Genomic DNA, 113,530 nt, shown 5'->3' on the forward strand with positions numbered 1-113,530 from the left:
TCTTTCATTTTAAACTAACACTTTCCACGTCTTCTATTCTTTCAGCGTGTTAGAGCCATACCGAGCGAAATCCCAGTCCTCTGAAATCAATACTAAAACTTCCATTGATTTCATATAATATATTCTTTTAAATTCAGTACAAATGCTCCACATGAGTCGCCTATTTTAAATATGGATCTACTGTACAGGGCTGTCTGTCTCTCAGCTTGATACATAAAACAGCCTGTTTAATAAATTCGCTGGTGTGGGTTGGTAGCATTATGTGTAATAAATGAAAATCTGTTGGTTACACTGAGCATATCGAGTGTAAAAGGAGAAAATTCATCAATGTGAATATCTATCTGTGGATCAATTGGTATCAATCTTGTTTAACAGTCTATTTCCTCAGGACACACTTTGGAAACAAAGAGCATTTCAAACTGCTGGTTAAACAAACAAATATATAGAAGCTCCGTGGGCAACATGAAGGTGGAGTAATCGCCAGATAAAAATGGTCAGAGTTATTTTAAATACCTGTTAATCTCTTCTATTTTATATCAGTAAATACAGGGGTTTTGTTGATGTAACGTGTCCATTAAAGTGCATCATGAGTAGGGGGTTGTAAAAGCATTATTTGCTTCCAGAGGAAAGGGCAAGGAAAGTGGCCTGAGAAACAAAAATTGTCCCCTGACCTCCATGCTCAGTAATTGTCCAAGGAGGAGGGTGATACCTTCTGCTCTGCAAGATTTTTTCTAAGGTTTGTATTATCCTTAGCTAAATAAAACCCCTTACGAGACATTATAAAAACAAAACAAAACCCCAAGAGGATATATAACTAATTAGATCATGATGCGCTGTTTACCTTGGTCTACAACGTGAAGATCTTTTCATGGCTGTCCCATGCAAACTACAGCTTCCCCCTCCTCAGGCATCACAACAACAATAAAAAAAAAGACGTAATCCTGAGCAGTGCCATGGACACTTGGCATGACTGTACGCACAAGCTTTAGAATGTAATAAATGTTGTACAAACCCCAGGGTTTTTACAAAGTGGAAATGCCGCTAAAGTAACTGGTGAAATGAGACTGTGGTGTTGTGCAATGTCCTGTGGCAACTGTGTGGCCTCGTTAGGTACCATTGCTTCCTCCCTCCGCCTTCCTGCTGTCTGGTAACATTTGGATTTTCCACTCTACGTTACCCTCCTGAACCCCACGTAATCTCGGCTGGCTGTTTATCCTCACAACAGCTTTGCAGCCAGGCAAATGTCACCTTCAGTTCACAGGTGGGAAACTGAGGCACAGACCCTGGTTAATTGTTTGCTGATGAACGCGATGGCAAGTGCGTGTTGAGTCTGACTTCAACTGAACTTAGGTCTTCTGAACCCTGCTCCTCCGAATCAACAAAATCATCTCTTCATCAAATCAATCTCTCTCCAGTGTGTTCTAGCACACCATTTCATTCTTTGTGAGGTGTTCTATGTGAAAACAAAATTTAAAAAATCATGTCTCCATGAAGATTTCGCAATACATGTCTCCATATATTCAAGGATCCTCACGTTTTTTGCTTATGAAGGTCCAGCTGGCTTCAGTGGCGATGAGAGGGGTAGAGGTGACTCTACAGCACTCGGGGGCTTTACAGCGAAGTAAATCCGAGCCTCAGCTGAGCTGGGTCCTGCAATCGCCTCTGGCCGCATGGACTCTACCCCCAGGGTGCCACCAAACGCCAGGGGCCACCCAGCTGGGGCTGGGGCGGATTTAAATCTGGAGCATTTTCACGTAGAACCCACCAGCAGAAGAGGGGAATAAAATGAAAATTATTCCACTATGTACATACACAGCTAACTTAGTACAGGCAAACACTTTCCAAGTGGTGTTTTTTCACTTGCTTCAAGTTTTTCGCATGAGCCTTTTACATGTCTAAAGTTTTTATTTTCTGTTAAAAATACTGTTGGCTCAATTTTGCCAGCTTCCCAGAAAGTGAGACTTAAAAGAAGTCTTTAAACAAATGAACCAACGCCAAGCATAATTACGCACCGTCTGGATCCGCTTTTAAAGCCCCTGAACTCGCCCACACCACCGGGAGACCTCGAGCTCGTCCCTTCGGACAATCGGTGCTCTTTCCTTTTCCACCTTATCTAACGACAAAGGGAAGAATTAGCATTGTCCTGGGCTTTGGGAGAAAATAAAAAAAAAAAAAAAAAAAAAAGAAAAAAAAGTCTTTAAAGCACAATATAAAAAGCGCAGGTGAGATAACAAAGGTATTGTCCCTCGCCAGCCTGGAAAGTCGGGCTGCCGGCTTGTTTGTTTACTCTCCACGCTGGCTCCTGCCCGGGGGGGGCTGCCGGGGGGCGGCCCCGGTCCCCGGCGGGGCGCTCGCCTTTGTCGCCCGCCCGGGCGGGCCGGGCCGGGCAGGGACTACATCGCCCAGCGTGCCCCGCTGCGCCCTGATCAATGGACCTTATTTGAATAATCTGTGAGCCCTTGGACTCAGGCCAATCAGCTGTCAGGGACCCATGATAAATCGCAATGCATTATTGATAATCATAATTACTCTGACATGCGCATTCCGCCCAATGGGGGTAATTTCCCAACTCTAGGAATTTGTTGTGAAGAGGAAAATAATTGCTACTATTTTGCTCCCGATGCTGGTGCACCATGTCGCGACGGAAGCAGGCGAAGCCCCAGCACATCAACTCCGAGGAGCAGCCCCCAGATGCTGCAAGTGGTAAGCGCGGAGCCTCCGCGGGTCCCAACTTTCCCGATGCGCGGAGGCGGCGGCGAGGGGCTCTTGCCGGGGGGCTTTTTCCACCCTCGTGTTTCACCCCCCGCTCCTTTTCCCCCAGCTCCCGGCAGAGCCCGACCCCCAGCTCCCCGCAGGCTTTTTGGGGGGCATTTAAATCCCCGCGCCCCTGTGGAGCCCCCAGCTCGGGGTTGTTCCGCGGGGCACCGGCCCCTCGGTATTTCGCGCGGGGGCGGGGGGGATTGGATTTGGGCTGCTCCGGGGCGCAACCCTGCGCGGTGCTGTCCGAAGGGTCCCTCGCCCTGCCCGGCTGGCCGCCCCCCAATGTCGTCCCGTCCTCCCCCCCGGCCGCGCTGCCCTCGGGGTGCAGCCTCATGGGAGGGGAACCCCAAAGCCTCCCTTCGGCGGAGGGCATGGGGGGGGCGGGGGAGGAAGGAATTGCGAACGGTCTTTGCAGGGGTAGGAAACGACTCGAGTTTGGTTTCCCCGATGTATTTAACACTTTCTCGGTAGTTATGAGGATTTTTGTGGGGCTTTTAAAAAAAAAAAGGGGGGGGGGGGAGGGCGCTCGGACTATTTTTGTTGGAGATCACAATCGCCCTGGACCTTTTGTAGCTTGACCTCCAGCCATCTTTGATTTCCGACTTCCTAAAATAACTCCGGTGAGCTAATGTGGGGTGTGCGGGAGCGCTTTGTATTTGGGCGCTGTGGGGGGATTTCGGTACCGCAAATCGCCGGCCCTCCTTTTCGGGCAGCTGGCGGCCCCGAGCCTGCCTAAGGGAAGGGGAAAGTCTAAATTTGCGCTCAAATTAGCCCTTGAGCTCCTGGTGGGGGTGGTGGGCGTGCAGGGCAAGGGCGGGGGGGCGCTCCCTTGCTGGTGTCCCCCACGGGAGCGGGGAAGGGTCGGGGCTGCCGGACCGTGCCCGGCTTTGCAGGACGGAGCAGCATCTCCCCGCCGGGGGGGGGCTGGCGGCTCCCCGGGCTCCCCCCCGCCTATTGCCGCCCCGGGTGCCGCGGAGCCGGGGGAGCTCCCGCGGTGCCCGTCCCGCCGCGAAGCTCCGAGAGCGGAGCCCGGGAGGGCAGGTCCCGGGTGGGGAAGGTGGTGGTGGTGGGGGCTGCCGGGGAGCTGACCTGCGCTGCGGTTATTTAGAAGAGTTGTTGTGGTCGTTGTGCCCAAACGCTTCTATATGCCCCCCAAAAACTTTCTTTGGGTTCTCTGCCCTCCTAAGGGACGGGTTTTGTGTGGGGTTTTTCCATCCCTAGAGCTGATCGATACGAATGCACGTTACAGGAGCTGCTTATTCCCAGCCCGCAGGAGGTTCGGGCTCTTAATTTTTTTTCCTCCTCCCCCCTCTCTTCTTTGAGTCGAAATGTGCAATTGTTGGGTCCGGTTAATGGTGACTTAAGAAACAGCAAGCTGGCCAGAAGGCAATAAATCCCATGTTTAATGCATGACTGTTTTCCTTTGTGCATATGGTTAGGTTGGGGGATGGAGGTGATGTTTCCACATGTAAATCTCTGCCCACTGCTGGAAAGCCACCTCCGGGGCTGCGCTGAAACAAAAGGGTTAATAACTCCTGATGCGGCCCGCTTGGGGCGGGGGAGGTGTGCGGGGAGGGGAGGATCGCTACACACCGTGCTCTCCGGGGCAATGGCCAGCTGCTTTTTTGTTGTTGATGGTGGTGGGGCTTCTTTTTTTTTTCCCCTTCTCCCCCCACCCTCTTTTAACAACAAAACCCTGGCTGGAAATCCCTCCTGCCGCTGGGGCAGCGATCGCGCAGGCCGAGGGGACCCGGCGAAGCTGTCGCCCCGCCGGGGGGGGTTTCTGCCGCCTCGGATGGGGTCGTTTTTTGTGGGTCGTGGGGCTGTTGCGGTGGCCGGAGCGATGGCGGGGGGGGCGGTGCTGCTGCGCGCCGCCCCGCGGCCGCGCTCCGGCGGGACCCTCCGCTGCGGCCCGGGGGGGAAGCGGCCGGTGCGGGTCCCCGCACTGAAACTGCGTGATCTCCGCTTCTGCCACCAGAAATAAAACCCGCGGCTCCGGTGCCCCTTATCGCCCGCAAACCTCCAAAATAGCCCTGGTACGCCCCGCTCCAGGTGTGCCCGTAAATAACAAGTGATGAAGCTGCGTAACAAAGTCGAAATCCCGCAGGGATTTGTGTGGGACATTATCGAGTATATACATAATAGTAATAATAAAATGAAGCCCTTATTTTTTCCTCTTTTTCTTTCCCTTTTTTTTTTTTTCTTGCAAAGCGATTTGGGACCCACCTCTGTGAACAATGCAGCGTGTTAAGAAACGGTTCTGCTAACCTGGTGATCAATTAACAGGTCAAAAAATCAGCAGGTGGTCACTGGAGAATAATGCTACATACTGAAAATTAGCATTTTCACAAAGGGGTTGAAAATGCCCATTGTGCTGGATCGCTGCCATTAAAAAATGTGATTCATTCTTAAAAAATAATACAGTATCAAACCGCCACTTTTTCTCAGGGAAAAATTGGAGATTTCCTTTATTTAGATCCGCTTTTCGTGCTTTGAGCTCCGCAGAAGCGGAGAAAGGGGGAAGGGGTGTTTTAACGAGGAAAACCAAGTTTTGTGGTGTTTTTTTAATTATTATTTTAGTTTAATTTCGGGTTGCCCGAAGCCGAGGCTGGCCTGGCCGCCGGGGCTGGGGTATCAGCATCCCCCGGCCGTGCCCGGGGTGCTGCAGCCGTGTGAGGGGTGCGAGGGTGCCTGGGAGCCGGGGAGGGGGTGGGAAGGGGGGGGACGGGACGATGCCCGGCTTGTTTTTCCTTTTACGTAAGTGAAACATTATATTGGTTGTAGTGATGAAGGCCTTTTGCTGGGCTCGGCGGCATGTGACGTTTTGACAGAGCTGCTGCTCTAACCTTTGCCTCCTCCCGCTTGCTGTGGGTGGTAAGTTGATGTCAGGCTCACAATTAGGACTCTCATGCAATTGACCTTGGCAGCGGGGTTTGTGCCGTTTAGCTCGGTCTTAAACACTGTACTAGTGTTAAGTGTGGTCCGGGGCAGCCGCGGCGGCGGGGGGACCGGCACCGCCGAGCAGGTAGGGCCGCGGGCGGGTGGCCGCTGCTGCCGCTTCTGGGGGCGAAACCTCGCCTTTTTCTTTTTTTTTTTTTTTTTTTTTTTCCGTTTATTGCTTTATCTTGCAGCAGGGGCGAGAAGTTTTAAAAAAAAAAAAAAAAAAAAGTCGTTATAATGTGTAATGCCTGGGTTGGTGTTGAGGCCGGGTGGGTGCCGGAGGCGGGGGGTGCTCCCCGGGGTGGCCCCGCCCGGGGGCGGCCGGTGGCCCGGCGGGGCCGGGGCGGGCAGCGCGGGGCGTGAGTGCCCTCCACCGACCGGCGCCGGGACGCGGGGCTGCGGGAGGCTCCGGCAGGTAACTCCCCGGCGTACTATAAAGCGGCAGACAGAAAATCGGGTGGATTTTTGGGTTTGGTTTTTTTTTTTTTTTGGTTGTTTTTTTAAAGCCCTTTCGAAAGACGGTGCGGAGAGCGGGGCGGCGGGGGCCCTGCCGTGCCCGCCGTTTGAAGCCAGTGCCTCCCATCTTAACTTTTCCTGCCCGTTTTAACACTTCTCTGCCCTTGGCCGAATATTTCGCTCGAATAAGTGGATAATCAAAGGGCGAATCAGTAGGTAGATAATAAAAAAACCCTAAAGCCTTGAGAGACAACCTGAAAGCACGTGAAGTGCTAATTGCTAGGTGTAACACGTTTCTGGCTCGTTCTTGGGTAAAAAAATGCTACCGATCAATTCAGCGTAGAAAACATAAAGGGCATTGGAACATTTCTGTAAGTAATCAGTCGTGTATTTTGCTTACTCGAGGAAGTGATTTTTTGTCATAGTTACAAAGAAAATGCTTTAAACGGTGTTTTATAGCGGGAGAAGGGAAATTTCGGACAGTTTAAAAGTTCTTGTAAGTTGTAGCTTTTCAGCTGGGAACAGGGGAAAAAAAAATCAGGGAAGCACGATGCCTGAGAGCAAGAAGGAGCTGATGGCAGAGGTTTTCACATCTAGGGCTGGAGTGGGTACTTGCTAGTCCTTCATGAGTTAATTTTAACTGTGAAAGTGGATGGTTTTGTTTTTGTTAAAGTAAAAATAGTTGATCAAATGTAGTCTGTGAAAAAAGTAAGCTCACCAAAGGTATTAAACTCTCGAAAAAAAAAATAATGGGGGAGGAAAGCTTGAGCTCTGACCATTTCCTCCCAATTCAAGTGAAACATAATTTTATCACAGCTGAGGGGAGGGGGGGAAGGTCAGTAATTGTTCAGGTGAGTGGTAGACCAGCAGCACCCATTTTGAAATTACATCAAACCAGACAAGACCTCGCTCTTCTTTTACTGGTTCCCTTAAAAAAAAAAAAAAATTAATGCGAGCTGTGTGGATTTTATCAGTCTTCCTTGTCGATGACCGCCTTGTCCTACACAATAGTGGATTTTTTCCATCCATTTGCCAGTGATTCAATCTAACCCCCCTGCTGGGTTTACTGCATTCTTCTAACTTATTGGATAACTAGATGCTGAGAGATAACATTCCTGAAATTCGGGGGTGGGGAGATAAAAAAAACAGTAGAAGCCCTATCCCTGGGAAGCCTTGGGAGAGGGTTAAGTGAAGTGCACAAGCAATTGCTGTGGCAGGGCTCTGGGCTCCGGTAAATCCTCGTACAGTATGTGGACAGAGCTGGCTGCACAGGGAGGTGTCCTTGCAGAGAAACCCCACGTTTTCAGACCGTTAAGTTCATGAGATAACTGCTGGGGGGGAGGGCAGGGCTGCGGGGGTTTGGGTAAATGAGGTGCTCTGATTGCAGGCGCTGGGTGCTCCTTCGAGGCTGGGCAGAGGATGTAGCTAGAAATCAAGATGAAGAGTTTCACAGAAGCCGACGGGTTTTTTTAAAGAAACAGTAAATTGCTCTCCTGTGTTATTCCAGCTACTACACAATAATCGAGCATCCTGCTCCCACTGACTGTGTCTTAATAAACCTTTTTTTGAGATAGGGAAAGCTATTATATTCCCTTTTATCTAAGGTAGAAGAGAATATAAGGCACAACTCTTCCCTACTTATCATGCAACAAGTCGGTACGAGCTGGGAATTGAATTTATGTGGAGTCCTGAGCTGTCTGTGCCTGACTGTCAGACAGGGTAACTGGAAAGTAAACGGTGTGACAGTGGCAGTGGGAGCAGGCAGGGGCAGGGCTGGTAACCTGCCGCACACAGGTCCCTTCCATTTACTGGAGTTTCTTCCTCTGGGATGGCAACTGGTGCTTAGGACCAGAAAAGCTACCTCTGGAGCTTCTCAGAATTATGAAAATTAGGAGCATGGGCTGTGCTGGAGTTTGGAGAAAGGGGCTTTGAATTTACTGTGGTCTTATCAGTGGAAAAGTGGAAAAATAAGAAAGTGCTATCGAGGGCAGGGAGATAAATGATCAGGTGCTTTGAAGCAGTTAAAGTTTGAGGATGTGTCTAGACGTAGTTATCCTGGAATATCTCCTTGGGGGTGGGCAACAGGCTTTCATGCAGACGTTTCTGCTCCAGTTGAGACATTTTGCATGGCCACTGTGGAGGTGCAAACTGCAGGGTGACATGCATGGGCTCACGGAGGAGGGGCTGTGGGAGAAAGACCTTTGTGCTTTCTAAGGTAGAACCTAAGGTTATTTTGCAACATGGGGAAACTGTGTAGTTGGCCCTGGGAGAATGGACTGTTAAAGCCCTAAACGCTAAAGGATTTGGACAAGAGGTTTTGGTGTTTTAGCCTATTCTGTGGAATACCTGTTGAGTGGATGAAAATAGTTAGGAAACTAATGAAGTAAAGACCTCTCCAGTCAGAGTACAGAGTAGTTATGGAATCTTCTTGTCTTTTTTCAACACCAGTGCTTTCTTTCCCATTATATCTGCTCAGACTCTTGCAAAGATGTGTTTTAAAAACATCCATTCTTGGCTTCAGTTGACCCTAATTTATTGACCGAGTTCTGAATCATGTGCTGCTTGTACTTGTCTGCAGACTGGATTTCTCTGTATATTTTTCCATAGAGTTAAATCAATTTAGGGGCATCAATTTAATGATATTTGGGGCAGGAAATGTATGCTAAAACTATGCTTGTACTCTTCATTTCCTTCACTTGTGGAAGTTGTTTGGGCGGGGGGCGGGGCAGGAATATATAATTCTCCCTGTTTAGATATGAGGGATCCAAACAGTTTTGATCATAGCTGTGCTGAGAACACCTTTCCCCCATGTTTAAGGTACTTGTAACCCCAAAATGTCTGTGATTAACAGAATTACATACATATACATTTGGATTTATTGCTCTGCACACCATAGCATGACAGGCCTTTGATACTTGCATTTTTTTTTTTAATTCATCGAGTTGTTTGCTTTTTAAGAAAAATAACAAACTCTCATGTACACTCAATATTAAACAGTTGGAAGTTTGGTTTGTTGAATGTACGTACGATACCCTGGTTACCCTAACAAATGTCAAGGTTTGCAGTATCCTCCCATACAGAGCTCTTATGCTACCCCGAAACAGTAATTCAACGTGCTTGAGTCGTTGCTTGGACATGCTTCCCCTCACCCTGCCCTGTACAGGATATACACATGTATCAGATGTGTGGTTCAGTTACACCTTTAAGATGAAAGCCGCAAATAGCTCCTGCGCTTGCAGAGTCTTGGGTTCCCCTTGTAAGACAGTGCGGGCTTGTAAGGTGGAACCAGAGCTGAGCCCCAGGGTGAGTTACTGGAGACGCAAGACCTGAACAGAGGAGATGTCGCAGCGCAGGTTCTCGGCTGTGGTGGAGGTCTGCAGCGTGCCCCGCCGGCCGCGTGGGAGGGGATGCGCTCGGTTACTGCACCCAGGGCACCCATCAAAACTGGGCCAGTTAATTAATGGGACTCACAGGACGTTTCACCTGATGGGGGTGTTGAATTATCTGCCGTCCTTCCCGCCTCCCCCTCAGCTGTGTGAGCCTCAAGTCTTACCTCCCGAGCCCTCCATGCCCCGTGTGCTCGCCCGCCTCGAGCTGTGTGCGAGTTGTTGTTTGAAGGATGGCTAGACATGAGCAAAAACATCCTGTTTTGGTGTAGAATTTCTCTTAACCTCTCTTCCCGTTCCGATATTTCCCTGAATTATCTTTTTTTTTTTTTTTTTTTGGTCTGCGTGCAAATTACGCGCAGTCTAATCAGCGGGGCGCTGATGGAGGCAGGGCAGGAGTGGACTGGCTGACCAGCTTTGCTTGCCCCCTCCTCCAAGCTCCCTAAAAGCAGGTGAATTACGGATGTAGTGAAACACCCCGTCCTGAGCGGGTCCGAAACGGCTGCGGGTGTTTTGCGAGCAGGACTTGTTGCTTCGCTCTCTAATATAATCATCAGTATCAATGTAGGCTCGTACCTACGTGTGGGGTTCTGTAAGTTAACCATCTTTTCTTTACTCCTGCGGCTTTTTAGGGGTTGTTTTTAATGTGAGCGTGCTTTTGAAGTATTTAAAAGCTAATATTGGACTTACTTTTGCTTTTGTCAGCCCTCTTCGGTAGTAATGACTTCCATAATGGCGGAGTAAATGTCATCTAACAGTTCAGTGTGCTGCTCTAAAATTGTTGTGTTAACAATCTTGTGTGAATTTCTGTGAGATGGTGAACTGAGGATTAAAGACTGAAGGGCAAACACAAGTTTATAGGATGTTTTGCTCAATGTTACAATATCTTCTCTGTCTTCCTTGAGGCGTGTTCCTTTGAGCTGTTTTGCAGGTGCTGGCTGCCTTGCTGCACCATCCCTTTACCTCTGTAAAGGGATTTGCGATATTACTGGTTTTATTGAAAACAGAACTAAGATGCGGATTTCTTTGGGGCTGCAAATGAATTAGCAGCAAAACAAAGAGCAGGAGTTCAGATCGAGCTGCAAACTCAATGCCGGTGCCTGGTGTCTTTAACTTGCAATTCAGGCGAAGTCGGTGATCTTAAGAATAGGAAATAGTCTAAATCTAGCTATTAACAATGCGACTTTCTTTTATTTTTAAGGGAGTCCACAAGACGTCCCAGGTGACGGAGATGGTGAAATGAGTTCCAAAAGGTGCCGCACGGAGGAAACTAAAATCTGTGAGAAATGCTGTGCAGAATTCTTTGATCTCTCTGAATTCCTTGAGCATAAGAAAAATTGCACTAAAAATCCACCTGTTCTAATCATGAATGACAGTGAGGGAACAGTACCCCCTGAGAGCTTCTCCGAGTCTTCTCTAGGGAGCTTTCCAAGTGATCGGATGGATAGCAGGGCACGCAAGGACATTCAGGCAAAGGGCTGCACTGGTTCTATGGAAAAGAGAGAAGGAAAAATGGATGCTGAAGCGGTGGGAGGAATGTACCTTAAAATAGAACCCCCCGTCACGCCTGCGGCTCCTGGGCTAAGCTATCTACCAAAATCCAAAGTACCAAACACTAATGTGACTTTGCAGACGATACGCGGCACTAAAGTGGCTGTGAACCAGCGGACCTCCGATGCCATCTCTTCTTCGGCAGCCAGTTTTAATGCTATCCCAATGATCCTGGAGCAGCTCGTGTGTTTGCAGCAGCAGCAGCTCCAGCAAATACAGCTGACGGAGCAAATTCGCATTCAGATTGCCATGATGGCTCCCCATGCCCTGCATCCTTCCATAGCAGCTGCTACTGATCCACTAAAAGCTCTGGGCGCTCACATGTCTCAGCAGCTGTCGGCTGCTGTTGCTTTAATCGGACAAAAAGCTGGAAGCCAGAGCCTATCACTGGAATCCTTGAAGCAAGGAAAACTACCTCATTCTAACACTGGCGTTGCGGCCGCCGGCTCGCTGGCTGCTGGGCTTTCCTCCTCCTTCCCCTTGAAGCCGGAGGCAAGCAGAAGCCTCCCCGGCTCCATTTCTCGGTTCCCAAATCCTTTGCTACCTCAGTCCTCCAACTCCGTCATCTTCCAAAATCCGCTTTCGGCCGTTTCTTCTGTAATAGATTCCTCAAAGAAGGGGAAGGGAAAACCTCCCAACATCAGCGTGTCTGAAAGCAAACCGAATGCAGAAGAGCCGTTCTTCAAACACAAGTGTAAATTCTGCGGCAAGGTCTTTGGCAATGACAGTGCCCTGCAGATCCACCTCCGCTCCCACACCGGTGAAAGACCCTACAAGTGTAACATTTGTGGTAACCGCTTTACAACCAAAGGAAACCTTAAAGTGCATTTTCAGCGTCATAAAGACAAATACCCCCACATAAAGATGAATCCTTACCCGGTTCCTGAGCACCTGGACAATGTTCCCACCAGCACTGGAATCCCGTATGGGATGTCTGTGCCACTGGATGAGTCTAACCTGATTGTGGATAGCAAACCTCTCCTAACAACCCTGCCTACCTCTGCGGCCACCAGTGCACCTCAGACCGCCTCCAGCCTAGCAGGCGTTAAGGAGTCCCTGCCTGGTACCTTCTCAAATGATCTGCAGTCAAGGCCTTCTCCAGAAAGTGAGGGTGGCTCTTCCTCATCAGGGGCGGTCGGTCATGAATCGGGAACAGAGCAGAGCTTGAGTTCACCGCAAGCTACCTGCAGCGTGAGCATCTTCCATGTAAGTGGGTCAAACGAGCAAGGCTCAGAAACATCAAAGCTTCAGCAACTGGTTGAAAATATCGACAAATCCACTGCTGACCCCAACGAGTGCCTGATCTGTCACAGAGTGCTGAGCTGCCAGAGTTCACTCAAAATGCATTATCGTACTCACACTGGAGAGAGGCCGTTCAAGTGCAAAATCTGTGGCCGTGCCTTCTCCACTAAAGGGAACCTTAAAACTCATTATGGTGTCCACCGGGCCAATACTCCTTTGAAGATGCAACATTCATGTCCTATTTGCCAGAAGAAGTTTACAAACGCAGTTGTGTTGCAGCAGCATATCCGCATGCATATGGGGGGACAGATACCCAATACACCGATGCCGGAAAACACCTGCGACAACACTGATGTGGATCCAACTGTGGCTGAGAAGAACGGAGACATCAGTCGCCCGGACGAGACCGTGGAAAGCATAGAGATGGAAGAGGACCTGGACTCTCAGGATGGCCCTAGGAGTTCTTCAAAACCTCCTACTCCGTACGATGCACAATCAGAATCTCCATCCACGGCAGCCACCTTCTCTGGTATTGCAGCTCTGGAGAATCAGATGAAGATCGTCAACTCTGCTTTGAACTTGCAGCGGCAAAGCAGCTTGAAGTCTAGTGACAACGGCTCAGCAGAAAGTGATGGCATGACAAATGATTCGTCTTCTGTGGCAGGAGATCCAGATTATCAGAACGGCAGGAGTCCTGCTGCCTCTGAGTCTGCATCGCTCCAGGCTCTGTCCCCAGCCAACAGCCAAGCTGAGAGCGTAAGGTCAAAGTCACCTAGCTTCAACAATCAAGAAGATACAGGCACGGGAAATAAATCAGAGGGTCCTGAGAACACTTCTGCAGAAATGGAAGGGGTCGTCGGTGCTTTGGATTTAACTTACGGCAATATCGGTCGAAAGGTCATTAAAGAAGAACCCGGCTTACACTTTGCAAATGGAGAATATGGTGAGTAACATGAAATGCTGCAAGAACTTGGTGTGGGGTAGTAGGATTGGAGGAAATCCATCTCTAAAAGGACCAACAGGAGTCAAAACTTCCTCAGCTTTCCCCTCTTCCTTCACCCCTATTAGGATAGAGGCATATGCCCTGGAAACTTTTGCTGACTCACTCAAAATTCAGCAAAATTCAGAGACTTAAGTGCTGTCATCTCCTGCAAGGGGGAGCATAGAGGGCCTTAAAATAAATAGAGGCTGTGCACTTAACTGTCTTTCACGGGCTCATCTGATACCTCGCTATAGCTCTCTAAAAGATACACGTTTGTGTGTCGTGGAAAACTGCTTAACCTGAGAGTGTGGCATTAAAACTCTGGAATCTTTTGTGGGGTTTTCGAGCTCTTTAGCACTGAGGCTGATATTGATCTAAATTTGATCAGAAGGTGGGACTTCCTATCTCCTAAGCTCACCAACAAAAATAGGGATGAACTGATTTTTTTCAGGGCATCCTAGCAAGTGTAATAGCAGCCCTTGCACAGGGCTTTGGAGGGCTTTGCGGTCACACTGGTCAGGCTCTAAAGCCAGGGCCTCTGGTATCTTAGCCAGACTTAAGTTTGGAAGCAGAAGGAATTTGGGATAAATGTTATCTTTGCCTTCTTTCCAGGTCGAAGTAGCATTCCAGCTGCTTTTGTCAGAGCCCCACCAGCCCTTATAAAAATGGAGATGCCCAGCGAGCGTCCCATTAGCACTAGCCATTTCATTGGCCCACCAGCTCTCTCCCCTGGTGTTGCCCCTCTCCTCGTGCCACGACCGAAATTCTGCCGTCCTGCCAAACAGCACATCTGCACTACGTGTGGGAAGAACTTCTCCTCTGCCAGCGCCCTTCAGATTCATGAACGGACCCATACTGGTGAAAAGCCATTTGCCTGCACCATCTGTGGGAGAGCCTTCACAACAAAAGGAAACCTGAAGGTAAGTTGTCCCTTATGTTGTGATCCCCTTTGTTGGGGAAAGTCATACCAGTGAGGGAAAGACTAGCTAATGCTTGTCCTGCCCTTGGGGACAACTTTGATTTTCTTTTTAGTTCCTCAAATGGTTATCCTTGACTTTTGTGTCTCCTTCCTGATTTTTTTTCACACAATTTGCTAAACAGTGTACTGGGATCACACACAGAAGTCTTTGCTACTGTCCTTGACTTCCCTTTTTGGATGGTAGGAAAGACTCAGCCTTACTAAGCAGATTGCTTGATTATTTTCATTTGGATTTCAATGTGTCAAGATATAAGGATTTTATAGACTGAATGCTACAAAATGAGGCCTACAAAATACATGCATCACACTGCACTGCTTGAAACACCATGCAGGATGAGGAGGGATAAAACTGAGAGGATAATCCCGAGATGGCACAAAGTACTTGGGGATTTTGTGTCTAAGCACCTGCTGAAGTCCTGCAAGTCTGTCCTTATTGTCTGTCAAATTAATCCATTTGCTCTCTAAGGGACTTGCAGCTCTCTCGCTTGCACAGAGGCTTCTCGCGTCCCATGAGAACCTCTTTGAGCTCCTCAGTCCTCTTGCATAAATGAGGAGGGAAAATACAGTGAGTGTAAAACCACTTCGGCAGTAAACTAGAGAGCCATAGTGATGTCAGATGGTATGTATGTATGATTCAGAGTGTCTTACACACGCCAGCAAGAGAACAAGAACTGGCCAGCTTAAATACTTACCCGAATGCAAGTGGAGTATACGTGACTCCTTTTGAGCAACTTGGCTGTAAGCAAAGTAGAACTTGGGTATACCATAAAAAAAACCCTGCAATATTAATGATTCCCTTCACTTTTTTTTTTTCCCCCTCTGGAAGGTCCATGTAGGAACTCACATGTGGAATAACTCCGCCAGACGGGGAAGAAGGCTTTCGATTGATAACCCCATGGCTCTGCTGGGGAATGATCCCAAGAAGGTATCTGAAATGTTTCCAAAGGATATAATGCCTCCTTCAGTGAGCATTGACCCCACAGTATGGAATCAGTATGCAGCGGTACTCAGCAATGGCATAGCGATGAAGACTAACGAGATCTCGGTGATCCAGAGCGGTGGCTTACCTGCCCTTCCAGTCACCATTGGGGGTGGTTCGGCAATAAATACCGCTACGGTCTCCAAAATAGATGGGACCCAGTCTGGGACTGGTTCTGATACGGAGAAGGCCAGTGGTGCTGCTGCAGACAATGTGCCAAAACACCAGTTCCCTCACTTCATGGAGGAGAACAAAATTGCTGTTAGTTAAAAACTCAAGTGAAGTTGACGTACAGAAAGAACAAATATATATATACACAAACATATATTTTTAAGAGATTCCACTTCAGCCTCCTATTTTCCTATTGACGTGCAAATGATTTTATGGTTGTCTTTGTAAGAGTTGCCCAGAGTACAATCATGATATTGCTTTGCAAATAGTAAATAATAAAGAATAGGATTTCCTTCTATTTGGAAAGATGCGGGTCTTGCAAAGTAGTTCTTACGTGTGACTTTAATGTGTACAGCCTTACAGAAGTTTCTACAACTTGAAATTCCAAAGGTTAGAATATTTACCTCTTTGTTTAGAGTGAAATATTTGGGGGTTTTGAATAGAGTGGAAACAACCTACTGTTGATGGAAAAGCTTCTATTTACTGATGAGAAATGAAAACTATTAATGCGGGTAAATATCCTAGAATGTCTGCCACCCTCTTAGAAATAGTTTTTTCTGTTTGGATTTTTGGCTCCGTGTGGTTTCTGAATGTACTTTTTACTATAATGGCTATAAAAACTACAAAATTTTTTTTTAATTCCTTTTTTTGCCTCAGAAGTTCTATGAGAAGAAAGTTGCTGTTTTTCTTTAATCACTGCTCCTAAGGAACTAATTCTCTGTATTGTTGACTGCTGCTTATTTAATACTACTACTAGGACAGTCCTCCAAGTATAGTGCCAAAACTCCTACTTCCAAAGATGTGCAGTTTTTCCTAGATGTTTTATTTCAATACCGAGAGCCCCAAACAAGCATGGGTGGGTATGTATATACTTTTTTTTTTTTTTCTCTCCTCTCTTGAAAGGGAAGACTTGCCTTGGGAAGTCAGGTCTAAAAGCTCTGCAAGGAATCTCAGGTGACTGTTGCAATTAGGCATGGGAACTGGTTTCCTTAGCAAGAGACTTTTTTATTTTTATTTTTTTTTCATTTGGGTAATTTAGAAGATCAGTCTGTGTAAACCTGTATTTAAATATGAAGTATTCATGCTTAGGTTAAATGTTTTGTGGGTTTTTGGATGGCATTCCTACTCTGGTCATTAAGTTTCTTGGTGGTCTGTGAATTTGCATTCTACCAAAATGGTAATTAATGATCCATGTGTATTGTATGAAGGTTGCTGGGATAGTCATCTGGATTCTAAGTTATCTACCTCATTTTTTCCTTTTGTAGTTGTAGTGTCTATTTTTCTATTAATGACCACTGTAATGAACTGAGATTCAAGCAGATGCTTCCATGCACTATCTGAAACCAAAACCTGATGTATTAGTGGAAGCACCTGAAGACTTACTGGACTGACCTTTCACTATTCCTCTAACGTCTGCTGGAACTGTATGTGTAATGGGATCTAAACCAGACTGGAAAGTGAGCATTTGGTATGGAAGGACTGAGCAATGGAAAGAAAAGTCTAGTTGTTGACTGCAGGAAATCTTCAAGTCCAGTCTCTGTCGTGGAAGGCCCCAAAAATGCAGATTACCAAAAGTTTGTGTAATGTTGTTGCACCTGATTCTTGCTTATGATCTCTGTATGCCGAGTTGTGCCTTTCCTGCTGGACTTGTAAGTAAGAACATACCAGTACCTGTTTACACTGTAAAATGGATATTGTTACATAGACCATGTGAGAGGCATCCCAATTGTCAAGTTTCTGCGTTGTGAATGTATGACTTTTAAGAACTCTGTAGTTTTGAGTATCTACTGATGCGTTTCTGTTGACATTTTGAGAATAAATTTTGGGATGACTTTTTCACACTTAGTGCTGAAACTTTTCTGGCAGAGCATTTGTCTCCTGAAGAGCAAGTTCAATAGGCGGCATGCTGCCTCACTCCAGCGACTCTGTTTTTAAATCCCTGATCCAGGGTTGTGCTGTAGTTTGTTACTTGAAACAACAGAAAAACTAGGTAGCAGCACAAGACTCTCAATGAGTTTCTTGGGAACAGTTGGGGCTTGATGTAGGGATTGGTGCTTGCCCCAGGGATGTTGGTTCCCACACTAAAATAGAATGGCAGTGATATGTGCGGTAATTCCTGTACTGTGATCACCCTGGAAAGGAATATCAAATTATCAAATTGTGAGTGCCCAAAGATGCTGACTGCATAGAAAAATGATAAATAACTTCTAAAGTGCAAAGGAAAACAGAGTTCTGAAAACAGCCCTGATCGAATGGAAAAGTGCTGAGATTTTGACACTTACTCAGGACCTGAGCTAGTGAGTGTATTTAGTGCTGGGGAGGCAATGGTGCGGAACAAGTCTGCCTTGAAGGTGTGACCTTCCAACAGCGGCAGGGAGCACCCATGCGTGACCACTGCTGCCTGGTCGTGGTGGCCGTTGCACAAGGCTCATGCTTCAGGGTGGAAAAAAGCATAAAGGAAACACGTGTTCTCTAGGCACTACTCCAAGCTCTGGAGGAATGAAAAAAGAACAGGTGGGGAGGGCAGGACCAGGTGTGAGGTGGTCCAGAAAGGTGTGCAAATGGCAAAATAAACAGGAGCAGAAGGAAAGGTAGGAACACATGGTGGATGTGAGGAAAGGTAGAAAACATACAACACTTAACTAGTCTACACAGAGCATGCAGTTGTTTAAAAGCAGTACTGTGGTTCCAGGAGGCAAAATATTTGGTGCAAGATGAAGGTGTGACTGTTCTCTGCTCAGGGAAACCAAGGGATTATAATCCGAGCCACAATGGATGAGGAGTATAGAAAAAGGTCTCAGTGGTGAGAAGTAAATATAAATCTCGGTACTGTTCTCGTCCCTGAGCTGATAACCCGCTTTGAGAGCAGCATTGCTCTGGGTGCCCGCTTGGGCTCGCTGCCAGAGCTGCTGCTCTGTCCCCTCAAACCTTGGGCTGGATTTCTGGCTGGTGCCTTACACTGGTGGTGCTGGGAACCCCAGGCAGGAGGTGCTGCCTGTGCAGGACTAAGTGCAGTAGCACTAGGAGCAATGTGGTGCGAAAACAGAGGTGTTGGGTTTCCAGGAGAGGTGGATGGGATCTAAAGACCTGCCCTAACTGGGAAAGCTGCTCTCCAGCGTGGGCCAGCCATGGCTGTTGGAACAAGTGGTCTGGCTTCCAAAGAGCCTGCGATAACAAGCCTGCTCTCCACTGATGGCTTGATACTAAGCGGTATCACAGTGCTATGAAAATGTCATCAGCATGAGGAAAGGAGCAGTTTTCTTAGCAGGAAGTCAACAAAACCTGCTGTCCTGGGGCTTTGCATCTTTGTAGTATCTGTTGATGTCTCCTCATCCAAACAGCTCCTGAGGTTTGGGGTCTCTCTTAAACGTAGATTCTGAGTCTGTCCCAGGAGGACTGAGCCCACGTTACAGCTTTATCTCAAAAGGTGCCAAGCTGTGGGGCTCTGACTGCCTTTTCGTGACCATCTGTAAGAATGTAATTATGTATTCAGACCTCTGCCTTCTTTAACTGTATTGGTCAACAAGTTGGAAATCAAAGGGAGATGAGGAGGGAGGAGGAGTTTATTAAAGCATGAGCTCTGGATTAGAAATAAAATGTCGGGAAACTGATGGGAAACCAGGACAAGAGGTTTTGGCAAATAGTTGTACCATATCCTGCAGCACGGGGTTGCTCGGGGAATCGGGTAGATGCAGCTGGGGCCTGCCTTGGCCGGGCGGGCGGCGGTGGAAATGAAACGATGGGACTTGGCACAGAGTCACCGCAAGGCTTTACTCTCCAGGCCGCGGTGTCAAGCTCTCACTGTGCCCAAAGCTGTATCATAAGGCAGCTCCAGGCCGGAGCGTAGCAGGATCCCCAGCTAAGCCGCTGTGGGCAAGTCATGGATCTTGTCACAAAACTTGAAGAGCAGGTAGGACCTATCTGACCACTGTCCCCGTGGCAGAAAGTGGGCTGTGCCATAGGGATATTTCTGCTGGAGGGAGCTGGGGGGGACTGTGTTTCCGAAACAAGCGAGACTGGGAATTGGCTGCTCTCCTGTGTACAAGAGCTCAACCAACACCACCTGAAACTCAGCGTGGTGGAACTCATCGCAATGGCAAGTGTTTACAGCAACAATTGCATCTTAACAATTAAAAAAGACGGCTGGTTCTCTTCGTCCCTGTGCTGATGTAAATTAAGAACAAGTTTACCGAAGCTGATGTAGCTCCACTGGTGTGAGAGCAGCAGTGACACGGTATGTGCGCCGTCTCTGCTCGTTAGCCTCTCCTTGTGCCTAAAGGACTCTCCTGTTCTTATTTGTTACTCCTTACTTTGCTCATCGCATAGGGGATTTGCCCGGGCTGTTGTTGCTTTTGCAGAAGTAGCATATTAACTTGCCTGAGCTAAGGTAAAGGCTGGCTTACTTAAAATATTAAATTTGAACTTAATAGTTGCATTGCTTTAAAAAAAAAAAAAGTGCAGTAGGTTTACCTTAATGTTTTAGCTCTATTCCTCTAAAGAAACATCACTCTTGACCTACCTTTTCTGTTCAAAACTTTCCAGAAAGTCAATGGGAACTTTGAGGGGTGAGCTTGTCTGAAAATCATGTAGATAACCAGCCCTGCAGGCTGAGCTCAGTGGCTGATTGCCTTTCCAACAGCTGGCAGCGAGGAGCTGGGAGCCTTCCCAGGGCCGCTGATCAATACACCTGGAGGGAAGTGTAAAGGGCCATTGAGCTTGGATCCACAGAGGGGAAAGGACCTGGCTGAGGTGCTTGAGCTGATGGGAAGGCAGAGAGAGGTTGAAACAAAGAAAAAGGTACAAGTATTGCATTAATTTTTATTTATTCCTGTTGAAAACCACTGTGCTTACTGCAGGGTTTGCAGTACATTTGGAATTGGGAAAAATGGTTCTGTTTGTAAAAATAACAGCTTAGGCAGAAAGCCTTCTTAGTGTCCGTGTGATCCCATGAGGTTGCTGCTATGGTGCTGAGGCTTTCTGGGTCTCTCTTTGTGTTGTGTGTTCAGATGCGAGGGCTCTCTGCGTGCGCCTCCCCCAGCCGCCCCGCGCGCGCTCCCCGCTGCCTGCCCTGCCCGAGGCCGGGGGGCTGAGCTCGCACTGGACTTGCCTGTGTTTGGCTTCAGCTCACGTTCATCGCTGACCTAGAAAAGTGTCTGTCACTGCACAGCCACAGCAGGACAGGAAGCATAACTTGGCAGCAGAGAAAAGAACCGGCAATCGCACACTCCTGCCTATTATCATATTATCTATTTCATTATCGTATCTTCTCTTTTCTGCACTTTGAATTAATTGCTTGTAAAGGGCAGCATTTTTGCAACATTTTGATTGCTGTTAATGCCGCTGATTCTCAAAGCTGTCTGACTTATTGGAAAGCATGCTTTTAAATGCCTATTATAACTGAGTTATGTGCTGGACATCCCAGCTAATCTAAAGCAGCATCCCCCTCTTTCCAAACGTCTTCCTTAGCCTCTCTGGTGTCACATCTTGCAGCTCAAAGATGAACTTCTCTGATTCGATTGTTTCGTGCAGAAAATATCTCAATTTAGAATGAGAACAGGTGGATCTCATTGTGTGCATTATTTTCCAATACTTAGTTTAGGCAAAATTCAGACGTTACTAAAGGTTTGTATAAAAGCACCTCTCTATATAGAAAACTAACAAACAAGTTACCTAGCGGTATTTTTAAAATTTATTTATTTATTTATTTATTTATAGAAAACACAGAATCTAAATATATGGAGGAAAAGCGGAGGTACTGTCCATAATTTCAAGGTAATGCCTAGAACTGTAAGAGCAAAAGAGAAGAATGTGGTGAAATATAAAGACCACAGCCTCCAGCAGCAACGGGCATAGGTCAGGAATCCAAATCCGCTGTTGCAGCGTTTCAACGTCGTAGCAGTGGAGTGCGGTCACCGCTTCCATACTCTTGGAAGCATGAAGGCCATCTCTGCTGAAACTGTGCTGTCAAACTGCGGGTCACTAAGGGGTGTTCCCCGGCTCCTCTCCCATGCCAGAGCCTGGCTTCGGCGGGCAGGTACCACACCTGAGCACTCACGGTAGGTCAGGATGCCTCTGTGTTCCTCCTCACTCTGGTTAAGCAGGACACATTGAACAGCACAAACAAAGTCTTTTTAAAAACAGTTTGATAATTGTTGTGTGGGGATGTTCCTATGCTTTTGCTCACAAAGGTTTAGAGGCAAATATGATTCAAAGCATAAATAAGATACCAAATTTTATTAATAATGTTCTTGTCTATACTTCAGTCAGCTCACTTAAGCTTTCAAATAAAAGAAAAAAAATCCAACAAAAACCCAAACAAAAAAACCACCAAAACCCAAACCAAAACCCAAAACAAGCTGTGAGCTGACCAAAAGTCCAAGCACCTGGTTTATGAAACCATGAGAATGTGAGGGCCAGGCGCACAAACCATGGTGTGTTGTGAAAGGTGATGCAGGAGGAATATACGGGGTAAATGACTACTTGACAAATGACCTGTATTCTTAGTGTAGTAATATAGAATGTGTCCTGAAACCTTTTATGCATATTATCTTCCTAGATCCCCAATGGCTTTGCAGTCCCGTGTGTATGATGACAGCGCATGCTTTTAAATCCAGCCGACTGAATTGTCTCAACCACCCTTTACAGTCCTGTGGATCCACTTAGCGAAGTTTGTTTTAGAAAAAATTGTCTCCATGCAGTCTACGTGTTCAGAATACCAAACATAATTTTCTTAATTTTTTTTATTTTTTTTGACCTGCAGGTTATTTCCGTGAAACCAGTCTGATTACTTAGGTCCTTGAAGTTCAGCACACGTTCAGGTGATTTGCTGAGCTGGGGTACCTAGATCTCTGTACGTGTTAAAAGCACTCTGCAGCTCTCAGCTCATGATGTCAGATTTCCTCATTATCTATTCTTCTGTTACCCCATCAGTTCTTTCAGTCTTAACTGACAAAATAAGCACTTTACGTAGGGGTTTTTTTGTAAAATTTGCAAATGTAAAATATGTAACAAATAGCAATTTATTCTCAGTTTATAGCTTTACATTTTTTATCACACCCACAGGATGCCTAACACAGAAACAAAAATCAGTATGGTGAGAATTTATAAAACCGTTACAGCTAATAGCAAAATCATTTCAAGAGCTAACAAAATAAAATTAGGAGTTTATTTGTCTAGAAAGCTGCACCTTTTTCTTTCTTCTTTTCTTATATTTGAACAGCAGGACAAGATGAGTGACAGTTTGACTATAATTGTTTTGAAAATTAGGGGCAGAAGGGTTGTTTTCTTCTTGATCCACAAGGTATAATTGTGTGAGGAAGAAAAAGATCCTGTACAAATAGTACACTTCCTCAGAGCAACATGAAAAGTATCTGCTCTGAAACTTCATTATGAGAATGCCAAATGTTCTCTCGATAACAGAGCCTATGGCAGTATGAGCTTTATTGTAGTTTCCCTTAGCAGGTGTTGATGGATTTATGGAGGGCTTCATTAAATATAGGCTTAAAGGATATCCGCTATCGCCCACTTGTCAAAAGAAAAAATAATATCAAAGCCATCCGTGCCGATCAGAGATGCAGGTGTTAACAGTGCATTATAATCTGGTAGTGTTTAACTTGCCAATTATTTGCAGTAGTCTTGTCTGAGTTCAGACGTTTAAAAGATAAATTTAAAAGATGAATGCGTCTCGTGCAGGCTTAGGGCACATGTACAATGATACCATAGTGCTAATGATTTTTGCTGCGGCATCCCGGTTCACGTTTGCATTTTTCTTACTAAAATGCTGCTTCCCAAGAATGGCTCTGGGTACGTGTGGCCATTAAGCCCCGGGAACGGGCAGCTTTGGCACGTTTGCTCTTATTTTGATGGACTGGACGTCATAGTCCGAGCCTGTTTCAGTACTGCCTGGAGAAAGAGGGATGTTTCACCAAACCCACCTCTTTCCTTGTCATTTGTGGGAGTGAGTCAGTAGCATGGGGAAATAACGTGGCGTATGAGGCTGCCTGCTGCACGGTTACTGCATGACTGCAAGTTTTCAAGCCCTTAGCAACCAAATCCCTACTCCTGCACGCTCGTCTGCCTTACAAATGCTGCAGCGGCAAACACAGCTCTAAAAAATACCATGTGCAACGGGCTGCATTTTCAGACAAAGAAGGTGCACCCTGGTATTTGTAAAACATGCACTTATGAAATCAAATAATAACAGGTAGAAAGAATAATGTCACAAGTTGAATTGCCTGTGGAATCATAAACATTTGGTGCAACCAGTTACATACCTATGGTCTGAGCCATCTCCTTAGCTGTCAGAATTACCTATAATTTGATACTCATGTTTAGGGGGAAAAAATAAATAAACAAAGTTAGCAAAGCCAAATGTAGCTCCAAAATTGAATTAATCTCCAGCATATAGAAAGTCAAACATAATATTATTATTATTCTACAGTGTTCATTGGGTAAAACCACTGGAGTCCTATGCATAAAAACCTCAATCATTTATTTAGTAGAACAACTAAAATGGAAGAAAATTTATAGCATATTGTGCTAAATAGGCAATGAGTACAATTTGCAAGTGTATTGTCAAAACTACCGTCCATTGTTTGCCGGGGAAAATGGCATTTGCTCCTTGGAGGAATATAGGCACACCCCTAAAATACAGTTTATTTACATGTTCTTTAATCAGTGGAGCTTAGAGACCTGGATGCACGCGGGGATCAGTGAAACACATCGGAAGGCATCACCTGTGGGTGAGAAGCTGGTGTCACCGGCAGAGAGGAGGAGGCAAAGCCGCGGGGACGAGGGGGTGACGGTGCTCTGTAACACAGCGCTGCAATGGAGAGCTGGGGGAGAAAGGCAAAAAAGATAACGCAGAGAGGCTGGCGTCCGAAATACTGGGAACCGCTATGGCAAAGGCTGATGGACATAGACATTTCTGGTTTGATCTAGGCACACCCTGCCAGCCAGCCCACAGGCTGTGCTTTGCCAGATTGAACTTCTACTTGCATTTGCAAACTTGAATGGCAGACCACAAGAGATTTGTGACTATTCAGCACGTAAAACATAATCCTACTTGCAAAGCAAGCGTGCTTGTGCCGCCTGCTCTGGGAAGGGATATTAAATCATTCCAATCATCAGCCTGATAGTTTTGTACAACCCTTTGCATTAAAAACGGGAGCTCAACCTTGGACTTGCCAATAAACAATTTCTGGGTTTGAAAGGGGATCTATAATGTGCAGTGATAAAACCATCTGATAAACTCTCTCTGCCGGGCAGCCTCCGGGGAGGCCAAATGGTCCAGAACTGGTTCCATGACAAATCATTTGGGGGGGGCGGGGGGCAGAGTGGGAAGAGGAATAAAAGTCTGCTTGCTGTAGTGTTCATTCAATCATTGGGGGGGAAGGGGGGGGGAAGTCCTGGGAGAAAAAACACAGCTAATGATTTAAAATTAAAAAAAAAAAAAAGGCTCCTTTTAATTAGCAGTTGTGCAGTATGAATTCGGCAGCTTGCAGGGCTCCTTTGTGAGCCTCAATTTCTGTGCTTACAAAAGTTGAGCATCAGAAGAACAAGCCAGTGGCATCAGAAAAACCAAAATGGGTTTTATTTCACTTGATTTAACAAATCTAACTTCTCAGTCTGAGGCTGGAGGTTTTCCTTTGGGCATTCCTTCTCAACAGGCAAATGAAAATCAAAGGCTTGGAAATCAGGAGAGCACATACCTGCTGTGAGCGGCGAGATCACATGTAAAATCTTTATAGCAAAGCTATTGCTATGCAAGAAACATGTCAAGGAGTGGGTTTAGCCTAGTCTAGAGCTAGCCTACAGCCTAGTCTAGATCTTTCACAGTGATTTTCTAACTAAAAAACCAGAAGTGTTACAAGACAAGACAGACAATTAGAGTGCCCATAAGGGAGGCTTTGAAAGTTTGTTTGGATCTTCAGATGCTGCAGGAGTAAGTCTGCAGGCTGCAGTATCACTGTCGCTTGATTTCTGTCACCATTTGCCAAATTCATTATCCTTGATTGTGCAGATACGTGTAAACCTGGCTGTGCATCCCTTTGCTCCTCTTTTAGGATTACTGGAATTGAGAGTCACCACATACGACAGTCGTTTTTTTTTTCTCCTCCCGTGTCCTTGGATGGCGGAGTTGGGCAATGTGCCGAAATGATGTGAAGGAAGTTTAGCTGCTCCGTCTAAAGGAGGGATGTCATTCATTCCTGTCTGAAACACAAAGATACTAAGAGCTAAAATGTGGTGCTTAAAAGAATATTGGCTGTTTTAAAATCCAGTGCCGCTTCCACCTCAAAACAAATAACAGTGACATTTGATAAGTTTTATTTCAACTACAGATTGAGCCTCGAGGCTGGGGGCCGGGGTTGTCATTTCAGCCAGTTACAGTGTTAGGCCAGTGGTTTCGTGGCAACGGTGTTATCGCTTTTGACAGTTTTGGTCAAGTACAACATCCTGTTTAGGTTCTTCAGTTGCTCCTTTTATTAAATTATCATTTGAAGTGAATTCTATCATCATATCTTTTCTCTCATTTAAAAAGAAAAATAATCTGCAGTTGATCATGAGAAAAAAAATGGAGCAAGTATGTTTCACGAGCTGAGATGTTCATGGGAGCAGAAGGGATTTCTATTTCTACTTCAATTGTCCCCATGAGTGGATAAGAACAGTAGATTGAGAAGTAAGAAATTAAAACATGGTATTATTTAATTGAAATACAGTCTAAAAGTCAGTTCTACAGACAGTTTTTGTAATAAGACTGCCCTAGTTAGAAGGCATTGAAAATATCTGCCTAAACATTCTCAGTGCTGGAGCCTGAAACTGGTGTAACTATTAATTACGTTGCTGAAATGTCCTCATTACAAAATGTCAGGATGACTCTGCTTCAACTGCAAAGAAAAAATTTAAATGACAATTGCAGTTTTTGTGCTGGTGTAATCCATAGTGTAACGTGAGCTAGAGCGCAGTGAGGGCAAGAAGGAAAAGAGAGAAACTCCAATGCGATTCGCTATTCTTTGCTCTTATTTTTGGTTTTTTACTTGTATTATTTGTTTTTCTTTTTTTTAATAGTCTTCATTTTTCACGGGGAAAGTACTAACTCTTATTTAAGATTACCTTGAGCTCATTTTAAGATCTACGCAAACATCCCTTGTCTTAAAAAAACAGTCTGGCACATTCTGCTTCTTAGTGTGTTAAAACAAATGGTGATTTTTGAATTTACGCTGGGGCGTACCCACTCATTCTATGTTCTTGGTCATTGTGATTGTGGTATTTGAGTTCTGCAGACCCGTGAGCAGCTTAGATTGACGGTGCAGGCAGACGAGATCCAGCAGCCCAGGACAGGAGGCAGCTGCAGGGAGCAGCCGCAATAACTACATAAGGTGCCTGCTCTAAGCGCTCTAAATACGCTGCGTGTGTAAGTAGGCACGGTGAGTCTCTGCCTAGCGAACACTTCCAAGCAGGTTATTTGTTAAATGAAGGATTTTGCAGACTATTTGAAAAGGAATGAGAAATAAGCTGGCCGTGCACTAGATGGAGATTCAGATTTTGTGGTGACCAGGACTGCAGTGTAAGATGCTGAGAGGGATGTGTAGATCTGACTGTCTCATACGATCTTTATCTGCACTGGGCATTTCCTCCATCCGTATAGGTGCACCAGTGTAAATCTTGCTGGTTTCAAACAGGAAGAAGCTATGCTGGCACGAATGACAGCCTATGCAGGCTTGGTGGCCTCGCTGGTGTGGCTACGCCGGTGGCAGGAGCAAGCTTAGATGGGCAATGCCCATGGTGACAGAAGCACTCTTACCGAAATGGTCACCTTGTCGGCTGGATATGAGCAGCACCCACGGGCACCTGCCGCAACAGCCACGGTGGCAGCTACTGCTGGGTGCAGGCAAAACTTAGATTACAGAAAATGTCGAACACACACATTGTGATTCCCCTTGAGGCAAACCCAGCTGAAGAAGCTCCTGGTCCAAGCCCGTGGCCTCCTGAGGCTGTATCATTCTCGCTGGTGCTGCTTGGCTGTTCGCAGGCTGCGCTCAGCATCCAGCTCCTAATGGGATTTGATTGAAACAAATAAACAAAGGAACTCTCCCAGACAGATGGCTTTTGTAGAACCAGTCCCTTTGCAGAGCTGACGTAGAGCACAGTCACACAGAGCGTTACAGGGGAATGGCGAAGCAGGAGGAAGTAATTTCAAAGGGGTGGAGGCTGGATCCCCATCCACCAGTGGTGACTCTGTGACACGGGACCATCACCTAACTAGTTACACAACCTGAAGCAATTTTTTCTGTTATTACTGACATTTTCTCAATCACTTGTTGGTTTTCTACACTGACTTTACCCAAGCTTCAACCAGGCTATCATCACAGTTTCTGGTGGCTGACCAGATACCATCCCAACTTCCCTATTTGTGGTTTTCTAGATGTAATTTAACATTCCACATTTTAAGAAGGATGTGTTACATGAATATTTGCCTTGACCAATTTTTTTCATGATAGTATCACTAGTAAAGTGTACTTCGTTTGAATAGGACCATTGCAATACCAGTTTCTAATCCTCCTTATGAAATACATCTTCACCAGTGGGAATTTTGTTTTTCATGTTTGAATGCAGAATAAGGTCAACAGCATGAAAGGTATGTGGGCTGGGGGTGAGCAGGGTGCGTGGTTCTTAAAGGATTCCTTTGCTTTCTTGTTTATGGCAAAGAACATGAAGATGTGGAGATGGCAGGAGGAAAATGCAGTGGAGGTAGAAGAGTTGGGAGTGAAGCAAGATGAGTGGATGGAGAAGACAGAACGGGTCCAAAGACACATGGGCAGAGTTTATCTGGGATAGGAATATGAAGGAACCAGTTGGGAAGACTACAGTGGCATCCAAGAACCTTGTCTGATGAAATACAAAGTTTATCAGGCCAAGCGTGCATATCAGCTTCTGTAGCCCAGCGCTTTATTGGAACCTGATTTGTATAGTTTTAATGAAGATTTAGTCACTGTGATTGTTGAGAAAACCTTGAAGCCAGAAACAGAAATGCTGGTGCAATTTGTGCCTAAATTTGCAGAGGAAATCTGAATCAGGATCCAGAAATGAGCATTGCCAGGGTCGGTGAAGGTCACGGAGCAAGAAGGGTGGAGCAGCATCCCTGTAAGGTGGGATGTGGGGCGGTATAAAGAAGGGGAGATAACCTGCACCTCCGCGCTGGCTGCAGAGGACACAGGGGCTGTGGCGTGGGCCTTTCCCCCGCGGTGAAACACCCCACGGGTGCGGAGGCGGTGGGTGCAGAAGGCCGGCGGTGCCGGTGTGGGACGTGGAGGTGGGCCGTGCGGGGCAGGGGCAGGCCGGAGCGCGGGGGGGCCCGGCGCCCCGGGTGCGGGGTTGGGGCAGAGCAGGTGCCGGGGACCCGACAGGCGGAGCGGCCCGGGAGGGGAGAAGCGAACCGGGCCGGGAGGGCGGAGCGCACCGGGGCGGGCGGAGCGGGCGCGGCACCTGCGTGCTGGCGGCCCGGCGGCGGCGAGCCCGGCCCCCTCGGCGGAGCCGCCAGACGGCGGCGGGCCGGGCCGAGGCGCTGCTGGGAAGCGCATCCCGCTTCGCTCCGCTCCGCCCCGGCAGCCGCGGCCATGACCGACAACATCCCGCTGCAGCCGGTCCGGCAGAAGAAGCGGATGGACAGCAAGCACCGCAGCGGGTGAGCCGCTCCCGCGGGACCGGCGCCCCGCGCCTTGCCCGCCCGCCGCCTGCGCTGCGGGAGGCGGGCGGTGCCACCCTCGCACCCCCCGTGCCTCGGGGCGGCGGCGGGGCCTCGGCTCCCCGGGATGCCCGGGGCAGGGGGGAGCCGCGTCGCCTTGCGCGGCCGCGGTCCGAGCGGAGGAGGAGGAGGAGGAGGAGGAAGGGGAGGCAGGCGCTGACAGGTTGTTCCTGACGCCATTGCCGTGGCACGCCCGGGCGGAGGGCAGGATCCTGCCGGGCGGTGCCGCGCTGCGGCCGGGGGAAGCGGGGCCAGCCATCGGCTGGCAGTCCTTTGCGTGGAGGAAAATCCATCCCGGTCGGCCCTTATCCTCATCGCCTTCTCCATTAGAGCCCTCCAGACAAAGCGGTGCCTGGGCAGCAGCGGAGATGGACGCCGAGGCCGGCCGGGCTGGCCCGGGAGGGGCGGCTGTGTCCCGGCTGCCCGGCTCTCGGCCCGGTTTGTGTGTCCCGGCTCCAGCCCGGCTCTCCACCCGGTTTTCCATTCCCGCTGCTGCGCCTGGTGCGGGGCCGGGGAACGACAGGCTGGTGCTCGGGCGAGCGCTCGGCCTTCGCCGAGGGGTAGCGTTGGGCCGGGAATGGTGTCCATAGGCTGCAACAAAGGTCTCTGAAGGCTCTCTGTAACTCCATCAATCAGCTAAAGCAAGACAACATCCCTGGTGTTGCGATATCCTGAGGGTGGGATGTGTTCCTAAAGAAGATGTATCTATATATTTATACTGGTATTCCCATGCAGGCTGTTAAATAAGAAAAATGATGCTTTAACACTATTTTGGTAGGGAATTGCATCGCTATCCAGACAGGTTGGTTTGTACGTAGTGGGGTGTACAGGGTATCTGAGTACCTGGCTGTCAGTTATTGCAGTGCTTCTTTTGTCCCTGGATATTTTGGTTTTTAAAATGTGGTGAGTGATATTAGCAAAATAAATATCAAAGGAAATCCTGACTGCTAAAACAAGAGGAAATTGATACTTTCCCTCTTGTTTGTTATGTTTTTGGTTGATAGTTTTGATTACGATTCCTCTAACTGGAATTGTTCTGTATAGTTTATTCATTATTAGAATTATTCCTTATTATCAGCATGGTTTCTACTAATTGATGTAGCAATATCCGTGCCAGTTGATGCTGAGCTGGGAGGTGTGTGTGATGCAGCAAGTAATTCCACAGTGCCCGTGTAACATGCATCACTGGGCAAGTTCCACAAGGTGCAGCCGCCATGGCATTAAATTGGGTGACGTGATTGAAAGGGTTCAGGGAGAGGTGGATGCCTGAGAAATTTCTCAAAGCTTCTTTTCCTAAAGTTCTCTAATCTCCACCAAGGCCCTGTTGGGTATTACGATGTGGTTAGTAGTGTCTAACAGAAATTGCGCTCACCTAACCTAAGCTATGGTTCATTGGTTGTGGACTCTACCTGATTAGCAGTCACGGAGATGATGTTTCCTGTGTTAGCACGAAATTTTGTCAGCGAGAAGTTGTGAAAGGAGACTGCTTATGCTTTTTCTCAATAGCGGTCTGAATAATATGGATTTGAGGTTTTTGTTTGGTGCGGTAACTCTGGGGATGGGACTTATCATATATTGAGAACTCTTGTTGTACCGATAAATATCCCGTGATATGTTAGTAATTTGATCAAATGATAGTGTGGATAACAAAGCAAGTTGAAGTCCAACAAATCCAAGAGTATTATAAACCAAAGGAGAAATCAACCAGCAAGTCAGGGGGGGATCCAGTTGTCACATCCAGAATGGAGTCCTGGGAATCCTAAGCCATAATCAGGACCTTCCTTCTTCTGTTCCCTCTGAGAAAAACCCAGACAAAAGCGCTTCCATGTGATCTTCCTTGATACGTATGAAAACCCAGGGATAAGCAAGGCTTGAAAGACTTCACCTTAGCGTAGCCCTGACTGCAATTTTTTACTGTGGAGGCTTCCTTGCACCAGTGGAGGCAAGTTCTCATGCAGAGATTTTTGTCTGTGTGGTCTTCTGGAGTGGGGAACAGATTTCTGCTCGTGTACTGAATGACTTCATAGAAATCTTCGTGTATGTTAACAAAAAAGTAAGAAATGCCTAATTCTCCTGTAGGCAGAAAAGGGCAGGTGTCATCCGAGCAAGGCTTTCATTACAGCTTCATCCTTCAGTGTCTCCTTTGAAGGGAAGCCAGGGAGGAACTCACACAGTAGCCTTGCAGAGATGAATGATGGTACAGGCAGCTGAGATCTGTGTTGATGAGAATCCATGTGCTTAATAAACCAGTGGGAGAAGTGGTTATTGGTTCCTGAGCATAACTTTAATGTGGATCTGCCTTGCTGCAGTCAAAGGCTAAGCTCTAAATTCTGCAGCTGTATGACTGTATTCAGCCACATTCTTCCAAATGCTCTGCAGCACTCTGAAAACCACTGAGAGATGTGCCAGTTGGGAGGGGAGGATGGCATTAGCTGTAGCGGGGCTGTTGGTGGGATGGCAAGTGAGTCTGAGCTTCCCAGGGGCTGAGCTCTGCCGGGAACGGAGCTGCAATTCCTGAAGCACCCCAGATGCTCTGTTCAGTGCATGACACAAGTTTTTCCCTAAATAGCTTATGGTCTCAGGCCACAATCCTGCAAGGCATATTTTTTTTTTTTTTTTTTTTGAAACCAGCAAACTGCTGTGCTCCTGCTGCCTCTGCCATGTGGAAAGGCCTTGATCCAGAAATGTGGGGAGGAAGAATGGGGAATGAGACGGGGAAGGAGGAGCTCCACAGTAACATTTCATGCGGCCATTCCATTGTATGTGTGTATGTGCGCTCTTTGGCTCTATTTAAAATGGCAAATTCCATTTCAAAGTCAACAGAGGGAGATGGGAGCTCTGCCTTCCGTCTGCCTGCCTGTGGGTGTGCCTCGGCGCGTGCAGAGCCGGGCTGGTTGCCCATAGCTGGGCTGGTTGGCCCGGTGGCCCTCGGCGCATGAGCAGGGGTGGGCTGCAGGGATGGCAACGCTCCTTGCCCCCTCCGGAGCCACCCCAGCTGCGCCGTCACACGCGCTGATACAGGGGAGTGTTTGAGTACTGTGGAGGTGCAGAAAAGGGCTAGGTGGTTGTGCTCTGGTTTTGGTTGTTTCTTTTGGTTTTGTTTTTTTTTTTTTTTTTAATCAATGGAAAATTCTTTATATGCTTTTAAAAAAATGAAATGTGGAAGGTTGGTTTGCATATTAAAGGTGCCAAGGACTTAACAGCACAGCCTGTGAGAAGCATAGAAACATCATCCGAGAAATGTGCTGTTGTAGAAGTGATTGAATATGTTTATTAACTTCACTAATTTGACAAATACTACCCCAGTATTAGACAAATGTGGCATTTCTTTCCGTTAGGTTTGTTTTACATGAAAAATGCTTATGAAAGCAATTTTCATTTGCTTTCTCGAATACTTCTCCATCAAACATGCTGTACTTCTAAATAAAAACTGCTTCTTGGTAATGGCTCTTCTGGCATCTGACAGTCAATCTGTCATATTAGTGCTTCTTACATCATCACTAAGAATGCGTTTTTGTAAACAAATATCATCCCAAGTGAAGTACACATTAGACCTTTGTGCTCTTCATCACCTCCCCATTCCTGTAGATCCCTGTGCAGATTAAGGGCCACATCACTTACAGGACTCAAAGTTTCGGATACAGTTCACGTTTGAAGTGATGCTTTTGAGTGCTTGTGACTCTATTTGGGGATTTGTGAGTTTGGTTTTTTTATTATTATTATTTTTGCCAGGTTATTATTTAAAACATAAACATCACAATGCTATATAAGCTTCCCCGTATAAACTGTTTTCATATACTTCTGGTGTTCTCTGTAAGATAACTTTTAAAAGTTCATGGTGTGTAGTGACTTACTAGTTTACTGTACTTCAGAGGCTATTGCAATACTGTTCTTCAATGCTTCAGTTGCAAAACAGAGAAGGAGAAATGCTTAGGAATGTGTATTCCTAAACTTTTATAGAAAACTGCTCACACTTCTGTAACTTTGATTCCCATTCCTGGAAAGTGCACGCTAATTTTATCTCTGTGCAGCGGTGTGAACTTTCATGTGTTTTTCTAGACAATCTTTCCCTTTTGAGGACGTAGTCTTCAGATTTCCTGATGACAGTATTTTATTATTCCTAATAATGCCAATAGTTCTCTCCTACCAGAACCAGACAGCTTCCTCCTGTGACACTGACCTTGCCCTGAGCAGAAAACTTCAGAGTAATGTGATGGCCTGAGCAGCCCCTTCCCTCATCATCCAGGTCTTTAAGCTTGGTACACAAAAATAAGGATGGTGTCCAAAGAAACAGTAGATTACAGAACTGTGCAATACCTATAAAATTTTTTCAGGGAGGAACAGCTAAGTTAACTGGAAAAAGCTGGTAGCCCCAGTCAAAAGGACTTCTTATTTAATGAGCACCAGGATAATATGAAAACACATTTGTGTGCTTGTTTGTATGTGCTCAGAGTACTTTGTTTCTGGTACCCAACTGAATGGATTTGTCAGAATGTTTTTTTCAGGGTTAAGATTCTTCAGTTTCCAGAGGAGAAGAAAGGGAAGAGGAGACTGTCTGAAACGTTCCTTGTTAGTTCACCACCCATCTTTCTGCATCTTCTTTCCTTTTTGCTCTCAGTATGAGTTGTATTTTGTCATCGCAGCATGCAGGCATCCCAAGTCGGATATTTAGCGGTGTGGCCCAGGACTTTGCACCCTAAGTGTGGCTGTCTTTCCCCACAGTACAGGTCCTTGGCAGCTTTGGGGGCTTTTGCTTTGGCTCCTGTGAGTGGGCAGCAGCCGTGCAGTGCCAGTGAGCACCAGGCTTTCACCGGTGTTGCACCGGGTGTTGTGCCAACACAACCTGATGCAGTAATGAAAGCGCCTGTGGAGACCCGTGTTTACTCACATTGCAACACCGGCACGTGTAAGACAGAAAGGGTTCAGGTAGTGAAACTGTCGTGTCTGCCTGTGACCCTGGTAGGTTAATGAAACCTGCCGTTAGTCTATTAAAACACGATCTGTCATCGCAGCTGCTCCTGGCTGTGTAAAGCGCTTTGTGAGGATCACAGATGTCATACAGAGGATTTTAAAGCAGAACTAGTAAGCTTAATAATGTATTCTTCCTTAATGAAGTTTAAGACATCATCGATAAGTTTAAAAGTTTAAAAAAATAAAAATTATGACAATTGAATATCTTTGGATGGGAGTGATAAACATCTGCCTATGAGAATGAGCACGTGGTTCTGTGCTTGAGAAATGTCTGTGTTGTTACCAAAAGCTTATTTTCTAACTTATTTCAACAAGCCATGGGCACTTGCGCAATTAGTGTGCACAGATAACCGTCGCCGCTTAACATTCCTGCGAGCCCGAGGTTTGGATTGTGGGCTTCTGCTTGGTGCCCACCTGGAAAGCACAGGCAGTGTTGCTGGGTGGTTTGTGGGACAAGAGGGAGAAACAAGGTCACGGAATAGGTAAGAGTTAAATGCCAGCACTGGGGTTGACTGGGTGCCTTCGTAACAAAAGCTCTTGGGGGATCTTTAAATTCATATGGGATAAAAATTAGCATTTGCGGTTTTTCAGGATTTTCAGGCAGTGGTGCAGGAGTTCCTTGCTGAGCACTACAGGCTCTGGAGGAGGCTTGGAGTCACTGACGTAATGGGATTCCTGAGCACTGATAAACCTCCCCAGTTGAAGTGTCGCAACCTGCGACTCTGTTACTGCTGGTTGTAGTATTGTGTTCATTGGTTGGAGTTTTGTTTTTTTTTTTTTCCTTAATGAATTCCTTTAGGTGGCATAGAAACCTTGTGCTAAAAGGCTATGTAGGACCTTCCTAGTAGAAATTCTGGATATTCTCTACTTGAGCATTGACACTACTGATAATCGCTTTCAAAAACTTGCTAGGCAGGAAGTTTTTCTTCTGTTTGTCTAATTAGGTTTTCAGTTTGCTTTCCTTGTAATTCAGGAGGTTGCGAAAACTGTGACTCCAGCCAGGCAGGAATTTCACAAAACTGTGAGTTTTACACAGCAGATTCTCCCATGCCCTTTCTTGCCTATACTTGGAACTGCATTATTTTTAGATTGATTTGCAAACCTGACAGTAGCGCAGCATTTGTAAATTCAGATGCTTACAGCAACAAGTATCTTTGTGGTGGGAATGCTACGAGAGGTCATGGCTTTAATTACGGAACATGTGCTAAATTTGGGGTAATTTCACTTCTGTGCAATTGCCTTCTACCCTGCCTTTGTAGGTGCTGTCAGTATCGGGGGCTGCCATCTCATTTGGAAAAGCATGAGCGTAAGCAGTTTCACAGTGCTAGGTGTTAGCATTCAGAGTAGTGAATTCATAGTAATTTGGAAAAGACTAAAAGCAATATAATTGTATGTAAACAGTTGGGCAGAGTGCACTCTTATTAAGGTAAAACATTCTGCTTAGTTTATGGGGTTCATTTGCTATTTTCTTACACACTTATGAAAAAATACTGAGAAGTCATTCAGCTTTCTAAAATATCTGGAAGTTTGCTTTGGAGATTTAGATATTGGTTTGAAGATCTGCCCAGATATTTGGAAAGTTCTCTGGAGCATACTGGTGAATTTTACTTTGTTAAAAAAAAATAAAAAATTAACAACGGAAGTAAAAAATTTATTAAACTAATAGGGGTACGAAGAACCCCTTTTAAACTAACAGAGGGTACTAAGTAGTACCCTCTTTGAGCCTTATCCTATTGTAAATATTATGATATAGGTGTGTGGGTATTTTTGCTGTTGAGTACAATCCCTGGAAGAGGCCCAGCCTAAAAAATAAACAAAGGTAACTGGTTTCAGATGCCTGATTAGAAGGACTGACTGACTCTCTCTGTTACTGGGGGACACGTTGTGATGAAACGGGGTGTATGGACACCACGTTTGCCCACATGGGCAAAGCCTCTTATTTGGAGCTTTATCGTGGAGGTCATTCTGGATTCATAGTCATTAAAACGTGGAATCAAGGCTAATCTTGTGTGGTTTTCTCCATCATGAAAGAAGCAAAAACAGTTTTTCACCTATAGAACGTATCTATACCACCCTTTTCACTATGTTCCATTAAAATTTGGGATGCAGGTGACTATTTGTCTTGGGTCTTCATCTGCAAACATGAAAGAAAACTGTAATTAAAAGGTATCAAGGTAATGAAATATACTTCTGAAGTGGAGTTTAGGAATTTGAGTGTTTAACACCAACTTTACTGTTTGTCTCATGTTGCTAATTGCATTTCAGATGTGGGTATTATATGCAAATGTGGAGAAGAAAGATCTGCTGGTTTTTCTTAACAAGAGAAAGAAAAGTTTGTAGATTTTTTTTTGACAAAAATTGATAGTTTCAGGGGCAAGTGTAACTTTTTGAAGTGTGTTACTTATGTTAATTGTGGTTTTATGGTACTCCCTAGGGAATAGTCAAAGGTGTACCAAAAATGTTAACCAATGCAGCATAACAGGTGATGTCCCTGTCTAAAGGTGAGCAGAGATGGCAGTAGTGGTGCTGCAAGTCTGTAGGAAGTCAGATGTCGCTTGTATATACCTGACCAGGAAAGCATCTCCAATTATTTTATTCCAGTAGTTTGATCTGGACTTGCATTGTTGTGAGGGGTTTGAGCAGTTCGCATTACCCACCGTGTTCTTCTGTCACATTTTCCTGCATTCTCCTAATTTTCTCTTCTTCAGCAAATGAACAGTTTGCAAGTCAGAGTTGACGACTACCAAGGCTTTGCTAAAGCTGACTTTGCTTAAATGGTGTGTAGGTGAAAGCAGCAGGATTGTTACTGAAATTGGGGAACCTTATAAGTACTCTGGTTTTGGAATGGAGAGTTTGACTTGCATGGAGCTGGTAAGAGATTACTTGGCACCATCTGAAATTTGTGATTCCATGTTCCTTCACTACCGATGCGTGGGTGCTATGTAGTGCTCTGCTGTCTTGTCAGCATTTCTGTCTGAAAGCTGCTTTAGCAAGAAAACCTTCTCTCCTGTGTTTGGGTGGCACCTGAGCACTTACAGCTTCGGTTTTTCTTGAGTACAGACTAGGGAAAATCTACCTTTGCAGGGCTCGTCTGGCACTGTTCATGAAATATAATAATGTCAAAGTAATTTGATTATGCAAAAATCCTTTTGTCTAGTTTTAAAAGCTTGTGAGAAATTATCTTGCTAGTCAGCCTTGTGAAGCTAATGTCTATGGCTGCTCCTGGAGCAGTGAATCCCATGGTGACACCTTGTCTTTACTTCTAGAAAAAAAGTTGATTTGTATTCCTCTTATATACTGAAGGAGCTGACGCAACTGATAACACTTCTTTCTGTTTATTTGCATCCAGCAGGGCGTAAAACATGGTATCTTTGTGGAAAACACATGATGTTGTAAACTCTGTTCATCGTGCTGCATGCATCTTCAGGCAAGGCAGTGCCTTCAGAGGTCAAATGCTTTGAGTACTTCCTTAAATAGTTATTTATCTCTTTTTGATTAGGTGTGTATTTAACTAAACATTTGCAGCAGAATGCCATGATTCAAGAGCGATCTTAGCAGTGGTTTCTGGAAAGATGTTTGTAAGAGCTCTGAAGCATTTGGTAATCAGTGTGACTGATACTGGCTTTCCCAAATGTCAATAAAATTCAATAGGGCTGTTCTTAAAGGAAGAAGGGGGATTGAGAAGAGATTGGCTTTCAGTAAGAAGCAGCGACAACGGAAAAATGACCCTTTTAGGGTTTGGGAGGGTACAATGCTGCAATTTGGAACAGAGAGGCTTTTTCAAGGTACAAGAGGGATTGCTGATAAGTCCTTGCATCTCCCACGAAGTAACCGACGCTCTGTGTGAATCATTGCTGCAATTAAGGATTTGTAACATCGAGCAGTGCAAGGTTTTATTCACTGCAGCCCATTTGGACTGGCTGAGGTGAAGGTCCCATGAGGCGCCTCATGTTGATGGCGGCCGGCCTGGGGGCCACAGCGGGTGGGCTCTGGCCTGTGGAAAGCAAGTCACAGTTCTCTGCTGTTACCGTTGCTTAATGAATTACATGTTAATCCTCTGTGCTTTTCTAGAGAGTAAGTGTTCCCTGTCACCTCATCCTGGGGTCTTCTAGTTGAGAAAAGCGGCGTCTAGCCTGCAGTTTGTAGGCAACGCAGTGGTTTCCGAAAGAGGGAACATGGTTTTGTTATGTATGACACCCAGCTGTGTGCTGGAGGAGATTTTAACCTGGGTAATTCCAAATATAGGTACGACGTGCCATTGCTAGGATTTTTTTATTGACTCTGGTGAGGCCAGAGCTCCCTGACAGCAGCAGGGAGAGGTTGGGGCACAGGCCAGCCCATGGCTGCCGGGGGGACACTCGGCGAGGGGAGGTATGCTGGTGGTTCCATCTGGCTGAGCTCATGTCTCCTGCCCTGGACTTTAAATATCTCCCTGGAGAGAAGAGAGAATCCTTTAGGAACCTTATCAGTTTTGGGGAAGTTGATGTGGCTTTCCCGAATTCCCATATAACTTTTAGCAAAGGCCAGAAATAATGTTAAATAAATGGCTTGAATGTAAGCCTGAGTCGAAAAAGTAAAAAATCAGCATGCTGACGTGTTCATTTTTTATTTATTTCGAAGACTTTTTGGAAAACTGGCATTGCAAGATATAAAAAGTAATTGTAGTGCTGAATAATTGAAACGTGACAACATTTAATGTAACAAGAACAGACGCTGTTGACAAAGTAGACAAAAATGCTAGAAGACTCAGAGGTTATATTGGACTAATCTGATTGAAAATAGGGTTAACTTAAATCCCTGCAGCCGTTTCTCTGGCAGCTTGGGTCTGGTGCTGGGTCCAGGCATTGGTCTGGGCTGCCCAAACTCACAGCCTCCACAGTGGTGCCGAAGAGCTGAAAATACGGATTACTACAGCTAAAGGAACAAACTGAGAGTGTGTAGCTGGATCTACAGTGCATGTTCTCAGTTGATGAGAATGTGTAGTATTCATTAGTAGTTAACATACAATTTTCCATTAACATAAGCAGAGCTAATGACTGTAATAGTGTGTAAAAATAAAATAATTTAGTATCTATTTTCAGATTCCTCTTAAGGTTTCATTCTTAGAGGATTATAGATTATTGTTCCTTGGCAAGACTGTTTTAAAGGGCAAAAATTCAAATGTGCAAATATTAAACCTTTCTGTCAAAAAGGTGTAAATTTCTGTGAAGTAGGGGTTGCAGGGAAGGAGGACAATCTCTGTCCATCTCCATCTCTTCTTTTCTTAAGGACACATGAGATTACTTTAGTACATGCATTCATGTTTAAGTTCGGTTAAGGGAAAGCCCCCTTTTGAGGGAGTTTCCATACACCAACAAGGACACAGAGGAAATAATAGAAAGCACCTGTTAATATTTTTTTTTCACGTGAGCTTTCTGTCATAAAACCTGCAATGCAGGATCAGTGCGACAGCACCTTTCTGCCTGTACCCCACACCTCCTTGCTTCCTGAAGCTCTCCCGGCAGCCGGCGCTGACTCAGTGTAGTGATGAGCTTGGTCCATGCTTCTCCGTGCATTGTTTTCCTGACAGCAAAGCGAGGAGCCTCCCCAGCCCTCTTTGCTGCAGGCACATTTCTAGCTCTGCCACAGGCCTGCCCAGCTTTGAACATGTGGTTGCGTGATGTTTGAATTACAGCTCCAATGCCATATGAGATGTTTGCTCAGTGGACTGCAAGGCAGGTCTGCAGTGGCTGTAGCAGGTGGAATGTCTGTATTTGGAAGAAAGTCAAGCCCTGGGTTTTAAGATGCTTGTAATACGGTGGATAATTGACAGATGGGAGGTGGGGAGTGACAGATGAAAAAGTCATGCTCAGTTGTTCTGTCTGGCCGGTGGAGAGGGTCTGGGGTGCGTGTGTGAGTCATAGAAACATGTTAAAAATTAACTCATTTATTAATTAATGTTCCTTCTATAGGTGTTGTGAGTGCTTAAGATGCTGTGGGAGGAGAGACCCAAGGCCTCGTACTGTTTGGCTTGGCCATCCAGAGAAGAGAGAGCAGAGATACCCTCGCAATGTGATCAACAATCAGAAATACAACTTTTTTACGTTTCTCCCTGGGGTAAGTGTGAAGAAAGTTGCTTTTCATCATCCCGCCCCAATGCTTTCCCCAGTTTCAGTGGTTTTACGGTAGACAGGTGCAGAACCTGGAGCTGGAGGAAATAATTAATGTTTGGGTTGTGTTTGGTGGGCCTCCTGCAAAGGCTGCCTTAGGGCAGCAGCAAACCAGGCACGGATCTGTCCTGAGTGTCCAGGAGTACTTTAAGACTGCCCTAAGTTAGCATTTAGACACTAGAGGAGCATGCAAAAATGTTTCTGGTGGTTAGTTCAATATGCATAACTTCTGAACTCCATTGATCTCCTCCCTCCTCTTTTTTTCTTTTTTTTAGGTGTTGTTCAACCAGTTCAAATATTTCTTCAACCTTTATTTCTTGCTTTTGGCCTGCTCTCAATTTGTTGTTGAAATGAGGCTTGGTGCACTTTACACATACTGGGTTCCTCTGGTAGGTAATTTAAGATTTATTTATTCAAGAAAGTTTAATTTTGATGAAATTTCTTTTGCTGCCTTTTCTCTAGGGCATAAGTTTGCACCTTAAATTATTTTGTTAGCTTACGTCTTCAGGCCAGCTCCATACACGTCGTAGCATAGATGCCTCTTCTGGCCTTAAGCTTTATTTTGTAGAGGTTTGACAAGGATGTGAGAGGATTCTGCCGCCAACTTGTTCATCTGTGGGCTGTTAACATGCACAGAGCTCTTGCCACTGGTCGCGATGGCTGCAAGGGCAGCAGGGCTTCGTGATTAACAGGGGAAAATTAATGGAGACTGGAGCAATGTGTGTGTTGTTCACAGCTGCATCTGAACAGAGGGTGTGTGGGGGGTGATCACACAAGGGCCAGTGCTTGTGGGAGCCCAGACCAGCCTGGCAACTGCAGTGAAGGACCGAAGGGCACCTTTCAAAAGTGACCTTAATGAGTAGCCATATGCGCAATGATGGCAAATTATGCTCCCCTGCCAAACAATTTGACCTGTGGCCTTGGGATAGGTCAACAGGCTGCTTCATAGTTTAACCGCATTGTAAAAAACAAATGAAAAAACTGAGAAGCACCCCTTCACAAACATCCCACTTACAAAAATCCATATAGAGAGGCATATTCACACTCACTCAAGGTGCAGATACTCTTTCCTTCCTGTAAATTATTTGCCCTTTTGTTTTGATAGCCGTGTGTTTCACCTGCCATCAAAGGAAATCGATAATAATCAGTTTTGAAACAGTGCTGTCAAAGGACAGAAAAAGGAACAGTTGCATAGAGTGGGCTTTTTAAATCTCTAAAATGCACTGCATGAGCCAGTTAAAACTGCTTAAATGCTTAAATATAGGTACCTATATATTTCTTTTGTTTATCCCAGTAAAACTATTATTTCTCTTTCTACGTGACTAACTTCTCTGCTACATTTCAGCTCATAGTATTGTAGATCAGAAGGACATCTGGTCCAAAGCAGGGCTTTCTTTAAACTTAAGTTGGTTTAATTCATCTACCTGAGTTTTGAAAATGTCCAAGGACAGACATAATTTTGGTTAAAGAAATGACACAAAACTAACTGAAAATTGATTTAAAAAGCATGGGGACCTTTCTAAGTGCTTGTACACTAATTTGAGAAATGGTGGTGGTAAAAATTCATGGCTCTATTGAGGGAGCTGAGGAGGGGCAAAGGAAATTTTTCCTGCCTTTTAGACTTTCAGTACAGTGAGATCCCTAGTAAAAGCCAGAAAGAAGTGAAGGGGGCAGCTTTGGGACATTGCTGCTAAAATTATGTTTGTATTGAAGCCTGGATCTCACCGAATTCTCTCTCGAGTGTGTGCTGTATTGCATTTGCCGTATGAATCTAATGCTAGTTTCATAAGATCCTGTCCTATAAATAAAGTATACATGCACCCAGAGGATCTCTCTTTCTGGGTTTTGTATAGGCGGTTGTGACTTGTCTGTGCCAGGTGAGCAATTAGAATTTGGCGTATGAGTTGCCAGAAAGCAGGATAAGAAAGGTCTTTGTTCATTACTGGCTGCTAAGATGAGTGTTGGGGATGGAATGACATATGAGATGACACAGTGAGCTGGCACATGTGGGAATATTTTGGGGTGATTATTTGAAGACTCATTCAAACAGCTGAAAATTTGAACAGTCAAAAATAACTGATGCTTTTTTATTTTACTTTGGAAAGCAGATAGGAATTTCTAGCTAAATTCACAAATGCCACTTGTAAATAGAAGAGAAATGTTCATTCTTTTCTTGATTTGTTGGTTATGGGAAAGAGATCTTCCATGGTTGTGGTCTTGAACGCTGAGGGGTGAAATGCTTCTCTGAAAATACTATATTAATGGCTTCTTACTTTCAGTGTTTGTAAATACAGGATTGAATACAGGCATTTTTAAAAAAAGTAATTGGCCATCCTTGGGTCTCTTCATGTGTCTGCATTTTTAAATACTGCAGAAATGTACTGCATTGCATTTTGACAGATATCAATGAATTTAGATCATGCATTTAGATGCATATGTATATACTAGAAATAGGGACTATTTAGTTTTGTTATAGCATTGTGAGGGCTGGTGAAGTGTACCTCAGTATTTTAATAATTAAATAAACTTCCCTCCTTCAGTCTTAGTTGTTCTTAGGTCATTCTTCATCATTTTTTTTTGTTTAAAAGAAAGGTGAGAATTTAAATTTTTAGTGTGTTTGGTAGTGTTAGCAATGTTTCACAGCAAGACTTTCCCAAGGTGGCTGAAATATGTTTACACTCTTCAGATAAACTTTACAAAGATTTGCTTGGGGAGGTACTGGCGGAGGATGGCGTAAAGCTGAGAAACAACCATATTTTTTTAAGCGACAAGTCTGTTGTCAGTTTGCTACTGGGAGTTCTGCACAGCAGCGCATAATATCACTATAATGATTTAGTGAGAGAAGATAGAATAAGGAAATGCAGATTGTTGGCATTGGTACTGCTAAATATTGCTCTTATTAGAGGCAGATGTGGTTTTTCCTGACCTTTTCATCCATTCTGTTTTGCCCCTCTCCATGCTCCTTTTAGGGATTTGTGCTTGCTGTTACCGTCATCCGAGAAGCCGCGGAGGAGATCAGATGTTACATGCGCGACAAGGAAGTGAACTCGCAGATCTACAGCAAGCTCACAGCGAGAGGTCGGCTCGGCGGCTCCAGCGCGCCCGCTGCATCCTGGCACGGCCGCCGCAGCGCCGGGGGTTGCAACTCAATCAAACGCTGCTGACAGTCAGAGAAGCAGAGTTCAAGGAATGGGGAGGGGGTTATGGGCTCGCAGGCACGTGGCTTCGTGGCCACACTGCTGCTCCTGCTGCTGCAGAGGCCTCAGGGGGCCGGGTGGCTTCTCAGGGATGGCTCCTTGCCAGGCTGCAGTGGATGCTGGGCTTTGCTAAGGGTTTCCCAGGGAGATGCACAGCTAATGCGGGGATTCGGGGGAGGTTAATTGCCTCAGATAACTTCAGAGCATCATCTCAGTGACCCGAGGTGTGGGGAGCGGGCAGTCAGTGCACTTTCATGTGCAGGAGCCTGTGTGGTGGGCTGGGAGCCAGCATGAGGCAGGGGTGAACTTCCAAGCAACTGATGGGATATTTTTAAACCCTGCTTGTTCCTAAGTCCAGTGTAGGGCAAAACTTCTTCCCCAAAGAAGTCACCAAAGAAAATGAAACTGGACCTGAATTGCTCTAGGTTGTGGAGGTGGACATTTCTGAAAGGGAAATGTCTTTTCCTTCCTGCAAAGCTGTGACGTGAGAGTTCTCCGTAATGTTGCATGGATAAAGGAAGGGAGAGGCAAATACAGCAAACAGCATAGTAGGAAGAAAACAAGAATGGAGCTATAGTAGATGTGATATGTTTTTTGGTGATTTGTTTGGTTTTCTTCCACTTTTGGTAATGGTGCATTTGTCCTCCCCCTGCGTGTGTTTTTTGCTGGTTCACCCTGTTGGTAAGAGACAGACGTAAGAAGGATTCGTATAAGCTACCAATTCAGATTCTTTAATGGAAACAACAAATGTGTGTTTAAAAAAGGGAGGCGGATCCACATTGTCAGATAATTTGCAGAAGCACTTTAGTAGAAAAATTAAACCTGTGAAAATGTCAAAAGATGGTTATGCAGAGGTAGACTCGAATAATGAGGGTGGAGGTAGGCTGTGTTCTGGTGTCTAGGACTGGGGACCCGCAAATCATACTTAAGTACAAGTACTCTGTACTGAAGGAGCTTGTGAGTGCATATATTAAATTTAAGGTGTTTGCTTGACATACTGACATTTTCCATCACTTATTGAACATTCAATACCAATCTAGTTTCATATTTTTTTTTTTTGGAGTTCTACCAGACAGGGACTTACATCATGCAAGTCCTTTGCTAAAAGAGACTGTGGGATTGTTAACCCATCTTTTGTGTTTTTCTGTTAGCAGCTGATGTAGTTCCTCAATATTGGCAATATCTTCTCTTGTATTTTTTTTTGTGTACGTCATCTTTAGTCCCTTTCTCCAACTGTTGAGGAGTTGGGAGACCTCGTTTGTAAGTGAGCCCAGGCTGCAGCTCAGCTGTGTCTGATCCCTGGCTCTGGCCATTGTTTACAGCTGTGCCATACCTAACAAAGACATTTAAATTCTCATTTGAAAACTAGAATGCTGCCTCACTATGGAGTTACTCCTAATTCCATGACAATGATGGTGAGGCCAGGGTTTTGTTTTTAAAAAAGGAATGAACTGAATTTAAGCAACTTCTTTTTTTCATATCCAATTTTCTTTGTTATAAAAGGTTATACCCCTGAATTATGATGCAGTGAACTAGGTGTAGTAAAAATATGTTGCTTTCAACACTTGCACTTTTAAGAACAAGGCTGCTTTTTAAACGTAATAGCTTAAAGCTGTATATATTTTACATGACGGGAATTATGAGGCAACCCCAAACTAGGGAGTTTGAGTTTCTGAATATTAAATCCCCTTTTAATAACGTGTTCTTACTACAACACTTAAAATGCTTGGCAACCAACAAAAGCCTCATCCAAGAGGGGTGTACTACATCTATTTAAAGATATAAAAGAGTTGCCTTCTGGATTCTATTCAATGATCTATAAGGGGCCTGACCTCTGCTTTAGTTCTTTTCATATTGCTATTACGTTTCCCATGAATGATTTCCCTCCCCCCAGTCCTTTAACTTTTCTAATTTTGTGAAAGAAACCAAGGAGGATTGGCAGCTGGGCACTAGCTGAAAATCTTGAGCCACTTTTTTTAACATGAATTTGGTGCGGAAACAGGAGAGAGACTCTCTAGCAGTATGCTAGAGTAGGAAAAACACAGGAAAATTACATATGATTTGACTTGTGGTTTGGGGAGAAAAGTCATTTTCAGTCTCTCACTGAATCTGGTGTCTCTCAGTAGTTGAGCTTTTCAGGGCACCTGAACATCCACTTTTTCACTGATTAAAACCTTAGCACCCCTGAGAATCACCTAGGAGCAGGGAAGTCCCTTGTGAGGCCACCATGACTGTGGGATGGAAGAGTGTTGGGTTTGTTTTATTATATCTATTGGTACAGCTAGAAAAAGTAGGCAAGCTTTCAAGGAAGCCCGTCATAAGTAGAAGCAGCAAATATCAAAATAAGCTGAGAACAGCTGATCTTAACTGTTAATTTTTAGTGTAGCTGACAACACTCCAGGTAGAACTTGCCTTGGACAAACAGTCCTGTTTCTTTTTTTTTCCTTGTGTTCAGTAGCAAGGTTCATGCTTCAGGATATCGGCACAGCCCTGCACTGTAAAGGGGCAGTGCAGAAGGGTACTGATGCACAAAAGCCCTCTGAGATGTTGCTATATAATTTTTTTAAACGTCACAATAGTTTCACCTCTATAGCCAGTGGTTTGGGGGGGGCGGTTAGGTGAAGCTCGACACTGAGCACTGCTGTTCTTGAACATTGGCTATAATGGATCAAATGGAGCACTTTCTCCAAGCTATTTTTATTTCCCCTGAGTATTTAAAGCACTAAGCTGCTGTTAAGGTGGCTGGAGAATAGTTTTTCCTGTCTCCAACCTTGGCCTCCCCACCACAACCGCACGGATGCAAATACATTCTCAGGTCTGAATGAAGTCAGGGAGCCTTAAGCATATGCAGTTCTGAACAGGGACGGGAGTAAGTGCAGATTTCGGTGCTTTCCTGAGTCGGGATCCTCATGTCGTCTTCGTGTGCGGTTCCTCGCGCCCTGTGCAGAGCCATCAGGCACAGCTCCTGCCACCAGCCAGAGCTCTGCAGCTCCAGCACACCCGCCAGCCTGGTCCCCTACCCCTGGGGGGAAATCTGGGATTTGCAGCTTTGCTCCTGTACCTGAAACTTTTTTTCATGCACTCGTCTTGTTAAGCTTTTTAAGATTCATCAAGCTGCTTGCATTGTAGAGAAAAAAGGAGAATCCTCTTTGGATCACATTTTATTTTGAATATGGTTGCTCAATTCCAGGGACTAATCTTTTTGGAGGGCAGTGTGAGGGAGAGTAGAAAGTAGTGTATTTCTGTCTTCCTTTATTTTATATAACATCAAAAAAACCTCTTCTTTTCTCTTTCTACCGATGTGATCCGTTTATGTTCCAAAATGGTGAAACCAGCAGACTTCTGGAAAGCATTTTTTTTCTTAATAGAAAGCGCTCCATTTAAAGGACAGTTGTTTGGATTGTAATAAAAAATAATCAAATTTCAATCCCCTATTCATAAACCTACAAGCTGCCTTGTGTTCAGAAGTCTGTGTGCTGACTTTCTGCGTGATAGAAAGCTAGAACTGTGCTTGCAAATTCTTGGTTTGTTTTTCTTCTCTCACAGCCCCCCTCCCTGGGTAACGCTGCATAATAGAGAGAAACTCCGCAGAAAGAAATGGGAAGAGACCTCCTACTGTGGGGTGCTACTTAAGATACAGATCATTGGCATTTACCAGCCATATAAAAACAATATTTTCCCAAACCCTCTGAGTCCTGCTCCACAGTTTGTACAGCATAAAGCTGCAAAAGCCAAAAGTTTGGTGCAGCACATCCAAACAAGCCTTTTTTTTCAGATGCGTTTGGTTGTTTTAACAAACCTCCGGCTTCATCTTTAATGCCAAATTAAGTGTTTTGATCTGTACCTTAGTGAAGCTCTGCAGATAGATTGTTGTGAAAGCTTGACTTAAGTGCTCACATGGTAGAAAAAGGCATCTCTTCTCGCTAATACGTTTAATACTTTAAATTATCTGCTTTATGGTATATCCATCACGGTACAGGTTTGGTGATAATTCTGAAGGTCGTAGCTGAAGTTGGAAAAAACTGTTTGCATTTTATTGTGTTCAGGTTTTTGTCTTTAAAAAAACCATATAAATCAGGATACAGAAAAGAATGAAACAAATATCAATCAAATACTAAGAATTGATTATTTTCTAAAAAAATAAGAGATCAAGACTAGTTGCTTTTTAAAATTGTGCTAATCACTGATTTGTATTCTGATTAACTTTTGCAAATATAAACTGGAAGCATTGTAAATGCTAAATAAAGCTATGTGTACATAGAGGAAGCACTTCTAGATGCATTTATAAAAGCAGTAATTTATTATTACAAAAATACTTTAATAGCAGAGCAATATTAGGAAATGAAGCAGTTGTGTTATTAGCTAGTTTCTTAAATGTGTGTGAGAAAACATCTAATGTTTAGGAGGTCGTTTCCCCACAGAAAGAAAAAGGAATTACAGAATTCCCAAGATCAAAATAAAACTAATTCAAGTAAGTTGCTTTATGGGAGTCCTGAGTCAAAGGAAACATCTGGTCCTGTGCCTTCTTAGCAGGACATATGGTACATACTGCAGAGATGTCATCCGTGAGAGGCCAGGAGTGTGGCTGCAAAAGCAGAATTAGCTTTGCTACGTAAAAAGGGCATCTCATTTATACAGAAGTTATAAAAATGTGTATTGGTTAGGAAGGTCCTCTCTTTTACCTTAAAACAGCTGAGGTTGGGAGGGTTATTGAACAAGACAAATCTGCTCCAGCTGCTTTGATTTTTCTTGCATTGGAAAAACTTTAAAGCAGATGATACTGTTTTCAGAATAATGATCTAAAATGCCTTTTATGTGCGTACTGGTGGGAAATCCTCACATTGTAGCTTTGTCCAGGTGTTAATTTTTCTTTTCCCGTGTGAATTTGCATCATTAAGGAAAGCACTACAAAATTAAGTTTCCATTCTTGAATCCTGCAGGTAGTGTTTCCTATACTAATAGTCACCAAATAAATCCTTGGGATCTTTAAGAGAAACACATAAAATATGGTTAAACAAATCCAGCTCTCCTTCCAAGAGATTTTTTTGCACAGTGGTTTAGGAATTGCTATGCCTATGTGGGGAGAACACACAGGGTTTTTTTTTTTTTCCCTCCTTTGCACAGGAGAATATTCAAAAGCACTTTTTGTTGTTTTGTGAATAACCGTATTAAAAGGGGAGGAAGAGATGTTATCTGTCAGACCCTTTTAGTGTCATAGTACCTAACTTTGTATAGCCCATACAGAAGACTGCCAGGGATGCTTTTTTGGATCCTCTTGGAGTGCGGCTTTTCTTTTCAAGCCTCTGCGTAATGGACTCTTAATCCCCGGTATGCTTCCTGCCCTGGCGAGATGTCTTTAGCCCAGCATTCATTTTGTTTACCCCTTTTTTTTTTTTTTTTTTTTTTTTTTTTAAAACTAAATTCTCGCAAGGCAAAACCCAGAATCTGTGAAAGACCTATGAGATATTTGTGAAATGGGCCAGGACTGCTTATAATTTGTAGGCATAATTACAGCATGTAAGGAAGTCTGCATTTATTAGCAGCGGTGATGAAGCATGTTGTTAAGCACACAGTGTGTCACCAAAGCAGCAGGCTGCCGGGAGCCCAGAATGGCTTTCATTGTTAATTTGGAGCAGAAACACTGAAGCATATCCTGAGAAGGATGCTAATGAAGGGACTGCCAGTAGTAAAATCCTGGTGACCTTTGTGCTTTGTGCTAATTTCTATTCCTCCTCCCTTCCCCCTTCTCCTTTCCCCCTGAGCTGCTATCTGGCCAGTTAGCCCATGAATTTCGAGGTACAGTAGGAGTGTTGTCCGTGCCGGGGTGAGCTCCACGTGCCTCCCCCACTTCCACTCAAATCACAGCAGATTAAAGAGGCTTTTGTTGAAATATAACAGACAGACACATAGAGGCAGGGTTCAAATTAACTGATTATAAATCACTACTTAGTCTGAGAAGCCAAATCTAGAGCTGGCTAATGATTTGAAATTACTAGCCAATTGTTAAATTAATCCCGTGTTTTAAAGCAACTGGGAAATGTTTGACAGCTGCAAAGAAATAAATATTTACGCGTTTTCTGTAGGACTTGTACTCTGCAGGGCTTGTTCAGGCTGAGGCAAAGGAGAGGTGGTAGAGCTGAGCCAGATACAAGAGCTGCAGCGTGGAAGGAAATGAGCCTGGTTTTTAAGATGGGCCCATTGTACTTATGGTTTCCAGCTCTTGGACTGGGAGCTGAGCTTTAAATTTTCAACGACCTAAGGAAAAGGAGTTGGGAGTTGATGGTTCCCTGTTGTAATTTTCCTATTCTTGCTCTGTTGTCTGCCTGACGCTGGGTTAAGCAGTACAAAAATAAAGTTTAAGGGCTTGTTTCAGAGTTGTCACTAGAGAGTGACCAGGGGTTTCTGTGTGCAGGACTGGAGCTGTTAGACGAGAGGTGTTCAGCCCTTTCCGCAGATTGAGACCCACTGCCTTATGCAGTGGGACCAGTGGGCTCAGCAAGTCTTTACAGGGCAGTGTTCCCTAATTCTTGTGATAGAAACGTTACCCGTTTTCTCCTGAATAGTGAGAAAGGAAGGAAGGGAGGTAAGGAACATCACACAGCACCCGCAAACCGTGTCCTGATGCTGCTCTAAGGCACTGATATCTTTCCTTTGCAGGGACTGTGAAGGTGAAGAGCTCTAATATACAAGTAGGCGACCTCATCATTGTTGAAAAGGTTAGCCTTTATGTGTATCTTTTCTGTGTAAAGTACTTCTTTTTTTTTTTTTTTTTTTTTTTTTTTTTGCAAGACCATAGAAAATTAGGTATTTTGAAGTCATATTTGTTTTAGAATAGGCTTAGAATGTCAAGTGTTGAACACTAGTTACAATATTTAATAACTTTTCAGGGTTTCCCCTCCATCGCCCCACCAAAATAGCATCATCATCTTTACAAATGAGATGAAATCTGTAGATATGTGCCTCTAACTAATTTTTTCACTTATACTATAACAAGATAAAAAGCCTCCCTTGTCCTGTCTCTGGCTGTTGGACACAGGTTAAATGCCTGGTACAAATGCAACATCCAGTTGTTGCTTTGGGTGTAAATAACACGAATATCGGGAGACATAGTGATCCATTTGTAGGGACTGGAATGTATAGGTGTATTTCCCCCTTTATACAAGTTTGTGTGTGCTTTTTTTTAATCCACTAATTTATTTTTTTTACACACGCTGTGCAAGCAGCTATGACCTCTAAAACCATTAGTATGAAAATATTCAGTACAAAAAAGAGAAAAATGGCAGCTGTAGATTCCAGATACAGGCTTTCTTCTAGCATGGGACTTCTTGAAAGGAAACCAGCAGTAGTTTAAAATTTCTTCATACTTCTAGAATTACTCATTGGCCCTTCTGTAAACCTAGCTGGTGGGTCTGATCAGTGGGGGCTGGCACCAGTTATTATTCTGCACTTGGAATTCTGCAGGGAAGTAAGTTCAGGATTCAAAGCAAAATGAATATCAAGCTTCAGTTTGACAAAGAAATCCTCTTTCTACCCCCATATCCCCTTTGCTTGTCATGGTGGGGCTGTGGAAGGCGGCTGCACACGCGTGCAGGGGTGTATGCACAATAATGGCCTTTCTTCTCCTAACAGAACCAGCGGGTCCCTGCTGACATGATCTTCCTGAGGACGTCGGAGAAGAATGGTAAACATCTGGAACCAATTGTCAAAATAGCCATTAACCTTTCACTGGTTGTTTAGAGAAAATTATCTTTTGGAAATGTGAAAGAAATAGATAATAGTAAAATTTTAGAGACAGAGAATTCAAATGCTTTTATGGACCGCCACTTCTCAGGATGTTATACTTGGTTTTTGTTTGCCAATCCAAGAACGTACATGGTTGAATCCAGGGTAAATGAATCTGGTTGCATAAGAGTTTGTGGTTTAGATGTAAATCATTTTACTTGCTGTTCAGGTTTGTTTTGTTAAACGTGGGATAAGGAAATGTTTGATCAGAAGGATTAGAATGTCCTGAATGAGAATATTTCAAATGTCTCAATGTGCAGGGTCTCGCTGTGTTCGGGACTGGTGGAAGGAAATGAAAGTGTGATGCAAGAATATCATTCTTAAGTTATTAACAAATGTTACTTGAAACTAGATACTGTTTTTAAAGAAAGAAGGGTATCCTAGATAAGAAGCCGCTTCATGAGTTATAGATGTACCTAAGACAGATCTGCAAAGAGCACTGACTAGTGTTGAAAATCCACAGGGTCTTGCTTCCTTCGCACTGACCAGCTGGATGGTGAGACAGACTGGAAACTGCGGCTGCCTGTTACCTGTACTCAGAGGCTGCCAACTGCTTCTGTAAGCTGTCTTCGTACAAAATACTGTACTTGGTAAACTCGCATATCTGTCTTACCTGAAAAATGTTCAGGTCCTTCAGCTGATGGGCTCTTTTGAGAAACAGGTTAATGCAGCATTGTTCTGCCCAGGTCTCAGTGCATGCTACAGTTTAGCTTTGGCAACAAAGAATATATCGCTAAACCAGCTCTTCTGAGCTCCAGGCAAGATTTCAGGGAAGGTGAAGCTAGGTGCTATGTGCTGCATGGCTGTCACCACAAAGCTGTGCAGATAGGCGCTGGGGTTGGCAGCTAGAGAATGGCACTGGGGTTGGCAGCTAGAGAATGACCTTGCAAGTAAGAGGTGGCTAATGGTAGGCTGCTCCTATTTTATTTTTCCATTTATTTTTCCAGAGACCAGTGCAGTAACTTACTGCAGGATAGGTCTTGTTGCAGGATAGGTACACTTGGTGGTGGTACTTCTCAAATGCTCCCTCTCATTCCTTGCACTGCAGTACGTTAGGAGGCACAATTCATTCATTTTCATGAAATGGTTTCAGAGGCTGTTACGTTTTCATTGCTCGCCTTCATGAAAGGAGGAGCGTCACCGTGGAAGCTCTACTGAAATAAGCATATAATCTCCATCAAACATGCTGTTTCCCAAAACCCCTAGCTAAAGTAGTTTGTGTATTGTTTTGGTTTTCTTGTTTTTTTTTTTTTTTTTTTTTAAAAAAGAAAACAAGAAAAAGAAGGGGGGGGTAAGAGTACCTGCTTTATTGATGTTCTATCTGTAAAAAGTGCAAGAAGCTTATTTTATACAAAGGCTTTGAACTAAAGCATTCTCTCCATGGAGTGACTAGTGTAGGAGTCAGCAGTGAAGACACTGTGCAGAACTGGCATACCTTCTTGTCACCACAGAACTCTTCCTAGTTCCTTGGTTGCCTTGGAAGACTAGTCCAGACCTTCTTTGCTACCAAGTAATAAGTGTCTTAGGCTTTCTTGATTATTCAGGCTGAAATTTCTTTTATGGGGCACCAACATTTAAGTAATTCCTAGGAGACTCTCGGGTATCAGTTCAAGAAATACTCTTCAGTGAAGCTGGTACACCAATTGTATTTTCTCTTAGACAGTTGGTCTCCAGTAAGTAACACAATTTAGTCATTATCTTAACTTGATAAGTAACTCAAAGTATTTTGGTAGAAACATTTGTACATTATTAAAATCAGGTTGTCTAACTGTCTGCCAAAACATGTCTGTTTTATAGGACCTACTGCAAATCCGATCCTATGTATATGCAGAAGAACCCAATATTGATATACATAACTTCGTGGGGACCTTCACAAGGGTGAGCCTTGCTGACATATGCTTGAAGTCATATATGTAGTCTTTGCTATGCAAGCCTGCTGAATGCTACCACGATGCCAGAGTTTTTCAGGAGAAATAGTGAAGTCTGTCTTGCCATTCCTTGTCTCTTCCTTTTTTTTTTCTTTTTTTTTCCTTCACAAAATCCATGAAATAAATCTGAAACAAAAATATGGCTATTGAAGCTTTGACTTGAAGACAATGTCATAGGCTGTTGGGGGTTAAGGACCTAACTCTGAAGGTATTAGATCTGAAAGTTCAGACAGAGATTGGTAGTTACGTATTCATGGTGCCCGTTCAGAAGGAAATCTGAATCACCATGCATTCTGTAGGATTAAAATCCTTTAATTGTGAGGAAAACGGGTTCTTAGCTAGATCAGGCAATAATAGTCTTAATTCTGAGTCAGTTGGGTTTTTTGCCTTCAATTGCATGCAACCTATGTGAACTCAGTTATATCTGCCCCCTATTTCAAAGGGCAGCAGCTCAGAGCCACTGTGAAATATCACCATTAAATATATATATATATATATATCTTTTGACTTGTTGGGAAGGTGCATTGCCTACCTGGGGCAAAAGGTTGGTTTTTTTTAATCTCAGTGGGATTACAAAAATTTTGAGAGATTCATCTAATACCCCTGGTGAGCTTTCAGAGGACAAACGGTTTTGTAACAAATAGGAGACAGTTACAGGTTTTTAGAAGTTGTCTGCTGGTATTTTAGTTCAAAATTGTAGGGTTTGCCCTTTTTATCTTTGTGTCACGGTTTAATCTGTTTTAATAGCGTTGGAATGGAAGAGGAGTTTGAGTGGCTTGAGGAGGTAGTTCTGGTATAAAACCTGCACAGACATTAATTTACTTTCTCATGCAAAGGTACAGTTGTGTAGAATTAATCTTTTGGTGCCTAAGAGGAATCACGCTTTCTTGTAACTGTTCTCTGGTGCGTATCAGACAACTTTGCAGGCGTAACTGAGCAGTCCAAACAGGTTCTCAGTGAGATCTTACAGTAGCAGAAGAAATGCTATTAGTCTGCATGAGCCAAGTGGGGGAGCACTTTCCTGTAGTCCCTGGAGAGCTGCTGACAAATCCCTTTCTCATTTATGATTCCTGGGAGACTTCAGCAGGCAGAAGTATCTTAATAGAATTTTTTTTTCCAACCTTTCTGCTCCAGTGGAACAAAGTGCTTGTGTTTTTAACTCAACCGGAGATTCACCTGGCTTTATGAAAATCCTCCATCTTATCAAGAAACCCTCTGCCAACACTCCCGGCATGCCTCTCCCAACACCTCGATGTAACTCTGGCATCCTTTTACGCTACTGACAAGTTTGTTTGGTTTTATCCTGTTGTAGGAGGACAGTGACCCTCCGGTGAACGAAAGTTTAAGCATAGAAAACACTCTATGGGCCAGCACAGTGATTGCATCAGGTAAGATGGAGGCATGTGTAATTTTTTTTTTTTTTTTAAGGGAATATGTTAACAATTTTTAAAGGTCTTTTTGTAATGGAATAATAATCTCTGTCAGTTGGAGAAATTAGCAGTTGGAATGAGGTTTCCCACTTGTCCTAACACCTCTGGGGAGCTGAGCTGACATCTAATTGCCTCTTGGACATTCCTAGATGAGAAAGAATTGGAGTGGCCTTTGGGCACTTCTTTAGCATCTAGGACCAGAATAGCACTTAATTGCTCTCCACATTGACATCCTAATCTGTAACAGAAATGGTGTCAAATAGATTCTGGTAACAGAAGCTAAGATGAAAGATTTCCAGGTAAGTGCTTCCATTGAGTTTCTCTTCTATACTTTCAAAAAGGAAAAAAATAAATTCTTTGGCAGATTTTCGTTTATATATATGATAAGCTCCCAAGGCCTGAGATTAATCAATGCCCTCTTGTAGAGGCTTGTCAAAGTAAAAGCCTTGTTCCTGTCCTGTCCAGCATGCTTGCAAGGTTTGCAGGGCGGTAGCTGGAGGAGAGTGAAATTCTGTTCTGGAATTAAAGTTGTTGAATGGAGAGACTTCACAGTGCAGTACCTAGGTGTACGTGAAATTAATAATAATGGGAAGGAACATGAACTTCAAAAGTTTTTTTCTGAAGCACTGAAAAGATTTTTATTTGCTCTTTTAAAAGCAGAAAACAGTGAATAAATTTTATTCCTGTATGTTTCTAATCCTGCTCTGACTCTTCTTTGAAATGTATTACAGTGTTGTCACAGTGCTGTGACCAAGGGATCGTAAAAAAAAATAGTTGTCCAAATACAATTAAATCAAGTTAACTATGTTTATAGATTAGTAATTGCCATGCAGTAGGTAACCTACCTTCCTCCCCTCTGACTGTAGACACAGGTAGTCAGCCTGGCAGCTTCAAATACCCATCAGGCTGCTTAATGCATGAGTCTCTGCTCATTCTGCTTTCGAACAAAATAGATGGAGAAATGGAAATCCATTTTCCTTGTGATTCTGTCCTGTATGGCTCCTCTCTCCGCAGCATGCTCTCCCGGAGGGGCTTTCTTGCCTCTCGTATCAAAGCTATTTCAGTGCTGTTTAGAAGTCCCGGGTGGTCTTGGTTGCATCAAGGCACGCAATGACCTTCTCTCTGCCCAAATGAACTTAGTGTTTGAATCCAGCCCTCCTTTCTGAATATGAACAAAGTTATTTGTAGATAGACATCTTTGAGCTCAGTTAATAGGAATAACATTTGCAAACATTTTCATCATTTCAAATGGTTTATGCAGTTGAGTCTGTTTTGAATGGCCATAAAACAACTAGAAACACTTTTTATATGTACCAGTGTGCCTTCAGGCTGTTTTCTAGTCCTGGCAGGTTTTCCTCCTCTTTTTGACTGACTTGATCAGTATAGTACCCAGTTTTGTTTCTCCTATGGCCATAATAAATAGCATGTTGTAGGTTATTTCTGTTATGAAAAAAACAGGCATATTATTTTTCTTCTTCTGTAAGTGAAAGCTGTCAAGTTGTGGTGATGCCATCTCACTGGGGCAGCCTTTGCTTGTAAGATGAAGCAGAGCTATGTGGCTTTCTCCATCTGCTGTAGTAGGAATGGGTCTGACTCTGACTGTTTGCGGTTGATTTGGAGTAGCTGTGCCATCTGCTGATTTGAATTGTGATGATCTTACCACCACCTGCCATCTGGCTCCAGTGATTTGTTATTGTTATTGTTTTGGGTTTTGGTGTTTTTTTTTTTTTTTAAAGGAATGTTTCCCAGCATATTTTTAGAAACCACCTCTTTTGAATCACTCTTAAAAATAATTCACTTGCATTTTGTTAAAACTTTGATCATTAATGGGTGTAGGGGAATAGCAGAGTATAAAATAGCAATGTATTTGCAGTAGTGCTTTTTTTCAGCGTTGTTTTTCTCCGTTTTTACAGACTCCTAAAATTTTCTGGAAAAAAAATAATACTTTGACAATAGCAGCTTTTAAACTCTTGACGGTAGATAGCTTTTTGCAAAGTCTTTAAGGGAAATTTGTAGAAAACCAGTAATTTGTGGTGCTAAACTGTATTATGTTTCTGTGAGAAGAAAAGGGAGCACTTTGCTCTCAGCTCTTCAGCAGCTGTGGGACAGAGCATTAAAATACACTGATAGGCTCCCAGCAGCTCCATCTGTTACAGTAAGGTAGGAGTTGGTATGATTTGCATCTCGATGGGAACAGCAATTAGGCAAATACTCAAAGTAAATTGTAGATTTTAAAATAAGGTAATTCTGTCTTTGAAAGCTGTCGGAATTCATTGGTTTTACTCTGATTGTGGCATCCTTCACCAATAAAAAATTGTAGCCCAGAGCACTGATTTAATTTTGATGCACAACGAAGGACCGCGATCAAGTGTAAAGCGAACTTACCCACACCTAAGTGGGACTCAAGGTGGTGGGAGGAAAACCAAGAAATCTTCCATCCTTAGCAACTTTTATTTATAGTGGGGAGAGACAACTGACATCAAAAAGGAGGTCAGGGAACATTGAGAGAGCAAAGCAGATGACTTCTCTTTCCATGCACATCAGTTGATGCAGACTGTGGTGCTTCATCAGGTCCAACCGTATGGGCAGTGCCGTTGAAGACTTTCTGACCTGTTGTAGGATGTCTTCCGTTTGAAGTCTGTGTTTTCATAGGTTTTGTATTCCAGGAACCGGGTTTTTAATTTCTGGTTGGTATTGCTTCTGAAATTAACCTGCTAAAAATCCTTTCCAACTGTCAAGCCTTTGGATTTAACAAGTATTTTTATAGAGAAAACAAACGAAGGTTGTTTTACTTCAGCTGATGCATGCTCTGTTTTGTTTAGGTACCGTTGTGGGACTTGTCCTCTACACAGGGAGGGAACTGCGGAGTGTGATGAATACTTCAAACCCAAGAAGTAAGGTATGGTAAGGAAGCAGCCTTGTAATAAATAAAAAGGGTCAGAAATTTATTTTTCTTTAAAAAGAAAAACCTTCCAAATGCTATGCGTACATGCTATAGGGACAACCTCATAGGAATAATGATTAATATCTTCCAGCCTATGATTTCAGATAGCTACCATAGCAGAACCTATTTCTCCTTATTTTTTCGATCCTGTTGTACATGTCTTCTCACTTTATTAGGATTGGTAAAACTATTATTTTGTATGGCTATAATGAGATAGTCCCAGTTAGAACAGGAAAGTTTATTTTGCTGCATTCTTCTATGATAGCAAAGCTAAGAAAAGATGCAAGGGTGTTTGTACAATCTGCAGCTTTTGGCAGCATGAGTCCTCTCACACCTCTTCATGCATTGCTTAGCTTCCAAGGATGGAAGTCTTATTTAATAAGCTGGCAACAATATTGCTTGTAAACTTAAAGATCTTTTGTAGTGTTTCAAAAGAGAAGTTGACTAGTGGAGAATGGCTCTTTGCATGTGGCAGTTCATTCCCTTTGTGAATATTACATTGAGCTAACATCTTCTCTTGTGTGTTTGAAATGTCTTTATTTCTTTAGATCGGTCTCTTTGATTTGGAAGTGAACTGTCTTACCAAGATCCTGTTTGGGGCTCTTGTGGTGGTCTCGCTTGTCATGGTGGCCCTTCAGCACTTTGCTGGCCGTTGGTATCTTCAGATCATAAGATTTCTCCTTCTGTTCTCAAACATCATTCCCATTAGGTAAGGCAATTGCTAGTTCTTCCCAGCAAAATACTGTTTCCTTTTCATTCTCCTCCATGCTTCTAGTATGAACAAGCGCATAAACTCTTATCTGTTCCTCACTTGACAAGTAAGCAAATCTAGAAATAGAAATCAAATTGCTGTTCAAACATAAGAATTGCTTTGTTGTCTCTGCTGAATTTGTTTAGCATATTCACACGTTCACTGGCTCTAATGACTGTGGATTAGTCATTTAAGGCCCCTTCTCTCAGTGTTTGGGCTGCCTGGTTACTTTGAATAAAAGCAGAGCAAAAAAATGGAGAAGGAGAGATATTTGTACAGCGTGTAGTGTAATAGGACACAATTGCCTTTTAGAGGGGACTGAAACTTTAATATTTAATTGCACTATATGAATAAGTACGTTGTTACTTTTGGTGTAAATCTGGGATTCATTTCAGCTCCATTTTTAACCAGCTGTCCGTGTATCAGTCACGCTGTCCTTACTGGTCTGTGTCCATCTTCCCTTCAGATTATACCGGTTCTTCTCAACGTAATTTTATCATCTATCTTTGAATTACAGTACCACTGCAGCCATGCATGTTCTCCCTGTTTGCCACCTGAACACTGACTTTGAACGTACTTCTCCCAAAACACCCTTTTTGGCAGCTCAAGTTCAGGGTGGGAGACATGTCCTTTCATTGCATTGTGGTAGTTCACAATGATTTTTTTCCAAAGTTTAACTGAAGATACATTATTTTTTCTTTTTTCCCCTTCCTCCTGCATAGTTTACGTGTGAATCTGGACATGGGGAAAATTGTCTACAGCTGGGTGATCCGCAGAGATTCCAAAATCCCTGGGACTGTCGTTCGGTCCAGCACTATTCCTGAGCAGCTGGGGAGGATATCCTATTTGCTTACAGACAAAACAGGTATTTAGGTAGAAAATACAGTTTTGAGTCATGGTATGTTGTTGTTTGGATTTTGTTACATTTTTGGCCAACCAGAGAGTATAATGTACGATTTCTTTGGACTGGAAGAAATATGCATTTCCTGTCCCTTTGACAATATGATTTAATCAGTTTTTGAAAAACAAAAATTACGCTTTTTTTCTTTGGTTCTGAACACACTATAAGTAAGATGGAATAGGAATATTATGCTACTTCAAAGAAACACTTCAAGTGTGCTTTTAAACCAAAAGCTGAGGGTAAAAATAAAATTAAAAGCAACTTTTTCGAGTTAGTTTTCAAAGCCAGATGAAGATATAGGTACATGTAGGTAGAAATGTACCATCAGTCTGTCTGCTGCTGTTCTTACAATTTTGAAGTTGAGCTTGAATTCAGAAGACATAAGCTGCAATGAAAAGCTTGGTCTAACATCGAATCCTGGTCCCATTGAAGTTGTTTCCTAAAGTTGTCTTTGGTTCCAACAGGACCAGAATTATGCCTGCAGCTCTTGCTATCACTGGCTTTGGGGTGAATAATCTCATTCTTATTTACTGGCGTGGTAATGTGCACCACTGCTTCCTGGGAGAATCGGCCCTCAGGCTTGTTAATACTGTCTTTTTTGCTGGCCTGAGCCTGGTGCAGTGACTTATTCAGCTTGTGGCCTAGTTTCACTTGGATTTGGGATACAGCAAGGACAAGAACGTTTGTTGGGGAACAGATGTTTTGGTCCCCACTCCACGTCTGGTGCTGCTTCCGTTACAGGAACTCTTACGCAGAACGAGATGGTCTTCAAGCGACTTCACCTGGGAACGGTAGCTTACGGCCTGGACTCCATGGATGAAGTGCAGAGCCACATATTCAGTATATACACGCAGGTAGAATTAAATTGCATTACTTAACTTTTTGTTCACAAAACAGTTTTCTGGGTCACTAGGTGAATTAGTATGGCACGAATCTACCTATTAGCTTTTTGGAAAACTCTGAAGGTTGTTGGATGCTTAATACATAAATATTATCATGATCGCTTATTACATTTGTACATTGTTTCACATCCACCAATCTTTCAACTCTAACTGCCACAGCACATGCACGGATCTGTAAATTTAAGTGCGTATATGTGCCTGTGTCTTGCTGCTGAGGTCTGGCTGTAAAATAGCATACTTTTATTTAGATAGTCGCTGTTTGCAGCAACCACAGCATTTGCTTTGATGAAGAGTTGGCTCTGGGTAATATTTAATGGATTAAATTGCTGTTTGAAATGCTGTGTACTGGGGCAATAAAAAAGGAAGAGGTACCATTGGTACTCAGTAAGCAGTACCACTATTGCTGCTTTAGGCCTGATGGTTAAAAAAAAAAAAGAAAAAGAAAATGGTAAAAGTGGGATTCTTTCAGTAATGCACTGGGGATCTTAGATGGTGCATAACTGATGTCTGCATTGAGAACTATCTATACCTAAAGAAGGCAACAAAGTCAGTATATAAAGTATAGAACAGGAAAATCCTGTTTTGGGAAGCCTCTCCCTTGCATTCCTCTTTCAGTATCATGGGATGAGCCAGCATCTCAAAAGCCTTCTTCATCTCTGTTCTTAGACTTTTATTTCAGTTTGTATAATAACCAGGTAATGCCCTGTGACTCGTCTGGGTCAGCATACTGTATTCCTAAGCATCTTCTCCATTGTAACATGCTAATGAATTGAAATTTCATATAAATACATGCACTTCCTTTGTAAGGTAAAGGATGAGGTTTTACTTAAGAATATTACTACCTTTAAAAAAAAATAAGCAAGCTGTCAGTGGCTGATGTTCCAGCCACCTCTCTGAGTGGTACTTAGACAAGATTTAAGAATTGTCACCAATTATGTAATCATGAAAGCATTATTTCTCACTTTCTGTTAATAACCATTCTCTCAACTACAGCTAGAAATAACTACTTTGTGACTTAGTGACAATTAGATTTTTTTTTTCTTTTGCAAAATGTGATTCCACAGATGCAATCTGCAGATGATAGTGATGGGTTACTACTACTGCTGTGTCGTATGTCAAGTATTTTCATTTCTCGATAGTTGTGCAATTGCTTCAGTCCTACAGAAACTGCAGAAGTCGTTTTTTGAAGTGCCTGTGCCTTTCTTTGGGCATGCACACCCAATGCAGTGAACTGGGTTTGCTCATGTCACATTGGTTTTGCTTTGCTCGAGAGATTTTTAGACTGAAGTGCTCTTTCTGTACTCCCCACAAAGTGAAACATGAAGCCAGCATTCTTGTCTGGAAGAAGGCACTATGTACTGTAAATAGAATTTTTATTTTTGGATTTTGTTCATGGTGGCAAAGATGCACAGCAGGTTTCCTTGACCTCAGTGATCTGTTTGGTGGCATAGCTTTTCCCTGGGCAGACTACAATGTGTTTTTAACTAAGCATGAGATAGTTGGTAAATACCTGATATTTTGAGTCATTATCTTTTTCACTGGCATGTGTCTTAGGTGACTTGTAACTCCTCTAGCTATATCTCTCTTTCCCTCCTTGGCTTTCACAGCCTTCTTAGCCTCTGGTTCTTCTCTTGGTGTTCAGACCCTTAAATGACTGGACTGTACTTTTTAAAAAAAAAAAAAAAAAAAAAAAAAAAAAAGGCACAACCAAAACAAAAAACCCCATACTTCAGATCTATTTGCCCTCATTTCGTACTCAATCTCCAGAGAAAACTTGACTACTGGTTAATTATTTGCCAAAGTATTCAATATTTGTCAAGAACGTTTTGGTGACTGTGACTAGTCCAGTATGTGACTAGTGCTGTGTGTCAATCTAAATGCACTTCAGCTGGGGTTTGCTGGGGTTTGATTTGGTTAAAGTCTGTTGCGACAGTGCTGATGAGCCGCAATATTAAATTTGAAGATCTTATGTGTCCTAATCACTAGAGTGTGGAAAATAGCATGTGGAATTACACTGGTAAAGGATATGTCTCATAAAACATTTACCATTACCAAGTGAGATTCCTTATAATGAGAAGCATTTGCTGGCAATGATTCATTTTGAACTGTAGTTCTTATTCTTTGCTCTTATTTTTACCATGTTGTGGCCTTTGACCTGGAAGTGAAACTTTTGTCCTCTTGACACTAAAGGTTAACAGAGCAGGAAACTAGATCACTGTGTGTCCCTTCTTCAACCAGGATAATTTAGTAATTGTGCAATTATCTGAAGACTCCCATTCTGATACTAAAAATAGTATTAAAAATTAAATGAATGTAATTAAGATTTTCTAGGTCCATACGAGTCATCTGTTTTCTGTTTTCAGCAATTATATTCTTTTGCACGTGAAACCCAATTGACTCTCTATTTTCAAAGCCACTGGTCTTTTGTGGAGCAAAAAGTGGTTTCACCGAGTCGTCCGACTTTGATCTTTTACCAGTCGTTTGGTGGATCTGCAACAAAGGGTGTTTTTCTCAGTGTACGGTTGCAAAACTTTGGTAAATCTTTTGGGGCACTTTACTCCACCAGTAACAACGAGAAAGAAGTTGGTTATGCTGGAATATATTCCTAATGATGGTCTGAGTTAAGGTGTGTAAGAGTGCGTCTCGTTCCTGGGGACACAAGAGTCTGCACAGCTGCTACATTTTACTTCACTGAAGTAAAAACTTAATTTTTTTTTTCCTGCAAGAAGACTTTATTCTATTTCCTTTTTTATAAGCAATCTCAGGACCCTCCTGCTGTGAAGGGCCTTACCTTAGCCACCAAGGTGCGTAAAACCATGAGCAGCCGAGTGCACGAGGCGGTGAAGGCGATCGCGCTGTGCCACAATGTGACGCCGGTGTACGAGTCCAACGGGGTGACGGACCAGGCTGAAGCCGAGAGACACTACGAGGACTCCTGCAGGGTGTACCAGGCTTCCAGTCCTGATGAGGTCAGTATCCAGCTGGATGCATAAAAATATAAATATGATCTAGCTTGTTGCTGCAGAAAAAAATATTTGGTGAAAGTACTCCAGTCTAGTGAAGGGGATAATATTTTAATGCATTTATTGCACTGATAACCCATGAATAGACTATAAGTGCCCTCTTAGCTGATATACTCCAGGCAAATCTGTTTCTCTGCCTGAAGCTACAGAGCTGCACGTGACTGTTACATCAGCCTCTGTATCACAGAGTTTTGCTCATACTTATGCACCTTTGCAGTTCAATGCCATGAGTCCCTTTGACCACGCTTGGTAAATTATAGGCAATCTTGTCTTGTTTTGGAGGGGGACAACTTGTGGGAGGGGGTTAGAGCATTCCCACAAATCAGCTTGCCCCTGATCTGCAAGGTGTTGCAACTTCCAGACCAAGTGAAAAGTTGTAAATCACGCTGGGTAGCACTGCTAACACAGAACACACCCCGTCCCACGCAGACGGGACAGACCCACAGCCCCAGTTAATCCTGCAGCGTGAGTGAAGTGCACAAGAGTTTGTCCCGGAGCGAAGCTGTGCCCTGCCAGTTCTCTGCCCGCACCCAGTCCAGCCAGGGCGACGCAGGGTGCTTCAGTAGAGAGAAACTTTACAGCTCGCCAGAGACTCACTGGAGACTTGTACTGAACACTTGAGAGACCAGGTTCAATACAAGACTTAAGAATAAAGTGTTCTTTGCCACCCTCTGCAAAATTTGGAAAATTTTCCAAAATTGTTCGAAGTTCTTTCCTTCTGTGACAAAGACAGGAGGAATAAAATGTGGTTTCATGTATTGGTTATGCTTCTTGGGTACATCATCTTTAGTGCAACCAAGGTAAAACAATTTGTTTTCTATTAATTTGTACAATTACACATGCTCTATGCCATTGAAAGAGATTGAAGTCCAAAACTTTCCACAAGAATCCTACTGACAGTATGAGATCAGATCACTCATTTGACTATATTCAAAGCGTTATTCCATTTACCAAATAAAACAGATTTGCCTCTGATAATAACCTTTTCACCTTTGACATCAAAAGAGAAGCTGGCTTTCCTCATTGTTAGAAGTGAGAAATTGTTTTGCATAGAAATAAATTTATTCGTTAGCCTGGCTATGTGAGGATTTTGTAATTGTTGGATGTATTAATGAAAGACTGACACACGGAGTTTAGTTTCCACACTTCATGTACATTCAGAATATTCCCTCTAGTGTAGGTAATTCCCTCATTTCATATAATGTGTTCTTGTCTGTATTATACAAAAGCTTTTTTTTCCCCCCTCCTCTCTTGACGTGCCTACGGTGACAGCAAGCACTTCCTCCTCCCAGGCTGTGGAGCTGGAGAGCAGTGTGCTTGTGTGTCCTCTCCCACCACAGAATCTAGGTCAGTGTTTTGCTTACCTGCGTTTCTCCTCCAATGTGTTGCTCTCCCCTGTAAAGACAGCTTACAGAAATCAGCTGCCTTTTGGACTGAAACAAGTTCTGAATTATTTCCAGATGGGAATTTTTGTGATTTGCATTTAAGGGTTTTTTTCCCTAAAGCATTTACTGGCTATTTTTGCACAGATCCTCTGTTTATTTACATATATACTGTGATATATAGTGAAGTCGGTGATTTTTCTTTTCCTTTTTCGCTTTATACTGTTCTGTCTTTAAAATATTTATGCAGCAATTTGTCTCAAATACCCAAGGGATTATTATTTGTTTGTTTTACTATAGCATGATAACTAATCCTTCCAAGATTATTGTTTAAGTTCTTTTTTTCCTTTCTTGCGGCGTCTTAAGTAGAGAATTACAGTGGGTTCAGAAATCAGATATGCTTTGCTGCACTGAGGAAATCTTGTCTGTAGGTCTTAGATATACAAATATTGTTTAGACATGCTCGGTGTATGTCATACTAGATGGTACAAAACGCAGGATCAGCACAAGTCGAGTCCTTGAGAAAAGAGTGATGCTGTTAAATAACATTCCCTGTAGGGGAATGGCTTTGGCCTCCTGTTAAAGCCAGCCTTTGAAATCCTATATCAATAAAATATTGCCATGGCAGGGAAGGTCAGTTTATGAAATGAGTACAAAAACTTGTATTCTCTTTACTTTAACAGCAAGGGTAATTTCTACCAGTTGGCATAGGATTCATTTCCTGTAACAGAAAGCAGGATTTCCTAAATTTGTTTCCTGTGCACACTGCCATTTAGAAGTCTTGAAGTATCTTTATTCAGATATCGGTTACAGCCTTGGGGCTCTGCAAGCGTGTCAGTTGTAGCCATACAGTAACTAACAGGGGAAATGAAATAGATATAATCTGATCAGAGATAAGAGCGCCTGGGATTCCTGGGCAAACAGTCTTTAACCCTGACAACCCACCGCAGCTGCCAGGACATGAAAGGGTGCACCGATCAATTGGTTTCTGCCTGTTGTCTGTCTGCCTAGGCAACCCTAAATGGGACGTTTGTAGAGCAAGTCATGGCACAGAAGGATCAATTTGTCTCTTTAGAGTGAAATTTATTAGTCGATATCCACTTCAGTGGTGGCTTGGGTAATTTAATTGTCGGAAAGAGCAAAGTTTGGGGGATAGTGTGCTGAGCTGCTGTAGCTGCTCTGCTTTGTAATGCTCAGTTCTGTGTCCGACGTGGCCTGGATGGAGCCGCAGTCTCCTGGAGTGCGGTCAGGGACTGTACTGATTTCTCCTCATCACTCATCATGGGCTCTCTCGAAGGCCTATGAGGAGTTTCAAGCCTGCTTAAATTTCCTCGATTTAAGCTGATTTTGCATCTTGAATGTTTCTCATCTTTTTGCTCTGATGGAGAGCGCCTCCAGTTACTGTTTGGGTGGTGCAGAGTACAGCTCTCCCGTCTAGCACCGAGCTGGGAACACGCTCCCCGTCCCGGGCTGCCCAGACCCTGCCGAAGAGCCATCGGCGCTTTGTGTTGTCTGCCGGTGCCGTGGCACTTCCCAGGGGCCGGGACCATTGTGTTGCCTATTGAATGGGGACGGTAATTTCAATGCTTTTAGTACATCTGATAGGAACACTTCAAAATTATATCACTTTCCCTCTTGGTAATTATTCATTAAGTACTACAGAGGCTGGGAAGTGGCATGTTCAAAGGGGTCAGCCCCACTTCCCCTCCGGTGCTGAATGCGGTCCACCTGGAGGGCCATTAAGGGCCGACAGGACCCATGCCTGCTCAGAAGCAGCATGGAAAAGGGGGAATTTCTTTCATTACTCTTCCCCTTCCATTGACGTACCTTTTCATGGTCTCAGGGCCAGCCGAAGTGACTGGCCTTGCACAATGCGGTGCAGTTAGTTTGAAGCGCGTCATGTGCACGACGTAGCACCTCTTGACGTGCTCCTCGTACGTTTGTTCCTCTGCGCAGGGCTTTGCTTTTGGGAGGTTTAAATACCTTCTGGCACAGGATTTAAATGAGGCGCTGGCAGGGAAGGAGGGAGGAGGTGTTTGTGAAAGTAAGTCGCAAAGGAGATGCTTTAAAGAGCTGGGAGCAGAGATTTGTGTCTTCAACATTTGCAGTTTACCAACATGGGCAAATCAACAACCAGTGCTGCGCACGCTGAACGTCACATAACATCATGCTGCGAAAAATTCTCGATAATTATTTATTAACCAGAGTATCAGAAACCCAAGCTCCAAACTCCAAACAGTCTCTGCTCTGAGAGACTGTTAGGAAGATTATCTAACTGCACACTTTAATGCACTAAGGATGGCTTGAAGAAACTTTTGAAAAAGATAAGCTTGAAAGAGCCTTTGAGTTGTTGTAAGCTTTGTGAATGAGCCTGCAAAAACTTACTAATATTAAACCAAATATTGATTCAAATTGATTTAAAGGTCTTTCAAGGCAAAGCCAACTCAACTAATTTGTTTTTATCTGGCAATTTAAGACGACTTTATGAAAGAAAAATTTATTTTAGGTTGTCTCTTAAGCCTAATTGTGGATGAAAGGGAGCTGAGTTGACATAAGATTCTTCAGTTAGACCCAATTGAATCAATTCATGTAGTAAAAATTTGACTCAATGCAAGTATCTATAGGTTCCATTTTTATCTGTATCTCATGTATGTGGTTTCCCAAAATAAATTACATTTTTGTCTAAGGTATTTGTGGTCACTTAAGGCAATAAAGGCAGAACCTGAAAGGCACAAGGGATAATTAACCTTCAAGTCAGCAGCAACCACGTGCCCAGCAATCCCGTGCCTTTGAAAATGTCACCATAAAATACAGTATTTCGTGTCAGTTTGGAGAAAGTATCCCTTGATCCTTTCTGGAGGCCAGTGATACATGGGCTCATGTCAGCTGCTGCTCCCATCCGTTACTGCCAGGACAGCTTCTAGAGTTAAACGCCCGTATCTCAGCAGGCTCGGTCTTAGATGGATGTGTCAGCGGAGGTGGGGATTCCGGGGGGATCGAAAGGGAAGCAAAATGAAGGCTTTGGTCTTGTGTCGTGACTCTGGTTGTAATCTAGTGAAAGCTTGTAAGGAATTAAGCGTTGTGGGTCCTTAAATACTAGAAGCTGCAATCAAAATGATACTCAGAGAAGCTCAATTCAATGAGTTCTGCGGTGTGCCTTGAATAATCTGGGGTTTGTTTGGGGTTTTTTATTTTGTTTGTTCCAATGTTTGGGGAGAACGGGTTCTTCTCTGGTAATAAGTGTCTGTGACCCAGCCTTCAACCGTCTTGCTGATCAGTGCGGAGGCTGAAATTTGTTGATGAACTGTTACTACCAAAGCGATAGAGTATAACACAGCTCATTTTGTTTGTTTGCTTTTAAAATATGAATTTTTAATGCTCTGCATTAGTGTTTCTGGCTTTGATGCTGTAAATCCAGGGTGAATGCTTCGTTTTGAATTCTTGATTTCAAAAACAGCAAGCTGGGAAATAGCACATTCAAAAAGTGAGTGTTTGTAAAGAGATTTACCTGATGTGCCCAAGCAGAGGTTTGGGCACCCCAGGCCTGGGTTGGAGGGTATTTGTGCCTGCCCTTGCTGAAGGGTTGTCCTTCGGGACATGACAGTTGAAGGCAGGGAGCCGACCACCTCTTGCTGAGAGTCTGGGACAGCCGGGCAGCTGAATCAGACAGGAGCTGGGCTGCCCAAACTCCAAAAATACTGGAAGTAAGCTTCTAACTTTGGGAAGAGTCCACTAGAATGAGCTACATAGGAACACCCGTGTATATGAACAGATCCACTCTATAATACCATTAATGACTAATGAACTTCTTTGCAGCCCCCACCCGCTGTCCCCTCAGGGGAGGTATGGCGTGGGTTGGCCGCCCTCACCATGGCCTTCTCCTCTCAGGTGGCCCTGGTACAGTGGACGGAGAGTGTGGGTTTAACGCTGGTGGGCAGAGACCAGTCCTCCGTGCAGCTGAGGACACCGGGTGGCCACATCCTGAACTTCACCATCCTCCAGATCTTCCCCTTCACTTATGAGAGCAAGCGCATGGGGATAATTGTTCGGGTAAGTGGCATCGGGTAAGCTCTCATGTCTTTGTGTGTCTCTGGCTAACGCAACGTGAAACATATAAAACATTTGCTCTCAGCTGTGCTGTTCTTCCTGGCTGAGTTTTGCAGTCTCTCCTACCTCAGGCTATGAGCTGGTTCTCTGTTTTGAGCTAATAGCATCTCATTACCAGGTTTGTTTAGTGAGTCATCCTTTTCCTTGGCCATATTTGGCAGTAAGTGCAGTAGTGCCCTGAGACATCTTTAGTTTGATCTTTGGTCCCTTGTTCAAAATAACAAGGAGCCTAAGATTCCGTCTTCCTCCAGCCGCTCCTGCCCGCTCATATTCTTAAATCATCGTGTGCTCTGGTTGGGTTTCAGCCGTACACCTCCTGTCTGACACACCGGTTCCTGAAGGGCACCGCTGGGCGCAGTGTCAGGCTGGGGACGGGTGTGCAGCCAGTCCCTCAAGCAGCACTGCCACCAGCCATGAAAGCACGTCCTTGGCAGTGCAGTGGAGGCTCCAGGATGGTGCTGGGAAGGAAGAGGGAGCTCAAGCGTTTCCCTCCTACTGTGAAACTGAGGGCCCTGGGGATGCTGGAAAATGTTGGGAGGGAGTTTTTGCTATAAGCGCAAGGTGGAAGAGGACATAGGAGGGACTGGTGGAGCAGAAGAAGAGAGCTAAAATCTGAATGTTTTGGCTGTCTGTGGCCTCAACAGCTTTGATAATCAGCAGAGATGCCACTTTATCTCTCAGGTAAGGCAGCTGTTTCAGGAAATTTTTAAGCCAGCAAAAGAAGTAATCACAGTTACCCTGTACCCTGGGACCCAAGTTCTGTGTCCCCTCCCACAGTAGCTGACACAGCGAGGGGTAAGAGGAGCCCGGGTAAGGGCAGGACTGCTCTCTCCAGGGGAGCAGGCACTAGCAGCATCTCAGGGAAGCTGAGCTGACTTTGAAGCCTTGCTCTGTGTCCCTGGGGTTGTCTTTTCATCCATCCAAAAGCTCCTGCCCGTCCTGTCATGTCCATGGGGATCATGTTTGGGGGGAGCTATATGGTGGACTGGGGCAGTGAGTCAGCCCAGGTCACAAGTGCTTTTCCCCCTCGGGGTAAGCCAGGAGCAGGAACCCGAACAGGTTCACGGGTCCGGCTTGTACTGCATCTCCAGAACAGTTGTGGTGGTACAACAGGGGGTGATGGAGATGGCAGCAGATGGGGAGGAAGGAGGGGATCCTAGACCGATGCCACAAATAACTTTAGGATATTGTTAGAGGTATTGTGGAAGGGCTCCCCAGATCTCTGCCAGGCATCAAAACTCCTCTCAGACCCCATGGAAGTACAGCGGTGCAGGAGGAGGCACTTGTAGCTGCAGGGAACTGTGGAGATTTTCTTTTTTTTGCGCTGTAGCCCGCAGCCATGCTGAGAACACGGTGTCACGAAGAGGGTTTGAAAATAGCTAAGGTTAAGCCAAAAGGTGCATTTGTGCAAGTACCTTTATCATCAGCATCAGGCACTTCGCATGCTAAATATGTGCCCGGCTGAAATTGTACATATAACTTTGGTTCTATATACAAATACGATATAAGATCAGACTCTCAGAAAAAAATTACTTTAAAAAGAAAGAAGAAGAAAGTGTGGGTGTTAAAAACAGTTGAGATCAGTTGTCACCGTTATCATCAGTAGTTGTCAAGATAGTGCTAGAGAATCAATGTTAGTAAGATAAACCCAGCTATGGTAAGGCACTTCCATTTGCCTGCAAAGAAAACAAGGTGAAGCAGTTTGAATATTTCTTTTGTAGATAATTATAACATCCTTGTTATTTTTTACTGAGAGTACAGACAGATAATTGGTACCAGGAATCTAAAACATGAATATGAAACCTATAATCCAGGGCAAGATATGATTTGTTGTATCCTTTCATGGGATCTGCAGCTTTGTTATTTAGGGTAGGGAGAACAGGTAAGATTAATTTTTTTTTTTTCCCCTCCTTGTCCTTTGTGGTAAAACTGAGTTGCTGCATATTTATTTTGGGGTATCAAGAAATATCTGGTATCTGGGTGTAAAAATATCCTCTGCCTCATGTATTTTTTAATTACAACAGTAGGAGGAATAGGCTTTGGTTTTAGTTAGAAGCAGTTGGGACCAGTGTTGCACACACAGGCCTCTTCGACAGGAGATGAATTTGGTCTGCTTTATTGGCTGACATTTGGTAGCATGACAATTCTCAACTTCGTGTTGGTGTAAAATGGAGCAACACAGTGGTTGTATTCAACAGCAACAAATATTATGGAGAACTTCAGTATTCCTATTACCAAGAGATTTGGTCATAAAGATGAACTGTAATATGTGTGTATAATTATTTTCACAAACCCATGAAGGATTGAAAATTGTTAAAACTTATGCAGATGGCCGTATTTGCATTTCACACCTGAGTATTTTGGGCTTGGATCTCTTGTTCCTCAAGGAACTGCTTTTAAGTTCTGGATCACACGCCACAGTACAGTGTAGGGGGGAAAAAATTGTATTTCAAGTTGTTCCAGGATTTGGAATATTAAAACATGCCCAAGGGCAGGAATGTTCGTTGAAGTGGTCTGGTAGGCTGAGCTTGTACAAAGTAATCAGTGTGTTAAATCTGTGAATCTAGAGATCCGACTGAATGCATTTGAGAGTACACAGTCATCGGGGTTCCCATGAATGTCTCGTGCTGCGTGGGATAGCTGCAACAAGTATAGTGCATTATCTGTTTAGATACAGGAAGTGTGAATTCTTCAGGTTAATTATTTTTATAGTGAAAATGACATGGAGCCTTCAGGCCACCTTTTCAAGACCTAGAACAAAAATACTAGCAATAAGGGAGGGAGAACTAAACAGTCTCCCTCCCCATTGCTTACTGTAAGTGCAAACTTTTGGGGAGGTGCTCTTTTGTCAAAGGTATAAGAAGCAGGCTAACCATCGAAGCCAGGGTATACTTCAAGAAATTGTGTTTACATGCTTAGCAGAGAAGTGGATACCCTGACATTTTTTCATCTAAGTGGAAAGGAGTCCTCTTTTTTGTCTCTTATTTGAAGCTTATTCCTTTTAAATTAACTGTTATCTATATGCTCCCCCTTTAGGAAGAAGAAGGTTTCTTATTTTGCATTTCTGTATTTACAATATTGCTGCTGCCAAAACCAGCAAAACTCCCACTTGTGGTCAGTGGGAGTAACATCAGGCCCAGATCCTGATGGTAAATACTGTTAATAGAAGCACTGGCCCCTCTCTGTTGTGCTTGTTATTTATTTTGCATCAATTGAGCTGCTGCTAAGCCACTAAAACCGGCTCCCTGTATCCCCCCTATGCGGATGTAAGTTGTGAGCGGCACGTGCTGGCTCCCTGGGTATTACTTTGTCATGTTCCTTTATGCTCTAAAATAATATCTTCGAGCAGGGTTTTCATTTTCATTAAAAAAGAAAACAAGAAAAAACAGTTTATAAATAGGTAGTTTTCAAGTAGAATTGTCTTTTATTAAACATACATGTATGCATGTGTAAGCACTCTGCTTGGTTTTGATCCACAACTTACAAGGCGTTTACTACTTTGGTGTGTCTTCTAAAACTGAGCTGCTTGTTTAAAAAACAGAAATGAGGGAAAGTAGCGTGAGGTATCCAGAAGACCACAGATACAGTGGGCAGCCGGGGAGGGGAGGGAGAAGCTGCAGAATGAACCTGCACTCGGAATTGTAGTGAGTAGAGTTCAAATGGTAATATTTTCTCCTCAACTATACAGATATTGCCCATTCTTAGAAACTGCCTTTTTTTTTTCGGCTAGCGGGAGCCATTGCGACTGTCTTGCCAGGCTTCCTGTACAATCCGGGTATAGAGTTTCAGCAAGTGATTCATGCGTCCAGCCCAGTAAAGCTGTTACTGAAATCCTTGGCAGAGACGCCCATCTCCCCTGCTGGCCCTGTCCACTCTGGCTCCTATAAAAAGATCTCCTTCAACACGTAACTTTTAGTAAATAAAGTAGTAGTTAATATTGAAAACAAGTAGCAGATGTTGCCTCGTTTACGATATTTTTGCAATATCTGCTTGTTTACTTGTGATCGACTGTCATTTCTGTAGCTGATTATTACAGTTCTAAGAAGTCTTGTTCTACCAAAGCAGCCACTCTTCACCGTACTGTTTACTGACTTAATCTTCTTCTTGAAAGAAGGCCTGTTTGTTTGACCACAATATTTTCCATTCTTCTTTTTCTTTGCGTTGTTTTCCCCTTACCCATGTGGAATGATCTTTGTTGTAAAGCAAAGATAGTGCTATTGTCATATCTGGAATTGAAAGAAGCCTTTGAACCGTGGCCAGAGTCAGACCACGGTGGAAAAAGATGCCTCTCCAAAACAACATAACTGGCAAATCTCTGTGTAGATTTATAGTGTGATCTTACCATAATATGAGAACGCACTAACCTCCTATTGAACTCGGTGAGAGGAAATGACTAATGCAAGGAGATAGCTGATACAGTATTTATATTGGACAAAAAATCTAAACTATCTTAAGCCAGTTCTGCAGCACGGGAAGTGGAGTCTTTATTCAGTTTCCTACAGAGATGTTGTTAGACACTTTTTAATCAAATAATTTAATAGATAAACCTTTACCTTTGGCTACTGCCAAAAGCGTTGTGTTTTATTTAAGCAGATTCTAATTGTTTTGGTAGAGTGACAGACATTTTGCTTTGGGGATGCGGGGGTATCAGTATATGAAGGCTGCACGTTTCAGGACATTGAAAACCATGCTTAAGCTTGATTATAAGAATCTTCCTTGTGAATATCTTTGAGCTTGGCAAAAATGTTCAGTAAAGCAGCTTCATTATCCTTGGCTACTTCGTAATTTCCCTAGCAAAAATGCCTCTTTTATCTTCTTTGCATTTTTCATATGCACATCAGGTACTGCTTTTTTTCACTATGCAAGTAAATTCTCTTTCGCCAGTGCCGCAGGACATCAGGCTTTTACCTGCTGACTCAAACTCTTCATGCGGGAGAACCTTCACCACTAGTTTCTATAACTGCAGAACAGGTTGACACGTATATTAAATAGTATGAGGATGAAAAAGCGTCCACTGTGCTTTTCTTTCATTTCTTCTTTTCCTAAAGTACTTTTCCTCTTCGTTCTGTGTATTTCCAGACCTTCCTGGGTTTTTGGTTTTGCGTGTTAAGTTTATTTTCTTCCTATCCCTGGTGGCTGTCTTGGTTTACAGAGCAGTTTGTTCCTTACTCATTGTTTTGTCTCCTTTGAGGAAATTGCCAGGGTTTCCATTAGCTTGTAATACTAATAGCTGTGACCTCCTTAGATATCTGCCTGGTTAGAAGGGATTTTTTAATTTGTGGTAATGTATCAGATAAGGCAGGCAGCAATCTAACCTTTCAGTGGCAAGCATAAACTTTAATTATGCTTATGCCATATAATGTAACAGAGGGGGTAAATTAGAGTGATTTTTACTGTTAAGCTTCACGCATCTGTTTTACTGTTTCAGGTAAGTATGAAATAAATTTTCAAGGGTGAGGTCTAGAGGTTATTCCAAAGGCACATGCAGTCAGGATTGAGAGGTGTCTGCATGGAGATGCCGTGTTGCTGATTAAAAAGCTGATCATCCTTGTCTAAAGCGTTATTCTTGCTGCGAGTAACCAAGTTGCAATTGAATAGGCATCTCCTTTTGGCCCCAAGACAAGATGCTGAGCCAGATGGACCTTCAGCCTGACCCCGTGCATTTTTCTGACTGTTGTGTAGAAAACTCATCGCTTAGCTTGCTGAGGCCATCCCAAATATGCTGATAATCGCCCAACTTAGACTTTTCTGGGTTTTGTCTACAGGATGAATCAACAGGAGAGATCACCTTCTATATGAAGGGGGCTGATGTGGTGATGGCTGGGATCGTGCAATACAACGACTGGCTGGAAGAGGAGGTATGGGGCTGTCCCTCCTATGCGCGGAGGGTTTCTCGTGCTTGTCTCATTCCAGGGCAACGCGTGACTGTGGCAGAGTGGGCATAACTGCTAAAACATCTGCGAGACGGAAGGTCACTGATCATCTTGGCGGTTCATTGGATTAGACTTCAGCCATACATACATGCAGAAACAAGGAAGTCAGGTGGCAAATTCAACATAGTTAGTGCAGAATAAGTCCTGTAAATAAAATGGATTTTGCTCAAGACTGATTGCCACTCAAGATTACCAAACATGTCCTGGGCTTGATCCTGTGCTTGGGTTTATTTTAGACCGAAAGGTCTCATTTCAAAACTACATTTGGCAGCTTTGTACTGGGATACGTTTGTCAGGTTAGTAGTCATGTTGACAGAGAGTTCATAGCAGTAGCTTCAGTTACTGATTCTCCCCACCCCCAAACCCTGGTGTTCAAAGAAGTAATAATACCTTGGTCTTATTTTAAAGAGTTTATGGCCGAAGATGTGAAGTCTATAAATCAAAGGCTTGTGTCCTTTTGCTTAAAGACAGAGAAAATTAAATCAGTGGGGTTGTTTTTGCCACACAGGTGTAGCAGAGAGGACATTTTTGTTTCTGATCGCTGGGATAGATTACAAACTATTGTAGATCGCCTTTATTCCTCTCCGGTTTATCATGCATTTTATCAGATGTTATAGGCTCACTGGGGTTGCTCAAATGGGATGGTTATTTTCTTAACCGGCTATCTTACACTGCCATCTCTGCAATGCTGTGCATAAATCATCTTACTTGAGATGCAGTTTATGGTTTACAATGTGATATTTCTTTCCAGTGTGGTAACATGGCTCGGGAAGGCCTGAGGGTTCTTGTCGTAGCCAAGAAGTCTCTGACGGAAGAGCAGTATCAAGACTTTGAAGTAAGTTTTTATTTGTTTTTTTTCTTTGTTTTTAAACAAACAGTCACTGAAGTGATTCTCACAGACCTCTAGTGATAATGCTGCTTCTCATCTCCCTACTCCTTCTGCTAGAATTGTCATTCTTCAATGTCTTGCTGTTCTTTTAATCAAAGTGGCTTTTTAAGTGATATGTATGAAATTGGATCCCAGCCAGGACCCTCCAAAACAGTTCCTGAATCCTGCCTTACAATCTTTTGTGGTTATAAATTCTGCAAATATTCATCATTTGTGTGGGGAAATGTGTTGGCTTTTAACTTCCCTTGTTACATTCCAACATCCAGGGAAACTACAAACAACCGGAATATAACCCTGTCGGGCTTCATGGAAACGCGGGCTTCATGCTTGGGGTTTGTGAGATGGGTCGCTACACACAGCACTAATTTGCTTAGCCCAGGCAGGCAAAATGAGGAGGAGAACCGTTCGGTTAAATGCAGAGATGAGATAATGGAAATGCTTAGGATTCTCTACTGCCCTGTTTGTAGATGTGTTGGCTGCAGAAGCCGTGGTTAGACCTGTGGTGCGAGGAGAGCACTTCCAGGCTTTCTGCAGTGTCACTTCAGCAGCTGCTGTGCATTTGTGTGCACAAGGACACGCTGTGTGCCCGGCTGGCACAGGGCAGAGACAAAACAAAAACTTCCTGAAATATCTTCCACCTTACTCTGTAACATGCACCTCGTGTTTGTCAGCCATTGCAGGTGGCATCCCTGAATGACGGTTATCAGAGGGAGGTTAACTGGTTAACCCTCGTGCTGGTTAAGCCTGTATTCCACAAAATTGCAGGCTGGCTGTGTGTGACTGTGGCTGTGTCTGCTCTGTCCTCAGGCACGCTACGTCCAGGCGAAGCTAAGCGTGCACGACCGCTCCCTGAAGGTGGCCACAGTCATCGAGAGCCTGGAAATGGAGATGGAGCTGCTGTGTCTCACTGGCGTGGAGGATCAGCTGCAGACGGATGTCAGACCCACTCTGGAGACGCTGAGAAACGCTGGCATTAAGGTCTGCCTTACCTAATGTTACCCCTAGCAGGAACACGTACACCCTCTGGAGTGTGTGGCACTGTCCTACAAACAGTAAATTAAGACAGTCTGGGGGCCCTGTCAAGGTAAAAGTTTCACCAGGTGCCCTTTGCAAGTGGGAACAGTGGGGCTGGCTGATGCGTTTTAAGCGTTACTTTGGGAGCAGAACATGCTGGAAGTAGTAAATGTTAACGCGTGAAAGCATGTCACCTTCTGTGCTTTTCTTCCCCCAACGTGCTCTGGCGCCTTGTGCAGGGAGACCGAGTGCGTAGGCAGGAGAGTAGCTACAGGAGGCTTCTGGGCAATTGTTTCTTTCGGGTGGTCGCATGAAACAAGACAGGTTTGGGTGGGTTTGGTCTCTGGTGCACAAACTGCCGTGCTGGGGTTGGAGCAGCGGGCTGGGAATAGCCGTGTTTTCAGTGGCCACTAGAGGGGGCCTGAGCCAAGAGAATCGGGGACTGCGCAGGTTTTTTTTTCCAGCCTTCTGGTCTCCAGCATCTGAGACTGGGACAGGGAACCTTAGTTTATCTCTCTGAAAACTTGTCGGTCAGATCCTGGAATTGAAAAACTGGGGGGGGAATGGACTAAAAATTTGGATTTGTGCAAGAAAAATGGGTAAAAGGTTCTGCTTGTGGTTTCTCTGTTTTAAGTAACAAAGTGAGTGAAATATTGAGGCATCCGGTGAGTCCAAAGCAGGGCTGTGTGTTTGGGTGGAATTCAAGGCTTAGGACAGGCTTCCAAAAGTGCTTTCTGGTTGGAGCCATCCCTGTGAACAACAGGGGCTTCAGCAGAGAAGTGAGATGAGCAGAATCAGACAAAGCCCCTTGGCAGCACCGTGGCGTTCTCCCCCTGCGGCATAGTCTCCTATGCCAAAGCAGTTTCATTTTTTCTCTTCGCCTTGGCTGGAGTCGGTGTCGGGGTGTGGAGCGTGTCGTTGCACAGCGAGTGCGGCACTGCTGAGCACTCCTTGCAATGGTATGTTCGTTAGGGTATTGCATGCAAGAAGTAAATCAAGAGTGAAGGCAGTTTTGTAATTCATTACAGGGACCATCTTGTTAAGATCAAATCTTTTTCCAACCTCAGATTATTAAACAAATAAGTGAGTCTTTGTGTGTTTTTTGGGGGTTTGTTTTTTTTCTTAGTTTTGTTAAATATTCTTGGTCAGTGTCTTGAAAGAATAAAAACACCGGTGGAAAAAACAAAACAAACTCTGATGTATTTACACTGTTGAGGGAATTCCCTGCCAGATTATAATACGGTATTGCTGCTGATATTGCTTTCTAATGCCCCCTCCCCAGCACAAAATAAAAGGAGCAGTGTATATTTAAAAAAAAAAAGAAAAATATAAGAAAAAAAACAAAACCAACCCAACCAACTTAGTCTGTTCCAGATGCACACATCAGCAGTGAGCTAACCCCAGTTGCATCATCCACATTTCAGGCAGGGCCATGAGGGATCTTTCTGCAGCAAGGCCCTCTTATTTCAGCATAGGAGAAATAGCTGGGGTGGGACATATTAACACACGCATACACATTCTTTAGCTTGCATTTTGTGGGTTTATCAGCAGAATCTTGAAACATCGCAGGTGGGAAAAAATGTTATACATAGTTTGTAACTTCTTTTGTGTTTCGGCCTCTTTAAAAGTTCTGCTTTCTTTCATCGGTGAGAATTTTCTTGTATGTTTTAAAATAGGGATTTTTTAGAAAACTAATTTATATATGTATTCTAACAGTCCATTTATATGCCTGAACTGGCAGGCGGTACCTCTAGATGTCCTGCAGACGTGGTTGTTAAGTTCTGTATTTAATCCATTAAATATTTGGATTTTAGGTGTGGATGCTGACAGGGGATAAGTTAGAGACAGCCACATGTACAGCCAAGAACGCACATTTGGTGACACGGACACAGGACATCCATATATTCAGACTAGTGAGTAACACCCGCCTTCCCCTCTCTCAAGACTTGTTTGGGACCCCATATTCTGGGACAGGAGGGGTGCTGAGATCACAACTGTTTTCCAACAGTAGACACAGAATATTCTTATTCTTTTGACCCACGTTTCTATCCCCTGAGCCTTTGTTTACCTGTGTGCTCTGAATAACTCAGTGTGTTGCCCGTCCCTATTACTTTTACTCCGAGGCTCGTTTGTTTGCTTTTTCACCCCAATGAAGCAAACCCTTTGTCGGTTGCCATCTTTTTCCACAGGTGACTAACCGTGGAGAAGCCCATCTGGAGCTGAACGCCTTCCGCCGGAAACACGACTGCGCCCTTGTTATTTCTGGCGACTCGCTGGAGGTAGGCTCCAAACACCTCAGGCTGTTCAGGAACAGCCCCCAAACACTGTGCCTGAATTAGGATTTTTTTTTTTTTTTTTTTTTTTTTTTTGGAAAAGAAACTTTTGTAGCACAAACGTTGGTGACGCTTCTGATCTCTGTCAATTAGATGTGCCTGAAATTCTATGAGTATGAGTTCATGGAGCTGGCTTGCCAGTGCCCTGCCGTCGTGTGCTGCAGATGTGCTCCGACACAGAAGGCCCAGATTGTGCGATTGCTCCAGGAAAGGACCGGCAAACTCACCTGTGCAGTGGGTAAGGGACTGGTTAGGGAGAAGTGACCATGTAGGACAACAGGTAACAGGCACAAACTTGAACATAGGAAATTCCATTTCAACATGAGGAGGAACTTCTTTACTTTGAGGGTGGCAGAGCCCTGGCACAGGCTGCCCAGAGAGGTGGTGGAGTCTCCGTCTCCGGAGGCATTCCAAACCCGCCTGGATGCGTTCCTGTGCCACCTGCTCTGGGTGACCCTGCTCTGGCAGGGGGGTTGGACTGGATGATCTCCAGAGGTCCTTTCCAACGCCGACCATCCTGTGTGTGTGATTCTGTGTGTGTCTTTATTATTTCTTCTTTTGAGCAAACAGCCCGATGTCATCTCATAACACCTGGAAGTGCTGAGTTAGGAACAGTGGTTTTGCGGGATGATTGATAAGATAAAATATTGTATCTGGAAACTCCACTGAACAACTGCTCATAAATATTTGGGGTGATATCTTTCCCTGAACTTGATCAGATAAAGCGCCATTATTCATCTGTGAGCTTTATTGCAGCACTGTAGGTATAACGGTACACCTACAAGTCAAAGTGATCAGTAACTTGTGGGTCTATTAAAAACAAAACAAAACTTCTTAAAGAATTTAAATTCATTATTCCTGTTCAAAAGCCTGCTTTTGTTGATCGGGTTAAATGTTCCTTCTAATACTACAATCTGATGCAGATGCCTTTAGTGGGGTTGCAAATTGCCTCTGTTGCTTAACTACCGGTGTCGTTTTTCTGTGCTCTGATCTGCAGGTGATGGAGGGAATGATGTTAGCATGATTCAGGAGGCTGACTGTGGTGTTGGAGTTGAAGGAAAGGTGAGATTGCCTCGTGTTTAGTAAGAATTCGTATGGCAATTCAGGAGCTAGTTTGCAACTAACTTTTAAATGAATCCCCAGAAATTTGTGCAAGCAAATGAGAAGCTTCCACAAGAACAATCATCAGACCAACAGCCTTATCGTGAAAAATAATTTGGCTGTAAAGGAGACTACTGTTTAACAGGGTTCAAGTTCATTATTTCTTTCTTGGCAGATTCCCTGAATTTGGACCATCATGGTTAGTTTGGTGTTTTTTAATCATGCGTAGATGCTCTAAATGCTGGAGTTGTAATTACTCTGGTAAGATACACCCTACATGTACAATTAAAAGCTGGTTATATTAGTTTAGAAAGCAAACTCTGGGTTAGAGCTCTGGTTCCTGCATGTGGAGCTGCCTGGAATGACAAGACTGGATTTGGCGGCAGTGGAAAGGCTCTGCTTGCAGTGAGCCAAAACATTAAAATTGAGTGAACTTCTGAGACTGAAAATTTGTGTTCAGAACTGACTTGATACGAGTGTCACGTTAACGTGCGTGTTGTGAATCATAATCCAGAGAGTTGCTTGGAATTGGAGGCCAGGGTTCAAATGGGAATTCTCTTCATATTTTTGCTCTTTGCTTAAAAGCCACGGTGGAAGGCAGAAGTGCTGAGGTAATACTCTCCCCCACCTAATGCATTGCAAATTTTTTTGGAAATTCTGTCAGTAATAACTAAATAATAATATAATTTTTTGTTTCAAATAACGCTATGATCTCACTGTGATTTTACTTGCTTTTACTTCCTTACAGGAAGGAAAACAGGCATCACTTGCAGCCGATTTCTCTATCACTCAGTTTAAGCATCTGGGTCGTTTACTAATGGTGCATGGAAGGAACAGTTACAAACGGTCTGCAGCTCTCAGTCAGTTTGTAATCCACAGGAGCCTGTGCATCAGTACCATGCAGGTAAATGGGCTGCCATGGGGGCTTTTCCAATGGAGAGCTGAAAAAGCAAAATCAAAAAGTACAGGTTCTGTGTTTCATTTTAGACGCAACTGTTTCTTCTCCTGAAAAGTTGGAACTTAAAGCTGTTACTTTGATATGAAAAAACATAAGAAAGTTCCTGGTATTGGACAAACATCAGCAACTTTTCCAAAATTGGGCAAACAATATTCAACCTTAGAAATGACTGCTTTCACACAGTGTGTCATCGCTGTTATTTAGTAATGCTAGGAAATACTGAAAATCTGAAGCAGGGCAATATTCTCAAGGCCTCTGCTGAGTAAGCGTGCTTATTTTCGGGTGTGTTTTAACTTCAGTCTCACTATTTGAAGGCCTTTCTTAGGCAACTGAGGAGGACCTGGCTCAGACCCTGAAGGAAAGGTTACCGAAAGCTCAGTTGGGCGTGCTGTGGAGTGTTCACAGGAGCCGTGCCGCAAAGGCTGCTGAAGCACGTATTAACCTTCCCAAGCACTCAGCAGCTCGCCGCAGCAACGTGGAGGTGGTCTGTTCCTCTCCGTTTCAAAAGGAACCTTAGAAACAGATTTGGTATTCACCAAATTGACATTGTTCGTGTGTGCTGAGCCTCAGTGTAACAAAAATGCAGTTGCCAGTTGGCAGGAAGTGTTGAAAGAGATTTTATGAGTTCACGAGCCAAATTCCGTTCTTAGCTGTGGTGACTTGAGTGAAAGTTACAGTTAAGGACAGAGGTTACTATTTGGGAGTTGCATTTCCATGCTATAGCGTACTGACATATTCCTTAAAAATACTAGGGTTTTTGTTAAGTAAAATACTTAATATTTTTGGGAAGGCTGATGATTCTCCCCTCTCCTCTTTTTAGAGGAGAGGGATGCATAGAGACAAAAGGTTAAAACTCAGGGGACAGTCCAGCTCAGTCTGCGGCTAAAAACAAGAACAGAAAACAAACCCCATAACTTCTGACAGAAGAAAAATTTATCTGGAACACTTTGGAGTTTGTATTAGTGAGCGTTTACTCTTTACATTGGGAAGGCATCATCAAGGCATAAATAAGTGTGCACCTGTCCTTCACAACATCTGGATGACTTTGATCAAACCAGTGGGCTTTGGAGGAAACTCTTTATGTTCTTTTCTCTGGAATTACATTACAAAAACTTTTCCAAGTCCAGCTCTCCAGTGTTTGCTATTAAACATAGCTTTCATCCAAGGTTTGCGTAGGAATAAAAAGGGTTGATATTACATTCTTCTGTCTTCATTTCAGGAATTTGGAGAACCCACTGCAAGTATGTTCCAGTTTGAACAGAGTCTATTTTTAAGCTGTTAGTTTTACTGCAGTACCTATCGCCTGAAAAGCTTATTTCTTTTCTTTTCTAGGCTGTTTTCTCATCGGTATTTTACTTCGCTTCAGTTCCTCTCTACCAAGGCTTTCTCATCATTGGGTAAGAGCTCACATTTTACTAATAGTGTGGAAAACCTGTGCCTAATGAATAGATTTGAGCTAATTAACACGCAAGGCATGCGCATCTCCACTCTGCATGTTTCACAACACTGCTTCAGAAGATGGTTGTGATCTGTGTCCCCTTTCTGTTCCTCTGCACTGAGCAAAGCCACCAAGGCAGCACACGTCCTTCTAGAAGCCTTTCCGAAAGGACAGTTTGTCACACTCAAAACACGAGAAGCAAGCCGTCCTCCAGGAAGCGCTCCTTCGATCCTAGTAAAAAGCAGAGGGACAGTCGTTGTGCTCCGGTGCCTGCACAGCACTGACAGCCAGTGCCCAGCTCCTGACAGCATCAGAAAGGGGGGACAACCCAACCTCTTAACAGAAGGAATCAGTTCCTGCCTAAAATATCCTGGGACTACACTTCCCCATGACTTTATAGGCTTTTGAGTGCATAATTAAAAAAAAACCAAACAAACAGCAAATTCATCTCCACTGCCTCCTGATGCAAACAGGATCAAGCCTGAACTGCAGAGCAAACTTTGGGGTGGAGACAGGTCTGTCCTTGGCTCCATTAATAACCCTATAACACCGGTTGCAATACTTGAACCAGTCATCTGTGTATGAGTGTTTCTAATCAAAAGCCATTCAAAAAGCAAATCCTGCAGGTTTTTCCTACATGCAAAACTCTGGCGTGTTCCATTTGTGAGTTTTTATAATACTTACGTCATTTGGCACTTCAAGAATACTGTATTTCCTTTCTGAAGACTAGCATTTCTGTTTGCTCATCTACACCTTAGATAATTTACTGGTCTTCTACCTTCTTCCCAGCTATTCCACAATCTACACGATGTTTCCAGTGTTTTCTCTAGTCCTGGACAAGGATGTTAAATCTGAAGTTGCAATGTTGTACCCAGAGCTCTACAAAGATCTTCTTAAGGTATGTGAGACTCCTGTTTGTCTGTTACGGTTTAAGGCAAGATCCCTGTCTTGATTCAAAACTCTCTAAATGTGTAAAGTCAAATATATTATCAGTAGATACAGAACTTTATCATGCATTTTCAAGCAAAATTGTTTTAAAGGCAAATTTGTATTAACAGATACAACCAGATTTCCTGGCAGTTTGTTATTGAATGCTACATGAAATGCAATTTATTAAAAACGGCTGGGGAAATAGAAGTTCCATTATGTGGGAAATTCTAAGGATTTAATATTACCAATTTGTTCCAAAATAAAGGGGAAAGAGAAATTGTCGGGGATTTGGCACTATCCTGAAGCCAGAAAAGGGGATGGGGGAAGGGATATGCTCATTTTACGAAGGGAGGAGGTTATCACATAGTTTCTTGAATAGAAATTTGCCTTGAGGGTGATCTGAAGGGACCTAAAGGTTTGGTTGCTGTGCTGTTTTTCTAGTGTTTTCTTGACAAAGAAAACTATTTTATGTTTACCATAGAAATATCGGGAAGGTAAATCTTGTCTTAGGTTCTTTTTTTTTTTTTTTTTCCTGGAAAATTTTTTGAATAACTGGGGTACGGAGACTGAGAACATCTTTCTTAATTGAAGGAAAGGGTGGACTGAGTCTTCAACAGATCCTTTCCCTCAAGGATTTCTGTTAAACAGATACTCTCAGAAGCAAAGCCTGTTTTTCCAACAGCCTGAATAAGTCTCCATCTGGTTTCACTTGTATGTTGTCTCTTATGTCATAAACCACTAATTCTCCAACCATCCTTAGGCCTGGTCTAAACATAGGGGGGTTTTTGTACTGGTATAGCTGCGTTGGCTGGAGATGCTTTTATTAAAACCTATCCGCCTTCAATATGATGGTGATTTGTGTGTGTGTGTCTAGAAATATAATATTAATATATTCATATATATGTGTATACACACATCCTATATTTCACAGTACAGTGACTAAACTCGTGAGACATCTTTGCGTTGAATTAATCTCGTGTGCAGTAAGGAGGAGGCTGTACTGTCCTGTGCAAGCAGTGAGCTTCCACAGTCCCAGGCCTCCTTCGTGCATCAGGAAAAATGAGAATAAAAAGACAGTACCTCAGGGTTGGTTGATTTGTTTTGTTTTATTTCCAAATCACCTTTAAATTCTCTTTTATTAATTGCTGGGTGGATCTGTAAGTGAATGTTTATAAAAGAAAACCCAACTGAGCTTTGTCTTTTTTTTTTTTTTTTTCTTTCTTCCCCCTCCCTTAGGGACGACCGTTATCATACAAAACATTTTTAATATGGGTCTTAATAAGCATCTATCAAGGTAAGAAATTACCTTCTGCTTGTGCCTTTGGATGCTTTAATGAGTACAGAATATCTGTTTGTATTGCAGGAAGTTAAGTAAGGCACGAAGTGAATTTAGCAATGCATCCTTGGGATAATGAATAAATATTTTTTTTTTGTCTTGGAAAATGTTGGCAGCACTACCAAAGGAAGAAATTATCTGAAACTAAATATTGGCAGCAACTGGTCAGCCCCATTGTAGGCAATGATGTAGAAGTTCAAAGCGTTGTGCCTCTTCCCATTGGGCCCATCCTTTGTAATTTTGTGGCAGTTCCTTTCAGTGCTTTAATTGCTCCATCTGTAAAGCAGAATTTGTATTTTATCTAAACCCTGTCTATTAGAAGTGGCAGTAGTTCTGGTTACTTCGTAGCCGTCTGTAATGAAGCTCTGGTTCTTGATCATATCCCATACACTCTAATCAGGCTGCTAAAACAGTTAAGCAAATGCCTTAATTAAAATGCTTCTGTTTTCCAAAACTGGAGGTAGTAATTGGGGTATATGTCTAAGAAGATCTTTTCTTTCAGTTTGCCTTTCTTTTATCAAGTAACCTTAAACTGAAATAGTTTCTATAAGTGTTAATCAGGGAATCCTGGAAAACATGTAAATAACATGGAGCTATAAAGCTAAAATGGCAATATGATACTGTAACAAAATTTCTTGTTTTCCAACAAGACTCCTTTATCAACGAGAGTCAGAATAAATGTGCCAAAATAAGCAGCTAATTCCTACTGATTAATTGGTATTACCATCCTCATTAGGGAGTGAAACCAAGAATATAAAAGCTCTTTTGGCATTATCTTCTGAAGTCTAATATGGTAGAACCCCATGGTAGGGATAATGGCACTTCTGATGCTGTACGGCTATGATGGCAAAGCCAAGGCATTTATAGAAAATTCACAAGTGGTGGAAAGCGAGAGCCAGAGGGTGATGCATTGAGGGAAAGATTTCTTATTGAGCTAAGACCACTATCTGGTTACAATATTTGGTTAAAGTGACTTCACTTCTGATGTGCTAAATAACTAGAAAACAGCAGGCCAAACAATTGGGCTAGTTGCTAGCAGAGATGAACCTGACTGAGAACTTGAGCAGTCCTAAATTTTGGAAAGTTCACAGCTGGATTTGAACTTTGTGGCTCGAGCTCTAGTCACTTGCAGGTTTTCCCTTCCGAAACTAGCCTAGTGTGATGGATGTTGGTGAGGATTACTCATGCTGCTAACATGAGTTATTTGTGCAGGTGGCCGTGCGGGTCCTTGTGAGCGTTCCCTGGCTAGCCAGAATGGGAGTACGAAACAATGCATCATTAGCAGTGCTTTAATGTGTGCTCCTTTTTAGGAGGAAGTGTAAAGGGGAGAGAACTTGGCCAAAGTAGTGCAAAGAGAGTCTAACTTGTATCCACTGAGCTTTTCAACACCTTACTTCCATCTGGGCACTGAGGCAATGCAGTAGGTTTTAGAAGTATTTGGTATCTTTTAGCTTCTGAGTAGTGACCAACTGCTTTCTGGGAGGATAGAGTTTCATGATGTTAGAAATCTCCAGTTGCCAAAATAGCGTGTATTAATTTCCTATCTCCGTGTGTCTATGAATATGATAGACTGTTATAAAAGTCTGGGCACCCCTGCTGTAACTTTTCCCTGTCTTCTCATCGGTTCTGTCTCCTAAATAGTAACTGATTCATTGTCATTACGTTCATCAGGCTTCATGAAAAACATTCTCACGGCACGACTATTTTTCAGCCTTTCCAAGACGTAGGGGTGGGTTTTAGAGCTTAGACTGATGTTTGAGTAAAACACCCAAATGTTCCATTCCTTTGCAGGTAGCATCATCATGTATGGAGCACTTCTCCTCTTTGAATCCGAATTTGTCCACATTGTTGCCATTTCCTTCACATCCTTGATTCTCACCGAGTTACTGATGGTGGCATTGACGATCCAGACGTGGCACTGGCTCATGATAGTGGCTGAGCTGCTTAGTCTCTCCTGCTACATAGCTTCTCTGGTCTTCTTACATGAGTTTATTGGTAAGGTTAAATGCCTTTTCTCCAGTCATTTCGTTTACGACCTGAATAGGAACAGGACTATAAAGAGCTGAATTGAGCTTAAAGGCTGTTGATGAAGCCAACAATAATTATAATGGCAGTGGTTCTGACCAGAATAAGCTCTATTTGCTTTGAAGGCACTTGAAAGGTATTTTATGGTTCCTTCTCCTAGCAAAGTGCTAGAGGAGATAAAGGAGGTCAGTAGACTGTGTGCTGCCCAGTGAATTTCATACGTACTGTCAGAGCTCCACCACGTATCAGCTGTCATATGTAACAGTGGTCTTTGCTTCCATATGGGAACTGAACCTGAGACTATGGATTGAAGCCTCTGTTGTTGGTTTGAAAGATTTCAGCTTTTAACTGGGTAAAGGAGCTGCCTCCTAAAACTTACCTTATTTTATGTGCTTCACTGGGGCCCTTCTCTTCTGAGTTTGGTTGTTGGAGGTTTTTTACTCGCCTGAAACAGCAAATTCTTTTCCCTGGCTAAAGGAAAAAGGGTGAGGAATTCCAGATTCCGTCAGTAGCTGTTTAGTTGCAAATACCAGATCCGTAGGGTTTGTTCCAGTTTTTGTTTGGGAACCACAAGGTGTCACTACTTCTTCCATAAAGCTCTTTGGTAGCTCTGAAGACAATGAAGATAACTTCCCAGTGGGTTAGATCCATATCTCTTGCATCTGGGTACACCAGCTCCATTTTGAACAATGCTCCCAACTATTTTTGGACTGATTCTGAGGTATTAGCACTGAGTCGAGAGATGCATTTGCTGGACTACCAGCAAAGTAGCGGCGGGCAGCGCCCAGAGTCAGAAGACAAGTAGTCCGTTTACGGGAAGCTTAGTATTGCCAGGAGACGGATGCCCCTGTTTCAGACGGGGTATGTATAGGTGCTTGCCTGTGAGGAGTTGCACGCCTTGATGAAAAGTGCTGTTCAGGAAGCTGTATCTTTTGTGGAAGAGAAGGGCAGAAGGGATTGTATGAGCTTTGAATTTGCATGTGGAAGAGGTGAGGCTGTTTAAGACGCATTGGCAGATTGAATTGCTTTTCTGCACCTCTTCCAAGAACGTACTTCCTGTCATCATTGACTCCATGCTGTTTCCTTTTTACAGATGTTTACTTCATTGCAACTTTGTCGTTCTTGTGGAAAGTCACCGTCATCACTCTGGTGAGCTGCCTTCCCCTCTATGTCCTGAAGTACCTGAGACGAAGGTTTTCTCCGCCAAGCTATTCGAAGCTCACATCCTAGGGCTGCTCTCCTTGCACACCGGAGACAAACATTGCACATGGCTGAGAGACAAAATCATGTAGTTGTTACTATAACGAATACGTCTGATATTTGCATAAGGATCATGTGGTAATCTCTATTACATGCTGCTTTATTGAAAAAGACTTCAAAACTGCCGTGAATGGAAACCTAATGATAAAAAGGAGTTTTTTGGAGGGCAGAGGCACTTGTTAGTTCATCCAGTTTTTGTCCCTCTTGTTCAACTTAGCTGGGGTCAAATGCGTGTAACTGTGATGACGATGGGTTTCTCCTGCATGGTTAAAAGTATCTGAAAGCTGCTAACTGACCTTGGAATTTACATTTGGCAAATTTAAGTTACTTTTTTTAAGTATCTGTGCTGTTCCTTGCATTGTGTTATGTTGTTTTATAGTATTTATCTTTTTGATTCAAGTAGTTACATTTGTTTTTTACATCTTGGAAATCCCTTAATGTAGGTGATGCACTGTACTGCTGACAGCTGATTCCTGATTTATGGCATGCCGTTTCCATAACGGGGCTCCAGCATGTCAGATCTACACACACTTGAGAATCTGAACGTGTTTGAGATTTTTCTTCAGTTGAAATGTGGTCAGTCACCCTAGTGATTTTGGAGGTATCCAACCATTGATAAATACAGAGAAATGTAGTCTGAAATGGAGAAATTCAATTTTGTTTAGTTTTTGTGCTTCCTGTTACAAGAAGCTGGTGACATAATAGCTTTACTCTGTATTTATTTGTGTAGGAGAAAATTATCTAAACTAAAGCAAATCCTCTTTGGAAAAGAAATTTGCAGTTGATCAGACTTGAAATGTGTCGACAACGTGAGAAGAGACTCGTACTGTTCTGCAGACAATGTGGCAGACGTGTCTTGAATCCTTGGAGACTGAAAGGAAAGGTCACAGAGCTGCTACTCCTCACAGCTACACGAAATCTGTTTCCTGTTAGGGTGAAACTGCGAAGATGAGCTGCAAATAAGCTGAGGCACTCCTAGGTGGATGTTGTTGATGACACGCTCCCTGCAGAGAGGCAGTTTTTGCGAACCTCGCACTTGCTTTGCTCTGAAAACCAAACCTGAATCACAGAGGCAGGAGTGGGGTTCGTACGAAGGTGCTAGGCTCGTGTGCAGAGCAAATTTACTTACTGATTTTTAATTTTCAAAAATTAAACTCAATGAGTTCTGGTTTTATAGTAAGGATTGGCCCACACTATAACACTGTGAGGAGGGCAACTTAGTCTGCTCAGGAGAATGGCGGAGAGTTATGGGAACCTTTTACCGTTGGGTCCGTGTATCAAACATGGATGAGCTTTTCATGGCAGCCACCCTCATCTAATGGCTGTTTAGTCTGTGCTAAATTAGTTGCTTGCTGTCTCGTTCCCACATCATAAAAACCACCGTCAGAGCTGGCACTGCTTGGCGCTGTTGTTGGTCGTCTGCGTGGAGGGACCGGGAATGGCGAGCCCAGAGCCTGAGCTCCCTTCTCCTCTCTCAAGGCAGCCCTTCCAGGTCAGGGCAACCACGCTGGACTGAGGAGCAGAAGCTCCCTGGTCATCTCTGTGCCATGCTGAACCTCTTTAATGGACTGCCAGCTTCTGGTGCCATTGCTACAGGCGTTCCATTGTCGCAAGGAGCACAATTAAAACAGCATTAAAAGGTCTGGTGTGAAAATGGGAGTGTTGTTTTAAAAGGAGAGCCGGAGTCTGTGTTGACCCATAGTGGTACGTCTTGAATTTTCAAATCTAAGATAGCCGTGGCTTGTGTGGTTGATGTGTGGTAATTGCCCCAGGGAAAGTTTTGCACAACCTGACCTGCCTTCCGTGCTCTCAGTTCCTGTGAGTAAATAGCAGAGAGGAGGAGATGCAAGTTCCAGAAGACTTAGAGAAAAATTGGATGTGCTTCGTAATGCATGTGGCTCGGGGTGAGAGGAAAGTGCAAGTCCGTATGACCTTGTTATTTCATGTGGGGGGAACTCTCTTAATTTAGAACATTATGTTTCAGAATCCTTCAGGAGTAAGAACAGCAAATTCTATTTAATCGAATTCGCTGGGTTTTCTTCTGTTCCAGCCTTCTGATTAGGCTCTTGTCTGAAGTCCTGATACATAGCGATCGCCGTCAGAAACAACCTACTGGCTAAGGAAAGCTAATTCTCAGTATTCACCTTTTCATAATATTTTGAAAAAATTGCCTTCTTTCTCCCCTTCTCTTCTATTTTTTTTTTCCTAAAAATAATAATGATTTATTTCTACCTTTTTGACACACATGTTTGTGTTGGGAAAGTCCAGCGCTTCTCAGTGCTTTGTCTCACAGAGGAAAAGCAGTGCCTGAACAGCCCATTCACGGGGAATTGGCCAACAGCCTTTTGTGAATTGTGCCACTTTGCCAGAAAGATATTTAACGTTGTCTTTATCGTGACTTGCTACAGCTCCCGGCGAGTGTTGGCCATGCAGGTGTCACCCAGTCAGCACTTGGCTTAAGGAGACTTAAATACAAGAATCAAGAATTTCTTTTGGCGACTTCTTGTGGCTGAGAAGTCACGTCCCTCTTGTCTGTTGGCAAACACATCGCAGTACACGTCTTCGTAAAGCCCTGTCCCTGTCTCGTGTGTGTTAGTAGTTAAATGTCCTGCAAGAATAACAGTGCCATGCTACTGTATGTAAATATATGAGACGTATATATGGTAGAATTCACTGTTTCCTGAAGTCAATACAGTTTACACTGAGTGGACCATATTTGCAAAATATTAGCTTACACCAAGAAAGGGAGTGAATTGTGATTTCGGTTATATTTATTGAGTCCTAACTTTAATAAGGAACACGTATTTAGTGGAATTGATAGTAATCTGTAGCTGTGTTTTGGAGTGCAAATTATATTCCTTTGCAGCTAGTTATTTTGCACAAGGTTGTAAATCCAGGAAGTAATTTCTGTCTGGGTATACACTGCGTTTTTTTAAAGCAGTCAGAAAATTAAAACTGCCATCTAACAAACAGCAGGAAAGAGGAATGATTGTTGTATTTTTCAAGTTTAGCACTTTATGTCTGCAATCTATTTCTCTTAAGTTATTTAAAAAAATGTTTTTAAAAGCAAAGTTTAATACATATGTTCATACTTACTGTACATTTGAATAAATGGATTCTCTGCTGGAAATTTAATTTAGTCTTTTTCCTCTAGTATGCTCATAATTTGTGCTTATTGGGAGCGAAGCATTGTTTTCTTCTTCTATGTAGTATCTTGTTTGTAGCCTTACTTCGTGTTCTTCCTATTCCCGTCTTTTGGTCTGGTTTCTGTACCGTAGCAGTTCATATAACTCGTGCGCTTTGGGGCCGTGCTGGGAGCGGTGCTGTGGGGTAGCGGTGTGTGTCTCACGGTGTGCTCCTGCTTCCCGGGGCTGCTTTAGGGAAGCCAACGCTCTGTGCTGTGCTGCTGCGGTGGTTAGTTAACGTGGGGGCTTTGTGACACGCACTGTTCTCTTCTTGCATCTCCGCAGTAATTCCATGTTCGGTTTTCTTTTTTCTGTAACTCTATATTTGTTTCCTCCATAGAGCTCGTCCTGTTCATCTCTGCAAACACTTGTTTTGCTCTGCTGGTAGCGCAATTGAAACGAAACATTCTTTATTCAGCAGCAGCAGCTTAAATCTGTGCAGGGTCTTATCAGAGCTGGGCTGGGGAGTGACGAGTGACAGCCCTGGTGGCCCCTCGGTGTTGGGAGCTACGTGCTGAGAGCTGCAGCTGTGGCTGGACCAAACTGAGCGGCACCAAAGGCGTTGTTTTTCTGTGGTCTACTGAACTATCACAATTAAACGCCGTAACAACCTCTCTCGTCCTCTGCAACTGCTGAGGAGGATTTTGCTGTAGTTGAGCTGAGTTTGTGAGGGAGCCCCAGAGAATTGGATGTGTGAATCCCTAAAGCTTGTCTTTTGGCTTTTATCTTTTGAAGAAAGCTGCTGCACCACCTGATGCATCCTAAACCCTTGGTTTGCACCAGCAGTGCTCTGAACCAGGTATGTGGACTACGATAGCGAGCAGCTCACCGTCACGAGTTCTTTGCACACAACTGTTCGGATGGGGTTTGACTCATCTCCACAGTTGCTGGGGCCGGTCCAGTGCCCGCTAAAATCTTCAGCGTGAGCAACTTGGGCTCTCTTGCTTTTTATTTATTATTAGCTATTTCATAATTGATAAGCTCTTTGATTTGCATGAAATCCTGGGTTCTACAGCTTTGCCAATATGGTCCATTACTACTGCCTACTACAACTTGTGTACTTATATGCCTTTGAGAACATTTTTAATTGTTAAAATTGTTAAAAAAAATAATGTTAATTTAATTTTTAATTGGGGAAATGGATTCTGGTGTCAAAATGATATTTACTGTGATGCCGATGTTTTGTACCTGTCATCTAGTTAAACAACGTGTAAATACTCTTGATTGAAAAGAAATACGAATGCAAATCATTTATTGTTCTGTGGAGTTACATGTTGCAGATGTGTAAAAACTTAAAAGGGAATGTTGTAAAACAAGGTGGAAAAATAAATTTTATGCAACTTCTTTACTTCATCCATATGTACTGTGTATGATGCGCCTGAGTTAGTCCTGGCATGATGAGTCCAAGATGTGCTTTGGCAGTTGTAAGTGCGGAGGTTAAGTTGTGTTGTGGCCCTTTAACTTCTCTGTGTGGGAAATGCGTATCTGAGACACGGTCAGTACTTTCTGCTGATCGGTGTAGACCTGCTTCGTTAATGTCTTTGTTATAAATGGTTTTTTAATTGTCTTAACAGGAGGGGTTTTTTTGGTGGAGGTGGACGACAGTCGTGTGTGTGTGTTGGTGGGTTTTGGTTTTGTGTTTTTGCTGGCCTTGGCTTTCTTAGTGGCTTCTTGCAAGATGGCTTGGGCAGGCTGCTGGCCCCGCTGCCATCCTGCCACCGCTCCCCCCAGAGGACCTGGGTCCACCTGAGGACCACCAGGTGGAACTTCAGCCCCGGGCTGCCGCTTCGCCGCAGCCTTCCCTACAACCGGTTGGTCCCAGAGCACCCGACTGTCCCAAGGATTTCAAACAAGCCCCGTGATTTGTAAATTCAGTTTCAAGAGACTCAGCTCATTCAGGAAAATTCTGGTCAAATCATCCTCGCAATTTTTGGTGCAACGCCAACTAGGCAGAAGATGGTCGTTCCTGCTGGTACCCACTGCTGTGATTTAGGGGAAATTTTTTCGTTTGAAACATATATGTGCTGCTCTTGGAAAAGTAATGATGCAATAGCATTAGGAACAGCTATTCTTGGAATGGTCTCGTCACTTGGACGTTTGATTAAGGAACTGGCTCGGCACAAGGGCAGTCCCGCGGCTGGGGGGGGCTGCCCCGCTTCTGGGTCAGCAATGGCAGGGAGAGGCAGGAGTTCAGCACCGAGTATTCTCCAGAGGGAAAACTTAGCACTGATCACAGGATGGATGACAGTTTTCTACCAAAAATGTAATAGAGCCATAAGCATGCAAAAAAAAAAAAAAAATTAAAAAAAAAATTAAAATAAAAAAATAGGATAAAGTAAATCTATAACTTGGGAGACTATTTCACTAAAACACTGATAAACTATCCCTCAAATCATTAAACAATTATTAAATATTTATTTAATAAATATAGGACGCAGATGCCAGTATCTTAACCTTTTTCATGGTTAACATTTTTTGTCTAAAATACTAAATAAACAATTTTTGTGATGTTTGCACACATCAAATGAATGCTGTAGACTCCAGAAATGACAGTAACAAGACTTCGCTCCCAAGTGTTACCAATTTCCCACTCTAAATGGGTTACATAAGCCCTAGTTAGTGGTTCTTCTAATTTATGGATGGTTTCTTTTTAATGGTGAAATGTGTAATTAAAAAAAGCTAGAAATAGTTTTTCTAAACTCACTCTGGAAAGGGAAGGAGAATTTCTGCAATTTTTTTTTTTCACCCAAACATTGCATAATAGTAGAAATGTCAAAGATTTCCATGGGGTTTAATTTCATTCTTCATGTGGCTGTGGTCATACAAGAAGTTTGAACACTGCAGGGGTTGGCAGATTTTTGGAAGATCACGCATCCTGGGATAAGTTTTCAGCCTAGGCTTTACCAAAGAATGCCTGGCCTTATTTTTCGAATTGTGGTTGTATTATACACTAGACACTAGCGTGTCTTTTTTTTTTTTTTCTGTTTTCTTCTAAAAAGAAAAGGTGCTGGCTGGTAATTGTGTGTCTAACTATGGCCCTGAGCCTTACGTGTTGTGGGAGGACGTACAGAAGCTTCCCTTTGCCTTAAATCATTTGGAGAGAAGAAAAGCTTCTCGATGTACCCTCTGTCTGTGCCTTCTGATGGCCCAAGTCGTGCGGCTGTGTGCCTACTCTGCCTCCTCCATGGCATTACTGTGCCATTAAATACCGTCGTCATGATAAACCTTCACTAGAGGAAGGTAACTGCTCCAGTTCCCGGTTCACAGGGGGAGCCTGCGGTCTCCGGGCTGCACCCAAAGTCCCTGGCAGAGCATGGAGTGCAGCACAATATTCTTGGTTTGATTATTAGGCTTAATCCCCACCTTAAACACTGGAGTCAATCCTATGGGAAAGTTACTTATTCCTCAGAGTATTGAGATGCGTGTTTTTAAATTATGGGTGTGATTGCAAGCTTCGAATACTGTCCTTATATGGAATATTGATAAACCCCAATCCAAAAATTCTGCTGGGTTCTTCCGTCTTAAAACATGGACCTGCAGATCCAAGTTACATCTGAGCTAAAAGTTTTGCAACCGCACGTGAAAGCGGTGAGTTCGGGAGAGCGTGGGCAGCAGTTGGCAGCAGAAATAGCATCGCTGTGACTGCAAAATGGTAACACAAGGAGAAACTTTGCTGAGCGCGACAGCAGTCAGTGGTAGCCCTACCTCCCGGTCCAGCACCTATGTAAGGTCAGTACCAAAAGTGATGCTCTGGGATTTCGGGGCCACGAGCTGGCATTTCCTGGCCTTAAAACTCTCTGGGTGGTGTTGGGCTCTCTAAATTACATGGTGAATCTCTGAATTTTTCCTGCTTGTAATTATAGATGATGAGAATCTTGCAGGATCTGGCCTTCAGAAGAACGTCCTTCCCTCTGCTGCTCTTCCTCCCTTTGTGGCCTAAGACCTGACTGTTATTGAGTGAGTGGGTTACAAAAAAAAAGGCTTTAAAATCATTGCATTCCCACTTTAAAGCCTCCCCCTCTTGGCTTGCTGTAATTGTGCACGTAAGGAGGAATATTGTGTGCTGTTCAGATTCTCTCACAGAAAGAAGTAGTAACAAGAACAATCTGTGCAAAAGAATTTAGCGCATTAAATATGGGGGTAATAGTCATTCTCATTTGTCCTTTTATGTGAAACAGATTTTATTTTAAATGTACACTCTGAGTAGCTTAACCATATCCAGAAACTTGTTTACCAGGGCAAAAGTAGAATTACCCACGATATAAATTAAGAGCATGAGTAGAGGTGAACAGATTGTGCTGCGTGATTCTGCTCGGTGGGCTCGGAAGTGCCGGAGCTCACCTCGGTGGGCACGGGGGACGCAGGTATCACCTCTGCTCGGGAGCTCAGAGGACAAAGTATTTACTCATGTGTTTCACATCTGCTCCAAAAAAAGCCATGTTGCAGCTCTGCTGTAGGCGTTATGTTTCTGCGCCGTTAGACACGGCTCTGTCCTGTGCTGGCTCCTCTCTTTTTAAGACACGTCACTTCGGGTTCGTTTTGTACAGTGGCAGGTTTCACCAACGTCTGACTTGTCAAAAAGTGATGCAAATCACTATTGATCGGGATTCCTATTTAAAATGAGAACAAACCATTTGTCAGTGGTACCATTATATAAAAGTGCCACATAATGGTCTCGAGGAAGCGTGTTACTTGCTCCAGCAGCAGCGGTGTGACTGCCAGGGAAAGAAACACCGCTCGGCACCGAGCCTAAGCGATGCCGCCCGCAAGGCAGAATTCCTCTGCATCCGTTGTACATTTGAGATAAGGATTCTGACTAAAAGGCGCATTTATAAGGATTGGCATTCCCCCTGTCCGACAGCGTCTCTGCTCCAGTGCAGTGGTTTGCAGTGAATCGCTGCGTCCTGCATCTGCCCTTGCTGTGACTGCGGACGGGCAGGGCCATCGCTGCCACTCTGGACAGGAATCATAGAATGGTTCGGGTTGGAAGGGACCTTAAAGATCATCTAGTTCCAGCCCCCTGCCCTGGGCAGGGACACCCCCCACCAGACCAGGCTGCTCAAAGCCTCATCCAGCCTGGCCTTGAACACTTCCAGGGATGGGGCAGCCACAGCTTCTCTGGGCAACCTGGGCCAGTGTCTCACCACCTTCACAGTGAAGAATTTCTTCCTACTATCTAATCTAAATTTCCCCTCTTTCAGTTTAAAACTGTTAGCCCTTGTCCTATCGCTCCACTCCCTGATAAAGAGTCCCTCCCCAGCTTTCCTGTAGGCCCTTTAGGTACCGGAAGGGGCTCTAAGGTCTCCCCAGAGCCTTCTCTTCTCCAGGCTGAACAACCCCAACTCTCTCAGCCTGTCCTCACAGCAGAGGCGCTCTAGCTCCTGATCATCTTCATGGCCCTCTGCCAGACCTGTTCCAACAGGTCCATGTCCTCCTTGTGCTGAGGAAGGTCCCACAGGTGACTTGGCTCTCCCGGGCAGGCCAGGGTGCCAACTGGGGAAGGGGAGTTGAACGGGTCGCGCTTAGCATGTTTTTATTACCTGTGGCTTTGATCTTGTTCCAAGAGTTAAAAGCTAGGACCTTTGAGGTCCTCTGGACCGCAGCATGCGGAGAAGCAGCACTGCCAGCGGTCCTCTCGGCCCCGGCGAGGTAGGGTCTTTGCCCTGGAGATGTTGCTGGAAATGTTTAATGCTCTCCAGCTGCACCTCTGTTAGGCTCCCTCCTGTTCTCCTTACATTTGACAACCAGCACGCCACGAGCTGTAAAATTTCAGAGCCCTGGTGAGGAGCAGCCAGGGCTTAACCGCTCTCTTGCCAAGGCGGCCTCGGCGTGAGGCTGCGGCATGAGCGAGGAGGGCTCTTGCTGTGGGAGCTGCTCCGGTGGGCGGCCAGCCCAGGAAACCCGGTGCCTCCCTGCCCGGCCGAGGTTCTCCCCCCGAATCCCCCCGGTGACATCGTGGGTGTCAGCCCTCGCGCTGCTCCTGCCTGATCTCCACGCGTGCCTACACGCCGCCTCTGCACGTGTTACAAATCACTTGATTTGCACACAAGATCTTTGTCTTAATTTAACTTGTAAACGTAACTGGAGCAGTTACATCCTGCTGTTTATTAATGGAGCTTTAATTATTTAGCATGCCATCTTGGCTTCATTCTAGCCTGGAACAATTACTTTAAGCCCAACGACAAACAGAAAAGTGATTTTAACATGGAAGATGAACAAAATTAAACAAGAGCAAGGAAATTTTTTTGCCTAAAGTGAGAGCTGGAAACTAACACAGGTTCTTCTCCTTACCTCTATTCGTGTCCAAGGTAAGTAAAACCCCTGGAGAAGGGGAAGACCAGTTTTAATCACGTTCTACACTATCGTTGTCTGCTGTGAGCTGCTCCAAAGACGCATTTTTCAATTCTTATTTGCAGGGTGGCGTAAGGACCTGGACCTTTACAGCTGAGCTGTAAAGTGAAAAAGAACTTTCTAAAAGACCAAGGTTAGATGTTATCAACCTCTCATCTATCTTGCTTTCTCCAGATATGCCACTTTCCAATCTGTACTATCCCTTTATTTGTTTGTAAAGACGCATTGCTGCCTTTTAGCTGGATCCAGATAAGTTAACCGAAGTGACAGTTTACATTTTGGGCTGAAAGTAGTGCCAGAATTTCTCAGGCAACAGTCTATAGACTAAAGTTGCCCAGTTTTCCTTCTAGGAAATCTCAAGCCTCCTGCTGACCAGATTTTGATATCTGATCTTTCCTATAGACAAGGAGAAATGAGCCAGAAAACAGATTTTCTAAGGGAAATTGCCATTTGCAACACTAGCCCTTAAGGAGAAAATCTTTCCACAATCAGATGGGAAAAGCGCATCGTGTCGGTATCTTGGCGGCAGACCCGCGGCTGGTGCCAGGGAGCAGGTCCCGCTCACCCACACCCTCCCACAGTCCCCAGGTTTTGTTCAAGTCCGAGTGGAATTCTTGCGAGTCCTTGTTACCGAAGTGTGGAACTAATTTTTACAGGTGCGGTGTTCACCGTAAACAGCCTTCAACAGAAAGAAACATCTTGTATTTCACACATGGACGACAGCTATTTCCTTCAGCGGCCTCGCGCTCTTTTGTGATCTTTCACCGTCGGGACACCGCGCGGGGCGGTGATTTATACGCGTTCCCACTCGTCTGTCTTTCAGCTCCTGTTGCCATTTCAGCTCCGAAGGACACACAAGCCTTCAGTAAAACCAGAGCCCGGAGGAAATATCAGGTGTTAACATCCAATAAAAAGCTAACACGCTCGAATGAACCGGGATTGCAGGGTACCACTTGCGCGGACCGAGCAAGGACTGACCTAATGCGGCGGTTTTATGGCGGTGGCAGGTAAGGACTAATTATGGACCCTGGACTCCATCACGAGCGGAGGTGTCAGGTTAACTTACCGACTGAAGTACCTACAATTACATTGTGGTACTTTCTGCTCCTTTGTGTAACTGAATGCAGTTGCTCCTGTAGAAACATAGGGAGTAAATCTGAGGTGCTGAAAGAAATACTGCACTAGAAATTATGCTGTAGGGAACGTTTTATATGCTTTGGGGTAAATTAATGATGGGGTTTGGGTTTTTTAGAGGGGAAAAAGAAAAGAAGCAAACTTTGTGCACAAATACATACTTTAAAATATATTTTCTTTCAAACACCAACTATTTTAACAACAGTGTAAATCAGATTTTACAGACCACATATTTCAAGTATGAAGTTCATTAAACGTGTGAAATTCTAGATTAGCTGCCGGGTGTGGCCAGAGCCCCAGTAATGAATCGTAAATTGTGTTCAGGGTATAATATCAGATTCCCTTGCCCTGGCGGTGATATTAAAGGGATAAAACCACCTTTTCAAAACAGTCATAACCTATCTTTATTTAGTTTAGTCATCATATGACATAGCGAATGACTGTATCACTGTTTCCATCCCAAACCTAATGTACAGGTGTCTAATTGGATTTGTTCATTGTGGTTATTATTAATAAACCAACTTATGCCCTTATGCAACTGAAACTAATGCTATCTATTTATATGTGCATTTTTGCCAGTGCCCTGATGGGAGGTGGTAGGCTGTCTTTAGATACCTGAATATCATTCTAAACTGCAATTCACTCTGACCTTGCATTAAAGAATCATTTTATATTGTGAGAAAGCAGCGTGACTTTGATTTGGTGTGTTTTGGAGTTATCCACCAGCACGGCTGTATCCTCCAGCTGAGCCAGGAGTCGATAGGTGTGGGCATTTGAGTCCAGGTGTCCTGGGAGCATGATGGGTTTCATAGTCATCTTCTCGGTTTAGGTTTGCTAAGTCCTTCCTGGACTAGCTTTTAACCACCAACGGTTGAACCATGAGAGGTGCTCGCTGCTGTGTGGGACTTGGAGGAAGGTCCATGCTGAGAACTGTGAAGCCACTGGTGCATGGGCATGTACCATGGGGATGCTGAACCCACCCCCCTGGGAAGGAACAGGTGGGGAAAAATCCTCCTAATCACCTGCAATCAGAAGGATCTCTTCAAATTCCTCTCTACAGTAATTCCTTGGAAGGGGAAGGTAAGTTGTATGGCTGGGAATAACAAATGATTAATGATGCTGCTCTCATTCCACAAACTCTTTGGTGAGCTGGGAGCAATGTACAAAAGTGACCAGCTATTTCCTTGCACTGTTGTAACAACTATAATTTGGGGGACAGGATCTCTGTTGTATCCAGCATCACGGGACAGAGCAGGTAGGGAAGGATTCGTCTGCCCCAGGGAAGGTCCCTGGATGGAGCAGCTCAAGGATGCTGTAGGCTGAGCCGCCAGATGCCGGTGAATCCGCACTGCCTGGTCTTGGCCAGCACATGTAGTTTCTTCCTCTCCCTTTTTTCCTCTGCTGTGCAAAGAGAAGGAGGTTCACAAGCCAGTCCTTATCCTGGTATGACCAATAATGGGAATTTCCCAGGTAGCAACTTTGGATGGGGCTAAAAATCCAGGGTTAGGAAGTTAAAGAATTGGCATTTCTCATGCATGGCTGTTTGTTGGAGATCTCTTCCCAAAGCGTGGCCTGGTGACTGCAGTTAGAGTGACTTAAGCTCTACAAGAAACAGGTCAATGGTAGCATGTTATTTAGTTGCCTTGCCCACACAGAGAAGCACCTCTCCAAATCCCAAGTGTGACTAATCCTTTTTCTAATTATTCGAGCAAGTTACTGCTCTATTTGGCTGTCTCCTCTTTTTTTTTTCCTGAACCTTAGCTTAAAATCTTGGAAAACAAAACAAAACCCCCCTATGGTTTTATAATCTTAAAGAGAAAATATCTTTGGAAAGAAACCAACATTTTTACAGCCTCATCTAGATTTCTTACTTGTTTAATTAGCCTTGCTCTTAAAAAAAAATTGTTATAGTTCAATTTTTATCCTTTGTGCTCATTTGCAAAACGCCTCGGAGCGGCTAACCTAGTCATTGGTAGTAGTTTGTTAAGGCAGTGCCAATCTGAAGGGCTTAAGTGTTCTCTGAAAACCTTGTTTGATGTTTGGGCGAAAGCACAGACCGTGGCGTTCACCCTCCGCCCCCCCTTTTTCCCACGAGTTTGCTTAATCGGAGCGAATTTCGGGTTTGGAGTAGACCTAGCGCCCTTTACAACGCCGTAAACCGATGTATTGCTTTTATTTCCGAGCTGGCACGTCTGGATCCACGATCCACCCGCACCTTCCCCGTCCCTTCCTGCTCCCGGCCGCCCCCCGCCTCCCGCCGGGACCCTCCCGCGGCCGCGCAGCCCTGCGATCCCGCTTCGCTCCCCACAGGGGTATGGAGAATACAGGTAAACTGTAGGATTTTCAGCTGAACGATCGGGTTCGCCTTGTGCCCGGGCGTGGAAAAAAGCCTCCCGGGAAGAGTGATCCCTTCCGCCGTACCTAGCGGCCACCCCCCCTCCTGTGCTCCCTCATGCAAACGCATTTCCCTGCCTCTCAGACCGTCTGTCCGAGAATCGCTGCGGGCTCTTGGCAAATTGAAGGGGCCAGGGTAGATGTGAGCGGGGATGTTGCGGGATGCCGGCGGGGCCGGAGGATGCTGCGGGGCCGGGCAGCCGCCCCCAGCCCTGCGGCAGGATCAGCCGTCGGGCTTCTGCCTGGATCGGGAAAAAGAAAAGAAAAGAAAACAAAACAAACACGCCGGGTTTTTCAGGAGGCTGAGGCTCAGAATATGTTTTTCTACAGCTGCAGGTGCAGGTCTGGTACTTCTTTCGCATGTAACCTGGTATTTCCATGGACAAGTGGTTATGACCTCGTGCGGCTGCTTTGCAAACGTGCTTCCCTGGCTGTCTGCAATCCTACAGACTTCTAGGAGACGGACACGGTAATAGGTAAAACGAGAAACTGCAGCCTAGGATGGTATCGTATCAGGCCAGCTGAATTAATTACATCCTCCTGGTCCCATAAGAGGACTCTAATTCAAGAGCTGCCTGACTAAAGACAGTGAGAGTGGCGCCCTATTGTTCTATGAGTGAGTTGAAAGACATTTATTTTTTCCTTTACAGGAAATTTTCGAGGGGAGGGGGAAAAGAAAGAATGTTCTCTACACTTTCTTCAATATCTTTTTTTTTTATTTGTGGTTTTGTTTTCTGGGGTTGCCTTTGTTGAGGAAAAAGTAAAATAAAATAAAAAAATCACTCTTCATTTATAAAAATGATTTTTAATGCCTACAAACAGAATCTGTTTACTAAAAGACAGCTCTTAGGGAGAGGGCAAAAAAAACCCAACCCAACCAAACAAAAAAAAACCCAACCCAACCAAAACTACGTTAACTCAAAAAAATAGCCTTTCAGTTTATTGAGTTTTGTTGGGAAAAAATAAAAAAATAATTTAAAAAACCCAGAAAATTTCAACCAATTTTCATTGTAGATGAATAGCTATTTCTCATTTGGAAAAAATGTTTTGATGGGAAAATTTCAAGCAGTTCTATTCCCAATCTTGGAGAGCTGTATGCGGGTGGATTCCCCGAGCCACGTGGAGCTCATTACAAGATCAGACACTCCGTTTGTAACTTAATTGAGTGAGTGAATATGCTATTTAGACAAGTGCATTGTCAGAAATAAGCTTGAGTTGGTTACATGTAGTCATGATGCTCTAGGAGTGTTACGAAAAGGGAGGGCGGTGCCAGTTTGCGTTACTCAAACAGGCCGAGCTGCAGATGTTGAGGTGTTTGGTCCTTGTTGGGCTCTGCTCGGGGCTCCCGGTGCGGTGCAGTGAAGACACAACCGAGTGTGTAAATCTGGTGTAGAGGCACGGTTCTGCTCAACGCCTTAATGTCGAGGTTGTGCTGGGAGTGCATTGTGTGTGATGGCAGATTCGGGGAGAACAGTATTTACTTTGGAAGGGCGAGGAGCTTTTGTCAAAAAGTACTTATTGTTGCTGTGAGCCTGAAATACCTTTTGCAAGTGGAAAACAGAGATGTCTCCATGAAGTCTATGATGATAAACTCCGGGCAGCTGCCCCAATGGCCTGAGAGCACATCCTCAGGAAGCCTTGATGTCTTATCTCCTGGAGAGCATGAGAATTTTTTTTTTTTAAAGAAACACAACAAACTATTTCGGTTTTATCGCCAATTAACAGCGTGGAGCCGGCTGGGGAGCGCTTATTCTCCAGCGGGAGGTGCTGCGGGCGGCTGACAGGAGAAGCCGGGGACCCCCGGGGACCCGACCCCTAGAGGACCCCTGGGGACCAGACCCCTCTGAGACCGCCGGGACCTGACCCCCGGAGCCCCCCCGGGCCGGCTGCCGGCTCTCCCCGGCGGCCCCGCTCTCCCCAGCCGCCCGTAGCTCTCCTCTCCCGGGCAGGGAGCTCCTTGCTCAGCCTCCTCGGCCGGGAGCCCGGGCTGCTCATGGGGAGAATGTCGGGTTCCAAACCGCCCCCCCTCCACACCCCGAGCCAGAGAGCAGGCCGGGGTGGGGGGCAGAGCCAGGGTATGCGCCTTCCCCTGTCCCCAAAAGCCGGGCATCCTCTTGGCAAATCCCGGAGGGCGCCATGGGCACGGTGGGGAGGTGGGACTGTTATTGGGGGTTAGGGATGCTGTCCAAAATGTGCCCCTGAAAGGAAGAGGAAGTATTCTCCTAAAGAAGGAATAAATAGCTAAAAATATTAGCTATTAATAGCTCCTTACCTCCAAAAATAAAATCCCTTAGTGATACCAAAATAAGAAAGCAAAGGAAAGTCGGAGATATTTGGCCTTCCTTTGAAAAAGGGAAGCTAAAAATAACTATATATATATAAAAATCTCTCGTTTCTAGGGAAAGTCTCTGCCCCCGCATCCAGCTTGCACCGTTATATAAGACTTGAACGCCATCCCCTTCTCCTCCGCGGCCGCTCGCAACGCGCTGGGAGCCGGGGCCAGATGGAGAAAGGTTCCGTCAGGAAAGTTTAACTCAGCGGGGAAGCTGCAGCCAGTGGAGGACACGATTCTCTCGCTGAACTCTCCAAAAGCCTTGGAAATCTTACAGTTGTGTCATATGCTGGTTTGGGGAATGCTAGCAGTCCGGAGGCAGCCGCCAGCCCTCTTTCACTTTATTTTTTTTTTTTTTTTTTTCGCTTTGCACTGAGTTTAATTTGGGTAGCAGGATTCAGCATTTTTAAGTTGGAAAAAACTTGGTGGAAGAAGATATTTTAGGAAAACCCTGTCATGTGAACTAGCGGGAGCCGATCAAACTGAGCTATTAAAAGAAAGACATTGTATTTTTAACCGGTCCAGACGAGGGAAGCCAACCTGTGTGCCATAACCGCTGAGCTGGGACTGCTCCCCCCGTTTTAGCTCAGCGTGGGAGGAGGCGAAGCTTTCCGTCGGGGTCGCCCATTCTCCGCTCGCTCTGGGATACCCCTTGGCAGGGCCCCGGCCCCCGCCGGTTGTGTGTGTCCCCCCCTGCACCTAGCTCGCCCTCAGCCCCCTCCAGCTCCCCCCGTCCCAGCTCAGCTTTAGTGCTCCCCCCCCGCGCCTAAAACCCCTTCCCCAGCTCCTCTCCTCTGCATTTCCCAGTGCAATTATACCAAGGGATGCTGGGGTGACCAGTCAGTGCCACAGTGAGGAGTGTAAGGGTGGAAGTGGGGCGAAATTAATAATTTCCCCCGACAGTTAATTAACAATTGCTTTGCTCCCCAAGCAAAGCAGCAACCTCGGTGTCCCCGTAACTTTTCGAAACAGGAATCAGGTTGTTCCGACTTTACTTCACCTGATGCGAATAGTGGGTCTAATCAAGCATGCCAATTAGCTTAAGTATGACACCTCTGCAGAGGAGCCGGAGCTGCGGGGCTGGGGCAGCACCGGGGGTTTTGCGGGATCTTGCTCGTCAATATCGCGGCCCCACGGCGGCCCCCTGAGAGGGCGGGTGGAGGGCAGAGCATCCAGGTCGAGCCTAGGTGTCAGACGCGGCTTTTCGGTGCTTCTCTGCCAGCCGGGAGCGCCTGGGGCTCAGGCGGGAGAACCCCCTGCCAGGAGAGGAGCGGTGGGTGCCGGCGGCATCGCTGCTGGGGGCGCAGAGGGGTCCCTGCTCAGCCTCTGCGGGACGGGGAGGAAAAGGCTTCCCTAAAAGTCCCCGGGGGTGTGAGGGGGGTACTCGCTGCGGGGCTCCGGGGGGGGAGTTGAGGGGTGCGGGGGAGCCCCGATGCCGCACCTCGGGGGTCGGGGGGAACCGGTTCTCTAAGAGCCGGGGGAGGTATTTCCGCCTCGGCCCGTCCAAAAATGACAAAAGCTAGGAAAGTGAGGTGCGCTGAGTTTCCCTGGCCTGCCTGCAGTTGCTAGCCTGCAGGACAACAAACCGGAGAAGCAGAAAGTTTGATGGCGATACCTCCTTCGAGTCGATTTTGGGACTCCGAAGAGTGAAAAGTGGAAACGCGGGGCGGGTGCCAGGCCGCCCTCCCGCCGCCAAGTCCCTCTGCCCTGGCTCTCCCCCCGCCGCTCCCCCGGACCCCGGCGGCCGCCCCGCACCGCGGCCCGCACCGCGCCTCTGCGCGGGCACCCGGGGGCCGCGGAGCTGTCGCCATCCCCGCCGGAGCCTTCCCTCTGCGTGAACTCTTCATCTCTTCTGGAAAAAAATCCACCTAAGTTCAGCTGCAGGCAGGTACCGGTCCCAGCACGGTATCGAGAGACACATGCTCGTTAACGCGTTAGTGAAAACTATACGTTGTAAGACAGACAGCACAGGGTTCACGACATCTTTGACTTTATTTTCCTGTTTTCTTTTGCTTTATTTTCCTGTTTATACATCGCATGTGTAAACACACACGGGTTGTCTTGGTTTCGGAGGCTTCCTTGGCTATTTCTTTCTTGCTGAGCTCCACGTGTATCAATGGAAATCCATGGGGTTGCTCCTCTCTCTTCTAAATGGATCTAAAAATAGAAACAGAGAGAGGTCTGTGAAATGCCACTAAACAAATTAACCGATTTATTTTTTTTTTAACTTTTCGTCTTCTGTATGGAGAACTGAGCCAGTGGTAATTAGAAGCCAAAACCCGTGCCAGTAACAAGATGGGTATTAATAGGGTGCTGGCGAATTTAAAAGACATAAATATAAGCTGGGGACTTGAGTTTTCTGAATGATTTATTCAAAGGTAAAAGCAGCAGCAGCCCGAGCTTGTCTCTGCTGGGAAGAAGGAAAACTTCTGCACAGAAGCCCCGTTGCTTTGAAAGGCTTTGCAGTGCCTGCAAGTTTTGTTTAAAAAGCACACACTGGGATTTTTAACATCATCCATATTTCTTTCTTTCTCGCTCTCTGACTTTCTGCTCAACAATTAAGTGCTTGTGCTGCAGACTGAGAAAGCCGCAGAGCTGCCTTGGCCCGGAGCTGGGAGACGTCATGGATTCCTGAGTGTGAAGTTTGCAGGAAAGCCCTCAGTTTGGGAGATGGAGGCGATCCAGGGGTTTCCATGGCACTGGGATAAACAGGAGGAAACAGTGAGGGAATCCCGTTATTTTACAGCATTCAAAGACTATAAACACTCGGAGCAGGGAAGGAAGTGGCCTTTCCCTCTCTAGTAACCCTCATCTCAGAGCAGAGAACTGACTTCACTTCAGGAACAAGCTCAGCCCAGTTCGGATCCCTCTTTGCACCTCCAAACTCTTACGGAGGAGGCGAGCAAGAGGGGTTCCCTCTGTCCGGGCGGCACTGGTTGAACATGGTTTAAAGAAGATTTTTTTTCTTCCCTTTTTTTTTCTTTTTTTTTCTTTTTTTTTTTTCCCCTGCTATTGATTTTTTTTTTTTTTTTTTTTTTAATTCCTGATGCAGAGAGAAACTGCCTGCAGGCTGGTACATTACCACCACATCATGAGGTCTATGGATCAAGGTAGGGTCTTACTCCCGCGCTGTGTGTCTGTGCTCTGTGTGTGTGTGTGTCCTCCCGTGCGTGTCCCTCCCCGGGGGTCTCTAGGTCACCCCCCGGGCCCGGTGCTTTATCCTGCCGGTTTTATCTCGCACGCAGACAGCTCGGCTGGGTGGGCAGGAAGGGTTTCATGGCGAGAAGGTCCCTCGGGGAAAGGGACTGGACTGGCTCTAGGTTTGGTTTGAAGCGCTCCGCGAAGGCGATACAAATCTGTCTGGAGAAACCTCCTTTAAACTTCAGCCAGGGGGACTCTCCTCTTCCAAGCCATCACCCCGGGAGTCTCGCTGACTAACCTCCCGGCCGCTTAACCCTTCCGTCCCCTGCCCGGGCCGGGGGCTCGGGGCGTCGCAGGCGGCTTCCCCCGGCCCCGGCGGAGCCCGCGGCCGCGCTGGTGCGGGCTGCTCCGCGGCCGCGCTGCCCTCGGGGATGCCCGCGGCTCCCGTCGGGGTCCCCGCGGGGCGTGCGGGCGGGGGCGAGCCGTGCCGGGGGGGGTGGGGGGGGACTCCGTGCGGCCGCCGCGCTGCCCTCCCGCCGCCGCGGTGTCGCCGGTGCCGGTGGAGGCAAGAGTTAAGCGCGGCGAGAGGAGGAGTCTGCCCCGCTGTCAGCGCTCGGTGCGCGCCCCCTGCGCGGCCGCTCCGCGCCGCCCGAGGGTCCGCTCCCACCCGAACCATCGCCCCCTCCTCCCCGGGGGAGATTTCCCCGCTACCGCCCCGGCCTCACCGAGGCGGGGCGGGGGGGGGCAGTCGTCGAGGAGGGTCCGCGGCATCCTCCGTCTTCCTCCCGCGGCGGCGAGCGAGGCTGTGGGCCCCGGGGGAGGGCGCGGCGCCGGGAGCGGCCCTGCCCGGGGAGGCGGAGGGGGCTGCAGGCTCGGCAGCGGCTGTGTAATGCCAGCACGGAGCCGGGGGAAGGGGCATCTCTCCGAGAGGTGTTAGCGGGCAGGGACGGGGGTCTCCGGGCACAGCCGTGCCTGGGGCTCTCGGGGTCGGCGCGGCCACCAGCGGCGGGGCCAGGCGGAGGATGCTCCGCGCTAGGAAACCCCCCGCCGCCCGCAGCCCGGCTCTTATAAAGCACCCTTGGAGCGGCGAGCCCGGCTGCTCGCCCCGGGCCCTGCAGCCCCCTGCCCAGGCGGCCTGCCCGCTCCCCCGGGGTGCTCGGCGCTGCACCCCGCGGGCCGGGCGGGAGGCGCAGGTGAGTTGCCATTTTTACAGGGCGACCGGTCCGGGGAGCGGCGTGGAGAAGGGAAACGCTTTTCCATCCACTCGCTCCATTTTAGATTTCTCCCCCCGCCCTCCCTCCGTCCAGCCACGATCCTGCCCGCCGCGCTCCCCGCCCGCTGGCACCGCCGCTCGGCCGCTGACTCAGAGCCCCGGGCGCCCCCGGGGCCGGCGGAGGGGGCGTGCGGGATATGGCCGGGGGGGAGGGGGGGGAAATACGAGGCAGGAATCGCAGGGCTTCGTTTGAAGGGCCCTTAGTAGCGGCTATTTGTTTTCTCCTGCCGTAGCAAATCTCCCCAAGCACCTGCCAAAACACACTCATTAACACGTACACCCGGAGGGGATCATCCGAGAGCTCCGAGTTTCGGACAAGCCAATGGAAAGGCTCTGAGCGGCTTTATACCGCCTTAGGATCAGGCCATTGCCCTGCCTCGTGTATCCTCGGCTTTCTACAGACAAAACTCCCTCTCTCCTGAGCGCTTCAGCTGCTCTTAGTCACTCTCACAACACCCCGGAGAAGTTATTTTGCTGCAGAGAGAGCAGGAAAGGAGACTTCTTGCACTTCTCAGTGCTGGTAAATTCTGGCTCTCACCTGCTATAGGATAGCAGTGGATCAAAGCAGAAGGCAGCACTCCAATGGCAGCTACCACAGCTCCTTCCATTGCTGCGCAGCTCTGCTTTCCCCAGAGCCCTGCAGTCACAGACCGAAATGAAAGGCACTGATTTTTTTATTTTTTTCTCCCCCAGATCAAATACTTGAAACCACAGTAGCCAGACGAGCAGTGCAGTCAGTTCCATGACACAGTCCAGAGATGCTCCAGAAAGAATATATTCCTGGGTCCCGGCATGTATTTTTCCCTTATTCAAAATGCTTGCTCCTGCCAGTGGCTTAGGGGCAATGGGAGCAGACCCTGGCACCAACCTGCCTGCATGTCAGAAGTCGGCTCCCAACCTTTCCACAAAGAGAGCTGCATGAAACTGCCAGGGGTTAATAGCACATGGCACTTCCGGGATCAGTCTCTGGCTTTGGGAGGATTTCTGCACCCACAACAAAGTGCAAGAGTCTCATTAATGTAGGGTGTGTGAACGATGATGTGTTAATAATTTTGAGCCATAGCCCCCTTTTATGATTAGAGCAGGCTCAGAATGGGGAACAGAGGCTTTGCATAGCCGAACACCCCGCTAGCAAAAAGATGCTTTAGTAGCTTTGCTCCCTGAGCTGTGCTTCTGCAGGTGTCAGCAAGACACTAGCCACGGCAGAGATTTTTCATCAGGTGACCCCAAGTCCCTGTGTCGTCTTGTTGTCCCACATCTGTTGCTGCTCTGTCCCTCGAGATAGCCCCTTTCCAGCTGGAAGCCTGCCCTGTGGGACACGGTTACACCAGCTACCTGTCAGCAAATGATTTCAGAGACTTTCGTACAGGGCAGGAATCACATTCACAGATGGGACACTGACATAATTGGAGCACTCTTTTATAACATTCCAATAGATATTCTAACTGCAATGTTTCATCATTCATTTTTTGAAAACAGCCAAGGATAATAATATCCTACAACTTCTTTTCCACTACTGGCTTAATCTATTTTTTTTTAAACTATGATATGTGCATTCCTTTGGTTTGCATAGCAGACTTCAGAACTTAATAGGAACATGGAGATAGGAGCAATTTTTTCCATCGTCCTTTCTTGCCAAACCACTTTAAGCCTAAAATTGGGGGGTAATATCTCTGACTCAACCTGACCCCAAAACTGAATAGTAGCGTGTGTGCATGTGTGTCTCAAAGGAAGTACCAGAATATTTCTCCCCCCTCTCTCTCTCTCTCTTTTTTCCCTCTAATAGCACTCCCCGCACTCCAGACCAAGCAACTAGTCACTCACAGTCTGAGCTCATTTTAAAGAGCTTGGATTAAGTCCATGTGCAAGTTTTAGTTGCCTGTTAAATTTCTAATGCCTGCCACATACACCATTAGAACGCTTAGATTTTTAAGGCAGCATTGACTCGTATTTTCTTTGTGTTTTAGCTGCTAAATAGACGTGCAGCATTTTTAATCCACTTTTCTCTACCTTTTTTTCTTTTAAAAAGTTTAATATGAGGGTATTACAGTATTACAGATCCAGTGTAAATTATCTAATGTTGGCCACGTGATAATTAGCACGGTCATCGTACTTCTGAAAAGCTCATCTAAAACTTTCTTCAGCTCGGAGCAGCACCTGATCGCTTGCATTAGTGAAGTTATTAGTGGTACAGGGAATACAATGGGATGGTATAAGTAGAAACTGAAAATAGTAAATGATAACTCACATCTGCAGTAAACTTCAACACCAAAAAATACATTAAGTACATTCTAAATCATAGTTTATATTACACTAGAAAGTACTCTTTCTTAGCTTTGCTTTTGGATTCCTTGTCCCCTAGTACCTAGGTAGTCCAGTATTCACATACTTTTAAAGTTTATTAAAGCAAAACCCTGCCAAAGGCAAGCACCGATCCAACTATGTGGAAAAGGACTCCTTCCATTCTCCAGTTCCCTGAAATGGCAGCACAATGTATTTCCAGTTCTGCTCTGTGTAGAGCCTGCTGCAAGTATACGTGGCTGCAATTTTTGTTAATGCTGCCAAGGACAGACTTTGCTTAAGTTCTTGAAACACCTTTTTGGCTCATGAAAACAGCTTTGCAGAAAAAAAAAAGAAAAAAGAAAAAAAGGAGTTAATGCTGACTCCCAGCTCTCTACTGTGGGTGCTGTGGGCCCAAGCGGAGTTGTGACCAGTGGCCAGGGCTTGTGGCCACGTCGCCCTTTTGATAGTGGTAACAGGAGAAATAAATGGACGATCCTCGTAGGAAGGAAGTGTTTCTGAAATGAAGAAGATTGAGATTTAGGGAAACCAACTAGTATTTCCAGTCTTTGGATACTTTATTCCAGCCTTTTGCTCCAGCCCGAATGGAAAACAAGCATTAGGAAGCGTTTGTCCTGTTGTTTGGGTTTTTCCTTTGATTTGGAGTGGCCAGACGCTTTTTCTGAGTGTATGTATTGAGCTGAAGAGTCCACGGTCTATTTAAGTCTAGTAGTCTCCCTGCTTTTTCTTCATCACTAATTATTAATGACACAGTGTGGGCAGTATTTGTCAGTTATGTAGCTATAACAGCTAAAACTTAAACAATTTATAATGTTTTATTCTCATTGTTGGCTCAAGAGCATTTTTTGGGTCTCAACTAAAGTACGCTCAGTCCTTGGAGGTCTCCAAAAACCGCAGCTGTCACTTCAGCTGAATTCTGCAGCTGCTTGTACCTAGTAATGGTTTCATGCATATATCTAACATTTAGGCCAGATCTATATTTTGTGGATTTGCACCATTTCTACTTGAAATAACACACTGGTAGGTTCCAAGACAGCCCACAGAGTATAGCATTATAACTCACACCTCTGTGCGCTCAAGGCCTGTGGAAACTGTTATTCCTATGCGTTATGCCATAGCGGTCATATGGGACCAATGTCCTTACGTGCCCTGTGAGCTGCAGAAGGCAGCAGAGGGAATCCAGTCCATCCTGTGCCCGGTGGCTACTGCTGCTTGACATCTCTCAAGCCGTCTGCTGGGCAAAAGAGTTGAATCCTATAAGCTGAGCTAATTCCTACGTTTCTCTAACACTTTTCTCATTGCTGTCTTGTCACCCTAGTTCCTCGCCAGTGTCAGAATTTATGATCACATGTATTAGCAGTGAAACTATTTCGGATGACATGGTCAGCTTGGAAAGCAAAAGGTACATTTTCCATTTGTGGAGTATTACTAATTCTAGGAGTAGCTGAGGATAAGTTTGAAACTTCACATGCTTAATGGATTGCAGGCAAGCTAGGAAATTAAGGATACAGGATCGGATAAAGATTTAGCAGAAGTGGGGGTCGTTTCCCCATGCGCTCCTGCTAGTCATCATATCTTACTTAAAAAGGCCAATGTTATTTTTTGTGTCTTTTCCTTTTGTGGCTATCCAGTCTTGCTCCTTGGGTTGTTAGCTGCAAGGGTGACAGCTCTCTTTAGTGCTAAGCCAAGATCAGCAAGTGTATTTGGTTTTCCTAATGAATTTTAAATAGAAGGGCCAATGATAAAAGGCTAGCGCTCCAGCGAACGGTAAGCGTCATTTTAGAACAGATATATAAATAGGCCAATTTAATGTATGTTTTCTTCACATTTAAACAATTCAGAATGAATCAAGCCCTCGGACAGAGCAGCGTGTGTTCCCCAAGGGTGGGCCACCTCCGTTCCCCACGCATTTTTCCGGGGGGTAAGAGCTCAACCCCATCTGCAGCTTTCTGGGGTGGCCTCATTTCTGAGTGCTGGTAGCCACGACCACTAACCACCGGCTGCTCTGGCTTCCCCGCCTGTGCCCGGCGGCAGCAGAGCCCTGTCTCTGGCTGAACCAGACACGAGGGGAACTGCAGAGAGCAAGCGCCTCGTGCAGCGTCAAGAATCGCTGCAGCAGATGGGGCAGGCTTTAAGTGTGGTCTCCAGCTCAACCGCAGAGCGAGCGCTGGATCCTTGCCACAGTGGGCTTCAGCGGTCCCTGCGCTGAGCGCGGAGCCACCGCGGGTCAGGACGCGGCGTCGTGGTGCGCGGGAGGAGACAGACACAGCCTTTCAGCTTTTCGCACCATTTACACGCGCGCGTGCACATCCACACAGGGCTGTGTGCTGAAACCCAGCAAAGGCCTGTTCCCCATTGTTTTGGCAGCGTGCGCAGGAGAAAGTTCCGACGGTTTGGTCCAAGGAAGCTATTGTGTTACTATGTATATTATGCATTAACAAGAAAAAATATTGCCCTTGTAGTCTCTGCTGAGTTCAAGTGTGGCATTGATTGCAGTGAAATCCCTCATTAATCTAGTGGCTGTGAATATGGAACAATGGCTTTTCCCTCTCCATTTAAATTGTACTCCAGTGGGAAACGTATAGAGAGAATATACCCGTATTTCCAGCTAACCGTCTCCTTCTGTAAATACATCAGTAAAAACCCTGGCACATCCCGCCTGCAGGATCACCTGCCCTTTCTGAAAGTCAGGTTTCCCTATCCCTTGGCGCTTTCCAGTCACAAATTAATGCCATAAAGGCCTAATTCCAGGCTGACTGTTCCCTTGCTTTTGTGCAGTCACAACAGCAGTGTCTGCAGTTCCCCTTTCCCCCTTTCACACCCGAAAGCGTTGTGCAGTGTTTCTGCTCACCATTAGGTGCCCCCAACGCCTCCCAGTAGGTGCAGCGGGGTGACCATCTGGGACAAAGCTCACCGCTGGGGTTCTTCAGAAGCTCGATGTAGAAACTGATTTCAGAGCACAGGAAAAGCCCGAGTTCTGGCACTCTGCACTGGCAAAGGATGGAGCAAAAGGGTGTGATGAGAAGGTGATTTGTCATTACTTGCCTGTCCATATTAATGATAAAGGTGACAGGGTATAAAGCTAGACATAGCGATCCTGGTTCGTGTCTGCTGTAAAACAGACTTTCTGTGACCTTAGACAAGTAACTTAGGGTCAGATTTGTAATGTAGTTAATGCTGTCATGCTAACAGGCTTAGCAAATAAAAACAAGTTGAAGTAAACACCAAAATACTTTTTAAATGATCTTGGTCCCTCTGCCTTTGCCTCCCTTCCCTGTCTACAGACTAAGAGCAATTTTCAAACCCACAGACCTGGTGACAGCCACCCGTACAGTAATAAAGGGGACCATACAAAAAGGTAAGCGAGGGAACAGAGTCTTCTGACCACAGATGCTCTAAACACACAAATTTAGGATCTCCAGTTACCCACGAATGAAGTCATCGCTGGTCGTAGCAGCCATCAGAGGGGTAGAAGGCTGTTGGGAGGCAGTGACCAGCACCCTGTGAAGGGCCTAGGGAAGATGGTGATGAATAGAGTCAATGTG

General features: G+C 44.7%; 2 protein-coding genes across 3 annotated transcripts; both read left to right on the plus strand.

The window, feature by feature from the left end:
* Positions 1-2,561: 2,561 nt before the first annotated feature.
* Positions 2,562-17,246, plus strand: SALL4 (spalt like transcription factor 4). Of its 2 annotated transcripts, XM_063350340.1 has the most exons (5): positions 2,562-2,703; positions 10,744-13,278; positions 13,930-14,237; positions 15,123-15,221; positions 16,104-17,246. In XM_063350340.1, exons 1-5 carry the CDS (start codon positions 2,634-2,636, stop codon positions 16,137-16,139), a joined length of 3,048 nt encoding a protein of 1,015 aa, XP_063206410.1. In that variant the 5' UTR covers positions 2,562-2,633; the 3' UTR covers positions 16,140-17,246. The 2 variants fall into 2 exon arrangements, with proteins under 2 accessions (XP_063206410.1, XP_063206409.1); XM_063350339.1 differs by having other exon boundaries at positions 15,123-17,246.
* Positions 17,247-28,933: 11,687 nt separating this feature from the next.
* On the plus strand, positions 28,934-92,418 carry ATP9A (ATPase phospholipid transporting 9A (putative)). The gene is made up of 28 exons (XM_063349737.1): positions 28,934-29,130; positions 40,113-40,257; positions 40,586-40,699; positions 43,280-43,388; positions 50,165-50,223; positions 51,137-51,188; positions 51,753-51,847; positions 53,087-53,167; positions 54,530-54,605; positions 57,470-57,546; positions 58,140-58,300; positions 59,065-59,207; positions 59,985-60,097; positions 62,902-63,114; positions 68,439-68,600; positions 74,423-74,515; positions 75,342-75,425; positions 76,287-76,457; positions 78,308-78,406; positions 78,683-78,772; positions 78,920-79,064; positions 79,824-79,888; positions 80,676-80,831; positions 82,218-82,282; positions 83,113-83,221; positions 84,490-84,547; positions 86,381-86,584; positions 87,708-92,418. Exons 1-28 carry the CDS (start codon positions 29,063-29,065, stop codon positions 87,842-87,844), a joined length of 3,144 nt encoding a protein of 1,047 aa, XP_063205807.1. The 5' UTR covers positions 28,934-29,062; the 3' UTR covers positions 87,845-92,418.
* Positions 92,419-113,530: the final 21,112 nt, after the last annotated feature.

Source organism: Chroicocephalus ridibundus, chromosome 12 (assembly GCF_963924245.1).
Source record: "Chroicocephalus ridibundus chromosome 12, bChrRid1.1, whole genome shotgun sequence".
NCBI classification, from domain to species: Eukaryota; Metazoa; Chordata; class Aves; order Charadriiformes; family Laridae; genus Chroicocephalus; species Chroicocephalus ridibundus.

Coding starts and splice junctions, on each gene's coding strand:
- ATP9A (XM_063349737.1), top strand. CDS start 29,063: ATGACCGACAACATCCCGCTGCAGCCGGTCCGGCAGAAGAAGCGGATG. Junction 50,224..51,136: donor ACCTCATCATTGTTGAAAAG/GTTAGCCTTTAT, acceptor TTCTCCTAACAG/AACCAGCGGGTCCCTGCTGA. Junction 86,585..87,707: donor CTTCTTACATGAGTTTATTG/GTAAGGTTAAAT, acceptor TCCTTTTTACAG/ATGTTTACTTCATTGCAACT.
- SALL4 (XM_063350339.1), top strand. CDS start 2,634: ATGTCGCGACGGAAGCAGGCGAAGCCCCAGCACATCAACTCCGAGGAG. Junction 2,704..10,743: donor GCCCCCAGATGCTGCAAGTG/GTAAGCGCGGAG, acceptor TTTATTTTTAAG/GGAGTCCACAAGACGTCCCA. Junction 13,279..13,929: donor CTTTGCAAATGGAGAATATG/GTGAGTAACATG, acceptor CCTTCTTTCCAG/GTCGAAGTAGCATTCCAGCT.